This window comes from Dermacentor andersoni, chromosome 3, assembly GCF_023375885.2.
Source record: "Dermacentor andersoni chromosome 3, qqDerAnde1_hic_scaffold, whole genome shotgun sequence".
NCBI classification, from domain to species: Eukaryota; Metazoa; Arthropoda; class Arachnida; order Ixodida; family Ixodidae; genus Dermacentor; species Dermacentor andersoni.
The window spans coordinates 55,574,994-55,719,172 of NC_092816.1; the positions used below are offsets into that span (position 1 = coordinate 55,574,994).

General features: G+C 46.7%; 4 protein-coding genes and 3 pseudogenes across 4 annotated transcripts in view; 4 read left to right on the forward strand and 3 right to left on the reverse strand.

Moving 5' to 3' along the window:
• Positions 1-674: 674 nt before the first annotated feature.
• On the forward strand, positions 675-2,234 carry LOC129387771 (probable ATP-dependent RNA helicase DDX5 pseudogene; annotated as a pseudogene).
• A 30,711-nt stretch (positions 2,235-32,945) lies between these two features.
• On the forward strand, positions 32,946-34,598 carry LOC129387770 (probable ATP-dependent RNA helicase DDX5 pseudogene; annotated as a pseudogene).
• Positions 34,599-41,998: 7,400 nt separating this feature from the next.
• Positions 41,999-43,750, forward strand: LOC126520659 (probable ATP-dependent RNA helicase DDX5 pseudogene; annotated as a pseudogene).
• A 19,499-nt stretch (positions 43,751-63,249) lies between these two features.
• On the reverse strand, positions 63,250-64,732 carry LOC126520819 (protein D3-like). The gene has a single exon (XM_050169613.2). It carries the CDS (start codon positions 64,568-64,570, stop codon positions 63,902-63,904), a length of 669 nt encoding a protein of 222 aa, XP_050025570.1. The 5' UTR covers positions 64,571-64,732; the 3' UTR covers positions 63,250-63,901.
• Positions 64,733-75,884: 11,152 nt separating this feature from the next.
• On the forward strand, positions 75,885-106,980 carry Ssl1 (general transcription factor IIH subunit 2 Ssl1). Its single transcript, XM_050169597.2, has 15 exons — positions 75,885-75,982; positions 77,288-77,399; positions 78,826-78,912; positions 81,414-81,519; positions 84,328-84,433; positions 87,069-87,159; positions 92,777-92,864; positions 93,287-93,363; positions 95,988-96,018; positions 96,105-96,156; positions 96,964-97,070; positions 100,868-100,976; positions 102,883-102,922; positions 103,869-104,028; positions 106,764-106,980. Exons 1-14 carry the CDS (start codon positions 75,924-75,926, stop codon positions 103,989-103,991), a joined length of 1,188 nt encoding a protein of 395 aa, XP_050025554.2. The 5' UTR covers positions 75,885-75,923; the 3' UTR covers positions 103,992-104,028; positions 106,764-106,980.
• A 3,131-nt stretch (positions 106,981-110,111) lies between these two features.
• Positions 110,112-144,179, reverse strand: part of LOC126520798 (cationic amino acid transporter 2-like) — a 97,834-nt gene continuing 63,766 nt past the window's right edge. Inside the window, exons 2-6 of the mRNA XM_050169587.2 lie at positions 134,832-135,040; positions 126,831-127,070; positions 125,122-126,247; positions 122,928-123,195; positions 110,112-121,963 (exon numbers count right to left, since the gene is read on the reverse strand). Coding sequence (XP_050025544.1) covers positions 122,963-123,195; positions 125,122-126,247; positions 126,831-127,070; positions 134,832-135,040 — 1,808 coding nt within the window. The 3' untranslated portion in view covers positions 110,112-121,963; positions 122,928-122,962. The remainder of the gene's footprint in view (positions 121,964-122,927; positions 123,196-125,121; positions 126,248-126,830; positions 127,071-134,831; positions 135,041-144,179) is intronic.
• LOC129380956 (uncharacterized) overlaps positions 142,838-144,179 on the reverse strand; it is a 4,451-nt gene continuing 3,109 nt past the window's right edge. The window contains exons 2-3 of the mRNA XM_055063271.2: positions 143,925-144,175; positions 142,838-143,215 (exon numbers count right to left, since the gene is read on the reverse strand). Coding sequence (XP_054919246.1) covers positions 142,954-143,215; positions 143,925-144,175 — 513 coding nt within the window. The 3' untranslated portion in view covers positions 142,838-142,953. The remainder of the gene's footprint in view (positions 143,216-143,924; positions 144,176-144,179) is intronic.

Here is a 144,179-nt window from a genome sequence, read left to right on the forward strand (position 1 = left end):
AGCGGCGCCACCATCGGGACTATACGCTTAGCGTGGTCTGTGCTTGCGGTTGTCTGCTAGGTAGCAGTGTGTATACGTGCACGGCGTGAGTATCTTGGAATACCAGTTCAGTGGTGGTAGCGCACTCATAGTAACCTTTAGACGCCCCTATTTGACGATGAACTGTAGCTTTTAGCTTTCAGATACCATGTGTGTGCGCTGTAATACATTTCTTGTCTGTGTCTGCAGCTCGCATTGCCTCTTGCCACGCCCGCTCCGTTGGCCATAGATCTTTCAGCTTTGTTGCCCCCAGCGCATAAAGCGTATATCACGTAGGACGTTTGATCTCATTCTCAAGAAATGAAGTGTTTGGTGCGAGGGTTTAGCTCATCCACCGACTCTTACTTACTAGCGAATATCATGCTCGATTTTATTCATATAAATCACGATGTTTTCATTTCAACCAGCATCCCACGGCATGACAAGGCGGTTCTCGGTCCCTTTAACACAAACATTCAGCGTGAAATGGGCTCTGCTGTGAATTTTCTTCCTTTATTTATTTTATCCAGCAATTAAAGCCTGTTCCGATAACGTATTTTGCTTTTCCGACCTCATTATTTTTGTTTTTCTTGATTTAGATGCAGATGTAAATTCTTGGTCTATTGTTACCACTCAGTGGGTATGCGCCGCAGTCTATGACGTCATCATCATCAACAACAACGCTCCAACAACGACCGCCGGGCCCGTACGCCGCCGACGCCGAAATCGTAGAAGACATTCTGTTGAAGGCGGGGAACGAAATGATGTGGTTCTGGCCACCACCACCGCGTCTAGCGAGACCCCAAGGAGACTTTCTCGAGAATAGGTTTTACGTTTTGCATAATTCAGCCAATAACTACCGGAACAGCCAGGTTGGGTGGTTTTTACGCAAGCCTGACTGGACAAAGATCAGGCTGCAGCCGTTGGAGAAGAACCTGTACGTAGGGCACCCTGCCACGACAAGCCGGTCGATGGCCAAAGTGAACGCCTACAGAAACGTCAACGGCATATCGGTGAAAGGGAACAACGTCCCGAAGCCCATCCTTGCTCTGGAAGAGTCCAACTTCCCGGACTTCATCGTCAAGAGCATCGAGGCCTCACGCGACCACGCTTCGCCCACGTGCATCGAGGCACACTGCTGGCCCATCGCCCTCATGTGCAGAAACTTTCTGGGCATCACGCAGACGGGATCACACAAGTCGCTGGCCTACCTCGTGCCGGCAGTAATCCACGTCAGCCGGCAGCCGCCCCTGCAACATGGAGATGGGCCCATCGCCGTCGTGCTGGCTCCGACACGAGAGCTGGCCAAGCAGATTCACAAGTTAGCCTTAGAATTGGGTGGGCACGCTGCATTGCGAAGCGTGTGCGCCTCGAGCGGGGAGCCCAAGGAAGGTCAGTACGACGAGCTGAAGAGGGGCTGCCACATCTGCGTGGCCACGCCTCGACGCCTCATCAACTTCCTCGAAGAAGGCAAGCTGAATCTGCACCGCTGCACGTACCTCGTGCTGGACGAGGTAGACCGCATGCTGGCAACGGGTTTCAAGCCCCATGTCATCAAGGTTGCCGAGCTCTGCCGGCCGGACCACCAGACGATAATGTGGGTCACATCCTGGCAAAACGAGCTTAGGCCCTTTGTCGACGACGTGCTCCACGACTACATCGAAATCGAGTTCGGGATGGCACAGCTACCCGCTGAAGATAGCGTGGTTATGACTGTCGACGTTTGCCAGGAGGAAGAGAAGGAAACGAAGCTAGCCCAGCTCTTGGACGACGGGCTCAAGGAGAAGTCAAAGAAAGCCGTTGTATTCACCGACACGAAGAGGAAGGCAGACGAGCTTGCGTGGAAACTGCGAGTCCGTGGCTGGTCTGCCATTGGCCTTCACGGCATGAAGACGAAAAAGGAGCGCGACTGGATCGTTTCCATGTTCCGGACTGGTGCGTCAAATGTGCTCGTGACGACGGACAAGGTCGCGCATGACTTGCTCCTCGAGAACGTGTGCTTGGTGGTGAACTACGACTGCCCGGACTGCCCGGAGCTCTACACGCATAGGTCGAGCCACGTCTCGCGCTCAGGCGAACCAGCCGTGGTTCACACGTTCATCATTCCGGCCCAGCAGATGTATGCCGCAAAACTGATAGCAATTCTGGAGGAGGCCAAGCAGCCCGTTAAACCGGAGCTGTACAGTATGGCAAAGAAAGCTCGTGGTAAGCAATGACGCGTTTAACACCGGCGGTAGACAAGGTGCCCGGGGTGACGGCGACCCAAGGAGTGAACTCGGTGTCTTGAAGAAAGCTTTTAAAATTGCCAGCCTTTGCTTAACTAGTGCTAGAGGCAGCAGTCTTTTTGCTTAGTCTATGCGAAGTGAAAATTATATAACTGTATATAAACTTCAGTCTATTGGTTTTAATTCTAATGTTTATCATCTGTAATAATTGAAAGATTGTCCACTAAACTAAATAACAAAATTGAATTTGTGCCGAAGTGGGTTGGAGTTTTCTCATAAAATAATTTTCCCGGACATGGGAGTATATGCTTCTTAAACATGATAAAAAAAAAACTGTGCAGTACCTGCCAGTGCTGTCACGAATACCGCAGTTAAGTATTTCTGCAATCGTTCCAGTAAAATTACACTTTTGTTTTAAAAAAATTTCTGCTCCTTCCTTTTATTCCACAACATCCCCTCCAATATTCAAATACATAGCTACCACTTAAGCGGCTGCAGACGAATCAATAGTGATAGCTTGTGACTGCGAATTGGTTTTATTGTCACGTATTGACTCTCGATTTTGTTCCTTAGTTAAATGGCGGAAACCACTATGGGAGACCGGCCAGCAGTCTGGCGGTGGAAAGACCGTTACTATCGTTAATTTTTCTAGGGAAAAAATTTGAAACCTTTATTAAATATGTGAATTAAAATGTCTACTGCTGCAGATATCAAGGCTCAAATATTTAAATATTGCAGTAAACGTTATGTGAGCACAAAAAGTAAACAATTTTAGCAAGGAATCATTTTTTGTCTCGCAGAATGTTGCAGAGGGGCTCAGAGACGTTAACGTTCCTGTGGCTATAATCTAGCACGGTAGTGCCAAAGGAAAGAATTGCCGGTGGTGTCGAATTCAAGACAAATTATCGGAAGGGATCTTCTGAAGAGCTTTGAATAATGAACGGAGACATCGATAAAGGAAGTCAAGAGATTCACTGTCACTGCACGTAGAACACACATGTGATATAGCCAGGTCAGGCCTGTGAAGGAAAAAGTTCAGTGGGGGCACTCCGCATCGTAGTCTCGTAAAACAAGATCGCGTGACCATTAAACACGCGAACACCAATAATACCTTCAGAAACACGAAAAGAATTATTTCAGAGACATTGTGTAGTGATTTACAAAGATAATCGGCATACGAAATCTTAGTAACAAGATTTGTGCCTTATGGCAACCCTTCAATGCAAATTCATATTGACGATGCGCCCTTCCTTTACAGATAACCGGCGACGTTATTGCTATTAGCAATGTATCTTATGACTGGACGGTAATTATTGATTACATGTTTGATATTGTTCAGTATTATGAATAATATGAAAGGGGGTGCATAACCAGCAACACATACCGAGTGACCAAAGTTTGCACCAAAAGGTTAATTGAAGAGCAGTAAATATCCAGTGGCAGATATCCAGCGATCGTAATTTGCGTAAATGGGTAATGTAAACATTTCCCGGTAATGTTTCCCGTCCATCGACGGAGACCTGCACCCGCCGTGGTTTCTCCGTGGCTAGGGTGTTGGGCTCCCAAGCACGAGGTCGTCTGATCAAATCCCGGGGAAGGCGGCCGCTTTTCGGAAGCGGGGGGGGGGGGGGGGGGGGGGCAGGTATTTACACTGCCTCAGCGTAAATACCGTGTAAGTAGTTTCTACTGTTTGTGTCTTTCCACACGTAACAATATCTTTACCAAGTGAAGTCTCTCGTCAGACCGACCGAAACATCTACGGGATTCATTCACCGCAGGAATTCTACCATGTGGTAACATACGTGCCTTACTTGTACTCTCTCACTGCTTCTTTGGCTCGGCGATTTTCTGAAAGCAATGGGAAGAGCTTCAAGCTTCTGTAGCTGCCTCCAGCAAAAATGAAGTACTTGAGCCATTTTGTGTTTGCTGTTCTTGCTGAAGAACTCCAAGGCTTTTACTGCATCGCAAATTTCAAGCGAGCAGGCTTCTCTTGGTACGAGATGTGGTACAACGAAACTGGGGATACCCGCCGTGGTTGCTCAGTGGCTGTTGTATTGGGCTGCTGAGTGCGAGGTTGCGGAATCGAATCTTGGCCACGGCGGCCGCATTTCGATGGGGGCGAAATGCGAATACACCCGCGTGCTTAGATTTAAGTGCACGTTAAAGAACACCAGGTGGTCGAAATTTCCGGAGTCCTCCACTACGGCGTGCCTCATAATCATAAAATGGTTTTGGCACGTAAAAACCATAATTTATTTTTAAACTGGGGACGCTTCAGAAATAACTTACTGTGAACCTCTGCTTCTGATCAAGACATTTTTCCGCGCTTGTGCGAAAGCTCTGGTCTTGCCAGTTACCACCTGGACTGTCGATCGCTGCTTCAGTACAATGAGGAGAGTAAAAACCTGGCTACACCCAACAATGACAAATTGCAGGCTGCATGTCCTTTGCATGTTGAATGTGCGCAGAGAGCGTGTAATGAAACACAAGAATGACTTTAAAACTCGTGTCATCACGATATTTGCCCAGAAAAACTCGAGGTGTCTGCAGCTGCTATTGAAGGAAGACTGACTGACTGCAGTTGTATATATTGGTCAACATATTGTGCAGTGTGCTGGTGATCAGTTCACATGAGTTGAGAACCTTCGCACAACGAAATTGATCACTCTTTTCACCAAGTGATAGTGCCTTCTCGCATTTTGCTTAAGTTTAGTTCGTTGGTCAATAATAAAAATCAATGTAACTTCTCCAAGCCCGGCACTAATTTGCTGTTTCTAATTTTGGTTTCATGTGTGCACTTCAGACCGCAAATAATGCATCTTTGGTGCTAACCTACCTCGCCTCAACCCCCACCCCACCACCCAACGAATGCACGCCTCCTCCGCCTGCAAAAAATTTCTGCGAACCTCTCTGTTGTGCGGTAGCAACTCGGCGCACTCTCGCATTGCGTGGCCAGAACAGTCATGTTGCGCGCGACATTCAGTTTGTTCGGAAATGCACGCCGCGGACACAAGACTGTACGTGCGCTTTGGTCTGCTGTTCATTAGGGGATGCCATTATCGTAGATGTCGAAAATTGGAATGTATCTCGTCGAATGTCGCGTTCTCGCTGAATAAATTTCGCAATTTCAGATTTCTTCCGTTTACATTTTTTGAGGGGTTTCCTAATGCAGGCGTTTCATATACGATGTATATAATGTTTTCACACTATTTCATTCCTTAGTTACTAATAGGACGTAAAAACTCGCTATAATAGATAACAGTACAAAAAAGCGACGATAACGAAAGCAAATAAGGACTTTCTTTGTCAGACTTTCTCCGACACGCATGGCATTAGGCAAAACACACACAGAAAGGGGACACTAGGTATAACGCTTCTGTATTGGGGATCCCGTCATTATTTACATGATTTGGGAGGAAGGCGTGACTTGCACAACTACTAAATAGCGTGAAAAAACACAAAATAGACGGGACATTCGCAATAGTGGTGGCCGCGAGGCTCTCGTTTCATCTTTATATAAGGATAAGGAAGCCAATTGGAGGTTAATTACAACGAAATTATTAAGCCTAACGAATATTAACCTAATTAGGCTCTGAAGAGAAATTTAGAGTAAAATATTGTCTCAACAATAATTATTAAGGGCACTCGTGATTAAATAAGCCTCATTAATAATCTATTCATGCAGAGAACATCGTCCTAACATCACTAAATAAACCTGCACATTAAAGTAAATGTTTTAAAAGTAATAAATTACGCAAACGTCGTACGACCGGGCGGCTTCGCATACGTCAGAAACGTGTGTGTGCGAAATGAGAAAATGGGCAGTATGTTTTCGCACTCTATGGCATGTCCCACTAACGAGTTTCCGGCGTCATATATTTTTTGCAGTATTGGGACGCATGTTTCCAGAAAAGAACGCTGCTAAATCAAGCGGCGCCACCATCGGGACTATACGCTTAGCGTGGTCTGTGCTTGCGGTTGTCTGCTAGGTAGCAGTGTGTATACGTGCACGGCGTGAGTATCTTGGAATACCAGTTCAGTGGTGGTAGCGCACTCATAGTAACCTTTAGACGCCCCTATTTGACGATGAACTGTAGCTTTTAGCTTTCAGATACCATGTGTGTGCGCTGTAATACATTTCTTGTCTGTGTCTGCAGCTCGCATTGCCTCTTGCCACGCCCGCTCCGTTGGCCATAGATCTTTCAGCTTTGTTGCCCCCAGCGCATAAAGCGTATATCACGTAGGACGTTTGATCTCATTCTCAAGAAATGAAGTGTTTGCTGCGAGGGTTTAGCTCATCCACCGACTCTTACTTACTAGCGAATATCATGCTCGATTTTATTCATATAAATCACCATGTCTTCATTTCAACCAGCATCCCACGGCATGAGAAGGGCGGTTCTCGGTCCCTTTAACACAAACATTCAGCGTGAAATGGGCTCTGCTGTGAATTTTCTTCCTTTATTTCTTTTATCCACCAATTAAAGTCTGTTCCGATAACGTATTTTGCTTTTCCGACCTCATTATTTTTGTTTTTCGTGATTTAGATGCAGATGTAAATTCTTGGTCTATTGTTACCACTCAGTGGGTATGCGCCGCAGTCTATGACGTCATCATCATCAACACCAACGCTCCAACAACGACCGCCGGGCCCGTACGCCGCCGACGCCGAAATCGTAGAAGACATCCTGTTGAAGGCGGGGAACGAAATGATGTGGTTCTGGCCACCACCACCGCGTCTAGCGAGACCCCAAGGAGACTTTCTCGAGAATAGGTTTTATGATTTGCGTAATTCAGCCAATAACTACCGGAACAGCCAGGTTGGGTGGTTTTTACGCAAGCCTGACTGGACAAAGATCAGGCTGCAGCCGTTGGAGAAGAACCTGTACGTAGGGCACCCTGCCACGACAAGCCGGTCGATGGCCAAAGTGAACGCCTACAGAAACGTCAACGGCATATCGGTGAAAGGGAACAACGTCCCGAAGCCCATCCTTGCTCTGGAAGAATCCAACTTCCCGGACTTCATCGTCAAGAGCATCGAGGCCTCACGCGACCACGCTTCGCCCACGTGCATCGAGGCACACTGCTGGCCCATCGCCCTCATGTGCAGAAACTTTCTGGGCATCACGCAGACGGGATCACACAAGTCGCTGGCCTACCTCGTGCCGGCAGTAATCCACGTCAGCCGGCAGCCGCCCCTGCAACATGGAGATGGGCCCATCGCCGTCGTGCTGGCTCCGACACGAGAGCTGGCCAAGCAGATTCACAACGTAGCCTTAGAATTGGGTGGGCACGCTGCATTGCGAAGCGTGTGCGCCTCGAGCGGGGAGCCCAAGGAAGGTCAGTACGACGAGCTGAAGAGGGGCTGCCACATCTGCGTGGCCACGCCTCGACGCCTCATCAACTTCCTCGAAGAAGGCAAGCTGAATCTGCACCGCTGCACGTACCTCGTGCTGGACGAGGTAGACCGCATGCTGGCAACGGGTTTCAAGCCCCATGTCATCAAGGTTGCCGAGCTCTGCCGGCCGGACCACCAGACGATAATGTGGGTCACATCCTGGCAAAACGAGCTTAGGCCCTTTGTCGACGACGTGCTCCACGACTACATCGAAATCGAGTTCGGGATGGCACAGCTACCCGCTGAAGATAGCGTGATTATGACTGTCGACGTTTGCCAGGAGGAAGAGAAGGAAACGAAGCTAGCCCAGCTCTTGGACGACGGGCTCAAGGAGAAGTCAAAGAAAGCCGTTGTATTCACCGACACGAAGAGGAAGGCAGACGAGCTTGCGTGGAAACTGCGAGTCCGTGGCTGGTCTGCCATTGGCCTTCACGGCATGAAGACGAAAAAGGAGCGCGACTGGATCGTTTCCACGTTCCGGACTGGTGCGTCAAATGTGCTCGTGACGACGGACAAGGTCGCGCATGACTTGCTCCTCGAGAACGTGTGCTTGGTGGTGAACTACGACTGCCCGGACTGCCCGGAGCTCTACGCGCATAGGTCGAGCCACGTCTCGCGCTCAGGCGAACCAGCCGTGGTTCACACGTTCATCATTCCGGCCCAGCAGATGTATGCCGCAAAACTGATAGCAATTCTGGAGGAGGCCAAGCAGCCCGTTAAACCGGAGCTGTACAGTATGGCAAAGAAAGCTCGTGGTAAGCAACGACGCGTTTAACACCGGCGGTAGACGAGGTGCCCGGGGTGACGGCGACCCAAGGAGTGAACTCGGTGTCTTGAAGAAAGCTTTTAAAATTGCCAGCCTTTGCTTAACTAGTGCTAGAGGCAGCAGTCTTTTTGCTTAGTCTATGCGAAGTGAAAATTATATAACTGTATATAAACTTCAGTCTATTGGTTTTAATTCTAATGTTTATCATCTGTAATAATTGAAAGATTGTCCACTAAACTAAATAACAAAATTGCAAATTTGTGCCGAAGTGGGTTGGAGTTTTCTCATAAAATAATTTTTCCGGACATGGGAGTATATGCTTCTTAAACATGATAAAAAAAAACTGTGCAGTACCTGCCAGTGCTGTCACGAATACCGCAGTTAAGTATTTCTGCAATCGTTCCAGTAAAATTACACTTTTGTTTTTAAAAAATTTCTGCTCCTTCCTTTTATTCCACAACATCCCCTCCAATATTCAAATACATAGCTACCACTTAAGCGGCTGCAGACGAATCAATAGTGATAGCTTGTGACTGCGAATTGGTTTTATTGTCACGTATTCACTCGCGATTTTTTTCCTTAGTTAAATGGCAGAAACCACTATGGGAGACCGGCCAGCAGTCTGGCGGTGGAAAGACTGTTACTATCGTTAATTTTTCTAGGGAAAAAATTTGAAACCTTTATTAAATATGTGAATTAAAATGTCCACTGCTGCAGATATCAAGGCTCAAATATTTAAATATTGCAGTAAACGTTATGTGAGCACAAAAAGTAAACAATTTTAGCAAGGAATCATTTTTGTTTCGCAGAAGGTTGCAGAGGGGCTCAGAGACGTTAACGTTCCTGTGGCTTGTTGGAATCGCGCCGCTGGCACGAGTTGTTGGGGTCTCGGTGCTGACGCCCGTTATTGCCAATGGGTCGCAAGCCCCAAGGGTAGCGTTGGCCTGGCGGCCTGGGGCACTGGAAGCATCCGAAGGTCCCGGCAAAGCATGAGAAGACTGGTAACAGAACAACTTGTTTATTCTAACATAGCAAAAGAGCGGCCGGTCAGGTCGACCGAATTGGAGAGACGGGAGAGCACGTAACTCAACAGTACAAATCGGAGCCTCTCCCCTGGCGTCCGGGGGCAGCTGCTCTTATACTCTCGGCGTCGCGGTCCAAAAGGGAAGGTCACGGGATGAAGGTCACGGGATGAAGGTCACGGGACGGCGGAGCATGAGCCCACGACGGCGCGCACGGTCGAGCCGAGAGACCTGCTGAACCGAGTGCAGTGACGCATCGCCAACCCGCCCACACGACGGCGCGCACGGTTGAGCCGAGAGACCTCCAGGCTCCTCATTCGGGGAACTCCGCTCCCCGGCTGCCGCGCTTTGACAAGCGAGGGCACACACACACACACGCACACCCGAAGACACGTGGCACTGAAACACGCCTGGACACGCTTGGCGGGGAAGCGTTGCGGCGGCGTCGCACGGGCCAAAATGTCCGCCGCTTTGAACGAAGCCCCGGCGTCCGTTGCATCCGCGCCGGCCTTACCGCGCGTTGTAGGCGAAACGTAACAGACCGCCCCGCCGGGGGAAGGAGATCCCGATGGTCAGGGGACTGCATCCGCTGTCCGGAGGGATGTCGCTCGATGATGCTCATAACCGTAGTCGGGCGTCCTTTGGCGTTTCTTGAGCGCAGCGCACAGAGAAGGCCTCGTTCTCACGTTCAGGTGCACACAGGACACTGCAAAGTGACTTCGGGAGAGTTGACATTTTTGTTCTCGTTTCCGGCAAGCGTTAGAACTACGCCGAAAGTCAACCGCTCAGTCAGCAAGCACGGCACAACCCTCACTAAGCCCTGCCAGGCTCTTTCCCCTTTTATACTGCTGCCTAGTTCCTTACAGTAGTTTAGCAGCACTCAGAACGCGTCCACAAATCGGAAAAATTGCACTAAAAAGCACATCATCACTTTGAAACACTACACAAAAGCAATAGGTTAAAAATCCTGCCTCAGGAAGAAAAACATCAGTAACAAGCAATTTTGAGGCTGATTCCCACGTTAGGGGCTTCGACTTAAGCCATCGGCGTTACCGTTGAGACTCCCCTTTTTGTAACGCACCTCAAAGGAATATTGTTGCAAAGCGAGGCTCCAGCGCAGGAGGCGGCCATTTTTGGGAGAGATGGTCTGCAGCCATTGGAGAGGGCAGTGATCCGTTTCAATGATAAACCTCGAGCCGGCTAGGTAACATGACAATTTCTGAACGGCCCACACGATACACGCACACTCTTTCTCGGTGGCGCTATACGCCTGCTCACGACTGGTCAGCTTACGACTAGCATACAGGACGGGGTGTTCTACTTCTCCATTTTCCCGTTGGCACAGTACAACGCCCATGCCTCGCTCACTAGCATCACACTGAACAACGAACCCTTTTGTGTAGTCGGGCGATCGTAGCACAGGCTGGCTTGTTAGGGCGCTCTTTAGGGCGCTAAAAGCTCTTTCCTTCGTCTCATCCCAGACGACTGTTTGCGGCTCTGTCTTTCTTAGAGCATCCGTTAGGGGAGCCGCGATATCAGAGTACCTGGGGATGTACCTCTGATAGTAGCCGGCGACACCTAAGAACGACCGAATATCGGTCTTCGTACGCGGTTGCGGGAAGTCTCGCACAGCGGCCACCTTTATTTCAGAGGGGCGGCGTCGACCCCGACCAATCACGTGTCCGAGGTAGACAACCTCGGCCTGTGCTAACTGGCACTTGGGAGCCTTGACTGTCAAGCCCGCATCGCGCAGGCGGGTTAGCACTGCCCGCAAGTGCGCCATATGCTCAGGCCAGGATGCGGAGAATATCGCTACGTCGTCTAGATACGGTAAAGCGAATTCTTGCTGTCCCCGGAACACTTTATCCATGAGGCTTGAAAAGCAGTATGGCGCGTTCTTCAAACCAAAACTCAAAACTTTAGGACGGAATGTCCCCATTGGTGAAATGAACGCCGCATACCTACTAGCCTCTTCTGTAAGTGGAACCTGCCAATAACCCCTGACAAGATCTAGGGTGGAAATAAACTGAGCGCTACTCACTCTCTCAAGGCGCTCCTCGATGTTAGGGATCGGATAAATTTGATCCTTAGTGATGGAATTAAGCCTGCGGTAGTCGACGCAAGGACGAGGTTCCTTGCCCGGTACCTCAACTAAAATCAAAGGGGAGGTATAATCACTCTCACCCGCTTCAATAACACCGAGCTGTAGCATTTTCGTTACCTCAGCCTCCATAATATCGCTCTGGCGGGGTGACACCCGGTACGCCTTGGATCGTACTGGCTCTGGGGAGGTAAGTTCTATGTCATGAGTAAGGACAGAAGTCCTACCAGGCCTCTCAGAGAACAGACCTTGAAACTCTTGTAAGAGCTGGTGTAGTTCGGTTTTCTGCTCAGGCGACAGCGATGCTTTACTTATTAAGTCACTAATGACTTGATCGGTGTCTTCCCTGTTCGTCACTGAGCCTAGTCCCGGAAGCTCGACCGGAAGCTCTTCTAACTTTCCCGCATCGGGAATTTCCTCTCCAGTATCTGGTGCCTTTAACGCTACAGGCTCAATTTTATCCCGTTCGGGCGTGCTCTGAATACCAGCTTGCTGCGCCTCTGACCCTTTCTCATCGTTCAACAACGTCGGCCCCGCAACTACCGCCTTTGCAGCGAGCTCCCGAACCTTCGATCTGGTTAAGGCCTGAACGCTAGCCTCACCAAACAAAAGCCCCTTCTCGCGCAGGAGGTGATCGGACCTGTTCGAAAATAGGTACGGGTACTGGGGGGGCAGCATAGATGACACTGCGGCCTCCGTCTCAAGTGCTCCGAAAGGTCCTTCAATAAGCACTTTTGCTACCGGCAGACACACGCTATGAGCTTCCACTGCTTGCTTGATCCATGCGCACTCGCCCGTGAACATATCGGGTTCTACGTAAGAGGGGTGAACTACATCCATTGTAGCTGCGGAATCGCGAAGCACTCGGCACTCTTTCCCGTTCACGAGGAGGTCTCGCATGTAAGGCTCGAGAAGCTTCATGTTCTCGTCAGTGCTGCCTAATGAAAAAAACACGACTTTTGGTTTTGTTTCTGGGCACTGCGCCGAAAAGTGACCCGGCTTCTGGCACGTATAACAAACGCGCGCTTGCCTCGTCTCGAACCGCTTTCTGCGTTCGGCTTCGGCTGCCGCCGTCTCCTTACGTTCGGTCGGACTGCTTTCACTCGCATCCGCACTACGTGTATCCCCCTTTGCTCTCATGGGTGTGAACTTTGGCCTCTCAAACTTGGAGCCAAATTCACCCTTTTGACCGTCCTTAGCTCCACGAGCCCGACGCGTCACAAACTCCTCGGCTAACTCAGCGGCTCTAGCCACCGTACTAACGTCTGGCCTATCCAAGACCCAGTACCGCACGTTCTCAGGTAACCGACTATAAAACTGTTCTAGCCCGAAACACTGCAGAACTTTCTCGTGGTCACCAAACGCTTTCTCTTCTTTGAGCCACTCCTGCATGTTTGACATAAGCCTGTACGCAAACTCTGTATATGACTCACTTCTGCCTTTCTCATTTTCCCGAAACTTCCGACGGAACGCCTCCGCTGACAGCCGGTACTTTTTTAGCAGACTCGATTTCACTTTGTCGAAATCCTCTGCCTCCTCTCTCTCCAAGCGAGCGACTACGTCGGCCGCCTCGCCGGGTAGCAAAGTGAGCAAGCGCTGTGGCCACGTTTCCCGAGAGAACCCCTGCTTCTCGCACGTTCGCTCAAAGTTAACCAGGAACAAACCAATGTCCTCTCCAAGCTTAAACGGCCGCATCAGGTCAGTCATTTTGAACAATACTCGTTCTCCTGCACCGTGTGCCTGACTTCCATTACGAGCGCGTTCCATCTCTAACTCGAGACGCTTCATTTCCAAAGCGTGTTGACGGTCGCGCTCTCTTTCTTTCTCTTGTTGCTCTCGTTCTATCTGTTCTTTACGTTCGCGCTCATCTTTCTCTTTCTGTTCTTTAAGTTCACGCTCCTGTCTTTTTGCCGTCTCCCTCTCCTCAATGGTCTCAAGGCATTCCGACAGCTCGTCATCCTCAGCTTCTAACTCAAGAATAGCCCTTAGCAGTTCTGGTTTTCTGAGTTTGTCTGAGACATCCAGACCCAACTCTCTTGCAAGCTCCAGCAATTTCGGTTTGCGCAACGACTTCAAATCCATGGCTGCTCTGAATGCTGCTTTCTCTACTGCCTACTATTGTCTTGCCGCAAACTAACCCGGTAGCAACGACAACCACAATTACCAGCTCTGTTTCTAACACTAACAAAAGCCTGGCAAAACTCAGAAGAAGAAAGTCCCGCACTCACCAAACCTTGCAGCCAAGACTTCCGCGCAGTCGTTCCGCTGCAGGCAACCAGTCATCACACAGGGTTCGTTGCGCTGCTCCCGGATGGTCGTTGTGCTGCTCAGCATACAGTCAACCGCATCTCTTCGCTGCTGGCCTCCGTTGTCGCGATCTTACCGCTGGCAACCAGATGTTGGAATCGCGCCGCTGGCACGAGTTGTTGGGGTCTCGGTGCTGACGCCCGTTATTGCCAATGGGTCGCAAGCCCCAAGGGTAGCGTTGGCCTGGCGGCCTGGGGCACTGGAAGCATCCGAAGGTCCCGGCAAAGCATGAGAAGACTGGTAACAGAACAACTTGTTTATTCTAACATAGCAAAAGAGCGGCCGGTCAGGTCGACCGAATTGGAGAGACGGGAGAGCACGTAACTCAACAGTACAAATCGGAGCCTCTCCCCTGGCGTCCGGGGGCAGCTGCTCTTATACTCTCGGCGTCGCGGTCCAAAAGGGAAGGTCACGGGATGAAGGTCACGGGATGAAGGTCACGGGATGAAGGTCACGGGACGGCGGAGCATGAGCCCACGACGGCGCGCACGGTCGAGCCGAGAGACCTGCTGAACCGAGTGCAGTGACGCATCGCCAACCCGCCCACACGACGGCGCGCACGGTTGAGCCGAGAGACCTCCAGGCTCCTCATTCGGGGAACTCCGCTCCCCGGCTGCCGCGCTTTGACAAGCGAGGGCACACACACACACACGCACACCCGAAGACACGTGGCACTGAAACACGCCTGGACACGCTTGGCGGGGAAGCGTTGCGGCGGCGTCGCACGGGCCAAAATGTCCGCCGCTTTGAACGAAGCCCCGGCGTCCGTTGCATCCGCGCCGGCATTACCGCGCGTTGTAGGCGAAACGTAACAGGCTATAACCCAGCGCGGTAGTGCCAAAGGAAACAATTGCCGGTGGTGTCGAATTCAAGACAAATTATCGGAAGGGATCTTCTGAAGAGCTTTGAATAATGAACGGAGACATCGATAAAGGAAGTCAAGAGATTCACTGTCACTGCACGTAGAACACACATGTGATATAGCCAGGTCAGGCCTGTGAAGGAAAAAGTTCAGTGGGGGCACTCCGCATCGTAGTCTCGTAAAACAAAATCGCGTGACCATTAAACACGCGAACACCAATAATACCTTCAGAAACACGAAAAGAATTATTTCAGAGACATTGTGTAGTGATTTACAAAGATAATCGGCATACGAAATCTTAGTAACAAGATTTGTGCCTTATGGCAACCCTTCAATGCAAATTCATATTGACGATGCGCCCTTCCTTTACAGATAACCGGCGACGTTATTGCTATTAGCAATGTATCTTTTGACTGGACGGTAATTATTGATTACATGTTTGATATTGTTCAGTATTATGAATAATATGAAAGGGGGTGCATAACCAGCAACACATACCGAGTGACCAAAGTTTGCACCAAAAGGTTAATTGAAGAGCAGTAAATATCCAGTGGCAGATATCCAGCGATCGTTATTTGCGTAAATGGGTAATGTAAACATTTCCCGGTAATGTTTCCAGTCCATCGACGGATACCTGCACCCGCCGTGGTTTCTCCGTGGCTAGGGTGTTGGGCTCCCAAGCACGAGGTCGTCTGATCAAATCCCGGGGAAGGCGGCCGCTTTTCGGAAGCGGGGGGGGGGGGGGGGGGGGGCAGGTATTTACACTGCCTCAGCGTAAATACCGTGTAAGTAGTTTCTACTGTTTGTGTCTTTCCACACGTAACAATATCTTTACCAAGTCAAGTCTGTCGTCAGACCGACCGAAACATCTACGGGATTCATTCACCGCAGGAATTCTACCATGTGGTAACATATGTGCCTTACTTGTACTCTCTCCCTGCTTCTTTGGCTCGGCGATTTTCTGAAAGCAATGGGAAGAGCTTCAAGCTTCTGTAGCTGCCTCCAGCAAAAATGAAGTACTTGAGCCATTTTGTGTTTGCTGTTCTTGCTGAAGAACTCCAAGGCTTTTACTGCATCGCAAATTTCAAGCGAGCGGGCATCTCTTGGTACGAGATGTGGTACAACGAAACTGGGGATACCCGCCGTGGTTGCTCAGTGGCTATTGTATTGGGCTGCTGAGTGCGAGGTTGCGGAATCGAATCTTGGCCACGGCGGCCGCATTTCGATGGGGGCGAAATGCGAATACACCCGCGTGCTTAGATTTAAGTGCACGTTAAAGAACACCAGGTGGTCGAAATTTCCGGAGTCCTCCACTACGGCGTGCCTCATAATCATAAAATGGTTTTGGCACGTAAAAACCATAATTTATTTTTAAACTGGGGACGCTTCAGAAATAACTTACTGTGAACCTCTGCTTCTGATCAAGACATTTTTCCGCGCTTTTGCGAAAGCTCTGGCCTTGCCAGTTACCACCTGGACTGTCGATCGCTGCTTCAGTACAATGAGGAGAGTAAAAACCTTGCTACACCCAACAATGACAAATTGCAGGCTGCATGTCCTTTGCATGTTGAATGTGCGCAGAGAGCGTGTAATGAAACACAAGAATGACTTTAAAACTCGTGTCATCACGATATTTGCCCAGAAAAACTCGAGGTGTCTGCAGCTGGTATTGAAGGAAGACTGACTGACTGCAGTTGTATATATTAGTCAACATATTGTGCAATGTGCTGGTGATCAGTTCACATGAGTTGAGAACCTTCGCACAACGAAATTGATCACTCTTTTCACCAAGTGATAGTGCCTTCTCGCATTTTGCTTAAGTTTAGTTCGTTGGTCAATAATAAAATTCAATGTAACTTCTCCAAGCCCGGCACTAATTTGCTGTTTCTAATTTTGGTTTCATGTGTGCAGTTCAGACCGCAAATAATGCATCTTTGGTGCTAACCTACCTCGCCTCAACCCCCACCCCACCACCCAACGAATGCCCCCTCCGCCTGCAAAAAATTTCTGCGAACCTCTCTGTTGTGCGGTAGCAACTCGGCGCACTCTCGCATTGCGTGGCCAGAACAGTCATGTCGCGCGCGACATTCAGTTTGTTCGGAAATGCACGCCGCGGACACAAGACTGTACGTGCGCTTTGGTCTGCTGTTCATTAGGGGATGCCATTATCGTAGATGTCGAAAATTGGAATGTATCTCGTCGAATGTCGCGTTCTCGCAGATTAAATTTCGCTATTTCAGATTTCTTCCGTTTACATTTTTTGAAGGGGTTTCCTAATGTAGGCGTTTCATATACGATGTATATAATGTTTTCACACTATTTCATTCCTTAGTTACTAATAGGACGTAAAAACTCGCTATAATAAATACCAGTACAAAAAAGCGACGATAACGAAAGCAAATAAGGACTTTCTTTGTCAGACTTTCTCCGACACGCATGGCATTAGGCAAAACACACACAGGAAGGGGACACTATGTATAATGCTTCTGTATTGGGGATCCCGTCATTATTTACATGATTTGGGAGGAAGGCGTGACTCGCACAACTATAAACAGCGTGAAAAAACACAAAATAGACGGGACATTCGCAATAATGGTGGCCGCGAGGCTCTCGTTTCATCTTTATATAAGGATAAGGAAGCCAATTGGCGGTTAATTACAACGAAATTATTAAGCCTAACGAATATTAACCCAATTAGGCTCTGAAGAGAAATTTAGAGTAAAATATTGTCTCATCAATAATTATTAAGGGCACTCGTGAATAAATAAGCCTCATTAATAATCTATTCATGCAGAGAACATCGTCCTAACATCACTAAATAAACCTGCACATTAAAGTAAATGTTTTAAAAGTAATAAATTACGCAAACGTCGTACGACCGGGCGGCTTCGCATACGTCAGAAACGTGTGTGTGCGAAATGAGAAAATGGGAAGTATGTTTTCGCACTCTATGGCATGTCCCACTAACGAGTTTCCGGCGTCATATATTTTTTGCAGTATTGGGACGCATGTTTCCAGAAAAGAACGCCGCTAAATCAAGCGGCGCCACCATCGGGACTATACGCTTAGCGTGGTCTGTGCTTGCGGTTGTCTGCTAGGTAGCAGTGTGTATACGTGCACGGCGTGAGTATCTTGGAATACCAGTTCAGTGGTGGTAGCGCACTCATAGTAACCTTTAGACGCCCCTATTTGACGATGAACTGTAGCTTTTAGCTTTCAGATACCATGTGTGTGCGCTGTAATACATTTCTTGTCTGTGTCTGCAGCTCGCATTGCCTCTTGCCACGCCCGCTCCGTTGGCCATAGATCTTTCAGCTTTGTTGCCCCCAGCGCATAAAGCGTATATCACGTAGGACGTTTGATCTCATTCTCAAGAAATGAAGTGTTTGCTGCGAGGGTTTAGCTCATCCACCGACTCTTACTTACTAGCGAATATCATGCTCGATTTTATTCATATAAATCACCATGTCTTCATTTCAACCAGCATCCCACGGCATGAGAAGGGCGGTTCTCGGTCCCTTTAACACAAACATTCAGCGTGAAATGGGCTCTGCTGTGAATTTGCTTCCTTTATTTCTTTTATCGAGCAATTAAAGTCTGTTCCGATAACGTCTTTTGCTTTTCCGACCTCATTATCCTTGTTTTTCAGGATTTAGATGCAGATGTAAATTCTTGGTCTATTGTTACCACTCAGTGGGTATGCGCCGCAGTCTATGACGTCATCATCATCAACATCAACGCTCCAACAACGACCGCCGGGCCCGTACGCCGCCGACGCCGAAATCATAGAAGACATCCTGTTGAAGGCGGGGAACGAAATGATGTGGTTCTGGCCACCACCACCGCGTCTAGCGAGACCGCAAGGAGACTTTCTTTATAATAGGCTTTATCATGTGCGTAATTCAACCAATAACTACCGGAACAGCCAGGTTGGGTGGTTTTTACGCAAGCCTAACTGGACAAAGATCAGGCTGCAGCCGTTGGAGAAGAACCTGTACGAGGAACACCCGGCCACGACAAGCCGGTCGATGGCCAAAGTGCACGCCTAGAGAAATGTCAACGGTCTATCGGTGAAAGGTAACAACGTCCCGAAGCCCATCCTTGCTCTGGAAGAGTCCAACTTCCCGGACTTCATCGTCAAGAGCATCGAGGCCTCACGCGACCACGCTTCGCCCACGTGCATCGAGGCGCACTGCTGGCCCATCGCCCTCACGTGCAGAAACTTTCTGGGCATCACGGAGACGGGATCACACAAGTCGCTCGCCTACCTCGTGCCGGCAGTAATCCACGTCAGCCGGCAGCCGCCCCTGCAACATGGAGATGGGCCCATCGCGGTCGTGCTGGCTCCGACACGAGAGCTGGCCAAGCAGATTCAAACCGTAGCCTTAGAATTGGGTGGGCATGCTGCATTGCGAAGCGTGTGCGCCTCGAGCGGGGAGCCCAAGGAAGGTCAGTACGACGAGCTGAAGAAGGGGTGCCACATTTGCGTGGCCACGCCTCTACGCCTCATCGACTTCCTCGAGGAAGGCATGGTGAATCTGCACCGCTGCACGTACCTCGTGCTGGACGAGGTAGACCGCATGCTGGCAACGGGTTTCAAGCCCCATGTCCTCAAGATTGCCGAGCTCTGCCGGCCGGACCACCAGACGATAATGTGGGTCACATCCTGGCAAAACGAGCTTAGGCCCTTTGTCGACGACGTGCTCCACGACTACATCGAAATCGAGTTCGGGATGGCACAGCTACCCGCTGAAGATACCGTGGTTATGACTGTCGACGTTTGCCAGGAAGAAGAGAAGGAAGCGAAGCTAGCCCAGCTCTTGGACGACGTGCTCAAGGAGAAGTCAAAGAAAGCCGTTGTATTCACCGACACGAAGAGGAAGGCAGACGAGCTTGCGTGGAAACTGCGACTCCGTGGCTGGTCCGCCATTGGCCTTCACGGCATGAAGACGAAAAAGGAGCGCGACTGGATCGTTTCCATGTTCCGGACAGGTGCGTCAAGTGTGCTCGTGACGACGGACAAGGTCGCGCATGACTTGCTCCTCGAGAACGTGTGCTTGGTCGTGAACTACGACTGGCCGGACTGCTCGGAGCTCTACGCGCATAGGTCTAGCCACGTCGCGCGCTCAGGCGAACGAGCCGTGGTTCACACGTTCATAATTCCGGCCCAGCAGCTGTATGCCACAAAACTGATAGCAATTCTGGAAGAGGCCAAGCAGGCCGTTAAACCGGAGCTGTACGATATGGCAAAGAAAGCTCGTGGTAGGCAATGACGCGTTTAACACCGGCGGTCGACGAGGTGCCCGGGGTGACGGCGACCCAAGGAATGAACTCGGTGTCTTGAAGAAAGTATTTAAAATTGCCAGCCTTTGCTTAACTAGTGCTAGAGGCAGCAGTCTTTTTGCTTAGTCTATGCGAAGTGAAAATTATATAACTGCATATAAACTTCAGTGTTTTGGTTTTAAGTGTAATCTTTATTATCTTTAATGATAGAAAGATTGTGCACTAAAGAGAATAACAAAATATAAATTAAAAATTTTTGCTGAAGTCGGCTGGAGTTTTCTCACAATATAATTTACCGGGCCAGGGGAGTTTTAGCACGCTTGTTAGACGTGCTAAAGATAAAAACTTCGCGACACATGCCAGTGCTGCCACGAAAAATGAAGTTAAATATTTCTGTAATCGTTGCAGTGATACTACACTTTTGGTAAAAAAAGAGTGTTTGCTCCGTCCTTTGATTCCACAAAATCCTCACAATGAAAAAGTGCGAAAAATTGCAAATAAGATGTCATTAACACGCGTATGTTTCCTCACCCAATCTGCTCTTATCCCTTAACGTTACACCCATTATTCTTATTTCCATAGAGCTTTGCGCGGCTCTCAATTTACAACCCTGTTCGTAAGCCTCTAGGTTTCTGCCCCATAGGTGAGTACTGATAAGACACAGCTGCTATACATTTTTCGTTTGAGGGATAATGGCAACCTGCTGTTCATGACCTGAGAATGCCTGCCAAACGCACCCCAGGCCATTCTTATTCTGAATCTTTCAGTTTCATGATTCGGATCTGCGGTCACTACCTGCCCTAAGTAAGGAACTATAGTATGGATAGAATCAAACATGCTCGCAGGAACGGAGGAAGCATAAAAGCAGTGAAAAAGAGACCAGGAATAGGCAAGAATTAGATGTATGTGTTAAGAGACAAAGCCGGCAATATCATCACTAATATCGATGAGATAGTTCAAGTGGCTGAGGTGTTCCATAGATATTTATACAGTACCAGTGACACCCACGACGCTAATGGAAGACAGAATAGTCTAGAGGAACTTGAGATCCCACAAGTAACGCCGGAAGGAGTAAAGAAAGCCTTGGGAGCTATGCAAAGTGGGATAGCAGCTGCGGAGGACCAGGTAACAGCAGATTTGTTGAAGGACGGTGGGCAGATTGTTCTCGAAAAACTGGCCACCCTGTATACGCAATGCCTCATGACCTCGAGCGTGCCGCAATCTTGGAAGAACGCCAACATAATCTTAATCCACAAGAAAGGGGACGCCAAAGACATGAAAAATTAGAGACGATCAGCTTACTGTCTGTTGCCTACAAGATATTTACTAGGGTAATTGCAAATAGAATGAGGAACTCCTTAGACTTCTGTCAACCAAAGGACCAGGCAGGATTTCGTAAAGGCTACTCAACAAAAGACCATATTCACACTTTCAATCAGGTGATAGGGAAATGTGCGGAATATAACCAACCCTTATATATAGCTTTCATTGATTACGAGAAAGCGTTTGATTCAGTCGAAACCTCAGCAGTCATACAGGCATTACGGAATCAGGGTGTAAGCGAGCCGTATGTAAAACTGCTGAGAAATATCTATAGCAGCTCTACAGCCAGCGTAGTCCTCCATAAAGAAAGCAACAAAATCCCAATAAAGAAGGGCGTCAGGAAGGGAGATACGATCTCTCCAATGCTATTCAGAGCGTGTTTACAGGAGGTATTCAGAGACCTGGATTGGAAAGAATTGGGGATAAGAGTTAATGGAGAATACCATAGTAACTTCCAATTCGCTGATGACATTGCCTTGTTTAGTAAGTCAGGGGACCAATTGCAATGCATGCTCACTGACCTGGAGAGGCAAATCAGAAGGGTGGGTCCAAAAATGAATCTGCAGAAGCCTAAAGTAATGTTTAACAGTCTCGGAAGAGAACAGCAGGTTACGATAGGTAGCGAGGCAGTGGAAATGGCAAGTGCATAGCTGCCACTTAAGCGGCTGCAGACGGATGAACAGAGACTCCTTGTTATAGCGAATTCGTTTTATTGTCAATTATTGATTCATCATTTTGTTCTTTAGTGAAATGGCGGAAACCATTCTGGGGGAGCGGTAACCAGTCTGGCGGCGAAAAGACTTATTATCCTTATTTATTCTTGAGGAAAAAAGCGAAACCTATCTTCAGTATGTCAAGTAAAATGTCTACTGCTACAGATATCAAGGCCCAAACATTTGTATAATGCAGTACACCTTATGTGAGCATAAAAAGTAAAAAGAACAATTTTGGCAAGGAATTATTTTTTGTCTCTCGCAGAAAATTGCAGAGGGCGTACGGACGTTAACGTTCCTGTTGCTATAAACTAGCACGGTAACTCCAAAGGAAGGAATTGCCGGTGGAGTTAATATTTATATTGTTTATATTACATGCGCTATATTGTTCAGTATTATGAGTAATATGAAAGGTGGTGCAGAACCAGCGACACATACCGAGTGACCAAAGTTGGCATCAAAAGGTTAATTGAAGAGCACCAAACACCCAATAGCAAATACCCAGTGATTTTAATTGCCGTGGATATGGTTATGAGAATTTGGGGAATTCGACGCGGCATTGCGCGGGCGCATTGAAGAGCAGAACATACCCAGTGTCACACACCCAGAGATCCTCGTTCGTCGGATAGTGGGTTTTCAATGCTAATCCGTCAGCCCAGCAGCCCGTTACTGACTTTGCAACAAATTCCAGCAAGTTATCTAAACATTTAGCAGCGTGTTAATAGTAACCTAGCGTCGAGTAGCCTGTCAACAGACATCAAAAACAGCAGAGAGTTAGGGCCAACACGCACTTATGAATGTCGAGTTTAGTTGATGCAAATTTACTTGCGCATATCACTCTACTACGTCTGCAGATATGTTCACGGAAAGTAGCCAAATAGTCCTGGAATGCACTCCCACACGTGCATCCAGCCGCTGCAGTAAGGCTCATTGAAGCTCTGGTATTTATTAACCTGACAACGTCAAGGGCCCCATATCGCAGAAAATCGGGTGTCGGCGTCGTCGGAGTTGTCCGTGAGCGAAAATTTCCGTACATAATTGGGTACATGTACATTTCATGCCTTGCTATACTGCATGCGGTATATGCGGGTTATATTGCCACACCATTCTATCACTGAAGTTGCTCCTATCCTGCCTTAGATTCTTGCCAGTGTTGTTCCTCGGAATGTTGAGAATGACAGCCCAGAAACAAATGTCGTGAAACAAAACACCGACAGCGCATGCTTGTTATGTTAAATCTTCTCAGACTTAAACATTAAAAGTGCGAAGCATTAACGTAAACCTGTAAATGATGTAATTTTTTGGAGGGGCTGTACACCACGTCCGGGATCGTCCCACGCAAGAGGCCGCGTTTCTACCAGAAAGCTCGCCTTCGTTGATGGCTTTGGCGGCCAGCGTTTCCCGGTAATACATTGCAGTCACTTAAGCAGCAGTTGCTAGGAAGCTTGAGATGAGTTTGTGAATCCTTAAATGCAATCGCGTTCCACTCTTAAAGACGAAGCTTAAGAGGAAGCTTTACCTCGGTTGCACCTACCTAAATACATGTACAAGGAGAATTCGTTTTTCGTGGCAACCACAACACCAAATTTGACGAAGTTTGTAGCAATTAAAATAAAAACTTAAAACACAGTGGCTGTTGGCTTCGAATTTTTATTTGTCGTCAACTTTTGTTAAAGATTGGGAGAGAGAGAGAGAAAAACTTTATTGATTCTATCAAGGGGTTTAGCGGTGAGCCGTCTTGCGCTTGCTGCCTGGCTCTTCAGCACTGGTGTGCCCCTATTCCAGTGCTCCACTGAGCCTGGCCACTTCGCACGCGTGCTGCACCATTGCCCTTTGGGCGGTGAGCTCGCTGCTGGTGAGCAGGCCCTCCCATTGCTCCGCACTCGGGTTTTTATGTTTATGGAATGTGTTGTTATGCTTACATTCCCATGTTATGTGGTAAAGAGTTGGTATTTCTCCGCACCATGGGCAGGAGTTTCTGTATTGTGTCGGGTACATATTACTTAGTATGTGTAGATTATAGAAAGTTCCGGTTTGTAGCCTTCTCCAGTCGGATGCTTCCTGTTGTGTAAGTAGTGTGTGTGGCGGAGGATATTTGATTCTCTGCCCTCTGTAGTAGTTTAATATTTCCGCACACGTCGGCTCCACCGTTGTAGGGTTCTCGAGAGGCTCTATCTGTCCAGCTCGGTATGTGATCTCGCGAACTAGACTGTCTGCTCTCACGTTCCCTTCTATCCCGGTATCCAGAAAAGTTTGTGTTTCACTTTATTTCCGAGGGTTCCTGCTCCGAGGAGGATTCGCAGGGCCTCTTTACAGACTCTCCCCTGCATGTAACGCCTGCATGCAGCTTTGGAGTCTGTTAATATGGTTAGTGATCAGTTACTTCGGTAGCCTTCGGTCGCTGCAAGCGCTATGGCGACCTCTTCCCCCTCCGCTACCGTGCAATTCCTTATGGTTGCGCAGCTGATTGTCTCTCCCATGTAGTCTACTACAGCCGTAGCTACTCTGTGTGTTCTAGTGTGCTTGTCCCACGGGTATAGCCCTGCATCCGTGTACACCGTGTTTTCCTGTGTTGCCAGGTGGCGTTCCACGTAATCTGCCCTTGCCTGCCTTCTGGCTGCGTGTAGGTTCGCATCCATGTTGCGTGGAATTGGACTTATTCTGAGGGTTTGTCTGACGTTGTCTGGGATGTCTGCCTCTCGATCTATTGCCCCTTTCGTATCGTATCCTAGTCTCTTTAGGAGCATTCTTCCTGTAGCCGACTGCCAAAGTCTCGCTATTTGTGTGTTTAGTTGCGCTTCTGCCAGCTCGCTGAACGTGTTGTGTATTCCTAGCTGCAGTAGCTTGTCGTTTGAAGTATTCCTCGGTAGGTGTAGTGCCGTTTTGTACGCCTTCCTTAGTATGGTTCCTGCTTGTTCTCTTTCTAGCTTGTTCATCAAGTGGTAAGGTAGCGAGTATGTGACTCTGCTGACCACTAAACTTTTAACCAACTTGATCGTGTCTGCCTCTTTCATGCCATGTCTTCTATTTGAAACTCTCGTAATCATCCTGCTTACTTGATCTGTCGATTTTTGGAATAAGCTAATTGTGTGACTGCATTTTCCGCTGCTTTGCAGCCACATTCCTAGAATTATTATCATGTTCTTTTCCGCTATAAGCTGGCCCTCTAAGTTTATCTCGATTTCGGCCTTGGTGGGGTTCTTTCCAATTCTGAGTATTTCCAATTTCTCTGTGGAGCAAGCCAGGCCTCTTGCCTTAACATAGTTTTCTACGCGGTTTGCTGCCTCTTGCAGTTTCTCTTGCTTTTGTCCTAGCGTTCCTTGGTTGGCCCATATTGTGATATCGTCCGCATACATTGCATGTCGTATGCCCTCGATTTCGCCTAGTTCCCTGGCCAGGCCAAGCATCGCAATGTTAAACAGTATGGGTGAAATGACTGAGCCCTGTGGCGTACCTTTGCTTGGGGTGACAAAGGTTTCGCTTCTTATATCCCCTGTTGTGGCCGTTCTTTTTGCTAGGAAGGCTCTCACGTAGTCGTGAGTCCTCTTCCCAGAATTTATGTTTTGAAGCCCTTCCATTATTGCCGCGTGGCTGACATTATCGAAGGCTCCCTTGATGTCTAGTGCCATTATGATGTTTTCTCCTGTCTTGGGTGCTTTGCTTAGGACCTCTTCCTTAAGCTGTAGGAGGACATCCTGTGTTGATAGCTTTGCTCGGAAGCCAAACATACTGTGCGGATACAGTTTCTTGCCTTCCATGAGTTGCTGTATTCTCTTTGTGATTATTCTTTCGTATAACTTTCCCAAGCACGAGGTGAGGGAGATTGGTCTTAGGTTTTCTATCTGAAGTTTCTTTCCTGGCTTCGGGATCATTACGACCTCGGCGTGTTTCCATTCCTCCGGGATCGTTCCCTCGTTCCACAATTAGTTTAAGTAGATTGTTAATTGATCTATCGCCTCCTCGCTTAGGTTGCGAATGAGGGAGTTGTTAATTTTGTCTGCTCCCGCTGCTGTGTTTTTGGTTAGGGACCCCAGAGCTGCGTTCACTTCTTCTCGTGTGATTGGCCTGTCCATATCTGCGTTTTTTTCCCCCTGGTATTCCCCTTTATATTCTTCGGGTCTTTCCTGTGCGTAGCATTTGTTTTTCAAGGCCTCCATTAGCTGCTCTTCGGTACCATCGTACTGGTGAATCAGCCTCTGGATTGCCTTGTTGCTCTCTGCCTTTGTTTTCCCTGGGTCCATTAATGCTTTCAGAATGCGCCACGTTTTGGCCGTGCTGAGCGTACCTCGTAGCGAACTGCTAAACTGTTGCCAGCTTTGCCTGGCCAGTTGCGTTGCATATTCCTCTGCTTTTGCTGTGATTTCTGCTATTTTCTTTTTGAGTTTCTTGTTAAGCTTTTGTCTTTTCCATCTTTTAGTGAGCCCACGTCTCGCTTCCCATAGCCCAAGCAGACGTTTGTCCACCTCCGGTACTTGCTCCGTCCTATCTATTTCATGCGTATATGTTTCCTGTATTTGTTTGAGCTGCCGACACGATTCCTTGATGGATGTGATCTCTCCCTTTAGTTGTTGACTTCCTTGTCTGAACGCGTCCCAATCTGTTAAATGGGCCAATCCTATCTTTCTCTTGATTGTTCCTGCCTCTACTGACGTTCTTATGATGTAGCGATCGCTGCCTAGGTTTTCTAGCGTGTTCTCCCATTCGACCTGGCTTGCTCCTTTCACAAAGGTTAGATCTGGGCAGGTATCTGGGCTTACGCTATTCCCTAGTCGCGTAGGTTGGTTTTCGTCTATGAGTAGCTCACATCTTATCCTTTCCGCCGCGTCACTTATCTTTTGTCCTTTTCGTTCTGCCTTCTGGTAGCCCCAGTTCGGACTTTTGGCATTAAAGTCCCCTGCTATGATGAGTGTGTTCCCTGTGTGTTAAAGTCGCCTGCTATGATGAGTGTGATGGGAAAGATTGGGAAAAATCGGAAATACTCAAAAAAACGAAACTCTCAAGTTTACAACTCCGTAACTCAGCAACAACAAATGTTTATACAATTCTGCGAATTGCATATTATAGTACATCTAACGTGGACCGAATTCATATGTTACACATGAATCTCAAAGAATTTGGTAACATGGACATAGAGCTTTTCTAGAACCGTTGTAAACAACTTAAGAAATTCACATAGTGTGTAAAATTACATATCGAATTTGTCCGCTTTCAAAGATCTAATGGATGCCGTTCACAGAACCGTGATATCTGTTCTTGATGCATCAATTTGTAAACTTCGTGCTTCTATTTTCTTTTCACACTTTGGAATATCTGAAAAGTTTTTAACAGAATTCAGACCCTAAATCGAAATTCCGCTTCGAACAGTCACTATATAGAACTCAACTTTCTCTCTAAAATGCTACAACTTTAATTAAAATCCGTCCAGGGGTTATCTCAGAAAAAACGTTTTTGCGTTTTACATGTGTTTGAATAGGCCGCGTCAAAGTTTGGCCCGAGCTAAAGCTTCCTCTTAAGACTCCTCCAATTTTTCAAGTGCCTGATTACTTTATCATGTACTCTTCACTAATTTCACAAGTACATGCACAAAGCCTCATCAGATCTTGCACCTTCACTTACGCAATTCCTCTCTTCAGCCTTGCCGCTTGAGTTTGTGACGCCGGTGCGGAAAGGCGCAGCTACAGCAAAGAAACATGAGGCACGCATATTCGCCATGCAGAATCTCTTCCCGCCTCGCAAACGTGTTCATCTTCTACGGAACCTTGTCGCACAACATCCGCCGACTTGTAACAACCGTAGTGGACAACGCAATACAAGACACGTGCCATCGGCTAACACAGCCGAGCGTAGGTTTCATACATCTATTAAATATTGGGCAAAGTTATGCAGGGACAGAGGTCACCTTATTTCAATTTGGAGAACACCGCGCACTTGAGGCCGATGTCGTGGGCTCGGCTCCCGCAGGTGGCAAACTTGCCTTTTTCTATCACTTTCATTCCCTCCTACTTCTAACAAAGCGAAGCCTCTGGCAAAGTTTAACCACATTTAATAGTTACTGTATAGTCACAAAACAAGGAAAGAATTTTCCCTCAAATTCGCTTGGTTTTCCATTGCTATAAAAAAAAACTCATTTGACACGTATGCCATATATCCAACAATCTTGTATGATCATATGAGATAGCATGTTTCGCATGTATTCACATATGACCATATGAGATTGTTGGATATGTGGTATATGTGTCATATGATATTCCTTGATAGGGAATTGCCACTTGAATTGATTTAGTCGATCTTAAAGGAATGCCTTTCTTCACCTTCTTCCTCTGTTTTCGCCCTTCGCCTAAGTGCCGAGCGATTGAATACGGTCTCCCGATTTGGCACCACCGATACGTGACGCATATCATCCACGCGGATCATTCCGGGCAGCGACGACCCATGAAGCCACGGACATCAGCATAGGGCCCTCCTGCACTGCTCACTCCTAAGAGATGTAAGCAGGACTTCAGGACGTGGACCTCTGTGAGTGCGACTTCAAGCAGAAACCGCAACTGTCCACGCGCATCCGGAAACGCTGCTGGCGACATCTGAGAGAAAGTTGTGGCGACGCGGAGCCTCCACGGCGCCCTCGACGTCATAACCGAGAGACCATGAGCTCGAAAAATCCGGTGACGATGCGATGCATTGAGAAGTGCAAAATAAAGAGCAACGACCTTTGTGAAATTATTTATTGCCAAAGATGAGAGGCCATGTGTAAATTTATCATCCTTCTTTTTTCCTATAAAACTAAATGCATGATAGGTGACTCGCGAAAAGTCTGTAGACGTTTCTTTTGTTCATATAAAACTTCACGCCAACCTGTTAGAGCGCAGTGGTTCGTTCACTTAGTGTAGTAGTAGGCTATTATCTACAATGGAATGACAACACTGATGCCATATGTAGTAGACTTTTAACAGCTATTATTTTTTATTACAACATCAGAATTACTTTCACAGCAAAGCTCTGCATCGACTCTTTAGCAACGACTAAATCCTAAAGTCTCACTATGCTCTCCTGTCTGCAAAACGAAATGTTGCAAATTATGAGACGAAGGAATACAACAAATGTTTTCGAAGCAATGTCGCAACAACATGGGCAATGTAAACTTTGTTTCCTGTCCAGCGACAGAGACTGGCATCCGCCGTGGTTGCTTAGTGACTATGGTGTTGGGCTCGAATGCACGAGGTCGCGGGATCAAATTCCGGGCATGGTGGCCGCATTTCGATAGGAGCTGAAATGCGAAAGCACCCGCCATTCAGGTGCACGTTAAAAAACAGGTTGTCCAATTTTCCAATCTCCCACTACTGCGTGCTTCATAATGGATCGTCGTATTGGCACGTAAAAAGCCCGAAATAAATTTTAAATTTAATGGAGACTGTAATATCCTGTCTCGGGTTTGAATCTTTACGTCACGGGCGACTCAGCGCCAAACGCTGTAAGTATACCTGCTGTGTTTGTAGTAGCTTCGACGGGGCGGCCTGACGCGGGACCAACGGCATCAAGCCCAACGACCGGGGCACGAAGAGCCGCAATGAAACGCCAGACTGCTCGGGTCAGGGACCAGACAAAGACTGCCTTTATTCCAGCGAGGGGAAATGCAGCAGATATACTTACAGCGTTTGGCACTGAGTGGTGCCGAGACGTAGGGATTCGAAACCGAAACATGATATTACAGAGACCTACATGACGTCCTGTGACCTTGGCTTGTAGCCTATGATTTTGTTATTTTTCGCAATGTAGTCATGTAGCAATATTAGTATTTTATGTTATAACTTGTGATGTTTTATTTGCAACGCACATTTTTGATGAGTACTGTACACAAGGTCTTCAGCAGTCCTGTTTTTGGTTCATTCCTAAGAAACTCGTGATATACTTACGACTGTTACATATAGTTCAGCGAGATATACTTCGCAGGCTATACATATACAGGAATATCTGAACTGTTTGATTGAATGAGCTGAGAGGGAAATCTTTTTGAACGCAGAGCATTATTGTAGTGTTTCTAGCTGGACGGGAGGATTTATATATTATGTAATTAGCAAGACGGAGGTCATCACGTCCTCCAGCCTCTTGTATGCAGAGCACAGACGTTTCATATAACTGAGCGAAAAAACGAGGACACGAGAAAGAAACACACAACAGACCATGAGCGCGGGGTGGCTTGTGTTTCTTTCTTGTGTCCTCGTTTTTTTCGCGTAGTTATAAGAAACGTCTAAAGCTATGAACTAACTAGCCCGCCAGAACGTCCTACTAAAGCACAGCACAGGGAAGCTGTATTGTGCAACCAACTTACGAAAGTTAGCATATTTGGACTGAAGGCTATCAGCGTTCCACTGAAATACTGCGACACTTTCGTAATGACTATTCAGGATTGCCATCCGATAGTACTGATGTGGACAGCTGTCTCGTTAATGGCTCCATAGACAACAGTGCCTTTACCTCTAGAAGATTGTTTGCCTGGGGTAGAGCTGTGACAATTGCTCGAACTGCAGCTAACAGCATGGGTAGAATCATCTGTGCAACACTGAGGCGCGGGGTTATCCTGGAATGCTGATGTTCCAGTCGCCGTCTGCGGCGATCTCTGAGGGGTGTTCTGAGAAGATCGCTGAGGTTGTCCTAGGTTAGGTAGGTGATATTGTTTTCATGAGCGGCCTTCCGTGGCCATAGCAGAATGTTGACTCCGTGGTCTCTGGGACCCTTGCGCAGATTGCTGCTTTAATGCCGCCTAATACGATGGTTGTTGTGTTTTTGTTCAGTTGCTGTAAACTGGCAATTATTCGCTGTTCTCCCTACATCAAAATTTGGAAGGGGCTCTCTGTGTCGTGGTTGCTTCCAATGAATTACTGTTTGCCTAGCATATATGCGGCCTTGTTATCTTGACATTCTGAGAAAGAAGCCGTATCATTAACCACACAATTAGGACATTTAGGCTGTGTCACAGACTCGCATTCAGCATGCTGATGGTTCTCGGGGCAGATTTTACATCGACGTGTCCCACGACAGTTTTTTGCCAGCTATCCAAACATTTGGCAGTTATAACACCTCAAGGCAGGACCATGGTATACTTCCACCGGGTGGCTGGTGAAGCTCAAGTGGACTCTCTCAGGCACTGGCTTATCAGCTCTGAAGTGAACGATTACACTGTGCAAAGAGGGCGATTCAACTGTAGCATAATCCAGACGGTAATATCTTGCTTGTCGGAGGACTGATATTACTCCAAGATCTTTCACAAAATCGATCAGTCGCCCTTCAGTGTACTGAAGCGGCTCGTGACGAATCTTTGCGACATTTCGAGTGAAGGAAGCAAGTATGCAGGGCATAACGCTTAGTCCTGCGGCTTTGTGCAGTAAAATTAGGTTTTTCGGAAATGCCACTGAGGAAACACTCAGTCAAAGACTGCCGTCTCTGTTTACTCTGAACGTTTGAACTTTTTCCTTTGCCGCCGAGACAATATTTCGTGCAGCATGATTTGGATTCACTTGCCAAAAATTGTGTCCTTCTTTTGATGGTAGGAACACCACCGGGATTCGTTCACTTGTTTTCGTTTTGTAGGTGACGAATTTTAAAGGTTCTTCGTTACACTCAATGGCTTCATCATCACTTAGGTCATAGTTTGAATTACTGTCGTTTTCCTGATTGGGTGTTTCATCAAGACGAGGTCGCTTGCTCTCATCTTCGCTGGGTCTCATCTTCGCTTCTCACCTTGGTCACCGGAGCATTGATGTTCAAAAACTAGCCGTGCCAGATTGATGATGTCATGTACATGGTGTGTGTTGGCAGAATCTTGGAGGCGTTCCTGCGATGCACTCACGTTCCTCAAAATAAGCTTGCGGTCATATTGGGCTTGCGCCGCCATTCTCAGCTGCCGACCAATTACGCAAACGTCGTACGACCGGGCGGGTTGGCATACGTCAGAAACGTATGTGTGCGAAATGAGCAAATGGGAAGTATGTTTTCGCACTCTATGACATGTCCCACTAACGAGTTTCCGGCATCATATATCTTTTGAAGTATTGGGATGCATGTTTCCAGAAAAGAACGCTGCTAAATCAAGCGGCGCCACCATCCGGATTATACGCTTAGTGTGAATTGGGCTTGTGGTCGTCTGCTGGGTAGCAGTGTGATACGTGTATGGCGTTGGAATATTGAAATACCAGTTCAGTGGTGGTAGCGCACTCATAGTAACTTTTAGACGCCCCTTTTTGACGATGAACTGTAGCTTTTAGCTTTCGGATACCATGTGTGTGCGCTGTAATACATTTCTTGTCTGTGTCTGCAGCTCGCATTGCCTCTTGCCACGCCCGCTCCGTTGGCCACAGATCTTTCAGCTTTGTTGCCCCTCAGCGCATTAAGCATACATCACGTAGGACTTTTGATCTCAACCTCAAGAAATGAACTGTTTGCTGCGACGGTTTAGATCATCCACTGATTCCTACTTAATAGCGAAAATCATGCTAGATTTTATTCATGTAAACCACGACGTTTTCATTTCAACCAGCATCCCACGGCATGAGAAGGGCGGGCGGTTCTCGGTGCCTTTAACACAAACATTCAGCGTGAAATGGGCTCTGCTGTGAATTTTCTTCCTTTATTTCTTTTATCCAGCAATTAAAGTCTGTTCCGATAACGTATTTTGCTTTTCCGACCTCCTCTTGTTTTTCAAGATTTAGATGCAGATGCAAATTCTTGGTCTATTGTTACCACTCAGTGGTATGCGCCGCAGTCTATGACGTCATCATCATCAACAGCAACGCAACGACAACGACCGCCGGGCCCGTACGCCGCCGACGCCGAAAACGCAGCATACAACCTGTTGAAGGCGGACAACGAAAGGATGGGGTTCTTCCATGCACCACGGCATGTAGGGAGACCCCAAGCAGACTTTTTCGACAATATGCTTTATCCTTTGCGTAATTCAGCCAATGCCTGCCGGAACAGCCAAGTTGGATGGTTTTTACGCAAGCCTGACTGGACAAAGATCAGGCTGCAGCCGTTGGAGAAGAACCTGTACGTGGAGCACCCGGCCACGACAAGCCGGTCAATGGCCAAAGTGAACGCCTACAGAAACGTCAACGGTATATCGCTGAAAGGGAACAACGTCCCTAAGCCCATCCTTGCTCTGGAAGAATCCAACTTCCCGGACTTCATCGTCAAGAGCATCGAGGCTTCACGCGGCCACGCTTCGCCCACGTGCATCGAAGCACACTGCTGGCCCATCGCTCTCACGTGCAGGAACTTTCTGGGCATCGCGGAGACGGGATCACACAAGACGCTCGCCTACCTCCTGCCGGCAGTTATCCACGTCAGCCGGCAGCCGCCCCTGCAACAGGGAGATGGGCCCATCGCCGTCGTGATGGCTCCGACACGAGTGCTGGCCAAGCAGATTCAAACCGTAGCCTTAGAATTGGGTGGGCATGCTGCATTGCGAAGCGTGTGCGCCTCGAGCGGGGAGCCCAAGGAAGGTCAGTACGACGAGCTGAAGAGGGGCTGCCACATCTGCGTGGCCACGCCTCGACGCCTCATCAACTTCCTCGAAGAAGGCAAACTGAATCTGTACCGCTGGAAGTACCTCGTGTTAGACGAGGTAGACCGCATGCTGGCAATGGGTTTCAAGCCCCATGTCCTCAAGGTTGCCGAGCTCTGCTGGCCGGACCACCAGACGATAATGTGGGTCACATCCTGGCAAAACGAGCTCAGGCCCTTTGTCGACGATCTGCTCTACGACTACATCGAAATCGAGTTCGGAATGACACAGCTGCCCGCTGAAAACAGCATGGAAATGACCGTCGACGTGTGCCAAGAGGCAGAGAAGGAAGCAAAGCTAGCCCAGCTCTTGGACGACGTGCTCAAGGAGAAGTCAAACAAAGCCGTTGTCTTCACCGACACGAAGAGGAAGGCAGACGAGCTTGCGTGGAAACTGCGACTCCGTGGCTGGTCCGCCATTGGCCTTCACGGCATGAAGACGAAAAAGGAGCGCGATTGGATCGTTTCCATGTTCCGGACTGGTGCGTCAAGCCTGCTCGTGACGACGGACAAGGTCGCACATGACTTGCTCCTCGAGAACGTGTGCTTGGTGGTGAACTACGACTGCCCGGACTGCTCGGAGCTCTACGCGCGAAGGTCGAGCCACGTCGCGCGCTCAGGTGAACCACGTCTGGTTCACACGTTCATCATTCCGACCCAGCAGCCGTATGCCACAAAACTGATAGCAATTCTGGAGGATGCCAAGCAGCCCGTTAAACCAAAGCTGTACCGTATGGCAAAGAAAGCTCGTTCTAAACGATGACGCGTTTTACGCCGGCGGTCGACGAGGTGCCCTGGGTGACGGCGGCCCAAGGAATGAACTCGGTGTGTTGAAGAAAGCTTCTAAAATTGCCAGCCTTTGCTCAACTGGTTCTAGAGGCAGCAGTCTTTTTGCTTAGTCTGTGCGAAGTGAAAATTATATAACTGCATATAAACTTCAGTCTTTTTGTTTTAAGTGTAATTTTTATTATCTCTAATAATAGAAAGATTGTGCACTAATGTGAATAACAAAATTTAAATTAAAAATTTGCGCTGAAGTCTGTTGGAGTTTTCTCACAAAATAATTTATCGGGCCAGGGGAGTTCTAGCACGCTTGTTAAACGTCCTAAAGAAAAAAACTGAGTAAAATGTGTACTGCTACAGATATCAAGGCTCAAACATTTATATAATGCAGTACACGTTATGTGAGCATAAAAAGTAAACAGAACAATGTTGGCAAGGAATGATTTTTTGTCTCGCAGAAAATTGCAGAGGGCTTATGGACTTTAACGTTCCTGTTGCTATAAACTAGCACGGTAACCCCAAAGGAAGGAATTGCTGGTGGAGTCGAATTTTATATTTATATTGCTTATATTACATGTTCTATTGCGTTCAGTTTTATGAGTAATATGAAAGGTGGCGCAGACCCAGTGACACACAACGAGTGACCAAAGTTGGCATCAAAAGGTTAATTGAAGAGCAGCAAACACCCAATGGCAAATACCCAGTGATTTTAATTGCCGTGGATATGGTTATGAGGATTTGGGGAATTCGACGTGCCATTGCGCGGGCGCATTGAAGAGCAGAACATACCCAGTGTCACACACACAGAGACCCTCGTTCGTCGGATAGTAGGTTTTCAATCCTGATCCGTCAGCCCAGCCGCCCGTTACTGACTTTGCAACAAATTCCAGCAAGTTATTTAAACATTTAGCAGCGTGTCAATAGTAACCTAGCGGCGAGAAGCCTGTCAAGAGACATCAAAAAAGCAGAGAGTTAGGGCCAACACGAACTTACGAATGTCAAGTTCAGTTGATGCAAAGTTGCTTGCGCATATCACTCAATTACGTCAAGAGATACGTTCACGGAAAGTAGCCAAATAGTCCAGGAATGCACTCCCACACGTGGATCCAGCCACTGCAGTAAGGCTCATTGAAGCTCTGGTATTAATTAACGTGACAGCGTTAAGGGCCCCAATCGCAGAAAATCCGGTGTTGGCGTCGGCAGAGTTTTCTGTGAGCGAAAATTTCCGTACATAATTAGGTATACGCACAATCCATGCCTTGCTATATTGCATGCGGTATATGCGGGTTATATTGCCACACCAGTCTATCACTGAAGTTGCTCCTATCCTGTCTTAGATTCTTGCCAGTGTTGTTCCTCGGAATTTGGAGAATGACAGCCCAGAAACAAATGTCATGAAGCAAAACACTGACAGCGCATGCTTGTTATGTTAAATCTTCTCAGACTTAAATATTAAATGTGCGAGTCATTAACGTAAACCTGCAAATGATGTAATTTTTTGGAGGGGCTGTACACTACGTCCGGGATCGTCCCACGCAAAAGGCCGCGTTTCTACCATAAAGCTCGCCATCGTTGATGGCTTTGGCCGCCAGCGTTTCCCGGAAAAACATTGCAGTTACTTAAGCAGCAGTTGCTAGGAAGCATGAGACGCAGTTGGAAATCCTTGAAATCTATAGCGTTCCACTCTTAAAGACGAAGCTTAAAAGGAAGCTTTAGCTCGGGTGCACCTGTCTAAATACATCTACAAGGAGAATTCGTTTTTCGTGGCAACCACAGCACCAAATTTGACGAAGTTTGTAGCAATTAAAATAAAATCTTAATACGCAGCGACTGCTGGCTTAGAATGTTAGATTTAGGTCGTCAATATTTTATTAATTATTGGCAAAATTCGAAAATTTTCAGACGACGAAACTATCAAGTTCAGAACTCCGTAACTCAGCAACGAAAAATTATTATACAATTCTGTGAATGGCATATCATGGTACATCTAATGTTATGCAGGGACAGAGGTCACCTTATTTCAATTTGGAGAACACCGCGCACTTGAGGTCGATGTCATGGGTTCGGCTCCCGCAGGTGGCAAACTTGCCTTTTTCTATCACTTTCATTCCCTCTTACTTCTAACAAAGTGAAGCCTTTGGCAAAGTTTCACCACACTTATTAGTTACTATATAGTCACAAAACAAGGAAAGAATTTTCCCTCAGATTCGCTTGGTTTCCTTTCCTATCAAAAAATCTCAATTCACCAGCCGAAGGCAGTTTGAGGGAGAAGGATTTCTTGAATTCGTGAACGCACTGAAGGAAAAGGCAGTCCAGTGCAATTTCGGCACGACCTACAATGAGCGCGTCCGAGATCAGATAATACATGGAGTAGAGAACGCCAGCGTTCGCGAAAGGTTATTAGCCCATGGCGAAAACCTTTCCCGGGACAAGGCGGAAGAAATTGGACGCTCTTTAGAAGCTCTGCGTCGAGCGAACCGCGCGTTTGGCTCCGAAAATGTCCGAAGGATCGAGGCATCCCAACACGACGTTCCGTCGACGGGCCAAGATGACAGACTTCCTCCGGGAAGCTGCCAAGATGGCCGACTTAGTCCGGCAGGCCATGAAGATGGCCGATTTCGTCCGGGAGGCCTCCAAGATGGCCGACTTCTTCCGAGAGAGAGATAAAACTTTGTTATGTCCTTGATGGGGTTAAGGGGTGGCGGGGGTCGGGAGACTAACCCCCAATCCCCCCCTTCCTCAGACGGCGGCCAGTCCTTGCTTTCTGGCGGCGTCTTCGGCCATCCGGACGGCCCAGAGCTGCTCCTCTGGGTCCAAGCTGAGCAGCAATGTCTCCCACTGCTTGGCCGTACTAATGATGCGTGTGTTAGTGCGGGAGGTGTTGGTGGGTGAGGCTTTGGGGCATTGCCAGATATGATCGAGGTCAGCGCGGGCCTTGCACACTTTGCAGAGTGGAGAGTATGCATCGGGGTACTTGCGGTTGTAAAGCACGGGGTTTGGAAAAGTTCGTGTCTGAAGGAGTCGCCAAGGGGTGGATTGAGACCTATTCAGTGTTTTGTGTGCTGGGGGGTAGCGTTACCGCGCTCTGCGGTAGTGCAGGAGAATTTCTCTGAACGTAATCATTCGGTCCCGCGCGTGACCGCGATGCAGAACAGAGGGCTGGTCGGGATCGGAAGACGCAGATGAAGGATGATGCGCCCGGTGTGCGAGAGCTCGGGCGGCATCGTGGGCGCCTTCGTTTCCAGTCAGACCCTAGTGACCAGGGGCCCAGATGATCTGCACGCGGCGTTGCCTTGGGGGAGGAGTGCCAGAGAGAATCTTCTGCGCTTGGGGTGCTATCAGTCCTCTTGCGTAGTTACGAATGGCCGTTTTTGAATCGCTGATGATGCAGTGTGCATTGGTAGCCGCGTAGGCCAAAGCGATGGCCGTTTCTTCTCCTACTTCGGGTTGCGTGGCGAATATTGATGCGGCCGCGGAGAGGCGGTATTGCGAACCCGCGACTGCGACGACCGCCATGGCGTTTTGGTTGGGGTACTCTGCTGCGTCCACGTAGGTTACGTCAGCGGCTTGGTCGTAGCGCTTTTGTAGTTGTTTAGCTCTTTCTGCAGGTCGCTCCGGATTGTGTTCAGGGTGCATATTGCGAGGTATGGGCGGGATAACTAGCTGAGCACTAATGTTTGGAGGGATGGGTACTTTTGGTCCGAATTGGGTGGTGTAGGTTATGCCTAGAGTGCCTAGAATGTGCCTGCCCGTGGTGGAATTGGCGAGTCGTTCGTATTGACTAATACGGTGCGCTTCAATAAGCTCGTCTATGGTGTTATGAATGCCGAGGGCGTCCAGTTTCTCGTTAGAGGTGGTGATGGGAAGATGTAGGGCTTGTTTATAGGCCCTCTTGATCATGGTATTGCAAAGGCACGCCGACTTCTTCCGAGAAGCCGCCAAGATGACCGACTTCTTCAGAGAAGCTTCCAAAATGGCCGACTTCGTCTGGGAGGCCGCCAAGATGGCCGACTTCTTCCGAGAAGCTGCCAAGATGGCCGACTTCGTCCCGGAGGCCGCCAAGATGGCCGACTTCGTCCGGGAGGCCGCCAAGATGGTCGACTTCGTCCCGGAGACCGCCAGGAGGGCCGACTTCTTCCGAGAAACCGCCAAAATGGTCGACATTTCGCACATGGCTCCTCCGGGAACCGTGGTGCATGCGATCGGTGTGGCAGCAGGAACCATATCGCGTCTTACAGGAATTTTCCAGCAAGAAATCGGCGATGCAACGCCTGCCACAAGTTGGGCCATTTCGCTTCAGTATGCCGAAAGACCCGAACAGCGGTGCAACACGTCTCTTCCGCAGAGACGCTGTCTTCGTCGACTTCCGCAGGGCAGCCGTCCGCGTCTGCCTTGACGGCAAGCGCTTTTGAAACTAAAAAAGATTTGGAAGTTCCGGTTGTAGTTAGCGGCGTCTCCATGCGACTGCTAGTGGATACGGGAGCATCTGTGTCATTGATGACGGCCGAAGATTTTAGAAAGCACTTTGGTCGACAGCACAGGCTGTCACAAACAACAGTGGACTTGAGAAATTTCTCCAAGCAACGCATCGACATTCAAGGTCTGTTTCAAGCCACTGTCCAATTTTTCCAAAGGTCATGCTCCGTCACATTCCTTGTAACGACTACAGGAACATCACTGCTGGGTCTAGACGCCATCCAACGCTTGGGTATACAGATCGACGGTACGTCGTTGACATGTCGTCTAGCATCGCTTCCTTCAGTACAGAGCCCCACAGATGTACCTCCGGGTTTTGATCACCTGTTCAGTGGCGATTTGGGTCTCGTCAACAACTTTGTGCACCGAATTCATCGAAGGCAAGGTGTGAAACCACTATCTTCAATATTGCGCCGACTACCCCTGGCTCTCCGTGACCAGGTAACAAATGAACTGCGACGTCTCGAGGACTGTGACGTCATCGAGCGCGTCGAGCCTTCTGAGTGAGTGTCTCCACTCGTGGTGGTGCGCAAGAAGGATCGAACCATGCGACTCTGTGTAGACCTACGGGAACAGGTCAGTTTTGTGCCCCAAGACTGGTGCGCGTGTGTGTGAACCTGGTGGGGATGGACTGAATTTGTTCTTGGACTTAAGTGCGTGCCTTGTGTGCGCGTTTCACGGTATGGTTACTTTGTTTTCCAGGGGGGGATGATGTGGTATAGTGTCTCCCTCTGAGAGATTTCCGTGTTACCATCCATTTATGTTCCGGTGTAGTCTAGCTAGAGGGCGCCCCCCTTCGGCCATGTGTCGAGCTTGGACCAATCAGGAGGTGCCATCTGGAGAGTGAAGTCTACATGTAATAAACGGCCGCTAGCCGGCCGAGTCCTTTGTCCGGTTTCATCGGGAGTATAGTTTTCTCCGCGTCTCCCTCTCTGTGTCGGGCGCTCGCGGCGCGCTCTCCGGACGCCGGGCCCCCGCTATCTGCCGCTGCCGACACAACAGAAACACTCAAAGACTGCCGTCTCTGTTTACTCTGAACGTTTGAACTTTTTCCTTTGCCGCCGGGACAATTTCTTATACAGCATGATTTGGATTCACTTGCCAAAAATTGTGTCCTTTTCCTGATGGTCGGAACACCACCGCGATTCGTTCACTTCTTTTCTTTTTGTAGGTGACAAATTTTCAAGGTTCTTCGTTACACTCAATGGCTTCATCATCACTTAGGTCATAGTTTGAATTACTCTCGTTTTTCTGATTGGGTGTTTCATGGTGTGTATTGGTAGAATCTTGGACGCGTTCCTGCGGTGCACTCATGTTCCTCAAAATAAGCTTGCGGTCATATAGGGCTTTTGCCGCCGTTCTCGGCTGCCGACCTCCGTAGCGGCTGGAAACACTCCGAGGGAAAAGGCAAAGATGGCTTCGTACCTGGCTTCAATATGCTCGCAGGTCGCTAAACCTCTTTTCCCTGAATTCCAGAGCAATGAAGTCCACGCACAATGTAAAGAAACTAGTTAAAACTGAAGTAAAAAGCGAACAGAATGGAACGGGGCCACCGCCTCGGAACACTTCTTCTTCTTCCTCCAGTATTTATTTGATTTTAATGTTTATGTATTTTAGCGTTTTATGTTACAACTAGTGACCTTTTATTTGCAACGCAACTTTCTTGATGAGTACGGCACATAAGTTCTTCAGCAGTCCATTTTTTTCTTAAACAACTTGTGATTTTTTTTCGCAGACATGCAAGTATTTGGCGTTATAGAAAAGCTAGTCATACAGCAACCGCGTTTTTTTTCCAAGAGTTTGTTTGCAACCAGGCTCTATAGTTGTCGTGTGGCTATTCGAAAAGTCTTTTTGGATCCAGATTGATCCGGTGTCCCTGATTGTTTTTCTGATAGCCTTCTTTGCCCAAGTCACTACAGGCCTGATACCTGCATATATCTGCAGAAACTGAAGATATTGAAGGAACAGAGAAGATATCTACAGGCATTCGCTTCACCGACAAGGTGGCAACCGATGCCTGCGTTTGAGAGCAATTTATGCAATTTGTAGAGAAGGAGCAAGTGAACTCCGTTTGTATCGCTGCTATGATATTACAGTTTTTGACGGATACCGGTTGGACTCTTTCGAACCTCCTTAGACAGGCGTAAAATGGACGCTCTACAATGGCTGGAAAAGAAGCTGGAACGAACAGAATAATAAAGAAACCGCTTCTAAAGGCACGGTTTTTGCACTGCGCAAGTCACAAACTCAATGTCATGATCAAAGCTTTGAACGAGGTCTCTGAATTTCTAAACAGAGTAGGGATCATCAAACAAATCACAAACTTCTTCCGTAAGAGCGTGCTGCGAAATAAATTGGTGTCCAACATTCTGGTGTTTTGTGAGACAAGATCGCCTGCAAAATTCAAGTCATTTAGCTCCTTCTCTCAACATTACGTGACCATAATATAAGCGCTCGCATCAATGGAATCAGTCTTGAATGCTGCATCTAGGCAACGAGCTCACATCCTCCACTTTGCAACAAGTTCATCTTTCAACGTCTGTTTACATATGTGCTAAGCTACAGCGCACGGCTGGAACCAGCTACGAACGTTCTGCAAAGTGAATCAATGTGCTACCGTTCGGTAAACGACCACATCTGAATTACAGATTATTTTTTCGCGGCCACCGGACTAACGCTGAGGAGCTCTTCTTTGACATCATGAAAACAGCAAGTGAGACAGCGTATCGCTTAAACGTGTTGGCCTTCGTGAAAGACTACTTTCCTGTTACGTAGGCCCATAGCGCGTGGTCCGCCAAGTGACCAATGTCACCTATAAAATCGTTCTACGCATGCCCACTATGTCCCCTGCTGTGACAACCAGTGAGATCGTCCACATTTCCGGACTCAAGCCTTACTACTCTTACGCAAGCTTAGATATTTAACAGCACCGGGACGGCGCTTTTGCCGCCAGGGAGGGGGGGGAGTCGGTGGGGGGAGGCCAGTTGTATTATGATACGATCCACAGATACTCAAGACAAGAGCCGCCGGGAGAAAAACCTCATTGTTTTTGGTTCTTCAAAATTTAGATGCACACGTAAATTCTTGGTCAATTGTTATCACTCAGTGGGTATGTGCCGCAGTCTATGACATCATAATCACCATCAACAACAACAACTCTCCTAGAACGACCGCCGGGCCCGTACGCCGCCGACGCCGAAAGCGCAGAAGACATTCTGTTGAAGGCGGAGAACGAAAGGATGTTCTTCCATGCACCACGGCATGTAGCGAAGTCCCGAGGAGACTTTCCCGGCAATATGCTTCGTGATTTCTTTAATGGAGCCAATGCCTACCGGGACAGCCAGGTTGAATGGTTCCTTCGCAAGCCTGACTGGACAAAGATCCGGCTGCAGCCGTTCGAGAAGAACCTGTACGAGGAACACCCGGCCACGACAAGCCGGTCGATGGCCAAAGTGCACGCCTACAGAAATGTCAACGGTATATCGGTGAGCGGGAAGAACATTCCAAAGCCCATCCTTGCTCTGGAAGAGTCTAACTTCCCGGACTTCATCGTCAAGAGCATCTTGCCCTCACGCTACCACTCTTTGCCCACGTGCATCGAGGCACACTGCTGGCCCATTGCACTCAGGTGCAGAAACTTTCTGGGTATCGCGGAGACAGGATCACACAAGACGCTCGCCTACCTCCTGCCGGCAGTAATCCACGTCAGTAGGCAGCCGCCCCTGCAACAGGGAGATGGACCCATCGCCGTCGTGCTGGCTCCGACACGAGAGCTGGCCAAGCAGATTCATAACGTAGCCTTAGAATTCGGTGAACACGCCGCATTGCGCAGTGTCTGCGCATCGAGCGGGGAGCCCAAGGAAGGTCAGTACGACGAGCTGAAGAAGGGCTGCCACATCTGCGTGACCACGCCTAGGCGCCTCATTGACTTCCTCGAGGAAGGCACGGTGAATCTGCGCCGCTGCACGTACCTTGTGCTGGACGAGGTAGACCGCATGCTGGCAATGGGTTTCAAGCACCATGTCCTCAAGGTTGCCGAGCTCTGCCGTCCGGACCACCAGACGATAATGTGGGTCACATCCTGGCAAAACGAGCTCAGACCTCTTGTCGAGGACCTGCTCTACGACTACATCGAAATAGAGTTCGGGATGGCGCAGCTACCCGCTGAAAAGAGCGTCGAGATGACTGTCGACCTTTGCCAGGAAGAAGAGAAGGAAGCGAAGCTAGCCCAGCTCTTCGATGACGTGCTCAAGGAGAAGTCAAATAAAGCCGTTGTTTTTACCCACACGAAGAGGAAGGCAGACGAGCTTGCGTGGAAACTTCGGCTCCGTGGCTGGTCTGCCCTTGGCCTTCACGGCATGAAGACGAAAAAAGAGCGTGACTGGATCCTTTCCATGTTCCGGTCTGGTACGTCAAGCGTGCTCGTGACGACGGACAAGGTCGTCCAGGACATGCTCCTCGAGAACGTGTGCTTGGTGGTGAACTACGACTGCCCGGACTGCTCGGAGCTCTACGCGCGCAGGTCGCGCCACGTCGCGCGCTCAGGCGAACCAGGCCTGGTTCACACGTTCATCATTCCGACCCAGCAGCCGTATGCCGCAGAACTGATAGAAATTCTGCAGGAGGCCAAGCAGCCCGTTAAATCTGAGCTGTACGATATGGCAAAGAGATCGTTCTAAAATATGACGCGTTTGACACCGGCGGTCGGCGGGGTGCCCGGGGTGACGGCGGCCCTAGGAAGGGACTCGGTGTCCTGAAGAACCCTCTTAAAATTTCCGCCTCTGCAGAACTGATGGAAGAATCAGCCGTCTATTCATTTAACTTGATGCCAATTAAAACTTATATTTTATCAGTTTGTAATTTGTTAACAATGAATGATTGGGCAAGAAATGAAATAAAATTTTAATTTACCATCAAGTCCGAACTAGGTTGGAGTTTTCCCACAAAATAATTTATTGGGACATTGGAGTGTACGTGCTAATCGTGGTAGGATAAAAAAAAAAAAAACATGCGCAATCACACGCCAGTGCGTTCACGAATACCGAGTTAAATATTATTTCTGCAATCGTTCCATTGACACTTCAGTATTTCGAAAATTATCTGCGCCTTCCTTTGATCCCATGAAGTCCCCTTCACTTTGCATATATATAGATGTCATGCAGACTATAATAATGACACCTTGTTATTGCAAATGGGTTTTATTGTGAAATATTAATTACTCTTTGTTCCTCGTGAAACGGTGCAACCGACTCGGGGGATCGGCCATGAATACGGTGGTGAAAAGACTCATGATTTTTCTTGAGGAAAATAAAGGCAAATGAAATAAGTGTCTTTCATATGTGAATTTTAAATCTCTACTGTTACTGATATGATAGCTCAAATATCTATATGTTACAGTAAAATTTACATGACCGTCAGAATAAAAAGAACAATTTTAGCATAAATTTCTTTTTCCTCTTGCAGAAAGGTGCAGAGGTCTTCACAGGCGTTCCTGTGACTATGGTCCAGCACGGTAAACCCAAATCAACAGATTACCGGAGGAGTCAAATTCAACTCAACGTTTCGGAAGGATTCTTCTGAAAATATTTTTCTTTGAATAATCAACCGTGGACATGTTTAAACGGAAGGCTGCAGAGGTTCTCTCTCATTGCGTAAAGGACTCTAAGGTCATATAACCAGACCAGACCTGTGAAGGTGAAAGTTCAATGGGCCGACTCGGCATCGTGGTCTCGTAATCGGTACTTCAAGTTGTCTAGTGGAGCACCATTTGTAGTTTGAAGGAAAACTGAGATGCGAGAAATCTGATATTGACAACGATGATGTGGGGAAGTTATCTGTAGTAGGATATTTCCCGAGTCGTGCCGCAGTGATGAAAGCCGACGTCGGTAAAATGTGAATTACAGGACCACAGTGCATCTGCATATTCATTTAACGCTAAACCTCTGTGGCTTGGCACCTACTCTGAACGAAAGAATCGCAAACGTCATGGGACGAGAGAATAGAGTGCTCTTAATGGATTTGACAAGTTGAACGTGGTTAGCAAAGAAGAGACAGACAATCGGTTAGAATCACGGCTGATGACAAAGATGGTGGTAATTTGCATAAAGCTCAAAACAAATGCCAATAATTCAACAGGAAGGTAGGCGTCAATCCAGGTAGTCAAACGAAAAAAGACCGATTTAGATATGGCAATACGATACGATCTGTATTGACGCATTTGACTATTGACTATTGACGTATTGACCCACACCTGCCCTCTCTTCGCAGACGGAAGCATCAGTCGCTATCACGGTCTTTGTATCTGAGGCTGTCTACCAAATGAACATTTCCAAATTCCCTGAGTTTTGCAGGTTTTCCTTGAGTGCCTTTGAAAAATTCCCTGAATTACACAGTACTTTGTTTTGTGTCGACACGGACTGACACCATCTCGCCCGATGCTGTCACTTTCTAGCAAGCAAGCTAAAGATTAAAAAAGAAACGACTTACTTGCAATTACAATGAGGAGAGGCTCCACGATTTTCTCCGATTCCCGTACAGCTATTAGGAATTACTCTGCCGGCTTCGTCTCAGTGGAAGCACGAAAGTTACTTATACACAGTATTAATACTCATAATTACGACCAACTGGATAGCTCACACCTAGTCTGGTTTCCGGCTCATCAGGGCCACTCGGTCAGCCCCAGTGGCTGCAATCCTAACGAGCAAGCTCACTCTGCTGTGCGAGATCTCACATGCCGCGCATCAGATCAGGAACTGCTCCAGGATGACTGCGGCTCCTACAAAGACCCACTTACTACTTTTCACGAGATCACCTCACACTATAGGGACGGCAGGAGGTTTTTCCCTCCCCCCCATCAGAAGCTCAACCGAGCACAGGCAGTCACATTAAGAATGATTCAAACTAAATCTTATCCCACACCTTTTGTGCTTAACAAAATTGACCGGGATTTTCCCGCGGAATGTAAAAGTTGTGGACACACTCCGTGTCTATTTGATCATATGTTCTGGCTGTGCCCCAACCAAAGGGCTTCGGATCTCAACAGTGAGGAGGACTGGAGTCGGCGCATATCCAGCGAAGTCCTCCAAGATCAACTCCTGGCCGTCCGGAGAGCTCACGACATCGGGAAAGCCTTTGGCCTACCGGTGCCTACGTGGGCGGAGCCACCGACTTAGCCTGGGGGCTTGTGCCCTCGGACCCTAGTTTCTCTGGACTAAAATAAAGTTAAGGCCTTTGACACCGTCACGCACAAGGCCATACTACAAAATCTCCAAAAGCTGGATGTAGGACGTAAAACATACGCGTACATCAAAGACTTCTTGACAGATCGTACCGCAAAGATTTCAATTGGAGAATCCAAATCGGACGCGCTCAAGCTAGGTAATAGGGGTACCCCGCAGGGTTCAGTCCTATCTCCCTTTCTATTCAACGTGGCAATGATCGGTCTTCCTGCGAGACTTGACAAGATAGAAGGACTCGGACACAGCCTCTACGCGGACGACATCACCCTTTGGGTGGCGGGTGGAAGCGATGGGCATGTGGAAGAGATCCTTCAAACAGCAGTAAACACGGTGGAAGACTACATCAAAGACAAGGGACTGAGATGCTCCTCACAAAAATCAGAACTTCTGCTCTATAGGCCCACATGCCGGGGTCGAAAAAGCATTAGGGAAAGGCCGGGCATTGTGGTCACAGTAGAAGGCACCACGATACCGATAGTGGAGAGCCTGAGAATACTGGGACTCCGCATATCCGAAAACGGCCATAACGGAGAAACCCTTAGACTACTTGACAATAGTGTTCAACAAACAATCAGACTGATAAAGCGGATATCCAACAGGCACTATGGCATGAAAGAGCACAATCTCATCCGATTAATAGAAACATTCGTAATCAGTCGCATTGTATATGTGGTTTCTTACCTCAAGCTCTACGCTGCGGAGAAAACCAAGATAGACTGCATTATTAGAAGGGCGTATAAGCAAGCCTTGGGACTTCCGGCAAATACGTCAAACGAGAAATTCTTGGCGCTCGGCGTGCACAACACATTAGACGAACTTATTGAGGCCCAGAGAGTAGCGCAGTATGAAAGGCTTACACAGAGTTTGACGGGGAGACACATCTTAGATGACATCGGAATAACCTACGAAGCACAGCACGGAGTGCGGAGAGACATCCCAAGGAAAATAAGGGAACATCTATCAATACCCCCACTCCCCAGAAACATGCACCCGGAGTTTCACCAAGATCGAAGAAACGCACGAGCGAGAGCTCTCCACAAAAGATTCCGTAGTGCCAGGGACGTGGTCTATGTGGACGCGGCGGAGTACGCAAATGGACATAGTATGTCCATAGTTGCTACGAGTCTAGAGGGTGACTGCAGAGTTAGTGGGACGGTAAAAACATGGAAGGCAGAGGTGGCGGAGGAAGCTGCCTTAGCACTGGCAATAGCCTCCACGGAAGCTAACATCGTAGTAAGCGACTGCAAGACAGCCGTCAAGAACTATGCAAAGGGAAGAATCTCGCCGGAAGCACTGAGAATTTTAAACAACTTTCGTGAAGATCGCGACATCCACATTATTTGGGCACCCGCACACTCCTCCCTTCCCGGGAACGAAATAGCGCACAACCTGGCTCGAGAACTGACAGGCCGAGCAGGTGACACGCAACAAATACTGGGAACGGAGAGAGACCGGATGACCAGCTTTAACGAGATCACCAAACACTATAAATTGGGAAGGGCCCATTTCCCCCCGGCACACTCCTCGTTAAATAGACAGCAAGCGACGGCATGGCGCCTCTTACAAACAGATACATATCCGAACCCGGTGGCCTACCACCGCTACTACCCGGACCTTTACACGGATAGATGTAGATTCTGTGAAGAAAGGGCGGACCTACAACATATTGTTTGGGCTTGTCCTCGTACACCCATACAGAATAAAATAATTAAGACCAGAGAGCAGTGGGAGACCGCGTTGCTCAGCTGTGCACCGGAAGACCAACTCAAGGCAATCCAGCAGGCCGAAGATGCCGCCAGGGCCCAAGGGCTCGAGGCCGTCATTTAGGTAGAGGCGTATGTCTCAAATCTGCTGTGCACAAATAAAGTTTATTCCTCCTCCTCCTCCTTGCCATGCCATGCCTTAGTCCAGTTTGAATACTACGGAGTAGTGCTTGTCTTATTCAAAAAGAAAACAGAAGAGAGGGGTTAGTAATATGCACAGCAAATAATATATCTTCGAAAAGAACTGGCAAAACCTATTGGAAATCGAGACAAACATTTTCAAGTACGAAAAAAAGATGCATACAGAAGCAATTGAACATTTTCTAATATGAGCTATTCACATCAACTGATAGTAAGCTCATTGGTATGAGGTCCAAACTTTGTCACGAGTTAGATTCTCTCTCAGCATCTGGAAAGGCAACCTCAACTGTCCCGACATACTGTCAGCCTGCACACAACGCCTCAGTGTTGCGTTTCACTGCTTTAAAGAGATTATATTAGTTTGGACGATGAACATCTGCATATCGGCGTCAGCCGATAAGCCGATTTTTCAGTGCTCACGATGTTGAGCCAATGTTGAGCCGGTGTTGAACCGATGTTGAGCCGATGTTGAGCTCAAGCTCTTTCAAAGAAGTGGCGGCAAACTTCATTCCCCGTTCATTTCTCAGTGCGTCGGTCCTTCTTGTTGTCGCACTCTTTTCGCCGTGTGTTCGCCCCAGTGACCATTTGAAGCATCCTCTTGGTCAGTTCTATTATCAACGTCCGATTTGTCGGACTCCCTAGGGCCGCGAAAACGTCCGAAAAATCGGGCAGTCTGAAAAATTAATGCTTGTCTTTTACTGCCTTTAAGGGCTCAAATCGCCACAGGCACGTCCGAGAAAGCTCTGAAAACCTACCAGTACATTTATTAAGGATATCAGTGCTCGTACTGCGACAGGAGACGCCGGGGGCACGCGTGTATAATGAAGAAATACGTACTGTGCCCCGGGACAATTGCCCTCTTGCTTGTATTGCGGCGAAGCTTGTTAAGCTTCGCCGCAATACTTTGCGTATGCTTCACCGCATAACACTGCTGTATTGAGGCGAGGCTGACTTTTGGGCACCGGCATTTCGCAACGCGCCGTGCTGTCCGAGCTTCGAAGCCAATCGCGAAGATTACAAAAGCGGAGTCGGTGCCATTGCTGACGGCGGTGAATTTTTCCAATGAAAAAACTCGGCACCGAATGGCAAGAAGTTTAATAGCGAACGTCGAAGCAGCTTGGCCTAGCGCTGCTGCGGGGGTAGCTAATGCTGACAGCGGATGTGCGTGCGGGAATGCCGGTTCGAGGCGGCGAGATAATCAAAATGACGGCGGTGGTGGCTTTGATTAATGCCGTTTCGGACCTGCGGTCACGGCAAAAAGTCCGGCAAATCGGACAGCGAAGGCTTCTTGCGTCCGAAACTTCAGATGTTCTTATACATCGACTCTATGGAGTACATGGTGGTGCCGCGAAGCCGTGCGAATTATCGAGCAAGTACCAAAAGTCGGGCATCCGGAAAATCGGTTGTTGACTGTACACTGGCAACTCCTCCAGCCGACGACACGGCGTCAAAGACAATTCGTTTTGACTCCTCTGTTACATTAGCCAGCATTAGCACGAATTTAGTTCATTTTTAATAAAATTGCTGGTAATTTTCCCTGATAGAAAAACAAATTCCCTTAGCTTTCCCTGAGTGTTTCCAGACTATTCAAAATTCCTAAGAAATCCCGGTTTTCCCAGTTTTGCCGGTTTCCCGGTTGGTAGACACCCTGTGTCTAGGTGTGTAAGGTGCTCTTTCCAATACCATTCAGGTATTGATAGGGCAAAGGTGTAGCATTGCTAGAAAATTATTATGAAATTCAGTTTTAGTGACTGGAACAGAGGAGTTCAGTAAGACCACCTCGCATAGCTGAAGGTTCAATGGGCCCTGTAGTTTTTGTACTAAAAAACTTCAGGGCAACATAAGCGACACCATTGATCGTTTCATCATCAATGATGGTATGACGCTACGGGGGTATGAGCCATTCCTTCCGCGGGTATGAACCATTGATGATCACAGTTATCGATATGCTATTCTCTATGCCCTATGCGTGAATTAAAATAATGTAAGCACTGTTCGCTTCACTTTGCTGAGTGCTTGTAGCCTCCGCCTTACGGGACTATGAGCCATTGCACCTTTTGCTTGCTTGCGTGGCTATGAGCCGTTGCAGATGATGATAGTCTTTTGCTTGCACACACGAAAATTTCACGGAACCCTAACCATAAACAGCTTCACTGTAATAATAATAATAATAATAATAATAATAATAATAATAATAATAATAATAATAATAATAATAATAATAATAATGTTGAGCCGCCGTGGTGTCGGAGAAGCGTGCTCTTCTCGCGTTCCAGAGGCCCGTTTTCGATTCCACCCAGACCGAATGATAATAATAGTAATAATAATAATTTTAGCGGTAACATGGTGCTATGGACCGCTCGCAAGGCTAAACAAAAGTCTCAGTTTCTCCGAGAGGCTCGGTTGCGATAGCAAATTAGTAGGTAGCTATACGAAGTAACGACAGTAGTTTTATCGGCCGTATAAACTTCTAACCTTTCGCTTACTAACTGAATTAACTAGCGTGGTGTCACGCGCGCACAGGTAAACGTGAACACATTGTGCTCGATGACCGCGGAAACTCGCTGTGAGGGCGCTAGATCGTGTATCTCTCGCTTCAACCCGAACGAAACGTCGAAAGCACAGCACATACGAAGCTACCGGCACTAAGCGGACTCTGCAAACCGCAGATCAATGTGAAGGTGAGGCTCGCACGAGTGCGCACTTTCGGCACGTCGCAGATCGATTTCAAGATAGGGCGACCGCACGGCCGCGCCGTAAGAACCCCCCCCCCCCCCCAATCCTTCTCCTCACCCACGTGCGTCGCGCGTGACAGAATAAGGCGTGCTCCCGCACAGGATTTCCCGCTCGCTCACGCGCACGCAAGATTGAGACACGTTCGCCGACTCATCCTCGCACGCTTTCACTCACATACCCAGAATACGGCGCGCGGCGGCGATTTTGTCGCCCTTGGACTTCATACGGAACCTTACGGCGACGGCGACGGCGACGGCAGAAATGCGCCTGAAGTGTCCATATAATTGCTATTGCAATAAAGAACTGAGGCCCGTACGCTAGAGCATCTGATAGCGAGCCATCTAGAGCAAAGGGGACGCTCATAACATCCGTCCATGGGCTCCCCGTCACGCGTTGGAGCAGAATAACCACCTGCGGCCAATGACGTGCTCCTGCCTCTCACGGCGCAGCCAATCAGGGCAGGCGCGCACCGCGACAGCTGCAGCCAACAGGACGCTGCGCTAGGCCGCAGTTGCGGCCGGCTGGGCGAAGCAGCGTGCGCGGTTCTCCTCGTCTCACAGATCGTTTAGCAGCGCGTCGGAAGTTCAGCACAAGGCGTGTAGCAATTCTACGGAGACGGGCTATGGATGAGGCGGCGCGTCTATCTGGGTTGGTCGACGCGGAGCGCCGGGCTAGGCGGAACGCACAACTACGGCTGAAACGACAGCGTGAGCGTGCGTCAACTGATCCTGACATTGTAGCTAAACGAGAGAAGTTGGAAGCAGACAGGTTGAAAAAAAAATGGCGTGAACGTGCAAATGGAACTCCTGCGTAGAGGAAGAGCTATGAGAACTCGACGGGAGGAAGAGACTGCTGAAGAGTACGCCGCGTACTAAGTCAATTACGTTCACTGAAGAGTGGCACACCTTTATACTGACGCATACCCAATAACCCAAGTTGGCATCGACGAGGTTCACTGGCGACTAACAACGACGGAGTGGCACATATTCATGGTAGGCTAAGGCAAACTATGCAAAACTAGGGTTAGCGGGGCTAGAGCACAATAGTTCGGGCGAAGCCCGAGGCATAGCATAAGAAATCAATTCAGAACGACCTCCCAGCATACCTCCGCCAAATCATGGCGTCTCTCAATGAGTACCAGATCGAGGTTTACTTTAAAGACGTTATATAAACGTAATCTATTTTTTAAAATTACGCTGTACGTGTACCCTCTGCTAATGAGGTATTCCCACGAGTGCTATAATGCATTTTAGAGTGCGTTTATCAAGGATACGCATCCGGTGGTGAGACGGCTTCTCATATCTCTTGGGCGGAAAGCGAACATCCGCTTTCCGGACTGTTTTCTCTCAGGCTTTCGCGAGCGTCGTTCCCTTTCATTCAATGCCATTGGGGTTTGTTACTCCGTCGCAACCAAGGCTTTGTTGCCTGGACATATGCACGAGCGCTCTGCCTTCCTTTAGGTGGACGCATTAGAGCAAGGAGTTAGTTTCAGACTAGTCGACCGTTATTCGATCAAAACTTAATTTGCACATATTTGGCGGAAAAGGGTTACCGGAGAATTCTAAGGTAAAACTTCCCGGTATACGGCTGGCACCTTTGATTAGCCATCGCGCAACTAAACAAAATAACGAAAGAGAAAACAATTTAGCAGGCTTCTGCGATTCATCTGACACTGAGCTCAGTTACAACGGCAGTATGTTTTCCAGTGCACTATAGCGAGATCCGCATGCTCTTACAGTGTACACCGCCATGATGACGACGACGACGATGAAGGTGAAGACTGTTGGGGGTACATATTAAATGCGCAACAACAAGGGTGAGAAAGAACACACACAAGCGCCTGCGGTTGTGACGCGCAGACGACCCTGCGCTTGTGTCGTTTGTTCCTCTTTAAAGCGTAGCTTTCTTTGCCACTTCCTTCGACTTTCCCACTGCTGCTGCTGCTGCTGCTGCTGTCTGGCACACCGCGTCGGGTGGTGGTTCAGAGCGTGTACGCACATGGAAGGAGCGTGGCAGAGAAGAAAGGAGACACGAGAAACTTGTTTGGACCGCACCGGGGGAGTCGAATGTGCACAATGTCCTCTGGATCTTCCTGGGCGTCGCCAATTAGCCTCTTGACAGGTGTTATTATCCGTGACCCCCCCCCCCCCCCCGTCCGCAACAGCAGTACATACATTACAGCGCTTACCTTTATACCAACGTGCAAGTCCAGAGGGAAGCTAGTTCCCATACAAGGGGGATAGAGAAAAGGTGACGTGAGAACGGAACGAAATGCTACCACTGTAAGCACGACAGCGGTTGCGAGCAAAGGGAATAAATTGAAACTCAAGGTACGGCACGGTGCGTTTCTGTTATTTCTGAAAAATGAACACCATGCAAATTTATCAGACAACTTACGCAGAACTTTTTGTTGGGCTAGTTGGTGCATGTTACTGAAGTACTATAGCGCCAAACAGACGACACAAGAAGAGGCACGGACGAAGCGCTCATCCGTGTCTCTTCTTGTGTCGTCTGTTTGGCGCTATAGTACTTCAGTAACTTACGCAGGGCAGGCAGAAGCAGAACCGCATTAAAGCGCACCATAGGGTCAAGGCGACACTACAGAAAGATTAGAACCCAGTGATTAACACAGGGGCCGCACGTCTCAGCTTCGCTGGTTATAACCATCGGTACGGAGTGCTTGGGCGGTGATTTTTTTCTTTCTCTTGAGTGCAAATTTCTATGTGATTTCTATGATTTCTTGGGCTCATAACTAGCCATTGTCTACGAGTTCGGACTGTTCATGCGATCACATTGCATGCTTTGTTAACTGAATCCGGAGTGAGTCGTTTCCCGGTGACCTGCACGCTTAGCAATGGACGGGCGTTCAATGACAAGTGAAGGGAATGGATTTGTTTCTAAGAATGCTTCGCATACCACTGATTTCCACATGACGTGGTACCTGCAGTCCTAAATGATACTTCAATTAAATTCTTTTACTTGCCACAACCACAATCTGATTAAGAGACACGTCTCAGTGAAGGACTGCAGATTAATCTTGCCCACCTGAGGTTTTTGAACGAGCATCTATAGCCGGCAACAACATAAGAATTACAAAAAAGCTAAAACAAAAAGTCTTGAGCCATTCCACTGTGAAGGTGGATGATGAGCGAAGCTGTTAAGCACAGAGGTTACATGTAATTTTGAAGAAAGGTACAAACTCATTTATCGTGTTGATCGGTGGTCATCGTGACGAAAGGTAAGCACACACATTTATTGTCTTGATCGGTGGTCATTATTTGTCTAATTATACGTGGTCTTCCCATAGCAACTGTAGAACAAAAATGAAATGCGCTGTTCGGGGGTATACATTGCTTACGGGGTATGAGCCACTGCTTACGGGGTATGAGCCATTGCTTACGGGGCTATTAGTCATTGATGATGATAGTTTTCGACATGCCGTTTTGTATGTTGTATGCGTGATTAGAAAGAATGTAAGCACTGCTCGCTTCACTTTGCTGAATACTTGTAGCCTCTGCCTTACGGGGCTATGAGCCTTCGTGTTTTTTTATTTTTACGGGGGTATGGGTTCTTACGGGTGTATGAGCCATTGATGATATTTTTTTGTTGACGCACACGAAAAGATACATGGAATCCTGTCGCTGTAAAAACTCAGTACACCTGGCCTTCACCTCTGAAAGAGAGGCGAGGCAGCTGGAGTCCGCTCATAGTTTACTGACTTTCCTCTTCAAATGTAAATGCTAGGCTAATTGGAATATAAAAGCTCGTTGTTCCAAGCTAAAATATTAAATTTGGCTTAAAATCGATAGCAGGATCATCCATAAAATATACCTAGACGTTCGTGTTTCATCCTGAACCAGTTACACTACGACAAATCTGCACGAAAAAAAAAAAAGAATGCAGCTGCTGTAAACCCGCAATACCGCTTGCCGCCAGGGAAATGAGTGAACCTGATTGGCTGTGAATAATTTGTGTATAATCGTGAGTAGATTCCAGCTAGCTTGGCTCTCAGGGGTGAAGGGCAGGTGCAGTGTGTTTTGAGGGTGGAGGTCACGTTTACCGGAATACCGGACAATCCTAAAACTATCTGTGCCGCATGTGTGGAGGAGAAAGCGCAGTAGGGATAAATAGAAGTTTCGGTATTAGCAAACATACACAGTTTTGTGACCCAGCGGGCTGCAAGTTTCATGGAGCCGAATAGCTAAGTACTACCAATGTAGCTCTTCATCGTTTTAGCGACCATGCTAAAGACCATTGCCACCACCTACACGTAGCCGAATGCTTAGGTACGCCAATGTGGCTCTTTATCGTTTTAACAACAGCAGTGACACAGGGTTCTTTTAGAACTTTTCTGATTATTCTCATCCAAGCTGCAAACATCTTGTGGTGGTAAGCAACGATGAAATTACTTTTTACAAAAAGCATTGAACCTTACTTTAAAATCTTGAATACAGGAAAGCAAAGTCGGGTTAAAATGCAATGATTACCGCATATAAAGGAAAGATTTTTTCGCAGGTTGTTTGTACCTTAGCCGCGCAACAGCGCACCGGTTAGGTTAGCGTGACGGGCTCCAAGCTACACGTTCTCCGATCGTCAGTGATATGCCATGAGCTCCGAGATTGGGTGCGAACCTGCACGCGCAATCCCGGAGGCCATGGGTAGTGAAACACTCGTGTTTGCCGTACGAGGCTTGAGGCTAACGACCCGCCGCGGTTGCTTAGTGGCTGTGGTGTTGGACTGCTAAGCACGACCTCGCGGGATCGTATCCCGGCCTCGGCAGCCGCATTTCGATGAGGGCGAAATGCGAAAACACCCGTGTACTTAAATTTAGGTGCACGTTAAATAGCCTTAGGTTGTCCTAATTTCCGGAGTCCCCCACTACGGCGTGCTTCATAATCAGAAAGTGGTTTTGGCACGTAAAACCCCGTAATATTTTTTTAGGATAACGGTGGCGTAACGGAAAGGAAGGACGGATTGCGGACACGGCGTTGTAACTAACACAATAAAGTGTTAGAAAAACGTAAACATGTCACGCGTACCTTGTATTGCTTTTTTGCCGGTGAGTTTTTCTCACCCGACTATCACTGTTGTCATGTCATCGCTCGGTGCAAGACACGCCTGTGTATACGAAGCTGTTGAATGTCGTCGCCGATCCTGTATCGAAATAATACTGTCATGTCAGATGTCGTGCGCGACGTTTTGCTATCTTTCTGAGCAAAATTTTGCCCAATAAAGAGATACATTTTAAGTCACGCTCTTGGCAGGGTTTGGTTCTTCACGTTCACTACAACGTGACAATATACATAACAGAAGGCCAGAAAATGTCATAATTTGGTCATTATTATTATTATTATTATTATTATTATTATTATTATTAGTAGTAGTAGTAGTAGTAGTAGTAGTAGTAGTAGTAGTAGTAGTAGTAGTAGTAGTAGTACTCAGTTTGAAAATGTAGAATGGAAAGAGAGGAAGATAAGGGGACAAGTACGCTGCATATGGAGTGCCTACTTTTTAAGAAGGAGCGGTTGTACACATAATACATATAAATTTAAGAAGGGTAGAGAAAAGAAAAAAATGACAACAATTTCACTCTGTGAAGATGGCATGGCAGCGAAAGCTGACGACAGCCAAAGCTCTCAAACGAAAAGCAAAGTGATTTCGCTGCCATTCCATCTTCACAGAGTGGAATGGTTGCCCGGGCTCGCGATTGTCGCTTTCGTTCAGCATCGCGGGAACGTTCTTCATCGGTGGTCGTTTCGCGCCGGCGCCGTTTACATTTTCGTTGCTGTTCCCTCCGGCACTCCTAGTACGCATGTTGTTCTTCAGGTGTAGGAACCATATGTGTCCGCCCCGTCGATAGCGCAGCTGTATTTAGCACCGGTACCTCTCCTGCTTATATAATACGATAACCTTGACGTCACACTATTGTTCACGGCGAGCGTTCTAATCCGTTCCGCATTTTGACATCTGCGCTGACGCACTGCACCTGTATAGGTTTGTTGGAAATCGCTAAGTCCGTTTCTGTTGCCGGGTGCCGAAATAACTACTGAAGGTTAGTCATATACAGCTTTCGCTGTAAAAAAACAATCGTATAGTCCACGAAGACTAAATTAAAGCAACGAAAATGACTACCAGTGGAAATAGGCACCCCCCCCCCAAAAAAAAAAAAAATATATCACCGCACATGTCGCAGCGATTGCAAAAGAAACTGTAGTACTCGCGCGAGTCAGTCTTGACCTTTCTTTACGATGCGAAAGTTCTTTATCTTGCCACCACCTGTAACAAGATAAAGATATACCCGTGGTTCTTGTCGATGTTTAGCTTATAGCGGTTCAGAGCGCTACCCAGAGCGCTACCTTCTTGCGTTGCTCCATTTTGTTGCGCTGATGTTCCCCACATGTCTCTCGCGCTCAAACTGCACGCAGCGCCGTGTCATCAACGTGACGTCATAGATTTCAAGCTATATTCCCGCACGTGGGCTGTGCAGCGCAATGCTGGAATCTAAACGAAGCAAGGCTTGCTTGCGTTAGCGAGGTATAGCTTCGTCGCCTGTAGCCGCCACCGCTCACTCTGTCACGAGGTCTGGTCTGGCCACCTTGGCCGTGTATGACGCTTGTCGAAGGTAGAATGTTCATGAGAGGTGTATGCACAGAGAAATACGATAGATACGTAAATACATTTGAGGCTTCTTTGTTGTTGTTGTTGTTAACTAATGTTGTGCTAGAGGCGCATGCGCGTTCTGGAGAATTGGTCAATAATGGGAAAAGACTGCAGTGGCCCAACTGGTCTACTCGCGCACGTATACTCAGTGGCACATAGTCAGAGGCACATACCAAGTATTTCATGTTGTTTTCTATAGTATACATATATAGGCGACGAAACGACGACGAATGACAAACTCCGCGGGAAAGGCCAAGAAAGCTTCGCTGTGAAAGGATTTCGAATCTTGGTTTACGTCGATGTCTTGGTTGTTTCCTTTAGAATGCGGTGTAATCCTTCTTTGTCGATAAGAAACTAACTGACCTAGTCAAGATCTCTGACGTCACGGGCAGCTGGCGCGGAGCTTTGAAGTGGTGTCATCTCACTACTGCGTCCTTTCTGGATTAGCAAGCCCCTGCATCACGCCATGACTTGCCTTCTAAACCAGTCTAAAAGTCTTCTTTACCATCCCAAAATGAAAGAGTGTTGCTCTTTGGTTGGTTGGTATTTATCCATGGCGTTCAACCTTGCCGAAGTGTCATCCTGGATCGTGTGAGAAACGTCGTAGTGAAAAGCCCCGGAATAATTTGGACCACCTGGGGTTCTTTATTGTGTATCTAAATTTAAGTAGAAGAGCGTGTTTGTTTGTTCCCCCCCCCCCCCCCCCCATCGATATGCTGACGGGAATGGAACCGGCGACCTCCGTGCGGAGCAACAAAACGGCATATGCCACTGTTAAAATAATTCGCGCACTTAAAAGTGAATAAGGGTGAATATTATTTTACAGCGCTACCACGGCTCGTTTTGCTATCCTTTAACATTTACACCTCATATATGTATACTGCCTCCGCAATACTTATCACGGTGAACGCTTGAGCTTTCATTTTTTTAGAGTGCAATTCCCAGTGACAGTGAAGTGAAATTTTATGCCTGTCTCTTTTCTTTTTTTCCTTTTTTTTCAGAAAGCTTTACCGTTTGCTTTTCGCCTTCTGTAAATGTTGAGCAAAGTCACCGAAAACCGTTTCTCGCGTGTCCCTGTTACAAGTCAGGCAGCGACTGCTTTCCGTGGTAGCTTAAGAGGAAGCTTTAGCTCGGGTGCTATCTAAATACACGTAAAAGGAGAATTCGTATTTCTCGGCAACCACTGCGCCAAATTTGACGAGGTTTGTTGCGTTTAAAGAAAAACCTAAATTTTAGTTACAGTTAAAATTTTGCAAAAATCGCAAATTTTCAGAAAACAAAACTATCAAGTTTACAACTACGTAACTCAGCAGTGAAATATGTTATCACAATTCTGTGAATTCCATCTGATAGTACATACGAAGCGGACAAAATTGATAGGTTACGCATGAATCTGAAAAAATTCAGTAATATGTAAATACAGCTTTTGCAGAACCCCTGTTCACAACGTGACAAATTCATGTAACATATAAATTGACCTATCGAATTTGTCCGCTTTGAATGATCTAATGGATGCTGTTTACAGAACCGCGATATCTGTTCTTGATGCGGAGCTATTAAGTTATAAACATTGTACGTCTATACTTTCTTTCGAACTCGCGAAATTTTTAAAATTTCTGTAATATGTAAATACAGCTTTTGCAGAACCCCTGTTCACAACGTGCCAAATTCATGTAACATATAAATTGACCTATCGAATTTGTCCGCTTTGAATGATCTAATGGATGCTGTTTACAGAACCGCGATATCTGTTCTTGATGCGGAGCTATTAAGTTATAAACATTGTACGTCTATACTTTCTTTCGAACTCGCGAAATTTTTTAAATTTCTGTAACAAAATTCAGGCCGTAAATCGAAATTCCGCTTCCTACAGCCACTAGAATTGAACTTTCTCTCTCAAATGGAACAAATTTCGTTAAAATCGGTCCCGGGGTTATCTCAGAAAAGCGTTTCCACGTTTTACGTGTATTTGAACAGGCCGCGTCGGAGTTGGGCACGAGCTAAAGCTTTCTCTTAATGCTGATGGCACCGCGCTGCTGGGCTCTAGAGGCAGCAGATTCAAAGCCGATCGCGTCGGCCGCATTTCGGTGGGGGTAGGAATGGCAGAACGCACGTGTGTATACTTTGATGTAGGTACGCGTTAAGGAACCCCATGCAGGTGGTCAAAACTAAACCTCTCTCTCTCTCTCTTTCTCTCTCTCTCTTAGTTTTTTTTTTCTTTTTTTTTTCTGTCAATATGCGGCGTGCTATATAGCTTCGATGGCGAGCGTAAAGCCGTGCGCTGATGGCGCTGCATTGTTGCAGAAGTTATGAAGCGGGAAGAGTGTCAGTCCGCTCTTTCGGCTGTAAATAGTTTCGGATCGGTCCGGGACGTCTTCCGTCTAAGATTTACGTCGTATCTGGCGACGTGAAGAAACGTGAAACTGAATGTTACATTGAATCAAATGATGCACACTTTTGTCCCTTTTTGTTATATAATGTCACGTTACTATTTCTTAGTCGCGAATGCGAGCGCTGGGAGGAGTCTCTCTATACAGCCTTCGTATCGTTGCCTACTATGCATGAAACCGCGTATAAAGATTCCGCCAGCTGATTCAAGTCGCAAGAGCCAATTTCTTAATGCATAAGCGTTCTGCAGGAAGAGTAGCGGCTCTCTGTAAACACATTTACATCCTTAGAAGTGAACAAGGGTGTAAATATTTCTATATCTTACACCCTTACACTCTTTTGTGTAACGGTGCAACTATATTGCAGTGTGCTTCGCGATGGGGGTATATTAAGATAAACGCCTCTCCTATCTCGGTGTTGTGGAGAGTTTGGAGAGGGAGAGCTTTTCCGGATTTCCTGTAAAAAATGCTACGTCACGCTGACGTGCGCATGATCCGTGTGCACGCGCGTCACTACAGTGTCATGATAAATTACACTAGCTAGTAAATTAGACAGTATACAATCGCTGTACTATAGCTCCGGGACCTTTCCCAATTCAGCACTGAGCGCTCACTCAGATGCTTCAATTTTCCAATTTCAGTATGTCTCCTACAAGCGACAGTTTACTCGGTGAACTATAGTATTATAGAAGTTGATTAATTAATTAAGACAAATTATATAGCTAGGTAGAAGCAAAAAAAATTATCCGAGTATCTCCAAGCGACAGAAAACAACATTACCTTGGTTCTGTCCAGCTATACGTGACATTCGCATATCTTTAAGCTCCGGCTAAAGTTAGCGGCGACACCATGTACAAATATCTTGGATCATCGGCAAGAGCTTTTGCGCACGGTCGAAAACCACGTGGCGGCTAGGGAAAGGCACACCATTGTACAACTTAGCGGCAAAACTTAATGCGAGGGAGGAGAGAAAAGGGGAGGGGGGCGGGTCGGAAAAATCAATAACGCGGTTTCTTCGATTTCGGTTACTACGGCAACTCTATCTAACTGCGTAAAAAAGCGACCTTCAACGTTTCCGCGCACCCCGGGGCACGAAAATCGCACAAAAAGAAAGAAAAAAAAAGCGGCCTTCTCAGCGGCTGTTTTCCAGGCACTGTTTGCTCTGCGAAGCATTTTTTGCTTGTTTAGCCTCGCGTTTCTTACGGCGCTTGATGATGGAATTAAATGGCCAATTCAACAGAATTGCCATTTTAGTTCGCAAAGGTTCAACTGCGGCTATTTCAGAATTAGAGTAATTACATTACCTTGAACGACACTTCAGGACACTAACAACTAGATCAAGTTTAATAGGTTATGCCCCCGTCACATGTGCAATTAGATCTGCATAGAAATTAATTTGCATCGAAATTTCTTCGCCCTGTCGAAGTGTGAAGCATGGCTGTCTATAGCAGGATCAAAGTCAAGCGTGCTTGAATTGACTTCGTGGAACTACTTTATCTGTATTGAGTTTTCTCATTTTCGCACGCTCATGTTTTATTCCCACTGGAGTCAACTTGCATTGGGATTTTCGAACGAGACCATAGCATTAGTTCGAGAGAATCGAATCATGCTTGAAGATAACGAATAGCAGCACTCAGTCTGCATTGAAATTAAACTAGAGCGTGCTATAGAGTGCGCTCGCAACAGACGCATCATCTGCATTGACTCAAGCACGGTCGAAATCACCCCTAGAATGGAGGTATTGACCGGCGCCACACTGGCAGTTCCAAAATAGAAGTCTATCTGCGTATATTTAAATTTTCTAGGAGCGCAATAGAAGCGCGAAGCGTGATTGCCTTATAGGTGGGCCACGTTGAAGCTTGCTTGAATTGATCGTGTGGACGCGCTCTGCTTTCCTCTAGCCTAATCTTAATTGACTCAAGCATGCATGAAATTGCTTTTGCGGCAGTGGTTATTATGCGTCTGCCTTGTGGGCAGTTTCGAGCCTCACTGAAGTTCACGTGCGTCGAGTTCGGCGGGCGATATTTAGCTCTAGATCTGCATTGACCCGAGCACAATTGAAAGTGTTCGTGTCGCAATCCAAACATATCAGTCTAGAAGCCTAATGTGCGGAAGCCTTGGAGCTTCTTTTCTGCTAACCTACATGGGGAGAGGAAATCAAGAAATCTAGAATGAATAAACCGCCTTTATTATTATTATTATTCTGTAGTGTTGTGAGAACATTAGAGATATCAAATACGGATCGAATAGTCCTTGCTATTCGATTCGAGAATGCACTATTCGAAATTACCGAATATTCGCTTGTGTTCGAACATTCGGAACCTCGAACAGCACTTTCGAACTTTCGAGTCAGAGAGAGCGAAGCAAGTGGCGACTGTTCTGAATGACGTTTTCTGCAGGAGCGGCGCGGTTGTTTTTTGCGAGATGCATCACTCGATCCTGAGCGAACGTACAGGGCAGATAACTACAGCTGAATAATTTGCAGTCATTCAATAACAATGCATGCTTTCACTTTTAAGCAGCCTATATACCAATTAGTTGCTTCAATTTGGGCAATGCAATTCATTACTGGGTCTGTCTCACCGCATTTTCACACTGTTAAAACAATTTGAGGTGCTGTAGTATTGTATGCTCCTCTCCTTCAACGAGCACACACGTCTACGTGCATGTGCCGAAGGACTGATTCCTTGTTTCATTCCTGTCAGCGTCGCCCGTGATCCAGTTAGCTGAAAGCAGTTGTTCGTCATTTACTAGATCCAGTTAGCTGAGCGGCCAGTTGCGAACGGCCTCATTACGTGCATTATATGAAATAAATCACTCCTGTTTGTTCTTCCTTTCATTTCTTTCACTCGCTATTTCTCTCTATCTTTCTTCTTTTTCCCAGTTGAATTTGACGCATACTTTGTATTTCACTTTGTTTACAAATGAGAAAATATTCGGAGGTTGTCTTGCTCGAACATTCCTATTCGATTGCAAATTTCCAACAGAGTATCCTACGACGTACATTATATATTTTGTATTTAAAAATCTTTATGTCTTAGTTTACGGCTATGTTTCCTTAACTATATCATTTTTTTGGTTTGTCGGTTCTTTAGTTGACCAGCGTCCGATGCTTTCACGGCTGATAAATGCTACAACTTTCATAAGTATGTCGCTAACGTCGCACACGCTGATGTAATCTGTACAAAATATTCACCACTCTTTACTTGTATATTATGCGACTAACCGTAGGCGCTAAAACGAAAAACATGGTTCGGGCAAACCGAAAAAAAAAAAAAGAAGTCAGGGACAACGCACAGTCTTCTGCCGATCGCTGTTTTGTGTGTGTGTTATTAATGAATATATGTTACCAAATAATAACCCGACCACGAACTCTATCGAAGACAACATGTAACAACCATATAGTTGAAGTCTTCGCACCAAGATGTTTGTCACCGAAACCCTGCAACTTATATTGAGTGCGGAAGAAACACACGTTGGCACGCTCATGCTCTCATTCGAAAATTGTGTGCGCCAGCACTTTATTGACTTTTCGTTTTACAGCGTTATCCAAAACGCAATGACAGAGCTTTTTCAAAAGTAGCACTTCGTTTCAAGCAAAGCGGAGAACAGGCTTTTTTTTATTAGTAGCACCTCGAAGTTGAACATGAAAGAAAGAAGAACAAGAAGGAAGAAATGGAGACAGGCTGGTGTAGAATGATATCCTATTCTATCCTGGTGAATGCCTCCAGGAGGGACACAACGCCTGCCTGTCTGCAATAGGAGTGTTTGCAGAAGTGTTTGCAGGAAATGAAACGCGCTTATGTGCGATTGCTTGAAACATAAAACAATAGGGCGTTCGGGGAAGCATGTAAACTGTACAGGTATAGTTATCACAGTGAGCGCTCTTGTGCTGTCCGTCTGCGTTTCTCGAAGTTGTGCACGAAAAACGACGGGAAGCGTAATCTACGCCGAACGTAGATGGCTGACTATATACGAACTCGATGCACTATCATAGCTTCTAAATACTTTTTACATGACATCTTCACTTGTCCGTTCATCGTTCAGCATTCGCATTGTAGCACCGCTTATGCGCACTTTCCAGAAAGAGAGGTCGGTGGCCGTTCAAAGCATGCGAAAAAAATAAAATGGTAAACACTCTCTTCACGGATTTTCGGCGAAAAAGAAGTTTCCGGCCAGAGGCGCCCCGAGCTCCGTCTTGTTGACGAAGTCGGTCAGGTTGAAGTTGTTCCGCTTCTCGGGCGCCAGCTCGGAGCCCTGAAGTCGTCTGCCGCGCTGACAGTACAGCAGGAACACGTACCGGTGAGGACCCGAGCCCTTGGGCGGAGCAGGGCCGTTGTACGGCACGGCCTGGTCTCCCTCGTGAAGCTTGTCCGTGCCGTTGACGTTGACCACGATCCAGTGAAGCCAGCTGCGGAACTGCGGATTCTGACGGCTCGTAGCGTCCGGATCGACCATGAGCAGCGCGAACGGCGGCTCGCACTCGACGCTGGCGTTCAGGCACACGGTCGGAGCGGCGCTGGCCTGCTGAGGCGTCAGCTTGTTGCCCAGCGTCACCTGAAGCGGCCCGTCGTACCTGACGTCGAGCGTCGCGTTCGGCGCACCGGGCAGCGAGAGGTCAGCGACCAGCTCCTCGGTCGTCCAGACGGACGACGGTTGCTGCTGCTCGGACGCGGCGGTCTGGTTCATCGGCATTGGCGTGGGCGGCGGCTGAGCCGTCGTCGCGTTCGTCATATTGGAGTCCTGCGCTCGAATGCTGTCGCACAGCGTCAGGAGAAGGAGCAGGGACGAAAGCCGCTGGACGAACTGCATCGTTGTGTGTGTGAACTCCGGCGAAGCGACACTGCCTGGCACAGGCAAAAGCGGGGGTTGAAGTGGCGCGCCAGAAACTCGAACCCAACTCGCGGACTCTTCTCCGTCGATGCACAGAGGCGCGCGCGGACAGTGATTGCGACGCCCTCTCGCGTCTTTATATAAGCTCTTCCCTGCCCGCTGGCGAAGCGGTTGCCACGGCGATATCGCCGCCGGAAAAGCCGGTCCCCGTCGCGTTCCTTTGTTTGTTTGTCGGTGCAATGGTCGGTGGCGGCCGTGCTTCTTTTCTTTCTTTTTCTTTGCTTTCGGTCGTTCACGACTGACAACTCAACTGCGACGGCGCTGCAGCGGTGGGGATGGCTTAGGGCGGCTGTGTTAGCTGTATTTTTCCGTACGTCTAGACTACTCTTTCCACTGCCAGGTGACGCAAGAGGGAGAGCAGCGCTTGTTGGATGGTTCGCTTAATTTTCTATCGTTGGCTTCAGTGAGTGCCTGTAACAGCTGTAATGTGCGGGTGATTGGCAGTAAATGCTGGCTTCGAGGGCGTGTGCGGGAATTTCGTCTCGCCGTCTTCTTTTTCGCCGTCCTTGGCCGCGAATCTGTTGAGCATATATAGTGAAGATTGAATTAAGGATGTACGTTCCCTCTAAAGGATAACATAAAACGCAAAGAGAGAGAGAGAGAGAGAGAGAGAGAGAGAGAGACCCCTTCGTGACTTGGCAATCAAGTGCAGCGTGCACGACCGTGTGCTTAAAGTAATCGTTGTATTGCACAAAAGTTGGGCGTTGTTCAAGCTTCCTTGTCATATTCATGTTTCTACCCTCATGTTCTAGACACTGCCAAAGTTATACTGAGTGTTCGATACACTCGACTTCTCGAATGGCGACTGGTGGTCCCGGGGAAGCAAATTATACCCGTCCTGATGGCAATATTATAACGACCAGGGACCACGAGTGAAACCTGTAAAAAGAAAGCGAATAGGTCGACTCGGTAGTTTCGCTTGCGCATGTAAGGTAACCAAACGTACGATGAAGTTGTGCCTGCCGTGCAACGCGCAATGCGACAGGCGCGTCACCTAGCTGTGCCATAGACTTAGAGGCCGCACCGTGCCGACCACTGCTGTTCAGTGTTATATGCTTGCTCATACGGGTCGTTGCAAGCACCACGAGTCTGCAAATATGAAAAGGGAGCATAATTTTTTTTTATTTGCAGATCTTTAGAGCGCTGTCATCGCTACAGAATACTGTCTGCTCGTTCACAAGAACTTTCCATAACTGCAAGAATGTCCTTTAAACCTAATGTAAATGAGTGGCCGTGACAGTACCCTTGGCAGCCTTCACGACAGAAGGCGGTCAGGGCCTGCTGCTCAGCTTTCCGAAATCAACGGAGTGGTGCAAACGACTCCGGCCCACCGGCGTACCTTATTTCGTGCACCTACTCCCGCCGCCTCCTATTTGTCCAAGATGATGTTTCCCCTTACCCCTTTTCCACTGCAATGTATAACGAGCCACATTTGATCTTCCGGTTAACGTTGCTTCCTGAATTACGCCAGGAGCAGCTCCTCAACGGAGACTTTATGCGTGGCGCGATTCGTTGCTACTGAGCCACGTGAGGTTCAGCGCGCGGAGCGTGTCGCCCAGTCTGCCGATCGTGTAAATCCAGTAAGAAGAGATTAAATTTACTGTTTGTCGGCAATCTTCACTTCCACAGCGCAATCAGCGAGTACTCAACCGGCTGTCTCTAAACAGACGTTACGAGGCTGTGTTGCGCACTGCAGCCATGCGACACAAAACCCCATCAAATTATTATTTTCGTCAAATTTAGCTAAGGGTTAAATAATTCCAGTTACTCAAAATTCATCCCGCTACGGCTTCAACAGAATTCATGCGTGCGCTTGCATAACAGCGTTCTTCAAAGCTGGCTTCTCTGCAATAAGCAAGCTTATGGGGAGAAGCCTGTTTCACAAGTTATTTTTTTGTCTTGCCGGCCTGCACATTGGAAACATGGGGGTGTTGTGTATGTGTATGTATGAGTGCGTGTGTGTGTGTGTGTGTGTGTGTGTGTGTGTGCGTGTGCGTGTGCGTGTGCGTGTGTGTGTGTGTGTGTGTGTGTGTGTGTGTGTGTGTGTGTTTTGATTTTTGATCTGCAGGTTAACCAATAAATTGAGCAATTGAGCTTTTATGCGTACAGGAAGCACGTACTCGAAAATGTGAACCAAATGAATTCAATTCTGGGGTTTTACGTGCCAGGACGGCGATCTGATTACGAGGCACGCCGTAGTGGGGTACTCTGGATTAGCTTGGAGCAATTGGGGTTCCCTCCGTAGGAATCAGGCCGCTGCGGCCGTGGTTCAACCCCCGACCTCGATTTCAGCAATGCAACGCCATAGCTACGGAGTTACCGCGGCGGGTGTACATTAACGACCATCGTCGGCGGTGGGAAAGGAACTGCCGAAGGCGTGACCTTGTTTTGTTCGGCGAGGCGTGGCTTCCTAAATACGTCTCCCCGAGTTCAATGGCGCGTGGACAAGCGTCTTCATTTGATGATTGCACAGCGCGTGCTGCTTCTTTGGCGCATATATCCTGGGCGTTCCGATAAAAATGGTTTCTATCCTAGCATTCGGAGCTTTGCCGTTGCTTGCATACGTGGTTGCAACGACGCTGTTTTGCTCGCTGAGGTTCTTCGGGTCCCGCGGTGACTCGTGGTTGTGATTACGCACGCCCAGGTCCACCGGGAAAGACGCGTGTCGGCAGGTGTGACCGTTTCTGCGGAAATGTACCGGAGGCTATGGTTGGCGCCGAGGCTAACCTGCTTTGTTCGCTGGGGCTCCCGCGAGAAGTGATACGTGCTTGAGCGATTTCGTTTCAGGTCTGCGGTCCCGCGTCCCACGATTTGAAGTGGCGCAGTGAAAGCTTGAAGAATACCATGGGAATCTATAACCACACGCTATTTTACTTGCGATTGTTTTCGCAATGGTTCGTGAAGCGCCATTTTTGAATATTTTTGCTTGTCACGAGTGCCTCAAAGATGTCTATGAACGAGAAGAAAAGGGATTATTTGAGGGGCCCGATTTTTATTAATCACATCATGAGAAGCCAACAAACAAAGACAAAGGACAACATCGGGGAAATTACTTGTACCTACTAATTGAATTAAAGAAATGATCAGTTAATGCCAGTGAAGGTAGATGAAAAAACAACTTGCCGCAGGTGGGGAACGGCCCCACGTTTTCGCATTACGCGTGCGATGCTCTAACCAATTGAGGTACCGCGGCGCCGTTCTTCCATCCACTTTCCCCAAAAAAGATCACGTACTCGTGACGCCTGCGGCAGAAAGGAAGTTCCACATCCGCCGCCAAGGTTTGCAAGTGGTGGCACAGGCTAACACTCCCAAGGTTAGTTCTAATGGCAAAAAATGTCCAGGTACACCTGGACTTGATATCACAAGTCCTTGCGGAATCGCGGAATGCGATTATTCATGTAAAGTAGGGAAGTAGGAATTACAAGAGACGTATAATTACAAAGGAGGTCCCCGAGTTATGTAGTAGAAATTGAATTGGGAACTCCCGTGCATTATGACGAGAAGTGTTTAAATAAAACAACAATTACAACACCTGAAACTTGTATAAGATCCTATTTGAATGTAATGTAAAAAATGATCAATAAAGAACGTACGGCGGCGAATAGATCGTTAGTAACGAAAGAAAACCTCAAAGATAAAACATTTCAATGACCCCCTCACCCCCCCCCCCAAAAAAAAAATATCCACGCAAAAAATGCAGGAAAGGAAAATAATAATTATAGACACGACGAATCAAGGGTACCACGCGATAACAGGGGAATAAGTGAGTGTTTTATTTAAAAAGGGAGAAAAAAATTATATCCAAAATTATAGGCCTGTATCCATATTGCCTATCTTTTTCTAAGGGCTTGGAAAAAATCTTGCATCGCCAATTTAATAATTTTTTCGAGAAGAACAATATAACATCACCTGCCCAATTCAGCTACAGAAAGCTTAAATCCACCGAATATGCACTGTTGGAACAAAAGGAATTCATCTTATGCCAGTTTGAAGAAAGAAGACTTGTGCTTGGCGTCTATGCGGATGTTAGCAAAGCATTTGATAATATTCACTATTTAACATTGATTGAAAAACTTGATAGCTATGGCATTCGAGGTCATTGTTTAGCACTAATTAAATCTTACCTAGCAAGCATGCAGACGGCAATTTGTTCAGATAGCATTGCTCAAGTATGAAGCCTATTTCAAAAGGAGTTCCGCAGGGAAGTGTTTTGGGGCCCCTTCTATTCAACGCCTATATCGATGATGTAACGAATATTTACCTTAGCGCGAAATATGTCCTGTATGCTGATAACGCCAGTATATTTGCTTCAGAAACAAACTGTACAGATATAGAGTATGAAACGAATCTCATGCTCTCTAAGCTGAGGGAACTGGTCAATAATGAACCAATTAGAAATAAATACAAAAAAACCAAGGCTGTGCTCTTTAGGTCTAAAAATAAGCCAGTGAATTCAAATATTAACATTATGTACGGGGAAAAAAACGATTGAAATGGTTACTAGTAACTCGGCGTAACGTTTTCGAGTAATATGCTTTGGCACGAACATATTGACGCAGTCACAATCCAGTTATCTAGAGTCATTGGTATGACGTGGAAATCGAAATCACTGTTGCCGTTTAAAGTTAAACTTTTCATTTATAACTCGCTTTTTTATTCGTACCTCTATTATTGCTTATTGGTGTAGGGTACAACTACTCTTGTTAAGTTGCATAAATTACTTGGCTTGCAAAAGAAGTTTGTTCGGCTGCTCTTTAATGTCTCCTACAACTCCCATACTATAAACTTATTTCAGGAAGCCAACTTAATTTGTGTTAAAGCTATACCAGTACAAATTAACAACTGCATTTAGGCGGGAAGTAAAACTGAACTGCTCCTTTCTACGAGAACTTTGTAACCTTGAACTCAATGACAAATTTTGTGTTACCCGTCATAAAGAGATATGGCGGGTGGTCACACCCAGAACAAGTTATTTAAGGGAAAAGCTGTCATACACAATGCCAATGCTTCTAAATAAATATAATAATCTAGGCGTTGATGTCATGCAAATAACGGCCCAACAACTGAGAGACTTGTATGTGCAGGATTTTTAAATTACTAGTTAAGTGTACATCCGCTCGGCTAGTATGTATATAAAATGTGTATGTATGCTTCTGTATATGTGTGTGTGTGTGTGTGTGTGTCTGTGTGCGTATATATATATATATATATATATATATATATATATATATATATATATATATATATATATATATATATATATATATATAATGTTTCGCGGCGTCTTCTTATTTTATTTGTATTCACCAGGAGAACCACACAAGCTACCCTACGTATACTTTATCTAGTCACCAGTGGCTGTGTATGGGTATGGGTGTGCATGTGTATATGAGGGTATGTGGGTTCATGAGAATGTATGTATGTATAATGCATATGTGTTTGCATGTATGTTGTTGCCGAACATTCTGTAGGGGGGAGGGGGCTGGAGGTCTCGCCAAGCTGCCTCTACTGGAGCAGCTTATACTTGCAGCCTCCTCCATCAAACAGATGGAAATAAAGTTATTCTATTCAATTCTAATACAATGGTATATAAGGCTAAAGATTAGTTGTAGGTAGTCGCAGTTTCTTGTGATAGTTTTAGTTCCTTTAGGCTGTCAAAATTATTTTTAACTTTTTTAACTCCACGAAAATTATGTAATTATATACCACCGCGTACCCGGCCTTGGGTAGGTGTAAATCTCTCCAGATATTTATTTATTTGGTTAATTAGTTAGCAAGTCAGTCAGTCAGTCGGTCGGTCGGTCGGTCGGTCGGTTAGTTAGTTAGTTAGTTAGTTAGTTAGTTCACTTCCTAATTTTGTTTTAAGTCAATTTGAAGAGCGGCAACATAAACACTTAGTAGCACCAAAACGGCGTGACATAGAGGCAGCACCACGAGGCACCAAGGAAATGGTTTATGGCTCGAAAATCACCAGCATACGTGCTGCTGGTGCATAGCTACTGCATGCATAACTGATTCTGCATATGCGTGGCTAATACGGAAAACACGCATGGCTAATACGGAAAACAAAAAGTTCAGGATTATAAGAACGCTTTCGGATAACAACGAAGAACACTTCAGAATAAAAAGAACGAAAGAAAATTCAGAGCCCTTCCACTATGTGAAGATGGAAGTACAGCGAAGCTGTTTAGCGTACGACACAAGAGGTGACCCAGAATACTGAACAAAGGTACGAACATATTTATTTTCATAATCTGTGGTCGTCGTGGATATATAGGTACGCACACATGTTCGCGTATCTCCTCTGTTATTAAATGTGCCGGCCAGATAAGACAACGAGCGGCTCATACCCCCTTAAGCAATGGCTCATACCCCCGTAAAGGCGGTCTCCCCATTACGACGACAGAAATGAAATTCTATGCTGGAATGATCAGCGACAATGGAGCCAGCTGTCCAAGACGACGACGCTCGAGCCATTGTTGATGATGATAGTTTTTTTTTTTTTTTTGCACAACGGAGCTAGCTGTGGAAGAAAACGACGAACGCGCGATCAGGGGCACTGTCGCTTTTTCGCGGTTGGCGTTGAGAATTTTTTTTTAACAGTACTTTTTGAAAAAGTTGTACAAAACAATTTTCTCAAAAAGCATCCGTTCTTAACCCTTGTGCCTAGGACCTCTTTGGGTCCCACGTGTGACAAGGGTAGTTCAAGGGCGCGTTACAGGTGCCCGAGCCCACAGGGATATATGTGCCGTTGTGTTTGGACCCTTTCTACACTATCACCAGGATCGGCCCACGTGTTGATTTCTTTTTATCAACAGCTCGGAAGCTTTTTTTCTTTTCTCCAGATCCTAGCCATAGACAGCTTCGCTGTAATGAAATCAAGAGTTCGACGAAAACTCGTCTGGTCGGGATTGCTCATAGTCAAGGGCAAAACGGACGCCCACCAAAAACATTAAAAGAAAAGAAACCAAGACGTCTCGCTCCCACACGGGGGTCTTGTTTACAGCTTCGCTGTAAAAAAAAAAAAAAAAAAAAAAAAAAAAAAAAAAAGTGATAGGAAAGGGAACATCTACACCGCGGGAACGGCAAAAGGCGTTTCAGCGCATTGGAAAATGCAGAATCACTTGGAAGTTACAGCAGCAGAGTCTGGCCGTACCATACCGACCTGCGAGCTTAACTTCGGCAGCGACGTGTAATCAGGCGCGCAGAAACTCCGGAGAGCTGAGCACCACCGATGCGTGATGGGCGACAGTTGGGCGGGCTATGTGGGGAGGGCGGGCCGTCCCGCGTAGTGCGTAAACACCGCGGCCGAACGCGCGTACACTCTTCTTGTTAGCACAACTTGCAATTTCGAGCATTCGCGGGCAGCTGTCCACGCAGTGGACGCCACAGAACGAGGCTGAAAGCACGCCCACCAGTGTGCGCACACGCATAGTGCTTGGACATTCCGTCCGAAATTTCGAGCACATCCGCGCACGCTTGCGTACGTTCGTATTCACGTACGCATCAATGCATAAACGTGTTCGCGCATGTGTGAACGCTCGTTCACTTTTTTTTCAGGAAAAAAACAACTAATTAGTATTCGAGCGCTCGTATAGCAGAATACATTTGAAATGAGGGCCTGTCAAAGTAAATTTTTCCGTATAGTAAATACATCTGCCTCCTGCAGGCCACACTGGTGATTGTGTCTGCAGTTAAAAGAGCACGGAACTGGTTCTCTGTGTGTTATGGCCGCCCTTCCTATAGCTCAACCAGGCTTTATTAAAGTTCAGTGGACAAACACTACATTCGTCCGGAGGACGTCCTTTAGTTAACAGAAACTGTCTCATGGACAGTCTATAAGAAAGTTATATTAAAGTGTTCCAGAGGACATGCCACGCACTTTGCCTATTGTCCATGCACAAACACTTCGTCCGACTGCCTCTCCCCACCGGCATACAGACAAACCTTAGTGCAGACTGGTTTTTGACCAGGCAGCTCTATCAGTCAGATTAAGTCTTAACTTTAACGTGTTCAACTTTAACGCGTTAAGTGTTATCATTCCGCGACTTCTTACTACTGTGCGATGAATGTGTTACATATACGTGTTTCAATGTTCATTAAAAAGAAATTGTGTACCTATTTGGCTGTCGTCATGCTGAAACATACCACAGTTTATATTCTTAATCGTTTAACTATTTCTGTTCCCATGCATTCTGAGGATGTAGCAGTATCGTAAATGAATGACGTTATTGGCGGTGCGCAAGTCTCAGTTAACTCTCCTCATAACGCGGAAGGTATATGAATCGGTATGATATTGTTCATTTTGTTATTCGAGTTCGTCAGAATTTAGAAAACACGTTTTTTTTTGTTTTTTTTTTCTCGTGTGGACGTGAAAGACCCAGACTCGGAGTCGTTGCATCTATGCTATGTCTTCGGTGGCAGCCAGTCTCCTTTCGAATTTATATACGCCCCAGCTGTCAGCGTCACATATAACCTAATCACTGGTTGCTGCATTCACGCATCTTCAGTTAACCATGGCACACAGGCTCTTGAGAAACCTGTGTGTACAGGTCAATGCCGAAGCGTTAACGCTTGATCCCAGCTATGATTCCCCGGAAATATAGTCATCGACGATTTATTTACATATAAGCAGAAAACTTCGTGTGTGCATGCATGCAAAAAAGTCAGCGGGAGATGATCGAGATGAAATTTCTTGCCAGGCGTATCTCACTCAAATTAGACCTCCGAAGCATGTTTTGTTTCTGGTCGAGTAGCGCACGTTGACGCGTGAATCTGGCGCACCCGCGAGCGAACTATTAGAGAGTTTTACATTAGGGGACGCAAGCGGCTTTCGTTCGCAAGAACTAGGGGCGATGGTACTGCGCATGCGCAGACCATGACGTAGCGGTCTGCGCATGCGCAGTACCGTCCCCTCTAGTTCTTGCGTACGCAAGCCGCTTGCGTCCCCTAATGTAAAACTCTCTGTTGGCAATCGGAGGTCCGGTGGCCTTTTTATAGACTCCCGTCAAGGACTCCGCGTCCATAGCATATAGCACAGCACGCGACACGGACCACCGTGTACCTATATTTAGCGTCTCCCGAGTTCTGTGACGCGAGACCGCGGCAGCGGAAGTCGTAGAATACTTAATAAGCCTCGTTCCCCTTCGATGCTCCAGGACTATGCCCTAACATAAAGCACGCACTTACAGCACGCAGAAAGGAACACGTCATCACGCTCCGCTGGATACCCGTTCGTCGCGACTTTGTTGCAACAACAAGCTTGACCCTCGACGTCGAGTACAGTGGGACGTTCAAAATGATGTGTCGTTCCCTCATGCACGGCTTCTTAAAACCAAACACGCATTTCTCTAAGTGGACATAGAAATTGCAATTAAGCACATTTGAAGCATTTTGCGGTGCACTTAACTGTTCTTTACAGCCTGCTGTCGCATGAACTCGCGGGCGAATCACTGTTTTCTTGCGGACGTGGAAAGGTGTGTCACTAGCCTGGCGTGGCGTGAACACTGACGTCGAACAGCGCTCGGAACTTCACTGCGAGCAAAGAGCGCGGTCTCACTACATGTTTCAGCGCAGCACGACTGGTGCGTGCCATTCTATAACCTGCTGGGCGTAGAACAAAGTATACGAGTACATCACACGTGTATGTATAGCACACTGTGCGCTACTATAGCTATCATCATCGTCATCCGAACTTTTTTTCGCTCCTTCCCCCTTCTCCCTATACCTAGAGTAGCAGGCCAGGGACAAAGTTCCTCCGGCCGAACTCTGCTTGTACAAAAAAAAAAAAAAAAAAAGTGCATCAAGGAGCAGAGACGGCGAGCGCCAACCGAGCGTGGTGAACAAACAAAGTACAGATGTTAAGAGGAACACTATATGACTAAAGAGAGCTAAATTTTCAGTCGTAAATTGCGCTTCTGCACTAGTAAAGTGGCCGTCCTTACCGTCCGAGCAGGCTGGATAAGCCAGAGAAATCGTAAAAACGAAAGACTGGTGTGGTGATCGATACCGCTTTGAAGTTCCCACATGCCCCACTGATGCTCGACGCGTGACGTCGTGGATAGGAGTTTTGACTGATTCTACTCGGGTATGTAGTTAACTGCTTATCGGTGAATGACTGCATCGCATTCTAAATGAACTATGAAATCTAGGGTATGACGAAAACTCGTCTGGCGAGGAAATAACATGGCTAATTAAACGTACACTCTAAATGAACTATGAAGGCTAACTTGGTAAGTTGCGATAACCTTTCGTGCGCCCAAATGGTCTACGAGAAAATGCTTTGAAATCTGTCACGTCATGTTTGTCGTACACCGTCGCTAAGATTTGGCGCGAAGCTCAGAAAATGGAAGTTTGGCGCTCATTCCTCTTTTAGTAGTAATACACCTCCTACCGTTGCATGAATGAAAATACAGTTATATGGGAGTCGGTCGGAGTCCTGCTGAAGAGACGTGCATGCAAGTGGCGTAGACATTATCTTTTTTCGGAGGGGGGGTGGGAGGGGGCGGCTGGGTAGGACGCATGCTAACACATAAATATTGCAGGGGAAGGGGGAGCAAGTTCCCGGGTAAAGCACTTTAGTTCACGGTGTTTCCCCTCACCATCCCCCTCACCCGGCCACGCCATTGGCATACACTGGGGTAGGGTGGCTAGAATGTCATTCTAGCCACCATAAGTGGGACAAATGCTAGCGGCGCCTAGTGCCAGGGGTGCTGTTCCATAGGTTTCATCACGGTGACACTTCAGAGATCGAAAACGTGCTTCCCATATGTTAGTAGAGTAAGGGTCCGTGCTGTAAATGATCAACAACATATGCGCCTTGCGGGAGACACGACTCCGCACGAAGGTTGTCGTGCGGCTTCTCCAGCAAATCCAACGCAACACTTTCGTACAGTTTCTCTAGCGAAACATGATAGACAAGTTTTTGTTGCAGTAGTTTCACTGTTCCCACATTGATTTGAACGCTTCCCGCAATTTGGCTATGATCTCGCGCAATTTTTATACCGGCATTCTTGTTTGCTAATGTCGCCCTGCTGCATCCTTGTGGTGCCACATACTGTCGTCTAGTTGGTTGGTATGCCTCTATATTTGTGTTTAACCTTACAAAAATGCCAGGTTTTCAATGGTACCTCCGTAAGCTCGAGCTAAACTAAAATAACTGTAGAGATAACCAACAGCCAATTCAAATGTGCCGCTTCGTGACTTGACTGACATGTGGCGTCCTCTAGTGCTTATTGATAGAGGCCAGGCAGCGCTCACGTTTGGCGTCAAGATGGCGGACGAAGAGGAAGGCAAAGGATATCGGTGGGAGACCGAATATGAGAGAACTTGGTGAGTAAATTTTTCTGCCTTCTTATGTTTCATGTGGGAGAAGCGTTTTTGTCGCTGCGCACACATCAGACTCTAATACGAGTGTCTTGTCTTGGGATAATACTGCGAAAAAACTAAAAGCCGGTTCACGTGAGTGCCGGTGCGCATGTTTCATTGCGACTTCCTACATCTCTGCAAATTATTTTCTACATCTCACTTAGACGCACGCTCATGACGTTCTTTTTTTCAGTAAGAGAACGTGTAAGACATATTTCTCGCTAGACAATAATAGTGAAGTTAACACTAGCGTTGTTTTTCTTTAGAAAGTTGCCGGCAAGTGTCTCGCGCGCGCGGTCGCGTGCAGTTTAACATACGCTTTGTGAACCGAAAGCCGGTTCATTTAAATTTCTTCTCGGACCGGCGAAATAGTGAGCGTTGAATATTCTGCCCTTACCTTTACTTAGTATGATGCGTTGATGTATTCTCTGCTGCCATTTGCAAATATATTAGCACCATCGCTCTGTTTATTAATATTTCCTGGCTGCCTGTTCACTTCAAACATCTAAAAGAATACACGACTTTCACGATTTGGCCGCACTGTGCTCTCTATTCCCTTAAAGAGAAGGAAAGAAAAAAGTTTCATTTGTTGGTCACTATTCTGATGGTTTCATATCATTTCTCATGCGCGCATCTTCCGTGGTTATGTTTATGTGAAACCGAACTTTAACAGACAAAAACAAACCTCAATGCAGATTCTTCTAATTCCTTGCCGGTAGTTATAGGGCACATCGCGAAGAAGAGAAGAAAAAACAAGCCCCTGTGAAGTTGCCCTTTTTAACTTTGTTTATGTGTGTAACATGTTTATGTTTAACATCTTTTAGCAAGACAAAGTAATTTTTCTTGTGTTTAGTCCTCTGCCCTATGTAACCTTTACAAGAGTTCACTGGCTGTGTTGCAACTGAGCGCTCATTCTGCTGTATCCATATGTGTTTCTCTTGGTTATGAATAAATTTCATGACGGAACATACGTGTATGCAAAGTTTTATTGTTGCCTGCTGCAAACATAAGCGTTAGTAACTTGAAGTACTTACTGGGCTCATTTGCAACGTGCATACCGTAATTTAATTTTGTATGCCACATTAGCAGACTAACCTGCTTACGTGACAATCGAACTGAGTATAATTAAACATCAGGAGTGTCTTTCATTGCACTTCTGACAGAGTATTTTTGTGATGTGTCGTGTTATTAGCTTTGCCGTTTGCGTTTCTTTCATTTGACAAGTCTGAAGCCTGTGTTAACATCGAGAATGCTGTCTATGCACTGCAGGGAAGCCATTCAGGAGGATGAGTCTGGCCTCCTGCAGCCCAGCGTGCTGGACTTTGTCCACAGGGCCAAGCGCAAACAGATGCTGGCCAAGAAAAATGTTCGACTCGGGATGGTCAGTCTTGTGCCTAAGCGCCTGCCAAGTGCCTAGTATCGTATATGCTTCTGGCTTCTAGGTGTTGGTCGGCCTGCATGTGATGCTACCAACTTGTGTACACATTATGTGCATAATAGTGCATAAAATTTAAGGCCAACCAGCTGGCCCTTGCTTTTTCCTGTGATTGGGTGATACACTATTATTAGGAATGAATTCAATGAGAGGTGTTCATGCTCTTTAGGCTAGCTCACGTCTTTTACTACGTTCTGGCAGTCGACATATTGCATTTGTCCAGTACATGCTTCTGAGATGGTGGTAGAATGGTCAACTCATGTTCATATTATGTGACTCCTTTTGCCAAAAAGAGGCTGAGCAGCTGTAGCCGGCAATGGGCTAGCTGGTCCATACATATTTTGGCATGGGTGTGTCCGGTTATTAGGAATGAACTGCATGAAAAGTGTTACTACCTGCAAGGCTAGTTCACATTATTCATTACATGCAATATTGCAGCTGATATAGCTATAAATCAAAGTTGTGGTTCCTGTTATTGACAAGCTTTCAATTTTCGATGTGTTGTTCAGTTTGTGCACTCGTGCCCAGAGCCAGCAATTGATCAGAGTTTTGTAAACATCCAGGCGATGTTCTGGTTGAAATGAACCAAGCACCAACCGTGTATAATTTTGTCATCTGAACTTTGCCCTGCAGTTGCCACTTGCTATCGCAATTATAGGGTCAGAGGAATGCTTGCTGAAAGCGTTTCCTAGCATATGTTGTTGCACTTTGCATGCACTGCCTGTGTCAAATGTTTACAGGACATGACACCTGAGAAAGAGCTGTATATGCAACCTGTGCACTCGCCCTGCTATTTGGATTTGGAGTGTGTACTAGTATATCTTCCAAGGAATCCACACTTAGGCAAGATCTTTTTAGATCCTTTGTTCACCACCGTGGACAACTGCTTTCATCGTTTTCATAGTTAAACCAGGAATGATGAGCTAGAATAATCCGGTGTAACATATGCTAGATGCAAGTGACACAATATGTCAAGAGTGTAATAATTTTGTAGCCGCTGGTTTTCGAGAACATTGAAACTTTGTGTGTGAGGTGTACTAGTGGCATCACCACCGATAACTAAGAATGCACGTGTTGTGCATTTCAAATGCCACCAGATGATGCGGCAATTCAGGATGAAAAGTGAAAGCGTGGAACCTGACGTTTAACCTGTGTCTATGGTTTTAGGAAAGCACAAGATGCTTTTATTTGAATGAACTGGAGAAATTGACTCTCTATTCACATATATAGAGGTGCTGATGCGAGCATGCTGTTCAGAAATTAAACTTTTTCGTGGAATGCTAGCCCCGTAAACATTTGCCATTGTCTGTACCTCGGAGTGCACAGTGCCGGCAGGCAATAATTATGTGTGTCTTTTCTTTCTCATTTGCAGATGAGACACTTGTACGTTGTTGTAGACTTCTCTGAATCCATGTCTGAACCGGATCTAAAGCCTACACGCCTCATCAGCACACTGAAGGTAGTGCTTTCTTATCAGAGTCCCTAAATAACATTTCTCACAAAAGCTGAATGCTGAAAATGTTTCCACTGCCTCTGGTGATTCTTATCAACTGCCAGTGACGTTTATTGTGATTCCTTTAATGGTTCTTCTCGAGTTATGTCTGAGAAGTGATTCATACCTGCTTCCACCTGCTGTGTTTTTCTTAAGGCAGTTCAGTATTGTAACATTACAATGGAATTGTAAAAACATTTTAGCGACACTGCACTGTTCTCAGTTTTCGAAATTTATATGTCTCACATCTAAAAATAAGTTCAGGGGCTTTATGTACCAAAACGACAATCTCAAAATGACAATCTGATGATGAGACACGCTGTAAAGGAGCGGCTTCAGATTAATCTTTACCACCTGGGGTTCTTTAATATGCCCCTAAATCTAAGTGCACAAGCATTATTGCATTCTGGCCCCATCAAAATACGGCCACTGCAGCTGGGATGGACCTTGCGGCCTCGGGCTCAGCACTGCAGTGTCATAACAACTGGGCATATTCTTCACATCTCATTGATATTGATAACAGATGGGATTTGTCGTACCCTAAATAGCCACTTCGGTGTACACGGAGTGGTGGTGCATGTCACTGCTTAGCAAAAGCTATACAAAGATCTTACCATGTACACTTTCATACTGCCTTGCTTTTAACGGTTGGCCACTTCTGCTTGACTGCTCAATTTTGCCCGGTTGTGTTAACCTGCGGTGTAACACATGCCATAGTTGCGGTTTCCAAATGAATTTTGGCTGCTTGGTTATTCCAGGTTGCCAGAAATTATTTTGAAGATGTTCGTTTTGGCGCCTGTCATATTCTACCAGATTAATAGGGATCAAGCAACATGTCACCACTGTTTAAACATTCCCAAATAGCTGCACGTGCAAGAGCATCTTTAGTGCCTTGTAAGTTATTTCTGGTCCACTTCACTTCTAATCACCCTTTCTTTTTATACTTTTTCAAAGTCAACTCCATATCTGCTTTAAAGCAGCCCTAAACCACACCTCAGGATTGGTCAGAAAACACACTTCGCGGATAGTCCATGCAACTATGAACATCTCAGCCAAATTTTACAGCTGTGCACGGGGCATAGAGTTCACAAGCGGAGTGCTATGTTTTGCTCTCTCCAAATTCCCTCTTTTCAAACAGAGGCCGGCTGCTCACCTTTTTTGAGGCTACTGGCAGCTGTCATGCGTCATTATGGAACATATTCCTATAAGAGCTGCCATTTGCTGATAGTCAACATAAAGCAAGCCAGATGTTTGGATCAGTGTGCTTCTTCCTTGTCTTACTCCATACAGATTAATTGATGCAATTAACTAAACAGGCTCAGGTAATCAAAAATCGTTGTTTTGGATTTTGAATAAGAATTGCACACTTACGGGAAAAACTGCTGCCGTCTGCTGATGCTGGGCTGCCCCCACCTATGTAGGATAGAAACGTGATGCCATAGGAGGGGCCCCGCCCCGCTACTTTTGGAACGGAGGATGTTGATGGGGAATGGGAAAGGTAAACACTTTGCTCATGATATGTCTGCTCATACTGGGCATTTTTAAAAGATAGTCTTGGTAATATATTCCGAGGAAGCACTTCACTCATTTCAAAGCATTCTTGAGGCTTCAAAGAAAGGGCCCCTTTAATACACTGGACAGGCAGTTGCGTTTATCCTGCTGGCTTTTGTTAAGGCGTTTATGTATGCAATATTTAGCTTGCTAATGTACTTTCATTATTCTGTTTATTCCCTACTCCACTGAAGTGGAGCTTCTGTCCACTCCTGCTACCAAAATGTGGTACACACGAAAGAGCTCCCAAACAGCAGAAAAAAAGTGGGTTTCTAAATACGTTCAATGACGCATTAACTGGGGTTATGGTGTGACATAATTTGGTTTAGTGCACTGGTATTTTGGGCAAAAGACAACAAAATCAACAAGGGCGTTTGCACTTGTTTGTCCTTATCCTTTTCATTGTACTTTGGGTGAAATACTAGCGCACTAAACCAATCGTTGCGTACTACATACTGACACGTATACATTGTTTATCTTTTTCGGTGACCGTTTTTCACCATCTAACCACTGTTACAAGTTTGCCGCTTGGTGCAAGATGCGCCTTCTTGTATAGGAACTTCCTTGAATGTTGTTGCCAATTATATATGAAAGAATCTTGTTTAATCAGATCATGTGTTTGAAGCGAATAGTGGTTAACATTCTGACACATACACTGCACCAGTGATTGCGCTGGAATATACAGGAAGCCATGTACAAATAGTTGATGCACTTGAACCGAAGACCAGGTTTCAATGGCTGAGTGCTGGGCTCTTTGATTCTGCTTTAAGTGTTTAACTGGACACAAGATTGCCCAATAAGGAGTTTGGTTTGTGACTCACCATCTTGGCTCTGCCTTGTTCTTCACCATCACCACAATGTGTCAATAAGTTGCAATTTCAAAAAAAAAAAAAAATGCATTGCCGCTTTCTTTGCAGATGCTGGAGCTGTTTGTGGAGGAGTTCTTTGACCAGAATCCCATTAGTAATGTTGGTGTCATTTCAACATGTAACAAGAGGGCACAGAAGCTTTGTGAATTGGCAGGTTAGTCTGTTTTTTTCTTTTTTTTTCAATATATGGCTGGGCCTTCGTCAGAACCTATTGCTGCTGTTGTACCTTGTTTTTTTTTTTGTATGATCCATAAATAACGGTAATTGAAGCTTTGTTTTAAATTTTTTTTGTTAATGGAGAGTTTATTATGACTTTAAATTGTTTCAGAGTTAGGTACTTGCTTTTGGAATGGTATGTATGAGTGTAATAAATGCTTTATTTCTTTCTCTTGTAAGATGCTGTTATTGAAAAAAAAAATTCCTTAATGCTGTAGCAGGTAAACATTGCTGTTAAATGTTTTGTGGGAGCAGTTGTACTGATATATGTATTGGGCATGGTGCATGCATAACATTTTATTATGCATGCAAGTGCCTGTTGAGGGCTAATTAACCCTTTCAGGCACTATGTACACGGGGGAGGAGGAGGAGTCGATTTGAATGAAGAGAAAGGAGGAGTGGTTGGTCTGGAGAGCGTGTCTAGCCTGCTACTCCTAACTGGGGAAAGGGGAAGTGGGAATATAGGGAAAGGTAGGTGGCAGGTGACCATGTTATGGTACAGTGAGATACTATATACACGTTGTCCAATACGGGCATGCGCACTGTAGACACAATGCACGCAAGAGTAACCTTGCCCACACAACAAGTTATCCCGTAAAGACATTTCCCACTGTCTGCACGTCTCACAGGTTCTAGAGGCGATCGTCTAAACCGCTCTCACGTAGAAAGCACAAGAGTGACTTTATGGCTTATTGGGCATAGTCAACTCTTCTCCACGCACCTAAAATCTTTTCTTCCGAAAAGGGGCGGGAGTCCAAGCAGTCTACACTAATACACAGCAATAACAAACAGCACAGCAAACAAAACCTACACTACACAGCAATAACAAAACCAAAACTTCTAGCCCAAATTTCTGACTGAAATTTTTGTTCTTATCCGCATATAGTACAAAGCGAAAATTTTGGACGGTAATAATAGGAAAAAAAAACTCGTATTATATGTGGGTTTTTACGGTAAGCAATGTAGGATAACACGAAATGCTTCAGCCCCGCAAGCGGCATTTTCGACTTCTTCGTTATTCAGGGGATTGAGAGTCTCACCATTGGCTTTGCCATCGTCTAGAGTGGAACTTCTGGTATGTCTTGCGGTTCGAAATCCGACAGCAATAAGTCTTGCTGCGACAATACGGCTTCTGAGTAGGGGGCGACAATCCGTGTGCTTGTGATGTTCGTGAGTGGATGATTCCTGTGTCTAGTCAGTAGCCTTAGATGCACTCGCAATGGCTCATGTTGCAGATAAACTCGAGCTGGGCAAGCACGTGCCTCTGCTATACTGCCCCAAGCAGACGCACATCGTGGTAGTCCTAGGCAAATTCTCAGTGTGTGAGCCTTTTAAGTGTGCGCGCACAGCAGTTGTACTAACCTGAGAAAGTACAGGCGCACTGTAGTGGAAGTAGCCAACAAAAAGTGCCTGTTAGAGCTGCAGAAGAGATGATTTGGATGGCCCTCACGATTTTTCAGACATATGTCGAATGATTTGAGTAAAGCTGTCCAGCTTTTTCTTAATGCAGACAGAGATGTGCTTCGACCAAGATAAGTCACGGTCGATGATGACTCCGAGAAACTTGTAGTGGGTTACCGAAGGTATAATCTTCCCGTCAATCATAACAGGGTAGCGGGCCATTGACCTCCGTGTAAATGTTATGGTTACACTTTTTGTCGATGACAGCCGCAGTCCTAGACTTTTTAGGTATGTCGACGTTATCGACACTGCACGCTGCAGCTTCGTTTGCACTTACAAACGCGTTAAGCTCATGGTCCATATACACATGTCATCTGCACACACAGAGATCGAGACTGCGCCTACAAGTTCTTTGACGAGTCCAACAGGAATGACATTAAATAAAGTTGGCCTCAGTACACCTCCTTGAGGCATCCCACGATAGACGGGATGCTTCCTTGTTTCACCGTTTAGAGTTGTCATAAATATCGTTCTCTCTTGAAGATAGCTGGCTATCCACTGATGCATACGGCCACCGATGCCATGTTCTTCAAGGGCATTTAAAATTATGTACACTATTGTGCACACCAATATAGTGCATCAACAGCAAAAGCATTGATGAAAGTAACTAAATTTAAAATCTGTCGCATACATCTTGAAACACCTATTATTGTCATTGTGCTGCATTTTTGTAGAACATGTGCAAAATGTTTTAACAAAATGAGTGGGAAGGTAGGTGGTTGGGTGTTTTTACTTGGTGTCGTTACGTTGTACGTATGTAACGGGTGTACTTCTTTCATTGTTTTTCACAATCATGCACCAGACATAATTTTCGAGTGGCTGGATGAGTGCTTTTCAAGCTTTTCCAAACACAAAATATTTGCTGTTCCTGTAGTGAGTTTTCACGGGGAGTCCACATTGTGTAACCTTGACAAAACTCGCTAAACAATTGAAAATTCTTAACCATTTCTGCTGCTGTACGATTTCTATGATTCTGAAGATAAATGCGGTGAAAGTAAGTTTTAAATCAACAGGATAAAATGGCGTCTGAAAGGGTCAAGTTAACTTGAGCTGCAAGGTTTCCAACCTGCTTCAGGGAAGCCTTCTTTCAGTGAATGCACATTGTAGATGTGCCAAGCATTGCACAGTAAGAGTTGTTGCTGTTATCATAGCTGTTAAGATTTGTTACACCAGTGTTTGATGCCTTGTGCTGGCAGCAGTCCAGTGCTTCTGAATGCAGTGGCCCGTGACCAGAACCAAAATCATTTGCATTCTGAGCAGCTGCTTTCATCTTGTCTAACAACAGGAAACGCTGGGAAGGTGGTAGAAGCGCTACAGTCCAGCAAGACGCAGGTTCCTTCAGGAGAACCCTCTCTGCAGAATTCTCTTGAGCTTGCAGCTGACGTCCTGCGGTGAGTGTAAATGCACTTACAATTAATTGAAATTGGCGGTTGTTTGACTTGTGGAGTCTAATGTCCCAAAGTGACAGTTAAGCTTCGAGACAGGCTGTAGTGGAGGGCGTCGGATTAATTTTGACTACCTGGATTCTTTCTCATCTTCATCATCAGCCCAGGTATTTACATCCGCTGCAGGACGAAGGCCTCTCCCAGCGATTTCCAGTTACTCGGTCTTGCTTAGCTGGCCCCATGTTATGCCTGCGAATTTCGTAATTTCTTTTAATATGCACCTTTATCTAACCACGCCAGCATTTTTGCATTCTGCCTCCATAGTAATGGGGCTGCCGCAGCTGGGCCTTGAACCCGCTACCTCAAGATGAGCAGCAGAATGCCATAGCCACAGGGTCACTGCAGCAAGTTGAAGTAATATATGTTGAAGCCATCATATTTAAATTTTATGTAATGTTTAAAGATCTCCTGTGGCTGATAGCATAATTATTTTCCTTGAGCTGGATTACTCCAAGGGGCGGACATTATTATCACGAGAAATTGAAATACGTGTTCAACAAATTAATGACCATTCATTGATTAATGTCTAAAGTAATTACGTTGCAGCACATATTGCAATTTACAAATTTATATTTCACCAATTCAAAGAAGGATGTCTTACATCATGGAATAATGTGCAGGTGCCAATTCTGTTCTGTGGTCGCCATTTTCTTGCCTACAAAAGGTTTGTTTTTAGTGAAAGTGATACTTTGGATTCCCTTGAACACTTATCTACTGCTTTGCCTTTACCTTGTATTTGTCTTTTGTGACCTTTGAAGGGCAGGCTCCACAGTGGTGGAACAGCCGCGCCAATTGCGCCAAACTGCACCGAGAACGGGTCTTTGTGCCATCCTATGCGAAAACGGCATTTTAGCGTAAAACTTCGCCGAGCCTGTGCCAAAGCACGCATAAGAGCGAAACCTCGTTGTGTCGATGCGTCGCAGCTAGCAAAACTGAAATCAAAACCCACAGCGTGCTGTCATGATCATCATAGGAGGAAGCAGAGGGCCACTCGTAGAGCTTCTCATTATATAGTGAGAAACTCTGTGGGCTCACCGCAGTCGTCCGGTTCGTCATTCACACATTTTTGATGCGATAGCAATAAGGGCCCCGTGTCTGGGGCCCTTATCTGGTGTCGGCGCCTCGCGTCGACTGTTTTTTGAGCGAAACATTGTTCTGAACCACACATACCCAACCATGTTACTGAACGTTACTGAACTATAATTTTTCAAGATAAGTTATGTCAGGAAAATCGTAAAGTAGGACTTACACACAACCTACAGACATGATAGCGTCAGATTGTAATTTGAATATACAAGAAAACATAATTCTGTTATGCGGAAACTAAACCACAAACCCCTTTTCCAGCATTTCTACTATATATAGAGCGGCGCGCCCGGATTTTTGCAACACCATCCAGATGGCACTCGCTTCGATGGCGCACGCAAGAGGCCGCATTTCTACCAGATAGCTTGCCTTCGTGCATAGCATTACGATTACGTAAGCTGCAGTTGCCGGGAATCGTGAGAAGCAGTTGGGAATCTTTGGATGCTATCGCATTACACTCTTAAAGGTGAAGCTTAAGCGTGCTCCGAATTTTTCTATGACGTACGTGCAATGTAGTGCCGCTGCGCCATCTTGCTGGTACTTTATTAACGCAATAGTGTTAAGGGCCCCGTGTTGCACAAATTTGCCCCCATGAGCCGTGACTGTCGCACTGTGTTGCATAATGGGTTTATGAACACGCATTTGTTGACGATCTGTCTGTGGAGTCTTCTCTGCGCCGTACCGTGGAACCCGGCCGTAGCGCCCTTTGTGCATTGCAGTGTGGAGGAGTGTCGTGTCCTTTCCTGGCCGCGCTTGCAGGGTAGGCCTCGGGCAGACCTGTCTTCACAACATTTAGACTATATTAGTTAAAATTTGCATAGTATATGGTAAGCACACTTACATTGGACTCTGCGCCAATAGTACTTGCTGCTGTGCCAGAACCTGTGCCGAAAGGTGAAATGGCTGTTCCACCACTGGTTCCGTTAAGCCAAGTCCTAGCTTTGTAAAATGTGCTGTTCTTCCGCAGTGGCTTTGCTATAACTCCTAGTTTTCTCTTGGATACTAGTATGACCACTACCAAACCTATTGCGAACCATATATTTTTGCTTTCTTTTGGCACATTTGTGATTATTGTACAGTGCTCAAACACTGAAACGTGAAGAGCAACAAACATTTGTTATGTGAAACTACATGGAAGTGGGGCATGTAAACGATCTGTAGCCAGTTTCTAAGCATGGAGTAGTCCGAAGCGTACGTTTTGGGCTCTGAATTAGGCCACTGTTACAAATACAGGGGAACTGATAAATGAAACAACACATTGGAGTAGTTTAGGTATTGTTCACATTTCAAGTTTTGAGCCCTGCACATATGGCACCAGGTCACATGCAGTGTGATATACATTAGCATAATAGCTAGTCCCTTCTTTATGCGTGCATATAAGCAGTAAGGATACGGATGTATTGCAGATTTTGAGGAAAGTTTTTCAAGGGACTCGCATAATGCCATCCGTGTAGATGTCAGCTGTTTTGTTAATGGTGCAACAACCCTCTCCCAGGCACCTGCCCGTGCACACCAGTCGGGAAGTACTGGTCATCTTTGGAAGCTTGACCACTTGTGATCCTGGCAACATTCATACAACCATTGAGGTAGGTTGTCATGCTCACTGGCATCTCTCTTTAGTGGTGGCAGAAGCTGTAGGATATTTTGCTTGCGTATGTTCGAGTAGTGAAAATTTGTCAAATGCCGTATAGTCGATTACGAATATTCCAGAAGGTAGATTATCGAATGCCAATCACTCATTTATTCCCTGAACACAATTGTTGGGAACATTGGTTATAAGTCCCCAACTCACTGATAAGTTTCAAACACACTCATGTAATCTTCACGACGACGTCCTAGTTCCTCCTTAAAAACTTTGAGAAAGTTCTAGCGCCACCTGAAGAACTTCTGGAAACTCTAGGTCTACACTATGAGGCTCTTTTGCAATCTAAGAAGGCATTCAGCTTGCATGGAGCAGCATGTATGCTCTGTCTGCCACACCATCCATTGGCAAGCTCCTAGGACATCAAGACACATCTTAGTTAAAGAGCCTGCTATGAGGTGGCCTCTAGTGACTTTTCCTTTTACTCTTGGCACAGTTAAGTGTTCTTACGCAATGGCTTCACGAATGCAAATATTATTGCAGGTAATAATAGTAGTAGTAGTAGTAGTTGTAGTAGTACAGTCAAACTCAGCTATATCAAACTCGCAAAAAAATGCCTATCAGTTTGATGTAGGGCATAATTCGATATAAGCCTGCTAGACAATTGTACGTCATAAAAGCACATACCATTTATAAAATCTCTTTATTGATGAAATTAGCTTAGTTTCGCATGAAATAGTCCTGTATTTTCTTCTGCTTGGGCAATTTTGCAGCCTACGACGCATGCACTTCTTCACATTGTCTAAAGAGTCTCAGCAGATGAGGCCACAACCTTCCACATTCGCACAGAAGCGCCAGTCTTAGGCGAGTCCACCAATCACCTCGCATGATGTGGGCAAAGGATCGTCGTTGCTTTCCTAATTGTGCCCGCTTTCACTGGTGCTCGGTACAATGTCGGCAATGTAATCTTCGTTTTCGAGCTCTCGTGTGGTCACGACACCATCATCCGCACTCACAAACTCATCAGCTGTTGATTCGTCAACAGCTTCCGGAAATTCTGACAGCTCGCTCTAAACTTCGGCAACACCGGCAACAGCTTCGTTGCACACATGAGAATTTTCAGTCACCACCAGGTGACTTCATTCAAAAATGAATCTGGCACGTCTGAAGCAATTTCGAATGAACCATTTGTACACGGCCGTGCGTATGCGTTGAGCGCCACAGGCACCAGGTCGCAAATTTGTCTGCTTTAGCACTAATCTCCCCCTTATTCTTCAAGATTGTGCTGAGAGTGCTGCTCGGAATCTTGCATGCTGCGGCGACATCCGACTTCTCACTGCGTTTGACTCGATTCATGATTTCGAGTTTTGCGGCAAAAGGCAAATTCTGCTGGTATATCATGGCAACACTGCAGGAAAACGCCTTCAAGGCACAAACACAATGAACCAGAAAAGCAGCGAGACAACTCGCACTTGAGCCATCTTGCACAACCAGGGCACAGGAGCCTCTGATTGGCTATTTGAGTAAGCGGGTTGGGCAGGCCACGATCATGTTTTGCAGGGGGGTTTCAACGGCTCGCCAGACGCAGCGTGTTCACAGTAGGGAGAGCGGTTGGATGGAGCCATGTCGCCGGGTTTCCCCACCGTCGCAAAGGAAAGCCAACTTCTGGGGGCACTTTTGCACAGCTTGATGTTCGATATATGGGGAGTCGCAGCTATATTTTGTTTGATGTAAGTGTAACTTTTGCTGTATATACTCCTTGTAGCTATACCGTGTTCATAAATTGTTCGATATACAGAATAATTTGATGTAAATGGGTTCGATATATAGTCGGGTACGACTGTAATAATAATACATTTATTAACAAAAATACAAAAGTTCGTCCTACCAAAGCCACAGAGGGCTTGAACTGGCAGCGCCTGGCAGACAGTGAAAAAGCAAAGTGATATTTGTGAAAAATTGCAACACATTTATCAGCAGAATAATGAATGAAGGGAAGCAATACAAGAGTGTGTGCCAAAGTTCACAAAATGATAGAGTGAGCAATGCAAACTCCACTGGCTTGAAGAAAGAGTGCACTGTAGTCCACGTGCACCAACGTCATAGGCACAGTGTCCCAGTCAGCAATGTGGGTACTGTGCATCTTCTCTCTCAACGGCAAGAAATTTAGCGATTGCATAATTGCAGCATTTCTACCGGTATTTCAATAGGGAATGCGGCCTTACACTAAAGCTTCCTCTAAAGCCAAGTCTAGGTAATGTCACTGCATTTAAAATATGCTGTTGAGTGCATTATTCTGGCAGTCAGCTTCTTCGTTGCTGTTTTGCTGTAGTCAGCACCTGCTTGCTCAGGTGCTTGCTGCCCCTCACATCTTGCCAGCAATGTAACCTAAAGGCGTGCTAAAGAGTGGTGTTAAGCTAAGCTGGATTGCTAAATTACATTTCCGGTATGCAGTCAACGTCTGTTTTTTTTTTACTCCATAGGGTCTGTAACAACGTCCAAAAAATCGGGCAGTCTGAAAAAATGAATGCATGCCTTTTACTGCCCCCAATGGCCCGTATTGCCATAGGCACGTTCGGAATAGCTCTGAAGGCCTGCCAATACACATATTAGGCGCATCGGTGCTCGTGCTGGGACAGGAGACGGCGGGTGCACACCTACATAAGGAATACATGCCGTGTCCCGTGACAGTTGCTCCTTAACACCCTTGATATGCTACACTGAAATACTTTTGTGTATGCCTCATCACATAACACTCCTGGAAGCTGACTTTCGGGAACCGGCATTATGTAACTCAAGCTTTCCGAACTTCGAAGCCATTGGCGAGAATTACAGAGGCAGAGTCGACGCCATTGCCGACAGCAGTCAATTATTTCAATGAAAAACACAGCACCGAACAGCAAGCTTAGTAGCGAATGTTGAAATAGCCTGGCCTAGCATTGCTGCAGAGGTGGTTACAGTTGCCAGTGGATCTACTTGCGAGAGCGCTGGTTTGAGGCGGCGAAATAAAATGACGGCAGTGGTGGCTTCGAATAATGTTGTTTTGGACCTGCGGTCATGGCAAAAAGTCAGGCATTCGGATGGAAAAGGTCTTTTGCGTCCGAAATTTTAGACATTCTTATACGATGACTCTATGGGGTACATGGTGGTGCTGCGAAGGCGTCTAAATTATCAGGGAAGGCTCCAAAGTTCCCACCCTAGTTCGTTGTGAGGTCAAAAAATTTGGTTGCCTATGTGAGACTGGTTAATAGCATATAGGTAAATATGGGCTACATTGCATTGCAAAGGGTCTAATTATTGTACCTAGTGAACATGAAAAGTTTTGTCTCAGAACAAGAATGGCTTAAAGATGTGAAAGATACCTTGAAATCCGAGTCATCATACTACAGTGAAACCTCGTTAAACCGTAGTTGGCCGGAGCTCGGAAAAAGTACGTACTAAACGGTAGCACTGCTTAACCGAAATATAATCAGGTCGCCCACTTACCTGTCAAAAATGGAAGAGAGAGTATGTTGAAAGGGGAAAAAACATGCAGTATTCATTTGCTTCGCGTGACAAAAGTGTTATTTTCGTATGGCGCCGCGGCGGCCTAGCAGCGACGACAGCGGCCTCAAACTTACTGAAGCTGCGAGCCAGCTTTTCAACCAGCCCTCTCTTCTCCGCAGACACTCACATTGCCGCTTCCTCGTTATTGTTGCATATTCTCCGTGTGCAGGCGCGGTAGCATTGCAGGAGTTGCGGGGCACCTTTTCATTGCAGGGTGCTGTTCTCATCGCGACGATTGCATTTGTGAGGCTGATGTAACGCGCAGCTTCTGCCACTGTTGGGCCTGAATTGCCCGTGCTGTCGCTTTCCGTGCCATCCTTATCACTGTCGCCACGTGACACTTCGGTAAAACAGAGGCATTGATGGCGAAAAGTCAAATCTCGCAGCCAACATCTCTTCACGGTCGCAGCAGCGCTGCCGAGCAAATCCTTCACATTCCACTTGCCACACACCATAGTCAACAGTACACCCATGTCACATGCCAGCGCCGACTTCTTCATGTCATGTTCAACAGCAGAAACGATGCCTAATCTTTCTTGTATGCTGAGTACCCAGCGTCTTTTTTATCCGAGCTTCAACATGATGCGACTCCTCACTTACACGACGCCACAACGCTCTCTGTGACGGCACCGAAATGATGTTGATGTTGATGTGGCTTCGCGTGCAAATGCACAGGGCGCTTGGAGGCTGTGTTCAGATCTCTGAGGCTTGTTTTTCTGCCGGGCCGCCCAATGGAGACGAAGCATTGCCGTGTTTGCACGACGAAAAGTGGAAACACTACGTGTTAACTGATACGTACGCAATAGGCTGGTACGGTCTATGTGGATACAGAACACATTATGTTCAATGGGCGCTGAGTCGGGGATTTGACTTTACTACTTTTAAAATGAAACTATGTTTAAGCGGGTACGGTTTAACGAGGTTTTACTGCAATGTCTCGGCGGTGAGGCTCAGACACAGAATCCAATGAGGGGAACTCTGCCCTTCAGCTTCTCCAGTAGTAGCCAACCTTTTCCTACCAAATAAATGTATGTCGAGCCTTGAAAAAAGCACTTTACCAAGCTTTAACACACATTGTACTTTTGCACATGTGCGCTAGTGTCTATGGGAGCTGCAAGCATGACAGTTCAACTAGCATGGGACTGATGGGTAATATACCTGGATTTGTCTAAACTTCATCTTTTTTTCTGTCTTCAAACGGCCTTGTGACATTGCGAATTGATCACTTTCAGCAAAATGCTATTGCATTATAAATGCAACAGTTTGCAGTAATTATGGATGTGCACAGAAACTTCGGACCACGGTATGTTTAGAAAAGTAGGATTTCTGAGAAATGTAGGAACGTAACTTATAGTAAATACTAATCCACAAGAAAGTCATAAGTCACAAGTGCCAGGATTAGAAAAATACATATATGCATCCATGCTAGGTAAATTATTCCAGTGCCACAGTTCCCTCTAGTAAACGAGAAGAAAGGGGGTTAACCGAGGGGCCCAATTTTTATTAGTCATATCATAAGAAGCCAACAAACACTGACACCAAGGACAACATAGGGGAAATTACTTGTGCTTAATAAATGAAATAAAGAAACGATAAATTTAATTGAGATTAAAGTGGATGAAAAAACAACTTGCCGCAGGTGGGAACCGAACCCACAACCTTCGCATTTCGCGTGTGATGCTCTACCAATTGAGCTACCGTGGCGCCGTTTCCCCATCCACTTTCTTGGGTATTTATATTTCCTAGTAGAACCCTGGGAGTGTTAGCCAGCGCCACCACTCACCTTGGTGGCGGACGTGGAACGTCCTTTTTGCCGCAGGCGTCACGAGAACGTGATCTTTTTGGGTGAAGGCAACTGGTCAATAAACCCACATATGCTACCTGAAGGCATCAATGTTGCCGGATTCGAGACCCTCGTTATGTAATAAACAAGAAAGGGGGTTAACCGAGGGGCCCGAAGTGTTTGTTGGCTTCTTATGATAGTTCCCTCTAGTAGTAATTTCAAAGCAACTTCTACACCCTGTAGCCGCTACCTACAGTGCACTTTAACAATTTGTTCTTTTGTCATTCCACAGACCATGCGCAAGTGCAACATTCGTTGCAGTGTTGTTGGCTTGGCAGCTGAAGTTCATGTGTGCTGCAAACTTACCAAAATCACTGGAGGTACGTTGCCAACAGATTGTCTGTTCCCCTTGAGACATTACCCTTGTTCCTGGTAATTACCCTTTAGCTTAAGTAGAAAACTGTTTGGCTACAGTGAAGAATTGATGGAATATATACACTTTTTTGACAATCAATGTTGGAGCTCAAAAGGCTTGGGCAATGTGCTTTTACTGTAGCTGCCTGTAGCTGCCAATTCTACTTTTGCTCTACATTTGATTTGTGGAATATTGCAGTATATTGAAGTGCTTGCTTTCATGCTGTTAGTGCAAATGACTCAGCATTTGTGAGGACCTGTCTTGCCAACTCGTTAGTTTGTAGAATATACTAGCTATTGCAAAAAAGTTGTTGCCTTTTAATTAATGTTTATTATTATTTATTATTATTTTTTTTTTTTTTTTTTTTTTTTTTGCTGCTTCTTTCAGGCACGTACAATGTTATCTTGGACGAGAACCATTTCAAGGACATTCTCTTCCAGCATGCCATTCCTCCACCAGTCACGGTAATGAAGTTTTGTATTTTGGCCACGCTTTGGCGATTGAATGGAATGTGTGAGCATTATTGGTTGTTTAATATGTGTCGCTAGTCATTGGTGGTTTCTCCTAGATAACTCACCAAGCACACTTGAGTAACCTTTTGGAGGTTGGAAAGTTGGTTGAAGGCCTGTACAGTAGGACCTTATTGATACGATCCTGTTTCATACAATTTCTCAGCGCCAACGTTTGGGGCTGAGAACACAGAAAAATGACCTAATACAGTTACACTTTATTTTTTTTTTTACTTGTTAATACGTTGCCCGAAAACATGATGGTAGCACCAACGTCGCCACACTATGATTGTACGATACGTTTTCTGGCCGACAGATCTCACATGAACAAAAAAAGGCGCGAGGCAAGTACGATTGAGAGCAGTAAGCGCCCGTCGCAGCCACTTCCCCGCAGTAATTGCCCGCCCATGCTACGTGAAAATACCGGCACACACTCGGTGTTCTTTTTCAGTAAAAGCAAATCTCCTCGCGGGTCATCACATGTCGCATTCATGGCTATTCAATAAGCATCTTTACTAATCTATATTACAGTGCATGAGGCGTAGTGGCACTAGTAGCGAATTCTACGCTTTCAATAGGCAATGACCCAAACACACTGCCATTCCCTGCTGCAGGCTGCATAAAGTGAGCATCATGTTTCGCTCTGGCAGCATTGTGTTCCGGCACCGATTATGAGCTCGATTTCATTTCGATTTCCCATCACCGTCTTAAAACGCTACGCAATAAGAAAACGACAACATGCATTTCAGGCCGCTCGACATGAGTTGGCATCTCGTGCCATAGTAATTTTTGTTGAGTATGCATCCCAAAACTTCCTGCCAAATACCCTGCCCGACGGAGCTGCTGACTCGAGCTGAATTGAAGTGCGAACATATGCTTGTCGAAGCTGCAAATACGACAATAGAGTCGAACCCACTTATAACGATACCAGTTTTAACAATATATCGTTTATAACAATGAAAAACTGCTGCACCGTCAGCTTTTGTATGTTTTCTATGAGAAAATAACCTGCTAACTACAATGTCCCCGTGCCACATTATCGGTTATAACAATGAAGTCTGGCTGCTGGGTGTCCATACTGAAAGGTAATAGAATGCGAAATCCTTGAAAAGAAAAAAGAAAAAGTGAAATGCGAGCCGCTGCACGGTTGCCCGCCACCCCAACTGCCGCCGCTTCTCTCCATGAGAGATGCACGCCAGCCTCACGTGTATCTCTCCCATCGCCCTTCAACCCCTCTTAACGTGAATGGGCTGTGTCCATAGCTCTGCACCGCACCAACTGCACTGACAACGCTGCCGGCGGTGCTCCCAGATTGTTCGCTCGGCCCTCACAGTTGGTTCTTTATTCTCTGGCCCTCATTCTGTGCAATTCTGCTAACGGGTTAAGTTGCTCGTGCTTCTCTTTGTTCATTGCTTCGAAGTCGTTCCTGGTCACGTTGTTTCTCAGCCTCGTTTGACTTGCCGCCGAAATGGAAGATGGCTGATCCATCCACTGTCAGTGTGACGGATTGGTCACTACAGTGATAACCACGAATTTATTACAAGCTGTGCCCACAAACCATACTGCTTGCTGTCACTTCCTCTGTGCTTTAAAGCATAATTGCCTAGAAATGCCAGTATCGAAAAAAACTTTGCATCCGTCATGGCACTATGGAAATGAAATAATGTAATTAGCAGGCAATTCTGCAGAAATTTTTCTATTGTGGGACTGAAAATTTGCCTTTGCATATTTAGGTCGTCACTGATGGTAGTCATTTTGCAGCGTTCTTTTCTTTCATTTTCTTTTTTTGCATTGAATTGCAGAAAGGTCACTGCTCAAGAAGGAGCATGGCAAGAAATTCTTTAAGCTATTATGTCAATTTCTCCTTTTCCTCCCGAGTGGTTTTCGTTTCAATTTCATGTTGCAATTGGCACACTACCTAGTAGCTTTAATGACTGGTTCAACAGCAACACTCTTAAACATTTGGTGTTAATTGTGCTGTCTCAAGAATATGGTGATGCCTTGATGCTTATTCCTGCCTGCTCCCCATGTATGTGTGCAAGCCCTTTTGCCTGCTGTGTGCATCGTAGAATTCATGTTTGTGTACACTGATGTATCTGTGCATCTAAAGTGAAATGTCAGTGGGCCTAGAGTTTGTTATTAAGGAAACTACACCATGTTGTTATGCAATGCAAGCATTATTGCGTTGTCCTTTACTCATTTTTGAATTCCCTGTGACGATTTACAACTGGTGTCCTTCCGGGCCGTACACTTGGCTGGAAATAAAATCAAATTTGCACCTTTCCGCGTTTGGATAATTTTTGCTTGTCTAACATAGTGCCCATGCTGTAAAAAAACCCATATAATTTCGCACTTCAGATAGTATTCTTACAAAACAGGCATATACAGTATATTTTTGGCTACTAAACCTTGCTTTCTTTTTCTCATTTGAACTAATAAGGTTCCTTGCTCAAGAATTTTTGCGTGTCTTCATAAAGTTCAGCCAAATTTTAGAATTGCATATATTGAGAGGAGATAAAAAAGAATGACGTTGCAGAAGTTGGCACTGATTTTTACTAATCACACTCTTCTTGTTATAGGGCAATGCAGAGTCATCACTGATCAGAATGGGTAAGGCCACAGCTATCAGGCGGCCATCTGCTTGTTACGAACATTGCGTCTTGGTGTGCTTGAAACACATTTTGTCACTTTCTCAGGATTTCCTTACCACCGGACGGAGACTGAAGGCAAACCATCTCTTTGTTTCTGGTAAGTGTACCTTGTCTTGGAACAGTGTGGTAGTAATCTGTAGTGATAGCCATGTTATCCTAGCCATGTGGTTACACTTATGATTTGGTTGTCATGACGGATTTGGGCTTCCTTTGATACAGATCGCTCTTTGTGAAGTGCTTACCAATAACAGTTATTGGTATTGTCTACAGCATGTTGTATCGAGTGTTGTTATTGATTGCATTGTATTGTTATTCAAGGTCTACCACACAGTTTCGTTTTCTGAGTGTTGTATTATGTCATTATTGCTGATTAGCACAACCTTTGTATGATGCTAGCTGCTACTGTTTGCCACAATTGTACCAACCTCCATTTGTTTCTTGCGAGAAGGTCCCCCCAACAGTTCTTACTTCGGGACTTCCGATGGTGGACTTATACTCCACCTGCGTTTTACGTATCGTACTAACGAGAATAATTGAAAGTGAACGTATGTAGGATAACCCTGTATTTAACATTGTACCGATATGACTAAAGGATTTTCCAGCTCTTTCATCGTGTAGGTAAGGAGTCTCAAACTTGTGCCTGGCATCAGGCTGTGTATGTGGCACAGATCACCCTGTGGGATGCACTGTGACATATTAGGCTAAAAAGGGTTGAGAGTTCTCTGGGGACTATAGATAAGTTAGTCGGGAGGAGAAGAACGTAGACAAGAGCTCCGTGGGTGTATATTTGAGACTTCTGTTAAACGTGAACTACAATGGATACTCACGTATTAATGTCTCGTGATTGATATTCATGTCTGTAGATTTGGCTTAATTAATAACTTGGTTATGCATCTGTTGACAGCCATCTGGACAGTGAAAACCCTTCGGATGGACTGAGCAAGGGCGGCTACTTCTGTCCGCAGTGCAATGGAAAATACTGCTCTCTACCTGTGGAATGCAAAGTCTGCAGTAAGTTCAGGATACTACTGGATGAATTTTTCTCACGCGTAGTCTGTGTTGGCAGAAGCAACATTCTGCTCTGCCATCAAATACATACCTGCTAGCTTTCCCAAATTTTCCATAAACGTTAACGAATTCGGACTCATTCTGCAATTTTACTATTGTTACGTCAAATTTTATGGAAAGTAAATTTGTGTACGAAAGAAATTCAGTCTTCAACCATTTCTCTGTAGTATTCCAATTGTGGAAGGACACCAAAGCAAGCTCAGGCTTGCTTGGAGCAGATTTATGTAGACAATTTCCTGAAGGAGGCGAGATCAGAAACAACAGAATCACTGAAGAAGTGACTGTGATCTAAAAACAATGCATTACTTGTTGGTTTGTGCTGTCCCAAGCTTGCTGCTGCTGGTGTTGCGTCAAGACGTAATTCATCACTAATAACATGTTATGTGTACTGCAAAATGTAAGTGCTTAGAGCAGACTTCAAAATAATGTGTGCTACTCCCTCCCTTCCAGTATTGCATCCATGGGATTTTTAACAGTTTGAAAGTTTGGTAATTAAATTATCAGGTATGATAATTAATATTTTTCCTTCTACAATAGGCCTTTATGAAATCTGATTAATTGAAAAGAGACTCTGAAGCTGCTTATGCTTCATAGAGTGCTGTCCTGTCCTTGTATAAGTCCGAGACTGTGGTTGTAATCGCTTTATGAGCATGGATTGCAGAGTAGCTGGAGTTAGCGTTAACACCAACCGGGGTGTTTTACTACCTGTGCTAAACTTCTGCAGACCCACGTTTGGTTATAGTAGACCGTAATGTGTGCTTTCTAAGATTTTGGTTTTGCCAGCTTCCTGTAGGCAGTGTAGAAGTAATCTGAATGCTTTGTCTGCTAATAATCATTCACCTGACATGTTCACGTAATGTGTGCAAAAAGTGACAAATTCTTAAATGGTGCAGAGTTATCTAAAAAGTGTCAAAGCTCTTGTTATGTTATTGCTAGTATTTGCTTTTAGGGCTGCTTTCGTGTTGTTCCTGGATCAGTTTGCTTTATTGATAGCAAAGTCATACTACCTATGCCAATGAGCATAGTATGGGAACCACTGCTAGCCAGAAGGCGCTATGGCAGATTTAGTGTCCTACTAAAATATTCTGATGCCATCCAATAGCTACGCCATGAAAATGGTAGGACTCTCATCGGGCCCTATCAAATGTTGACATTTGATAGGGCCCGATGTCTCCAGCCGTACTCCGGTTCATACTATGTACTACGGTGCATTGCCGTCTCCGGCAATGCACCTCCCGAAGAGCATTTCTATGTTCTTGGATGCCGGTGCTAAGTCAGGTCAAATGCCGGACACTTGTGCCTCAAAAACAGCAGGGAACTTGCTGATGTGAAATCTAAGCATGTCCAACTATGCCTGCTAAGTTTTGTGTTATGGCACTGCTGTTGGCATGCGAAGTTTAAGCAATGGTTGCCTATTATAAAGGCTTGTACAGTGTACGGATAAGTGATTGGCATAGTCCAATAGAAGTAGCATAAAAGGTAGACCAGTATGACCATCCCATTATCTCACTATACGCTTAGTGCACCGCCTATAGAGGCACCACTGATGGCCACCTAGCGGGCGCTTCCAACAGTATGCTCGGGAGCCGTAGCAGACGACAACCCTTTGCAGCAAGAATGGCTCAAGTTCGCGGCTGCGATTTCTCCTTTGTTTGGGTGCCTGACTGCTTCTTCTGCAGTGACAGCTGTAGGGAAGACGCTGACCTCTGTGGGAGCAGGTATGAACACGATGTTACCGGTGTTTGGGACAGCCCGGTCCACATACATGCCAGGTGCGTCCCGCAGACAAACGTCAGGAACCCCATTTACATGAAGTGGAGCTCATGTTAATTAGCCGCTAAATTTTGTTGAGTGATGCAGTGTCTCGATAATTCTTCTTTAAATTCTACCCTTGCCGCCATGCTGCTTCTGTACCTCGATAATAAGCACCCGTTGTTAATGCGGACTAATATCTCAAACAAATCCACACGGTGCAATGTCTGTATATGCCGTTGTGATCTTTCTGCCGATGAATACATGTGACATCGCCGAATAAGTGCAGTCAAAGTCACCTCAAGAAGAGTAATTGCGAATTTATTGATGGAAATGCGTACACTAGTCAAGGAAGTTACCAGACACACGGTTTAATAAAAGCACATGTTAGCGCTGTACCGCCGATGCAATTCTGCTGCATACGCCGATGGACTGCCGTTCCCGCTGCAGTTCTTGAAATTTTTAATTCCCTGAGGGAGCTGCTTGGAAACATACAAAGCTAAAGTCTGACCGTTTCAGTACCTTTTTTCAATGCTACTAGAGAGAGATGCGACACAATATATTTAAAGGCGGAGCAGTGCCCTGTCAAAGTAGATGAGCGCTGGCGGCAAGGCCGGGTTTAGTCCTCTGCGGCATAAGCATAATAAGAAAGAGTTCAGTTGAGTACAAAATTCACATGCAAAAAGCGACTACATTGTGAAACAAACAAATCACTCAGCTTGGTAAGTCTTCTTAGACAGCATCAAGGTGTGATGACTTCCCAAACATGATGTAAACTTTTCAGTGAAAATGGAACCAAATACCATATGCGGCAACTACATGTATTAGCAATTCTCATCCTGAACTACCTATTTTCTAAAGACACTTCCCAAAAAACTACAACATCTAAGATGCCCTCGGGCGAAAAGACTAAAGCTGTTAAAGAAACACTTGCTTGGTATCATTCCGATAAGACAAAGCGTGATTTAGACCCTTTACAAACGAGGCAGGGTGAAAACCTCGCTCCTAAAAAAAATCAACAACAGTTATGCAAGAAGCAACGGTTCAACATCCGTGAAGCCACGCATAAAATAGATGCAAAAACATGAAGTGCACAGCAGCTGGTGCGAGGATTTACCAGGCCGCATAAAACCAACAATTTCAGTTCTTGCAAGCTTCAGTACCTTTAACATACAACACATGCACTCGTGCAGTCGTTCTACCTAGCTAGTGCAACGTGGTAAAGTGGCAAACAGTAGAAGTAGCAAACGGCATTCAGAACTTTAGCGAAATGCCTTTAAACCGCATGCTGCACTGCAGATGAACTTCATCGCTTACTTGTCTAAATATGATCGAGTGGAAAAAACACCGACACAACAAAGGAAAGGACGAGAACAAGAAATTTCCCGCTGAATGGCGGGGATCCATCATTACCATTGCTCCCGCTGATGAGGCTTTGTGAGTAATGATTAGAACCGTATCGCCGGCACGTTTTTGCCGGTATTGGAGCCCCCCACCATGCAAGAATTCTTCTTCGATATTCTTTGAAGCTTTGGTCACCCCACACATGCGAAGGGCGTTGCTTATTTTGCTCTGAAAACGTGAATAAGATAGAGAAGCACAATCAATGACGCAGCAAACTACGGCACGCGGCTGGCTCCTTTCCCGAGTATTCTGCACAAGGCCAATGGTGCGTCCATTGGCGCGCACTGCGTGCATAGATCTCTAGTTAGCTTTGGTGTGTTGCCTTTTAGAGCCGCAATTCCCCTTTTTTAGTACAATGATGCATTCTTTAATTTTGTTCAGACAGTGAGAGAACAGAACTAAATGACGTCTTGCAGTTTTCTTGTTCTTCCTGTGTGACGTGTTTACGTAGTTTCTTTTGCATCAAGAAGGCTGTTGTTCTTGTGCAACCTCTGCTCAAATTATAATTTGTAGTCACTTCCTGTTCAGTACGCTTACATAACACTAAAAAAAAAAGAACCTGTCGTATTTCTCTTCCTGTGCAGGCTTGACTTTGGTGTCGGCGCCGCACCTTGCACGTTCCTACCACCATCTTTTTGCCCTGGAAGCCTTTGAAGAGGTACCCTGGGACTCGCTACCAGCAGACACACCTGTGTAAGTTTTTCCTCGCGACTCAGCATTTTATTTACTGTCAAGCGAAGCTTTCTTAGAGAACCCTCCTGAACTTTCCTGGCCGTGGCTGCTGTTGCTGGTGTCTTGCAAAATAGGCACGTGCCTCAAGTCGCATAGCACATGTGCGTGAGGCCATGTGCTTGCTCCAGTTTCCGTTAGGCCATGGACTCGGGAATAAAACAGGAAAAGTAATTGTCATTGTTACCTCTGTTTTTCGTGTTGTACTTCTGTCAGGATGCATCTGTCCTCACCGTTCTTCCCTCGACAAACATCACCTCTTCGCCCACGTGACGTCACTGCGGCGATGTCTTGCAGTGTGCCTTCGTGTGAACTGCTGTTTGCATTTCAGCTTAGATTGCGAAGCATGAACATGAGCATTGCACAAGTTTACATGTTGCGTAGATGACAAAGACAATTATAGTAGAACTTTGTTCATACATTCCGAAAAAAGAAAAATGCAGGAAGAAGAACGTACGATAAAGGAGAAAGCGCACGATTGGAAGCTGCTAAAAAATTGACAGACTCAACTGTAACTGAAAGCTACCTCATGGGAAGCGTTGCACTAACCATTGCAGCGTGAAACACCCTTGCGAGCAAAGCTGTTGGTGCTCGACTGGCCTCGTGGCGCACATTGTCATTTTTACGCCTTCGATAAGCTTGTGTCTGTGCTCCTCGAATTCGGCCTGGATCAGCAGCTTCTTCGAGCAGGGCATATTGGCAGGAAGTTTTGACGCACCCACTCAGCTTGAGTCGTAGCATGAGATGTGGCCACGTGTTGAGCTGTTAAGGCCCAAGCAACCCTGAAATGCACATTGTCGTTTTCTTATTGCGTAGTAATGAGAAATAGAAACGAAATCTAGCTGGTGGGCAGCACCAGAATGCGATGCCGCCAGAGCAATACATGATTCTCCCTTTGTACTGCCTGGAACAGGGAACGTCAGGACATTTTGGTTATCGCCTGATAAAAGTCTGCAGTATGCTTCCAGTGGCACTACGGCCAATGTGCTGTGAAGCAGGTAAATGAAGATGCTTAACTCAGTAGGCTTGGCAGTGATATCTGTGAATGCGATGTGAGACAACCCTGGAGAAGATTTTCTGGTTCAGGAATAAGAAAATTAGTGCACACCAGCGTTTTCACGTGAAACGGCTGGGCAAGTGTGACGAGGAAGCTGCTGCGGCAGGCGGCTACTGCTCTCAGTCGTGTGCACCTCATGCTTTTCTTTGTTTACGTGGGATCTAGTGGCTGGAAAATGCATCTTACTATCCCAGTTTGAGGATCTGCTGAACGTTGGTGCTGTATAATCATGTCTTCCGGGAACATATGAAGCAGGAAAAAAATTAGCATAAGTGGATTGGTTCATTTTTAGTTCTCGATTGCGAACATTGGCACTGGGAAATCGTATATAATGGGATTATATCTACAAGGTTCTACTTTATATGCATCACATTTAGTTTTGCAGCATTGAAGTAACCGCTTCACACAAATTCCAACATCTGTGTTAAATTGGCATAATTTTTTTGTGTGTGACCATTGTCATGTCATAATGACTGCGGCATTCTACTGCAAAGATGTTGAGTAGTGGACTGAATTTCAAGCCACGGTGGCCATGATCTGACGTGTTCGACTTGGTTGGGTGATTGCGGCTGGAGGTCTGTCACTGATCATGCGAGCTCGACGGGCCTTCAAGTTAATCTGTAGTTCTCACCTGCAACATTCTTTTAGGTGTAGCTTTGAAGCAAGGAGATCAGTCAGAACTTTCCTTTTTCTTCTTCTTTTTTGTAGAATTTCAGCATTTTGCGCTTTGCTCAGAATAGTAGCATCGATAGTTTGTCAGAGCCCTGTGTTGCTGGCTTATTAACTATAATAATCTGATCTTTCTGTTTCCAGAATCTGCTTCTCCTGTCAATTGTCCATATCAGACAAACATGTAAGTGTTGGGGCTACTGTAATCTGCTCTGAAATCATAGAACGTTACATATTGTGCACATCTTTTATCGCATGACTGAACGTCCAGGAGCTCAAGTGCACTGATCTCGCTAGAAATGTCTCAATTCATGAGGTACATCTAACAAAGACTCTGGTCTCATGCATACAGCTTAGACCATGTTTTTAGCTGAAAAATCGGAAGACCCTGCCGATGTGAAAAGTAATGCTTATCTCATGATACATATAGTATATACGTTATAAAAAAGTTTGAGCCGCTTTCTGTGACCAACGATTCCGCTGTCCTCTATTAAGCCTTATCGAACTGCTGACGCTTCAAAAAAAGAATAGTCATCTTGCATGTAGACCAGAGCCTTCTGTGTGCACAGTTGGACACCACTAGAGGCGAACTTCTAGTGAATGGCATATGCTTTCAAGTGTGCAAATTGTGAAAGTAACCTGTTATAAAGTTTCTGCTCGTCATGCGACAAGCTGCCTCTATACAATACAATATTCAAAAGACAAAACTGACTCAAGCAATTTCTTTTCAAAGTCAACTGTGTTTGCCACTTTAACGCATAGGTAGTTCTTAGCACGTATGGGTCTGTAATGCAGCAGCTTTTTTTATGTTGATTCCAGTTGCATTTGTTTGCATTATAGATGCTTAGTGGGGATAAATAAATATTGCAATCAGCTGACTGCAAAAGTTTGCAGTGTTAAAGTTCTGGCTCCCCCAAATTTATTTGCTCTCACACAGCGAACAATACTAAAGGGCGAAATTGTAACCCTGCCAACTATTGTGGTTTGTCTTTTTGTTTGTTACGTGTTGCACTGACTCGATGGGTTTCTTTCATGCTCTGGATGTGACACCTAGTGGTGCATTTAGGCGATGACTGAAATGTCTGTGAATTAATTCCTTCACTTGCGGTCTTCCCGATGTTCTCCTCTAGGTATACCGTTGTGTGAAGTGCAAGGAAAACTTCTGCCTAGAGTGTGATCTCTTCATTCACGACTCTCTGCACACTTGCCCTGGGTGTGCAAGCAGGTTGCCACCACCCGAGACACCCTCCTGACATTGAATAAGGGTTCCCAAAGGAGTAGTGTGAGTGTGTGAGTGTCCTTTCACATCACGTTTCGATACTGAGGGGCTCATTTATTGATTGGCTTATTGACTGACAGATTGCTTTATTCACTGAATCATCGACTGAAGGACGATTGAATTGATTTACAGATTGTTTGACTGACTGCCATATTGATTGATTGACTCTTAGGCTGATTGACATGTTGTTTGATTGGCTGATTGATTTGGTTTAACAGCCCAAAGGCAACACCAGGGCTATGGGCGACACCATTGTGTGTAGGTCTCTGGAAAAGTTTTGACCATCTGGGATCTTTCAGCGCACTTTTCTTTATATGCATGCAAATGCCAGTGGAAAACAAAACCTACGAAAAATCTATTTGCAGTCAGCTTGGGCATCATCATCTCGAAATCCTCCTCGAAATCAATCATCTTGATACTGATTGATTTTGAGGAGTGATCTGTTTGGTTGGGCAATTTGATGCAGGCTTATGAAAAAACTAAACATTGAAAACATAAAGGAACAATAGAGGCACAAGCCAGCCCTGACTTGCAGCTTAAATTATGTATTTAGGAGCTACAGCAACTGCTTACATATTCAAGCTACAAGCTGGGGACAGTACAACATAAGGGACATAAAAAAAAGTGTTGGTTGCTTTAATGGCTCTCACAGTACACAAGCCTTTACCGTGTAAGAAAGTATGATGCACGTTGGGCACATGTGCATCTAGGCACTTGTTTTTTCTGTTGTTTCTTATGTGGTGCAACTCCATGACAAAGCCATCACACTTCTTTATGACAGTATTAAGGTCTGTTTTATCAGAGAATGATGTGAACCATACTAGGACTTGCTCATCAGCTTGAAATACTTTGAATCCAGCTCGTTTTTGTTGAAAGAATGAATCATGGGTGCAACTTATCAAGCCTTTTCTTTCTTTTGTGCAGTCCACAAAATGATCGTACACTCCAAAGAAAGTTTATACCCCATGGGGCGTATCTTGTGATTAAACAATAATCATCTGTCTTGCTTTCGTTTCCTTTCTTGAAAACTCTGCGCTCTAGCTCTTTTTTGTCAAAAATGCTATGTCACGTGGATGATGTGCATCCCATTCGTGACCTGGAAGTACTACCTGTGTGCGCAGCATTAAGGAAAGGAAAGCTATTCAAATCAGATGACACTTATTGTTTGGGAACAAGTTGAGCCATAAAAGGTGCAAACGCTTCTTAGACTGTTGCACGTCTGTAACTGAAGGATTGTCAGAACAGAAACTACTACAGGGTGCGATAAGCAGCATGTAGGTAGCATTTGAGCAAATAGCTTTTTATGCACAAGCGCAAGAAGCCAGCTAGTGGTATCAGTAGTGTCTGTCTGAAGCCGCAAAGCAAGCGTGCTGAGGAAAGTGTGAAGGAACACGCTGAATGCTTTGCAGTGTACCGTAACGCCACCTAGAGGAATGTGTAGGTAACGTTGAGCGAAGTTGGGATTGAGACATGAGGCAAAGCATCGCAGAGGAGTAACGTAGACAGAGGTGTGCTGGGTTGACCTCTTTGGCAGTTGCTACAGGTTTTCTTTGCGAGGCATACGTACCTGGTTCGTCTCGTGATAACACCGTCCTCATGCACCGTGTGCTATGTATGCGAGTGAAGGCGTGCGATGGCAAGCCAGCGATGGTGGCTCAATCTCACGTGCGCAAGGGGAGGAAGCGCACCATATTCCGTCGTGCACATGGCACTGGGGGAGGAGAGGGAGGGGGGGCATTGTACTATGGCTGCACGCAGTCACACGGGCATTATCTTGAAAGCGTGAAGGTCACATTGCTCGCTGCTGCTGCCGCAATTCCTCACGCCAACGTCTTGACAGCGAATGTCCATCCGTGGTCATCAAGTGTGAAGTGTTCACGTTTCCTTGTGCGCGCCGACACCATGCTAGATAATTTAGATAGTAAGCGAATGTTTACAATGGGGTGTTCTGCTCCAGCAGCTACTGCATATGGTGTGGCCGTTCCTCCTTCACTGTGTGTGTGTGCGCTTCCAATCAACAATGAAGTAAGAGCACTCCTGAAGAAAAGGTTCTACATTCTCAACCGCATAAGTTTAAGCTGGAGAAGAGAAAACATTAACATCTTACTACAACAGCAAAATAAAACAAAATTAATCACTGAGCGTTAAATTTTGCTTGCATATCTACTTTTCATTTCCGTGTTTGGGCGGGCATGAAACTGTTAGACGGGGAGGCTATGCTGATTAATGTATCTTTTCCGTGCAACCAAAAGTATTGTCAAACGCTACTGGAATATTTTCTACAGTAACATAAGTGCAGAAGCTCCATTCCTGTAGCCTTCAATGATACAGTATGTTATCTGTGTGTGTACCATGTTTACCATTGTTATACCACATTTTTCAACAAAAGTCACCTGTTGTTGCACAACTGCAACTCCAGTTTATAAAGACACTGTGTCTTTTATACTGACTCATAAACTAAGATTAGCATTTAAAACTTGGTTATTTGACCATTTCTAATTAGCTAGATAGACCAAGCAAAAAAAATACCAGCTGCTCCGAATGGCTTCTTACAGCTCAGAAGTTCTGCCCAAACATACGGCTTATGCTTTTTTTAAGAAGTTTGCCGTATGTCAGGCTGGAACACAAAGCATAATATTAGTAGTGTGATCTGGCTGCTCTGTGCCTGTGTACCAGGCACACTAATCCTCTGGGTCACGGGGCAACACACTAATGTAATTAGTGCTACAATTCTCTGCAATTACAGCATCTGAATTCATCCCTCGCCGGCATTCGTGACACATTAACCATCTGGCTTCCTGGCCGAACTGCCTAGTAGAGCTACCTGGCATTACGGTTCTGATCATCAGCTGCGTCTGGTTCAAGCCGAGGCCCATGGCCGAGGAGAGGCAGTACGGCACTGTTTTTGTTATTGTCATGTTGACACTTAAACATGTCATTAAAACCTGATTTTGTTAGCAGTACTGTATGTTCATTGTTTTTCGGCATTCGGCACGCTATAGTTCGTGACAAGTCATGAGCACAGCTGCAAATGCCCCTGGGAGAGAACTGGCACTCATCTGCCGGACAATTGTCCCAGATTTGTATTGTCATAGCATGTGTGTACTCATTGTGTGGCAGCCAATCGCCATTGCCTCGTGGTATGTATGTCTGTGTGTTTGTGTGCCCATTTCACTATGTCTGCTTAGGACTCTTTTCCTTATGCTGGTATGCGTGTCTCACTAGCTCACTGCTGGGTGAGGACCATGCCATTTTCAAGACAGCAACCTGCTGCTGCCATGCGTGTGTGTGTGTGTGTGTATGTTTGTGTAATATACTCTGTGCTAAGCACCAGTATTGTCCCAGCAACATACCCAGTTTGTTTGTTTGTTTATTTATGTATACTTGGATGGTCGCAAAAGGGCATTACATTGCACGAAGGATGGGAATGAAAGGGGTCTGTTTGCTGTTGCAATGGTTCTCCATGCTTTGTGCATCAACTTTGGTCCTCAGCATTAATGTCTCCTGTTAGTTCTGTCCTTCCTGCTGTGGGTGCCTGACCATGGCATGTTTGTTTACTGCTAAGAGGCACGGGAGCCTTCTTTTTGTGCCTGTGAAAGACGTAAGCAAGCACGGAGAGGTGAAAAAACCAGGGTCGGGATGCTGTAGTGAGAGGAGTCTTTCCCAGTGTGTTGACTTGTTACTGACTATATATGGCATGTAATCCGGCTTGGGTAGACCCTGATGTAGGTGCATTAGCTGCAGCTTGCAACTTAAATGCATTAACAGTGTCTGCCCGCACTCAGTAGGATCAAGCCAGTGCATGGCACAACCAAAACTAATGCTCTTCACTACACGAATGCAGCCAAAAGACGAGCTTCTAGTTTCTGCACCGCATGCTCATGTACCCTCGCTGATAGTGCTGAATGTTATTAGTGGATGGTGCTACTGGTCATACACCCATGTTTTGCTAATAACATATCAGAGCATTGTAGCCAGAATGCTTTAGACGTGCGTAAACCATGCCTGCACAGTTTGCAAGCAAACTGGCTGCAATGTATGCAAGAACATTACGTTGATTTGTGCTGTTGCGCCACCCCAGACAGCCAGCGCATCATAAGGACTTTGTAAACAAATATAAATCATGCTGCTTGGCCAGGCATCCTTGTGCCCACTCTCAGGCAGTTGATGCAGTATCGGTGTTACGCACAAGTGAGACTCATTTGTCTGTCGAAGACGAATGAATGCTCGTGTGGTGTTCAAGCGGATGTGCACACCTACAGTCGTGGTTGAACTTCCCAGGAATGCTTGAATGGTGCGTTTCAAATTGCAGTTACCGTATGTTTGCAGACAACCAGCTTTAAAACAGCCTGTCACTGTTTAGCTTCTTACTAACATTTTTACCCAGAAAGTGCTATTATATAGCCGCCTTACTTTGGAGCACTGGATGCACAGCTATATGTGATCGGAATGACTTCTGTAGGCACAGTGAAACTATCATGCATATGATCGTTTCACGTATTGTATATATATAATAGTATTGTAATATATGTAATATGTATATATAATATGTATTGCAGTGCACTCAGGGTACGGAAAGGCAGGTGTAAAAAGCAGGGACACATATACGAGTGACACATTCTAAACATCCAGTACTAGTTAAATTTTTGAAGATGGGTAATCCTGACATTTGCTTAGCTTTCAGTACGGACTTTGGAGAGCTATACTACCCTCTGGTGCATGATGGGTTTTTCAAGTGTGTCAAGTACTGCATATTAATGAAAGTTAAAGACATTTATGAACTTTATAGATGAATGTTGGTGTGGTTATGGGGTTTTGCTAGAAATAAAATATTGCCTATGTACAAAAGTGGAAGCTAGTGGGGTTGTGGGCTTTCTATTCAAGTGAAGAACTTGTACCTTTTCAAAAAATTGCTCCTCTTCTTAGTGTTGTATACTTAAGCAAGGCTCATCGCAAGTTAGATTGCTCTCTGGGTGACCATGGCATCTATATTTTTTGTTACGTGGTCGATTACTTGGTTTTCTGCTTTAGGTAACTTTGACACTTCTGTGACTGGAATTCAGCACAAAAGGTGGAAGGTGGAGGTTCACTAGAAAATTGCCTATACAAAACAGCATCCAGTTTCTAGACATTACCTCTGACTTTCCTGAGTGATCACTTGTGCTGGCAATACTGTTGGAGATTATCCAAGCCTCTGCTGAACTTTCCCCCTACCATTATAGTGTTGAAAAAAGCAGAATAGCTATGCATGCTTTAATTGGCCCCTAAACCACCTCAGACATTTTGCGCACGATTTAAATAAACATGGGCAATGAAAGCTCTGTTTTATAGTGGAACAATGGTGCTGCCTACTTATGACTGAAGTAAGGCATGTTGTTGGGCTAGTTGGTTCATAGATTCAGCAAAATTTTAAACTTTGCGAGGAAGACAGGATATGAACAGAAATGTGTGCGTGCACCTATATTTCTATTCATGTCCTGTCTTGGTCGCACAGTTTAAAATTTTGTTGAATTCATGGCTGAAGAATGACCAGGAAACAGCTTATTTCGATAGCATCATTGCATTTTGCCTGTGTGGCTGAGAGCCCCTTTACATGGCTTCCGAGATTATTTACTCCACTAACGGCGCTGGCAATCTTGGAGGCCTCGCTTGCTCTCGTATCACGTCACAACCGCTAGGTAAGCACAAACCGGAGGTGCTATTCTGGACTCTAAAATTTAGCCATTTTGTCTGTTCCAGTTGGCTTACGGGGCACGATGTGCCCTCTTTGATTTGCTCAAAAGGTCAAGATGGCAGAATTTGTTAACGTGACTGAATTTAGTCTCCAAAATAGCACCTGGGGAGCGCTAGTCTGGGGTGTGATCTTATAACGGTTTGCTTTTTTAGGAACCATTGTAAGATCGCCCCCCCGGTTGCTGAAGTTCTGCCATATTGTCAACTTTGCTATTTTATTGACCCTGATTGGCTCACAGAAATGCCATGCTCTCTGATTGGCTCAAGGTGTGGACATGGCTGAATCATACATTGTCCGTGCAGACCAGCACCCCGGGTTTCCATGGGGACACAGGCCACGGCCAAATCGAGTGCTCATTGCTCGTGTCTGAAAACATGTTTATTTCACAAGATCTTGTCATGCTGTCTACATATACGTTCCGTGTCTGTGCAAGACAAACCAATTCACGAAGTGAGCACAAACTGCAGTTAATGCATACAGTGGAGTTAAAAATACTTTGATTCATCTTGGAATCGATGTAGTCCACAAGACCTCACTGAAAACTGGGGGGAAAAAACAAGAAAACGTGCTTGCTGCTGATCTACGTAATAGTAGTAGTAGTTAGAAACAACATCGGGCTAAAGCAGACACACCTCACAAAGATCGTTGTTGTTGTGGCTGAGCATCTGACTTGCACGCTCGGCCTGTCTTTTTTTTTTCCTAGCTTTTGTACAATATAATAATCTTTTGGCACTATCACAGATCAGAAAGACAAGACGTCACAAACAGAATCTCGAGCTATTAAAGTGCAACGTCATTTTCATAACAAGCAACAAGCATACCATGTGAACACTGCTGTCACAACAAGAATCTACCTGCACTGTGCAAGAGATAATGGCGTCTAGTACTTACAGTCAACGCACATTAATTAAAACTTCGGATGTGTACGGATTTTCATCGGGATTATCACAAGTAGTCTAATATGCGGTTCAAGACATAATTATTAGGTGGCCAGATAATGGTGTTCCAAAGGTGCTTCTAGCAATCTCAAGGAATCAATCTGACCATCAAAGTAAAATGTGTTTCAATCTAATTATGCTGTTGTGCTGCTTCATCGGGCCATGTCACGTCACGTGACTGAGCGAGTGCCAAAACATCACGATGTTCTCCTGCGACGTGACCGCCTTCTGCCTCATGACATACAGCCCCTTGGAAACGAAACCAAAAGTAATAATAAGAATAATAATTTTATTTCCATCGATAAAAAAAAGCTGATTTAACAGCTTGACCAGTTCCGTGCTCTGGTTTGTAGAAAAAGTACAGTAAATTATTTATGCCGCTTCGAGGCTTGCCAATATATTTTGTGCTGTGTTGAGCTCCAGAACCTTTATTTCACACAAAAGCTTTAAAAAATCGCAAAAATACACAATGTATTATATTTGAAATGTGGTGTCCCAATTGAAATTTAGGGATGCCTTTCAAACAGACCGAAATATTTCATCACTGTGGGTCGGCTGTACTCAGTTAAATCCACGAGTGCAGATAGTTAAAAGTGATATTAGGAGGATGTATAATACAACAGCTGCTTGAAAAATGGAGTGAAACATTGTCTTTCTTGGAGCTTTTGTCCTGATACCACATTCAGATTGTCTTCAACTGCTTTCGACAGTCAACGAACTTCTTTACCTTTCTTTATATTACTGTATTTTTTCATAATACAGATGCTTCATTACTCTAGTGCAGAGATGACCCTTGTTTAGTTGCTTCTTTAAACAAACCTTGTTAGTCCGAAACATGCTGTTTGGAATTTTTATCGTAAAGAATAGCATACATTATTACGAAGCTGTGTCAGCACTGATTGTCGAGAGGAAAGCAGTTATATTGTTTAGAATTAAGGAGTGACAACGTCCTTTCAAAATCTAGTAAGAAAAAAAAAGCCGTGGCTGTGTCCACCTCCTCTCCACTCTTCTATAGTGATCTTAATGTTTTGTAACTTACTTTACTATATACATGTATTGTAACAAATTATTTGAAGCAATGGTACTGTGAAGAAATAATGTATTTGACAGCTGTGATACCTGGAATCCCAGAATACAATGGTTAAATCTAGAGTTTTACTTCAGAAGACCAATTGCAGTGCCATATTTCGTAGAAAATAATCATATTTATTTTTATTCTTACCACCTCCGCATTCCAAGAAACTAATGCGAGCTATCATAACATCAACCACAGATTACGAATGTTAATTGCGTGCGAACAAATGAACTACAATTGAAGCGATGCGAAGTCTACCACTCTTACTCAGTTTACGAGTGGAAGTATCATGAAAAGCTTGCAAAAATTGCTGTTTTTGATACCAAAAGTAAAAAAAAAAAAAACACGGCCGTTGCTGCTCACCAGGAGTGACACATGACCTAGAGCACGCAGCTCCTCAGCATGACCTCCGAGGTCAGGAGGTGCGCGCTAGAAAATCTCGGAGGTAGTGAGCTGGGACTTATGTCATAGTCCATTGATCGCAACAGCCACCAGTCTGCTTAGGTGCTGTTTGAAGGCTACTAATAAGAAAACTGCTATTAGCAGCTCCGCGGTTCTGCCAAGATTGCTTTGGTGGTATATATACTAACTTATAACAAATATAGCCAAAGTGAAATTTCATTGCAATTGGCCTTAAACAGGTCTTTCTGTTCACTCAAAAGTCTGTACTAGCCCTATACATAGAAGGCGTGAACATTCAGCAGATGCAGCAGTGACATACAGGTGTTGTCTCAGTGGAGGTATAGCGTCAGGTCTTCGCAATGAGAGGGAATCGATCCCCCCAAAAACACAAGTGACAGCGAACATGCAATAAGTATACCAAGTTGTACACACTCCTGAAGCATTTCTCTATAGAAAAAAGGTTTCTGAGCTCATAAACAGTGTAATGTAATTTGAGTATCTCTGGCGCAACAACATTCAACTTGTACCGTAATTCTCAGATAAATTGTCTATGACATTTCTCTATAACGGCTCTAAGACACCATGTTCACGGTTTAGAAGAGTTTAGTATAGAGGGTGGCTATGTCCAACAACGGCTTTGGGAACTTTAGTGAAATGCGGCATAACGACGCTCTTTCGAAAGTGGGGTACAGCGGCATTTAAATATATGCTTGACCACAGTGCAAGTTGATGCAGAGGGTTCCTTGTTGATGCAGAGGATTCGAGGTTTCACATGTGTGAGCGTCGGTCTTTGACGCATCCAGGCGCCATCTTGTTGATTGCGGTAAAGGCGGCAACCAGCACTGGGGGTGTTATCTAACGGTCTAAAGCTCTAAGGTACAGTCATGAGAAAAAGTCTGCAGACCACATGCGTGCAGACCTAAGTCAAGTGGTACAGCCTATGCATGCCTGTTCGACCAACGCAATGCACTGAAACAATTCCATGTTGCACGGCTGAAATCTAATGTTCTTGCTGAAGCTGTGGTCTCTAGACATTTGCTCCCGACTTTATATACTACGTATACTGATCTGGCACTGACCAGCCTTTTGCCATGATAGCAAGCATCTGGGAGATTACACAGAAGGTTACAAGACAGGTCGTTTCAAGCTCGTAACACACATATCAATGAGAACCATTCGCTTCTGAAACACACACACATTCTTTTTCGAGTTAATTGACTCATATACGCATTCGCCATGCACTGTTTGCTACTGGGCGCTGAATGCCAAAGTCGTAGATACGCAAGACACCGGTCGAGTTGATTGACTTCTCACAACAGTGCGTCGAGAGTGTAGTAAGGCCGAAATAAAGGGCACAACCACATGAACCACGTGACGTGGCAAAAACAGCGCACAAACGTACGCGAAAAAATTGTATATAGTATAATACGTGCAAACACAGCATTATCGTGAACAATTGAAACGCGACCAAGACCAATGAAATTGCGAGAATTTGATTCGACTAATGGTGCAGTTCGTTTTAACGTATAGAATAAACTAGAGGGAGGGAGCATGACGTCATGCGGCTAGCCACATCAAGGCAACAGCTCTTCCCTCTTTGTCTCTCCCATCGGCACACTGACTCTTGGGAAACAAGCCTGCACATACTTGCCGAGCCTTTCAAGGCATTTTGATGCAGGCCGCTTTCCCGTGAGACTTCCTTTACATATTTATTACTAGGCACTAAAACATTTACGCGGCACTACAAAGAACGGAGTATGGCATATGGAATCTATATATATTGAGTCCACTGATGTGTCTGCTATATACGGCAATTAAAACCTTGCGATTTTGCTTATGTAATTCTGTTGAGGTTCCATTTGTCCACAATAGTGCGGTGAAGCCTTATATAGGCTATTCCATCTTAACGTTGTCTTCCGAGTGTGCTGTGTACACAAAGTGAGAGATATGTTAGGGTTGAGGCGAGAAAGTGCCGTCTCAGCGCAAAGTGATGCTGGAAGACGAATCGAGAAAATGGAGGGGGGCGGTCGTTTATTTAACGCTGTTTGACGTCGTCTTTAAGCGCAGACGTTCGATTAAGACGTGTGAAGAAGGTGTCTGGAGTGACTAGGGCAGTTAATAACACTGTGTGTGAGTTATAAGTTAGTGTCCACTTTTCTGTCATGGTCTTACTGGGGACATTGCAGTTGGACATGCTCAGATCAGTGCACACATTACAGGAAGCACATGGGATGAAGCGCATGCTTGTAAGCCAGGCCAGAACTCAAGTTTGTGCATTCTGCAACAACCCTGCATGTTTCATCTTCGATGCGAGACTGTAAGCTAGATCTTGGGGTCCGTATTTACTAACGAAGTTCTTACACAGGAACTTTTAGTAACAACAGATGCAAAAAAAAATTATGTTGGCGGCAATTGTTAGCGAAGGCGAGCAGCAAATGGCAAGCAACACTCAGAACAAAAAACTGTGAATTCAGCCCCGTATCTGACGTTACCGTGCATTTGAATGTACATTGAATATACAGCCATTGCACATTCAGCCATTGAAATTTCTTAGAACCGTGTCGGAACGCTTTATTAAGGAATGGGCTAGTCTCACGGCTGAATATGTAAAAAGTAACGAAGCGTAATATCGTTAATTTCTTTTCCTTTCTTTTCTCCTGTCCTCTTTACATGGCGGCAGCTCCATTTGTATACCCTGATGTGATCCGAATGCGCGTCTGTCGAATGTATGACGGTCCAGGTACGTGCCTTAACAACTGTACGGTCACACGTCCGCGATATCAGTAGACTTCATCATTACTATCGTTTAAGTGTACTACGGTGGCAAAAAGAAAGAAGAATGGGTGCATAATCGACGGAAGCTTGATGTTAAGATGAAAGACTTCTTTTATGCAAAAGAATGTGTGGATTTTTTTTTTTTTTCAACAATATCGTCTGCTAGTAGTCAGTATACATCCCACTATAGCTGTCAGAGAAATCCAAGGTGCCAGTCGTCGCCAGATTGTTTCAATTACACTTAATATATCTGGAGAAAAAGCTTTCCTTTCATCTCTTTCTTTTTTTTTTTAGACAAATGCGGTGCTCTTGTAATTCCAACTTGGGCCGCAGTGTCACTCTTGTAGATACCCGTTCAAGGATATCACGTATTTGCGAGGAATTCCTCATTCCTATAGCGTCTCGGTAATGGGTATACCGACGTGCCTCGCGTTGGAATGCAGACGCAGCCTGCTGGTGTTATTTGTCGTATGTTTGATGGGGCTGTGCCACGTTTCGTTCAGTGTAAAGGGTGAGTACATGTTCGGAAAAAAAGAGATAGAGAAAAAAGGGAGTGCGGGAGTGGCTCAGAAGATAAAGTTGATGACGCTCAAGTAATGGAGCACCCGAGAGAACAAGCTGCTGCGGAGCAGGGAGAGAATAACAGATTGCCCGCGAACCATATAATCACAAGCGTTTGGAATGCTCGATTGCAGGGTCTCCAGGATCGGGGGGAATGCAAGGGTTGCAATGGAACGAGGGCTGAGGACGGGGTTGGGACGGTGGGTTTAGACAGATGGAGGAGGAGCAAGGGGGAGGGGAGGGGGCGAACAAAGCATCCGTCGTGTAGAGCTCGGTGGACACTCGATCATGCTTTAAAGAAATAAAATGTACTTTACAGTGATGTAGACGCGGGTTGCAGTAGGGGAGAATGTGCTCCTCGAGCGAATTGAAATTGACCCACCTTTCCGTGCAGCTGAACTCACACGCGCCATATATCAAACGCTCTTTGCTGGTGGGGAAAGAGCGCGCGCGAACGCTGGAGTAAGAGGCGTTATATCAAAGAAGTTTAAAGAAAAAAAAAATGCTGTAGGAAAAGAACGAAACGTTGTTCCATCTTACCAACGAAGTGCAGTGCAGCGAGCCTACGGATTGTTCGCATGACGTCACCTACGCCATTTTGTAGCCCTGTCCACAGATTCCACTATGCTACTGAAGATGAGCGGATCTAGATTACGTGCTGCTTTTCACCGAGCTGGCTGTACTGTAATGTGGCGAACTCGATGACGTCACTGCATACCCGTAGTACTGTTAATGTTTGGCGCGAAGGAACAGCGCAGCAGCAACTACACGGGGCGTATTTGCGACGTATATCGGGCGTTGCGTCACCCGCCGTCGAGCAAGGAGACTACAGATGGTTCGGTTCGCGCGGTAACGACGTTGTTAGCGCGGGTGTACGCTATACAAGTGCGGCCGTTAAGTGGGCGTGGCACGAGGCACTTGCGCCGACGTGTGACGCCAGTGAACTAGCTCCTGCCAGGATTATGCTAGCAAGCGGTCACCCGCTCGACGTAAAAAACTGAGGCTACGCCGCCGCGCGGGTGACGTCACGCAGGAAATACGCGGCGAGCTAGAGGATGGACGCGCCCTTGATGTCGGCGCTGGGGGATAAGAAATCACTGAAAGTATGAACAGCCACCGACTAGCCCTTTTCGTCGCTCTTTCGTCCTTGATATTCGCGATTCTCGTGTCTACATGGCGGACGCCTTTTCGGGAATTATCTTGCATGAAAAAAAAAAAATGAAAAAAAGCTTCTGGTCGACTAGTGCAATTTACTTCTAACGATGCTGAAGATTTAGTAAAACTACTAAGACTTCATTTCAGACAGGCAGTATACTAATTAGCGCCAGAAGGGCCGGCATATCAATCTTCTTAACAGGTATACTTACGGGCCTATTGTTCATTCACGATTCATATAAAGCAGCGTACTAAAAAAAAAAAAAAATAACGGACGCATCTATATTAAGGACACGAACAAGCTCTTTTTGTGTGTTCTTATTTCGTGCTCGTTCGTGTCTTTCGAATGCCATATGATTGAATGGGAACACATGCGACTGTACCGTGCGATCATACACGTGCGGATGCCACGCACATACGGGGGTTCATTGGACCTGATAGTTGCGGGGCATATGGGATACTTCGACAGGGTTTCGCTGTGTACTGCACAGAACTGGCGAGAGGGAGCATATAGTCCTAGCTGTGTCGCTACGGCGCAGTAGTGTATCCGTGTGGAGAAGACAAATGAACTGCTACATTGCTAGGTGGGTTGTAAAATCTGCGAAGAAACGTAACCTTTTTCTCTTCTTTCTTTCTCTCCTACTTCGTACCGTGTCACAGGATCGTTCCGAGAATGAAAAACGACTCGCGCGCGCGAATCTATAGATCGAGCGAGGGCTCGAAAATTCGGGAAATCGTGCCCGGAAAAAAAAAGGAAAAAAAAAAGCAGGAAGTGGTAAACGAACAAGATCGCGAAGCTCTCAGCTGCACGAATACTGAACTGCGGAAACGATTTTGTTTCGAGTCTTATTCATTTTTCTGTAAAATTTGAAAGGATTTCTATATGGACGTGCCGGAGAAGAGCCATGGCAGGCGTTTCCCCGCAGGAGCGAATGCCCACCCTAAGGAAACGGGACAAGGTGCCGTTAATAGGTGAAGTTAGATTGGTAGATTACGCTAACTATCTCAAATAGTATTTTCGTCAGGAGAAGCTTTATAACCCCGTTAGGATGCGATCAAGAAATAGACAGGTGGCGACGCCACCGTGACATTGCCGCACTGTCTCTGTGGTGACGTCATGAATTTCCAAAGCGCGACCGCTGAGCGCCACGAAATCCTTTGTCAGCAGACAAGGATTGCATTGACGTTCTAAATATAGCGAAGGCTGCTCACCACGGCAACTTGACCTGGCACAGAAAATGACCCGAATACGCAAAAAAAAAAAAAAAAGCGAAACGTATGACGTCACGGGAGCTACAGTTTAGGCGAGGTAATAAAGGCGAAATTTTGGCCTTCATTTCTGAAATAAATTTATTGCTGCCTGTGATACGTTGAAATTCAGGAAGGCGTACTGGTTACTTTACCGCATCGTCATTGTGGTATCACCAAGCTATACCATCACGATAGGAACTTTACACTATCGATTAAAAAAAATGCCATTATTTCTTGTCATATACATATAATGCTTGCAAGTTCCATCATGTGTTTATTGTTTAGTATTGAATAAATTCTCTCTTTTCTAATTACTTGAGCTTTTGTAATTTCTGATCGCACTTACGCTGTCTTCCACGCTTTTATTGCTTACATATAAATTCCAAACAGGTTTCTTGCAGTCTTGTTTTCTGGTCTGGGACCTCCTCTTCGTTTAAATTTATGGATGTACTTGTTTTTCTGCCCAATAAAAAAATGCAGCCGTCCGAGTGATCGATTGACTCGCTTCACTAAAATCGAGCTTTTCTCTCCATAGATGTACAAATATAACTTTTGAAATAATACTCTGCTGTCTGAACTGACTCGGACGGTTTTCTTTATAGTACCTCTTAAACGGATATAATATTAATAATACAACAAGAAATCTGCAGTACACATAGGCCGGAGCTCGGGGCCGCATTTCGGAATGGCTTTAACCCGAAATCGACCCGGGGGTACATCGCTTTGGGCGGTCAAAGAGAGGAAGGATAAAGAATGGAAGTGCGTGTAGAGAACACAGAGAGGAGAGGGAGAGAAAGAGTGAGGGAGATTAGGGATGAGGAGAAAGGAGAGAGAGAGAGTGGGTTGAAAGTGGCGACGGTCTTTTGTTTGGCTTGGACACCGCGGTGTCTTTCCTACCGGTCGGTCTCTTGTGCTAAGGTGTAACCGATCAAAGAAGTATTCTATACAGACCGCACCCTCAACGGATGCTCGGGCCAGCAAGCGAGCGAGCGGCCGGTAAGTTCGATTTCGCGCACAACGGAGCGGTGTTCCCGTGCGTGGACGTCGTTTGCTTTTCGAATGTATTCGACTGTCGCCTGCATACTGCACAGCCCGCGGGGATATCGTGCGATGTAGCGAAAAAAATAAAGGAAAAAGAAGGAAACGCATCGTCTTCGCCGTGGCTTTGTCGGTCAAACTGATTTAATAACGCGCCTAATTTAGAGAACTGGGAGATGAGGAAAAATGAACTGTTCTCGCCCTGAAAAAAAAAAAAGAAAGAAAGGGAACGATGTCATTAACGCGATTCGATTCGCGTTGGCTTTTGTGAAAACAGAGGGATCGCGCGCCTCCGACTTTTCATCCAGATTCGGATTCTGCGCGCTCTGTGTTGAATACGACGCGTACAACGCGGGGAGAGGCTGCGTCGATTCTTTCTTTCTTTCTTTCTCTCTCTCTCTCTTTCGATTCTTTTCGCATGCGGGAGATCGTTTTGTCGCCTTGAAGCGATCACGTAAATCGACAGCGACGCTTGCAGATTTGTTATCGATGATGATGGTTTCCCGCCAATGTGGCATAAACCCACACACCATAAGGGTTAGACCAAGCAGTCGGGTGGTGGTCATCATCATCACCAGCCTATCTTTATGTCCACTGCAGGACGAAGGCCCCTCCCGGCGATCTCCATTTACCTGTCTTGCGCTATAGTTGATTCCAACTTGCGTCTGCAAATTTGCTAATTTCATCGCCCAGCCTAATTTCCTGCCGTCCTCGACTGCGCATCCCTTTGCTTGGCACCAGGGAGGTAGTAAGAGAAAAAAAAGAAAGGATAAATGAAATTACAAGAGAAACCGATCGTAAGTGAACTAAAGGAATGTGCAATACAGTAAAGTAAGCCTCGCGAAAGTGAAAGAAGAAGCAAATTGCCGTCGCTTTCATGGGTTGCCGAAAATAAGACTAAAAGATTAAAAAAAAAAGAAAGAGTTCGCACATTCCTGGAAACGAACATTGTCGGCTTTTTTGGGAGCAAATCGTTTCGCCGGGCGGTGGGAAGTTTCCTGTATACGCGACTGGGACGATCTACAGAGGCGCGAATAAGATTTCGGTAGAAAATTGAGTACCTTCGTTCTTTTCTCGCGAATGAACAGGAGAAAAAAAATGGAAGTGAAAATTAACTCCGCACTGCGTAGCCAGCCGCCAGAGTCACAACGGCGCAGACCCCCAGCGGTTTGGTCGATCGACAGCGATTGTCGCTTTGCGGCGTTAGCTCGCGAAGCGACAGGACTTTCCCTTGGTTGTAGAAGCAGCAAATGAAGTAAGGCAAATGAAATAGCATTTTTGTGCAGGCTTGACAAGTTCTGAAAGCGTTCACGCTGAGATTACAACTCGCACACTTCACTGTCCTTTTTCTTATATATTTTTTTTTTTTTGCAATGCACGGACATCCACATTTGTTTTGCTCAGAAATGCGTCTTGTTTTTGTGTACACCAAGAGTCAAATTATGCGTCCGCCGCAGTAAGCCCAGCGGATATATGGCATTGTGCTGCTCGGCTGAGGTCGCGGGTTCGATTCGATGTGGGCCTCGGTGGCCGCATTTGGATGAGGGTGAAATGCAAGAACGTTCGTATACTTAGATTTTAGTGCGCGCTAAAGAAACTTCATCCCCAACTACGTCGTGCGGCGTAAACAAGAGCGTGGTTTTATGGCACGCAAATTTACCTCATATTTTCTTTTTACAGCGAAGTTGTATATGGCTAGCCGATTCGTCCCTCTGTCTGTCGCCTGTACGCCGAAAACTCCTCTGGCGCAACCCCCATGTACATGCGCGAAGAAAAAAAAGAAGGAGCGAGAGAGACGCGCGATTGGCTGCGCCAGTAGTGACGTCGTTGCTCTCCGTCGCAGCCAAGCGCGCGCGCAGCAGTTTCTCTCCGGCTCCGTAATGGGCAGGTCACGTGTCCTACGTACTTCTGAGGAGCAGGCAGCTTTCGATCAGCAACGCTGCGAGCAGAACGCGGAACGAGCTCGTCTACGCCGTACCGACCAGCCACTCCTGACGAGATATTTAACTTTTAGTGTCTACGCATTTCAAACACTGTGCCATGTACTGTTAGTTAAATGTTTGAGTTCAACTCGGGAGGGAAGTATATCGTAAATGACCCCACTCGACAGGAGGCATAACGCTGGCATTAATTATGAAGACGTTCGCGGCGCCTTTCGCTATATAGAGGTGCGATACTCGGCAAGTTCGTTCCAGACGAAACACGGGAGCGCAAGAGAAAGAGAGCTCAAGGGCGGTTGCTGAACTAAACCATAGCGTATTTCCATTCAAAAAAAAAAAAATGAACAGAACACGTAATCGTATATGCACATTCGCTTTTTTTTCTCTGTCTTTCACAGCATGACCATCTCATAACAATCAGAGCAGGGCGCTCTTTTTTCTTTTGTTTGTTTGACCCATTTCTGGAACGCACTTCAAACGCAGCAGCTATAGAAACAGTTCCGACATTTATCAGAAGTCACCGAACTTTGTCCTTCGCTGAGACACGTCCCCTTCTTTTGTCATCTCCTGCTTACATCGACTTTTCTGCCTGTATGTCAAACTGTAGTAAGGACCTCTCGTCGTGTGTGTGTGTGTGTGTGTGTGTGTGTGTCAGGGACGGGACAACGCGAACAGTCTATAACATGTAGTGATGGCGACGCAGCTGCATGCGTCCCTATAACGTCGTCGTTCCAGAGCACAACTGAGATAGATATATATATACTATTCGGACGGCGCTGTCGCGACAGGAAGAAACGGGGACGAAAGCTCGGCCCCTCTTTCGTTTTCGTTCCCCCCGGGCTTCCCTCGGTTATTGCTGGTCGGCGGCGGCAGTCGTGGGGGTCGCCGGGGAGCGCTGGCTCAGCGGGTCCCGGGCCGTCGCGGCCCCTTCGGCGGGACCGCAGGTGGCGCGGCCCATGTCCGAATCGCGCAGACCGTTTCTTTCGCCGGAGGACGTTTGCCGGGGCTCCGGGGGAGAGGGAGGGAGACCGCCTTGGTTCTCTCCCGGTGACACAGCAGGTCGGTTTGTTTTGTGCTCTGCGCAGGAAAACAGGGACACGATGATGGGTGGCAGTCCTTTGTATAGGATTACTGCGCACGCGTGCACTTTTCGTGGCCCATCTTTCGACTATTCGCGTCTTTAATTCGGCCAGTCATTCTGTCATGGCGAGTTGCTAGTTCGTGTTAAAACTTTCAAAAGCGCGCTTATAGACGGAATAAAGGCGAAAGAGATCGATGATCGACCAATCAGTGAATCAATCAGCCAATCGATGACAACGCGGAGTACATGAACGCGAAATCAATAATTCATAACAGTCTCTACAACTCTGTTTAAGTTCGTGACATAGAGTTCAGTTTACTGCGTAATAGCATTGCATCACAAGGTAGATGCAGAAATTCTGCGTATGGGGTCGTGTTAACTTCGTTAACTTGACCCTCAAGGGACGTGAAAATGAGCGCACTCTCCACAAGACACCGGGGAATGGGCAGCAAGATTCCTCCGTTTCTTCTTTTTTTTTTATTTATATAGGACGTTGAGTTAACTTTGGACGTACCACCACCGGCTTGCGGTGGCACAGTGGGTGCACAGTGCGCTTTCGTCGCGTAAGCTAGCAAACAAGACGATCATGGCTCTAATGACACGCCGCGCTGAACCTTACGTCACGCGAGGGTAAAAGTATCCTTGAAAGTAATACACAGAGAATACGACTTCTACAGCTCTTCTTGTGCTGTTTTCCGGCACGATTTCCCCTATAGGTTTTGTGTTAATAAATATCGATAATTATGACAACTATAACAATTGTGACGGCTTGCCGCTTGCTTAAGCAAGTGAAACGACGAACAGACGGCAACGAGCGTTTTTCCTTGTTCTCGTACGTTTAGAGCTTCGGTTACCTACTTCTTCGCGTTATGCAGCAAACCCCAGACGTATCAGAACCGATCTAGAAACGTACGAGAGCTCAAGAAGGACGGGGCAGCCGACAGCCGCCGCCGAACTAGCCTTTTCGAGGCGGATGCGCGGCGGCCTCGCCGAGATCAGTGCTGGATGAAGACCGTGTCGAGCTCGGCGAGCCTCCGCTGGCTGCCCGGGTGACTCCGGTGCGAGGGCACGATGTGGGACACGATGCTGTGCGGCTGCAGCGCCAGCGGCTGCAGCGAGATCTTGGGCGACGGCTGCCGGGGAGAACCGGCCGCGGCCGCTGTCGGCAGCGGGATCTCCGAGGCGGCCGTCGAACTGTGGATGCCGTACAGCAGGTACAGGGCCACGCCTGGGAGAATCAAGAACAGGCGCGATGTAGGAGGCCGCGAATTTAATGGTGCCGCATGTGCTGTAGAGGGGAGGTATTCTGTAAGAGTACCGCCTGGTGGACTATGTCCATTTCGTCTGCTGCTGAGGCGCTGATTGGCTGTCGCGCCTGCGTGGTTGCTGCGGACGCGCAGCCCAGCACAACCAATCAGAACTTCGAAAGCAGACGAAGTGGACGTGTACACTAGGTGGACTCTTACGCAATATCTCCCCAGTTCTTGACTGACATCGGCGCGTGCGAGCTTGCTAAAGGAGAAAATTATTTCAGCTGCGTGAGTAAATTAGACTTCTACAATATCACAAAAGGTGCCCTCACTGCGGGAAGACGCTTGGTAAGCCAGGAAAGAAGCATAAAGGAGAGAAGGGTTGCGACACCACCTTTAAGTTCTCGCGAGAGCATGTCGTGACGTCGTGGATTTTGACGGCGTCTGCTTGGGCCAAAAGAAATTTTCACCGGTAAAAATCCACTACCTATACATTGTATTCTAAAGGAACCAAATGCAAATAAACGTTCAAGAGCTTTTACCGAACCACAAAGGCCCAAACGTGAAGAAATACTCGAATTCGTGACGTCACACTGACGCACCGTCCCTAAGATTTTGGTGCGAGATTTGAAAAAAAAATGGAAATTTGTCCTACGTTTTCTCATCTAATGAACAACCCATCGCCGCGAAATCAACGAGAATAGAGTTGTTTGCGCACACTTTATCAATATAAACTGATTTAGCGTTATCTTTAGTGACTTCTTAAACGTGCTGCTCCATTGATTGTGACCCGATTGTGCGACCGACGGACTTTGCGACAACCTGAGGCGCTGTTTGCCTCAGCGTGGCGCCTTGACAGGCTGCTTAAACGAGGGAAAGGGGTCACAGGAAGATGTAGACTTGAAGTGATAAGCATTCGCCAAAAAAGGAAAACTTCAGACTTGAACCAACGTTTCGACAAGGGGACTTGGCTTCGGCAGGGGTCCCTGACGAAGAGAAATCCTTTTGTCGAAACGTGTGCTCCCAGCAGAGGTCTCCCTCGTTCTGACACTTGATTATTTCAGCAGACTGTGTGCAACAACTCACACGCATAGCCTCGGACACCTCTAATGCCCCCATACCAATGTGCAGAGTAGACATTCTGAAATGTTCTTCAGTTAGCCACCCTGTCTCTCCTTTCCTTATCGCGTGCTCTCTTGCTTGGAAAGGTCCACACCTGTGGACATGGGTAATATACGAAACTAGTAGCGCCGAGGCTCCTCTCTTTTAGATAGTTCTGGTACAGTCAATTTTGAATGACCCCGGGACCAGGACGTACTCGACAGCTAATCTTGTACTCTCTCTGCACCCGTGGGCATGCCAGCGGTTCCAGAACTCGCACTGTTCCAAGGTATATTACGTTATGATACTGTGTGACACGACCACTTCCCTCTAAAGAAATTAAATTAAATTACGGGGTTTTACGTGTCAAAACCACTTTCTGATTATTAGGCACGCCGTAGTGGAGGACTCCGGAAATTTCGACGACCTGGGGTTCTTTAACGCGCACCTAGATCTAAGTACACGGGTGTTTTCGCATTTCGCCCCCATCGAAATGCGGCCGCCGTGGCCGGGATTCGATCCCGCGACCTCGTGCTCAGCAGCCCAACACCATAGCCACTGAGCAACCACGGCGGTTCACTTCCCTCTAGAGTCTACAGCTAACGCCAACCTTGGGCAGCGTAGGGTCATGCATAGTTACAGTAGGCCATGGACAATCGTGACATGCACCATGACTAAGTGAACCCGGAACCGATATTGCTCGAGAGCTGCTGGTGTCTTGTTGCCACGTTCGTAAATTCTTTTCTCCGAGTGTCCATCGACAGGATCTGGAGCGAGACCGTTCTCAATAACCTGGTACTGACCTATGGCCAGCCAGCAAACGAACACGAGCCAGGCCGAGACGAGCAGATCGACCAAGAGGCAGACGTTGAGAAAGGCCCCGATGCAGGGCAGCCAGGGCACCATGGGCACGCGGAACGCCGCTCCCGCGTGCAACAAGCTGGGACCGAGCTGGACCTGCGGCTGCCGCGACAGCAGCACCAGTAGAGCGGCCACCGCGACCGCGCACAGCGTCGATATAACCGCGCAGACGGAGGCCGTTCGACCCTCGAGTCTCGATCCGACCTCCATGGCCACCGAGAGGACCACGAGTGCCGCGACGACGCCCGAGACGGCCAGGTCCGCGCGGCGCGCTGTCGCCGACGTGGGCTCGCGCAGCGAGTTGCCACCGTTTCCGGCCAGGAGTCCGTCGGTCAGCGCCGCCACGCGTAGTCGCTCGCGGTACTCGCGCACCAGGGCGTCGATGTCCTCCTCGTCCTCGGACGAAGACGAGCAAGCCGAGGAGCTCGGGGAAGTCGTCGACGACGCCGGTAGCGAGCTGCCACCGCCGTTGCCGGCGGCGGAACCTTCCTTGGCCGGCGGCGACTCGTCGCCGATCAGGTCGTAGGCAGTCCGGCTGGCCGGGTGGTAGCGGGCCAGAAGCAAGGCCACGCACACGGCCGCGTTCAGGGCCAGCGGCCCGACGGCCATGAGACCCAGGAGCCTGGGCACGGGCGCCACCAGCGCCGCCCCGGCGGCCAGCGCTCCGGCGGCCAGGATTGAGCCCACCGGTCGGCCCGCGTTCGACGTCTTGGCCAGGCCGCGGAAGAGCAGTCCGTCGGCGGCCAGCGAGCGCACGGCGCCGCCCAATGGAAGTAGGCCGTATAGGGCGAGTCCCACCAGGGCCAGGAGCGACGCCGCGCTCATGGCGGTGCCGGCCCACTCGGCCGAGCACGAGGCCAGCATGGCGGCCAGCGGGCGGGCCGTGTCGTGCCGGGCCTGGATGGTCACCACGACGGCCATGGAGAATGTGAGCAGAAACGTGAGCGCCGTGCTGAGGCCCAGCGCCAGGGGGAGGTCCCGCCACGGCTGAGGGCTGTCGGGGGCGCGCCGCAGCGCCGTGTGCGGACCGATGAAGGCGTACGTGCAGAGTGCCGCACCGGACAGGAGCTGGAAGCGAGAATTTACGCGGTCACTCATCTCCCGCAGCGAGAACGATAGGTGACTGTAAAGGCTGCAGAGAACTATAAAAGAAGGGTGGTAAGGCCAGGGGGCGTAACCACGGGGGAGGGGGCTGCTTTCCGCCCGAAATTTCTGTGTGCCGAATATCTGGCATAAAACGACACCCATGTTAACCTCCCACTACCTCTTCCCCCCCAAAAAATAATGGCTGTGGCTTAGCTAAGGTTAAGCCCAGGATGCGAAGCATACTAAAGAAGCCTTGATACGCCACTGTGTGAGGCGCCATCAGAAATCTTGTGACAGCATCTTGAGTGCGCATGGAGCGCAGTTAATATAAGCTTTGGAGAGGTACTAAACAAGAGTTCATAGGAGCATGAAAGCTTGAAGTGGTCAACAGTTGCAGAACAGTGCTGAAGCTCCCCTTGCTTAGGCTCTATCATGGAGGCTGTCCTTGTTCAGCCATTGTTGATCACCTTGACAGGTGTACTGGCCTTTTCCCGAAGACGTATCTTAGCATCGCCTACAGTGACAGGTTATGAAAGCGCAGATGGTTAGGCTTTACTCAACTGACCCCCGTGGGCGCACTGTCGCTGAGCATGAGCATGGCGAAGCTCCAGGAGTTGCCCGGAGCGGCGGTGGCGCCCACGGATCCCATGGCGACGAAGAAGAGCGCCGACAGCAATGACAGTGCGATGAGCGCCATGCCAAGCCACGTTGGTTCACGTGAGGAGGACAGCAGTCGGGGTGCGGCGGCCACGGAGGCAGCAACCAAGCCTAGCGCCAGTGCTACGGGGTCGTACGAGCCGAGGGCCTGACGGAAAGGAATAAATAGAACACGCATTAGAATTACGTTTACACTCGGTCGAACAGTGCTAATGAGAGAAGCTGACAAAATAAACGTTCACAGCAAACACTGCATCAAGCAAGGCTGTCCTACATTACCCTACTGGAACGTATTGTTGTCGTTGTTGTTGTTGCCTCAAAACAAGGCTCGGGTACCCACAGGGGGCATTGGCCACACTGGGTTCATTGAAAAGTGCATCTAATAAAATATCAAAAGGGGGTAAAGGCGTACATTCAAAACGAAGCACTATAGGCAACAAGATGCTAACAGAAATGTAGAGTGCCTGCATATACGTTTACGATAAAATGAAAATAAAGTAAAGCGTCCCACATTCGGTGCACCTAGCAGCAAACCTTCCTGACGTTTCAATGAACTTGTGTGCAGTAGAAATCATTGACCCTTGGCTTGTGCCTGATTGACATGTAGGCGCCAAAGGACAAGATGTCTGGTGTAGTAAGCGCTATGCCTAGCTTATACTATAGTTAGAAATAAGAGAAACATTTTGCGGAGCGCGGCGAAGCGGCGGCAAGAAAGAAAGAAATGGTCCATTGTATCTGGTTCATTGCAAAAAGAGCAGAGGTTAGTTGAGGACAAACCAGATCTATGGAGGTAAAAATTTAGGCGGGGAATTCTACAACGGAAGCTTCTTAAGGTCACCTCGCATTGTCGTGAAAGGCATTTGCTCGTGTTTTATCGGAAATTTAGGTGTCGGAAATCATCTGCGGAAAGTAAGGATGAATTACTACAATTTAAAAATAAAAGACGTTTAAATCGAGCTCCTGTTATAAAAGCGAAATCAGGAATATTTAAGACTGGGCCATATAGTGATGAGGATGCAAGCGAGTCAGCTGATTCACTTGAAAAGATTCCACTATGACCGGGGACCCACACAAAGCGGATTTCGGACAAATTGTTCGGTGCTATAGCGTTGAAGATATACTCAGAAGGTGTGACCGATTATTAGAAGTTAAATGAGTACAAACCGAAAGCGCATCAGTAACAATTATATCACTTTAGAATTCTGGGGACCCAATTTTCTCATAGCTAGAATAATTGCCAGAAATTCTGCAAGCACTAGTGGGTGTAATCAGCGAGATGGAGAGCAAAAGACCAGTTAAGCCGACATGAAAAGATGCCTACTCCGGCCTTTTCTAAATGTTGTGTTGCATCCGTAGAAGCAACCGAGCGGGACGGAAATTTACTAAGATGATCTTGAAGGAGACCAAGTGTGCGCGCCGGAAGAAGTTTTGCGTGTTTTGGAAAAAACGTCATCAAAAATCAGTTTAACCTTTAACGAATTAGCTTTTGGAGAAATCAGGCACTGTAGCCGAACATCAAGTTTTGATAACAGCGTCTGAACAAAAACAACTTGTGGTTGTCGATAACGCCGCCAATGTGTTCTGAAAAATGAATCGAGAGAATTGATGATGATGGATTGCAAACGGAAAAGGGGTGCATCGTATAGCTTCAGAAAGGTCAGGACAGTGAGTTGCTTAAATCTGGACTGAAGGGGAAGAATCCTTGCCTCCCTATAAAGCACGTCGTTAGCCAGAAAACGCGACAGCCCAAGACATAGACGGAGCGCTTGCCTATTAGTATCGAAGGTCTTAGCTTGTATGCAGCACATCCTGAAAAAAGAACACAGCCGAGTTCGAGAATGGGGTGGACGTAAAGCTCATAAATCATCAACAACATAGCCGTACGCATACCCATCTTTTTATTAATGAAACGGCGCAACAATCCTATTGCACGTTCACATTTACTAGTATCTGTTTCGATTTGCTGCTGCCAGTTTAGCGTTCCATAATATGTTATTCCTAAGTACTTCAAAGCTGCAACTTGCGGTGTCGGCTCATTTCGATAATGAAGTAAAATGAGAACGGGATTTGCCATTGCCAATGGAAACAAAAGTAACGAGCATTTCTTGACGTTAAGGGAAAAAGACAGCCCGTCCAACCAGAACTCGAGTACAGACAAATCAGATTGCAAAATTTGGCGTAACATATTGACATCCCGTGATAAGGAGAAAAATACAATGTCATCTGCACAGAGATAAAATTGCACGTCCTGATGAACTGGGAGAGCCGATAACAAAATATTAAATAAGAGCGGAGAAAGAACAGATCCTTGTGGTACACCTCTCGTCTGTTTATGTGTCCTCGATGTAACCCCATCTTTGAAGCAAAAAAAAATGTCTATCGGAAAGGAACTCTTCTATCCAGGCCACTAGATAGTCTGGAACAGCACAGCTCGCTAACCTAGAAATTAAAATTCCAAGCTCGACACTGTCATATGCTTTCCCAACGTCTAAAGTTACCAAAGCTGTAACTTGCCCTGATAGTCCTACGAGTCGAATGCGGCTTTCTAAATCAACGTGAGCTGACCATATGGAACATTGAGACCTAAAGCCTATTTGTCTCACGCACAGAGTACCCTGGGAACAAGTGAATTCATTGAGCCGGACATGAATTATTTTTTCTGCTATTTTGACTGGATTCGAAGTAAGGGCGATTGGCCGAATGTTGTCCAAGACATATCCGAGGTTTCGATTTTTAAGTAAAAGCACAATTTTTGCAATTTCCTAAGAGTCCGGGATCCATGTATATTGAAGTGAACAGTTGACTATATTCAAAAGCTCATTAGGGGAAGAGTTAAATAACAGTTTAATCATAGCTGTTGTGATACGGTCTGGTCCAGGAGCCGATTGGTGTGCAGTTAAAATGACCCCGGATAACTTGTCATGGTTACTTCTACAAATTCATATGTCGAACTCTTAAACCTTCTAGGTCTAGGGCATTGCAAAGAAAAGCGTGCTTAAAGCCCTTTAGCGATATCATCGAGTATATCCACCGCTTTTTTGGGTGATAGAACAACGGAATACGATCAGATTTTCTGCTGCGTAAAAACCTAAAAAGTGCCGATCTTCTTTCTGGTTTTGACAAAGATGAATGCAGTTCGTTATTTTGTTCATCTTTTGCTATTGCCACAGTTCTTTTAAACAGACCTGCACAGAGTTTATAGTCAATCCAATTTTTTGGTGAATGATTATGTTGGAGACTTTTCCATACTGCTTTTCTTCGCCTGTAAGCCCCTGTACATGCTTCATTCCACCAAGATGAATTTGACGGCGAGCTGCTAGACATAACCGTAAATTCAGCGGGCTGAATCGCAGAATTTAAAAGTAGTACCACCGAGTCAGCCCTCCGCTGTCATCATGAGTAGCCGAAGGTTATACCCCTGTACTTATCGCTAACTTATAACTTTTATAATTAATGAGCCGTCTTTGCCGCACAATAGGAGCCTGACGTGAAAGCATAATTTCAACTGTAATGGGTAAATGATCGCTACTTGTTCCATTGTCAAAGGTATATCCCACGATGAGATAGACATCCGAGCAGACGAGAACCGAGCAGACGAGAAAGTCAGGTCTAATGCAGATGAGAATCGCCCACGTAGAAAAGTAATTCGACCTGAATTGTGGCATCGAAACTTATTGCCATTCACCCGATTCCACAACCTTTTTCTACAAACATCCGTTTTCATGCCCCAAGAAGTGTGGTGAGAATTAAAATCTCCTGCCAGAAGCGTTACAGTTGTACGAGTTCGGTACAGTGAGTCCAGGTGATGAGTGCACTTGACTCCGCTCGGAAACTACGCATTAACCCCTTTAAACGCAGTGCAATCAGGCAGTAAAAAAATCTAATCCTACAAGTTCGCCGTCTGAACACACACGTTCAAAAGAAACAGTTACCTTATGATACATTTTTGATGAAAGTAAAGCTAACAGCCCTCCGCCTCTATAGACCATGGCGATCAAGACTAAATGTTCGAAATTTATTAATAGCAAATCTCTGATGTGACGAAAGCCATGATTCCTGAAGTAAAATGACATCTGGAATTAGGACATGGACTAGATGAAGTAAGTCAACGTAACCGGAGGAGATGGAGCGGCAATTACATTGAAGCACCTTTACTGATGCAATGGTGTTCCTAGAATGGATGATTCCATGGCAGCACGCAACGCATCCTGCTCGTGGTGTTCATTGTTTTTTTTTCCTTTTTTCGCTTTATATTTAGGAGAATCAGTCGGAGACAGTGGGGAACTCTTGCATCTGTTGTTAATGGTTCCTAGCCTCATGTGTCCAAATGAGTGGCTGGGTCCCGCAGTCGCAGAGGGCTTAGTACCCAGGGAAGTACCGTACCCGATTCCTGTCGAACTGTCAAAGTTGGTTTCTTTTGAATGATGAGCAGAAATACCAGTTAAGGTTGGGGCAGCAGCAGAAGAGTGCGATTAGTAGGAGGTTATTGAATTTGGCAGTTAGTATCTCGGTAATACCTTCGGCAAACGTATTGAAGAGATGCTCCATAACTATTGGCATTGCTTTGTCAACATCTGCGGCTACAGCGGCCGAAACTGTGGCTTCTAGAGACGTGGACTGACGGGATGAAACGGCTGCGTAACCGACATCACGCTATTCAATTTCCGCTATTGCTTCCGCACGGGAACAATGGCGTTTCTCGGCAATCTCAAGCACCTGAATCTCACGGCCTCGCGCAGGACAGTCATTATCATTAGCCCTACGTGTTCCTTCACACATGCAACACCTTCGTGCATCTACGCCACAGGCTGCATGATGTGATGTGTAAGAGCTGCCACAGTTGCAGCATCTCACTGAAGATCTGCAGGCACTCGCACTGTGTCTATATCTCCAGCAGTTTCGGCACTGCAGTGGTACAGGTGTCAACGCCTCCACGCGGAATGAATACGGCCATGCCTTCACTTCAGACGGGCGCGTTTTTAATTATGGGGCTTTACGTGCCAAAACCACTTTCTGATTATGAGACACGCCGTAGTGGAGAACTCCGGAAATTTTGACCACCTGTGGTTCTTTAACGTGCACCTAAATCTAAGGGTGTTTTCGCATTTCGCCTCCATCGAAATACGGCCGCAGTGGCCGGGATTCGATCCCGCGACCTCGTGCTCAGCAGCCCAACACCATACCCACTGAGCAACCACGGCGGGTCAGACGGGCGCGTTAAACCGGCGAACGATACAATAACTATCTCAGTTGGAACTCGGTTATCACCCACTGAGCTATTACATCTGTAGATAGAAACAACACCCGCCGGAGAGAGCATATTCAAGGAAGCCTCAGGAGGGGTGGGTACCCCACGAACAATGCCCTTCACGCATGCGAGGTGAGGTGGCACGAAAGCACGGGCCGCGATGCTGGCGAATCTCGTGCAGTTAAGCGAATCATTGAGGCACTGAACATTAGACGACTTACACAGAATGCCAGACTTGCCAAAACGCCTCACCTCCGAGATGTCAATGAAATGTTACGTCACAGCACGCAGCTCCTCCTGGAAACTTTCCGATTCAGTCGACCGAATGGATCCACCATCTGTGGGAACGAGCGCCACTGGCAAGGTATTCGCTCCATTCCGAAGGAAGCACCCCAAAGGCACCGATTGAGTGGGACGACTAGCCGATGTTAGATATGGAGCTGTTTCCTGCGCCTACTTCGAGTTCCCCCGGGCCACATCGAGTCGCAGCACAGCTGGTTGAGAGGCGCAGAAGCGCGGAAAGCACATTCCAGAGGATCGCTCGAGCCAACAAGTTCACGTGCCAACAAGTTCGTACGCCCCGCAGTAGCTATTCAATGCTTGAGTTTTCCAGAAAACGAAGGGATCGCCCGGCATTGTTGCAAGAAAAGTGGGTCCCGAAACAAGACGGCTGCGATGTACCGGGAAGGCCTGGCCGCGTCGCACCGGTCGCCTTTGAAGAAGGCATTTGCCACCACAGCGGGGCCGTACCACCGGGAGCAGGGGGCCCTCGGACAATGGAGCCCAATCGTTCCCCCTTCTCCGCCTTTGAAGAGAGCATTGCACCACAGCAAGGCAAGACCGCGGGGAGCCGCCGGGTGTGACATCACCGCACGGGTGCCTACCATTGGCCGAAGGTGGCGTCATCTGAGCGGGCTCTCCCATTGGCCGAACATGACGCGACTTCCAGTCCTCGAAGGGTTTAAAAGAAGCATTCCAGAGAGACCAGAGCATTCCCTGATTCACCTCTCTCGAACTTCTTGCCGCGGGCCGCAGCGTCCGAGTTGCTGCCGGCCCGTAATGACTATGACTGTTACTTGACTCTCACCTCTCTGTATATAATGTAAAATAAACCTCCCAAGTTTTGTTTTTCATCCCGAAGTCCGTCCTAAACCCCTACACCGACCACTTAAACAGGCTGATCAGACCATGTTGCAGTCTATGCCACAGGAAAATGTTTCTGCGTCCGTACGTGAGACAAGTTATATGCAATTGTACGCATACCCCGCGATCGTTAGAGCATCTGCCAAAGGAACCATATCCGAGCTAGCCCTAGGGATACTAGGAAGCAAGGAGATCAAGCCAGACACATTGATCTGGTTTTCAGCCCACACGGGACAGATCGAAGGTGCCCCGCCCAACCTCAATGAGTCGACACACGGAGCTGCGCGAGGGATCATCAACCGCGTAGCTACCGGGCAGCGTGACTCTGGGGGTACTGACAATCGGGACTCTCCTTCCTCGTACAGCGAAATTACTAAGCACTTTTACTTGGATCGGAGGATCTACCCCCTCCCACATTGCAAACTCAATAGACCTCAGGCTTTGACACTAAGGGATTCTACAGACGGGTGCATACCCAAACCCCCTACTTTTTCACAAGATGTACTCCGAAATTCAGACAACAAATGCATGTGCACTATGTAATGACTTAGCGAATTTACCTCACATGCTCTGGCGATGTTCCGCGTTACGCGGCGATGAAAGCAACACTTCTTCACGTTGGGATGCGGTACACAGTCCCAACCTCGAAGAACAGTTATGGGCTGTCCAACGGGCCCGCGACGCGGCGGAGAGGCTCGGCCTCTCTGTCCCGACGTGGGAGCGGCCCGCTGCGCGCTAGTGCGCGCCCTAAAGGACCCTAATAAAGTTTTTCATCCATCCATCCATTCCGCGATCGAGATTCTGTAAAAAATATATCGGGCCTTACGCGTCAAAAATCACTGTCTGATTATGAGGCACGTCGTCGTGGGCGACTCCGGATTAATTTTGACCATCTAGGCTTCTTTAACAAGTACCTAAATCTAGGTATACACGAGCGTTTTTACATTCCACCTCCGCCGAAATGCGGCCGCCGCGGCTGGGATTCGAACTCGAGACCTCGTGATCAGCAGCAGAAGGCCATAACCACTGAACCACCAAGGTGGGCCTTTGAGTCACTTGCAATGGGCTTCATTTTCGGCATCGTGACCCTATACGATGAGGTAGAAAGGCAAACTTTCTGCTCAAAATTCTGTTCAGGACACCTATGCGCTCAGTATACATTATCCGCGGCACTGGAACTATAGCCTTTTGTAACACGTGTTGAACGTAAGAATGGCAGTCACCGTATGCAAAGTCAGCAGACAGTCTTAGCATTGCGACTGCTTTTGACCGTTACCACAAGCTCACCGCACAACTACATCAGCTACGCACGCATAAGCCCACATACGCGGCGTGCTTGCACCTTTAGCGACTTACAGGCAATGCGGGTAAACGCAGGCGAATGGCCACATCGCTGCCGGTATCCACAGAGCGGTGTTGGTGGGTTACAGAGCGTTCCACAAGAAAATGAATCGCGACTCCGCGAACGTAAGTTTTCCAATGACATGCAGGCCATGTTTGTCGACGGGAGAGCCTCACCTGCCAGGCCCTGGCGAGGGCGCCACCGCTGAGTGCGTCGATGGCGCTGCTCTGTAGACGAGCCACGCAAGCGATGGCGGCCCCCTGGTGCAGGAGGGACAGCCAGCCGGCCGCAAAGGCCGCCGCTTCTCCCGCCCACCGGTAGAGACAGGCGTACAACGAGTCCGGGCAGGGACGCTGCCACGTGACCAGCTCGATCAGGCACAGACCTGGTCGCGGAAAAAGGGAAAAAAGGGGAGAACAGTGAGTTGCTAAAACCCCTTAAACTTCGTAAAGTAGCGCAACGCTTTGAAGAATGCCGCCTCCTCCTCGCGCGCTCTGACCGAGGCCAACGCCGCGTCGCTATTGGCCTAATAGCATCACGTGGGCCCTAGCGCCGTGCTTCAGCGCCATTTTCGCTCGAGAAGCGTCTACGGAGTGGCAAGTAGCGCATGTTGGCGCCGTTGCTACGCTCGAGCGGTGTAAGCGGCTCCACGGTCGAGGACGGAGCGTGAAAGAGAGGAGAAACGAGGAGAAGTGAAGGCGGAGGAGGAGAGTGTCGCTACTTCATGAGTTGTCAGAGGCCTCTAAATAACGAGTTCGGAACGGAGAGCGAAAAGTCTTCGATGTATGACACCCCCGGAATTAGATGTGTGCGAGACAGGCGTTGGGCTGGCACCGTAAACGGCGAGGGTAGAGAAATAACGCTATAGGATTTAGTATCCATTATTTTTACGTCTCCCTTATCAGCCTGCGTTACCACCAGCCGGTCGTGGGTGGTGAAGGACAGGAGAGGAATGAAATCGAGAGAAAGGAACCGCTACGTTGTGGTCGGCCAAAGAAAGCAGAAGTGCGCAGCGACGAGGAACTGTGAAAGTTTTAATGACGTTTCGCGAGCCAAAGTTCCGATGAAACGTTTTAAACGGGAGCCGAAACATCGTCAAAACTTTTGCAGTTCCTAGTTGGCGCACATTTCTGCTTTCTTCTGCTTACGTGCTCCCTCTCCCCCCTGACAGGCGTATTGCCGCCAAACCTAGCATTTTATTCAACCGGCTGGTAGATCACATATCTCGAGTCTGAAATATATGTCTCGAGAGTAGTAGTGAACTGGGCGAGTTGACATCGGCTCGTTTTGGAAAAGGCGCGCAGATTGAGGAACGAGGCTGTTGTCGTTAACTAGTAAAAATATGGCTCGATCTTATTCCATTATGAGGGATTTGCCAAGAAATAGATGGATTATTCAATTTATATGGGGAAAGATTTTTGTTACTGATGTACAGAGTAAACGATTCCGTAAGGCGAAATTGCATGTAAAAATTTGAAGAGTACAAAAAGAAAGGGGGGAAGGGAATGATTCACACTTAACAAGTAAATCGGCTGAACTCGACAACGGACCGTTCAGCGATGGAGCAAGCATCCCTGTAACTGAATCCCAGAGTCGAGGCTCCATACGAGAGAACAACAGCACCTGTAAAGTCCAGACCAAGTCTATCAAGGGGTAAGGCGAAGGGCATGTGCGCCGGTGTGCTTTCTTCCTTCTTCACATTGCACATCGATCCGCGCGCGTTTTCGAAAATTATTTACCTCTCTTATGGTGGCGCGGATACGGGAAACGGGTGGGGACGTCCCGATAATATTCCCGGACCGTCTTTAGATCTGTGGCCTCATAGCTTTCGACAGTGTCTGCTCGGCACTATAGTTAGCTTTTTTTTTTTTCAAGTAGAGAAATGTTGGAAAGTGAGTAAAAGCCCCAACCTGACCTTTCCGAAATTTTCCTGCATGAACACGTCTCCAATGCGCCAAAACCTCGTGAACAAAAATTATTTTAAAAAGAAAATCAATGACGCCGTTGTAACATCGTCAGCGTGACGGTTTTGGGGCGAAATTCAAGAAGAAAACGTTTGGCCTCCGTTTTGTCCGCTAACGATCAACTTTGTTTCGCCAAAGAATGGGAAGGGTTTTCGAAGAATACTCTATCTGTCTGTGCTATTTTATACCAGTTCAGTTCGGCGGAAGCTCACAAAGTGGAGGAAGGTTTGTGGATGAGAGAAATTGAGAAACTTGTTGAGAAAACTCTATCTGTTTCCTTTGTAGCCTCGTGCTACACTCGGGTGGATGACTTCTCCCTTTCTAAACTGTTTTACGGCTTATACTTGGTGCCTTACTTTCTTTGAAGTTCCCGCGCCAGCTCCCTGTGTGACCTCGAAGATTTTGACAGTGCCTTTTCGGCGCTCTCTTTATCTTTAGTTCAACAAGCAGGCTGTCAGAAAGAGAGAGTTCTTCAGCAACAAATTGCGATTCAACCTCGCTGAAATGAACTAGGAAGAGAGCAAGGTGAGTGTTAGTCGCAACCTGATGATAATTGCATATACTTTGAGGGGATTAGCCGCAGGCCACACGAAGTAAAAATAACAAAGAATTGACATCAAATAAACATACGCAGCCCTGTGTCACGCAGGTACTGAAACAACGAGTTTGAGCATTTGCGTCCTTTCAACGAGCAGTAGCCTGCAACATTAGTTTTGAGTCTGGCCTCCATGAGCATCTTGTGCCTGATATCCTTTGTCCCAAGATACAGTCATGGCAGGTTATGAATGTCTGCAGTAGGTGCATAGTGTTTCCAGAATCTTCTCCCAGGTTGTTCACTTGTTTCAATATGTGTCAGTATCGCTTGCAATAATAGCTTCTATGCACAACCGAGTTCAATTGGTCGCTCTGTGGCTGTGGCAATTGGCGCGCTGTGTGATGACTGAGGGTACGGCAGGAGCAACAACGCTATAAAAGGAAAGCGGGAGTCCCGAAGAATATCGGTGGTGCCTATAAAAAAAGCATTTCGAGTGTATAACGTGCACCAATTGAGCTTTGGGATACGGGGTAGACTTTATATGTACGAGGGCGAATCAGAAAGTCCTTGCCTCTATTTTTTAATTGCCAAATTACGGATGTGAATACAAAGTCAACATATCCATTCCCAGCGGTGGCCCTTTCTTGTGCCGGCCCGGCCTTATCTGCCGGTAGCTGCGCGCCACGGCGCTGCAGTCAAGTCGTTGAAGATGCCGGTTGTGCTTCGCACGTCCACGGCGTACGAGCAACGAAGTGCGATTCGTTTTCTATGGAGCAAGGGAACGAACGCCAATCGAAAGCCATAGTGAAATGCAGCCCACGTATGGCGAAAGGTGTCTCGCTTTGAAAAGTGTGAGGCGGTGGTGTTGTGAGTTCGCGAAAAGGCCGTGAAGACTTTCATGACAATGAGCGTTCGGGGAGGCCGCGTGCCTCGCTGACTGACGACAGGAAGCACGTCAAAGTTAGTGCTGCGACGGGACAAGTGTCTGAACCAGTGTGGGGACTATGTGGAAATATGGTGTAAGGGACGTAGAATAGTGTGCGTATTTGTAATTACCTGTATGTACCTTACTTTGGCTAATAAAAACACAGGGACAAAATACTTTCTAATTCGCCCTCGCATTCTCGTTCAGCTGTTTTAACAACTCTTAATACTCGTATATGTTGCTACATACACTCTCCGCATAAACACTACAGGAGACTCAAGAGGCAGAATACCCGGCTTGGTCCTCAGAGGAACGCCCGTTCAGATCCGCAGAAAACGAACTCAATTAGTACTGCACAAAGCACGTGGCATCCTCTGCAACCCAGCTTGCGCATTACGCTGCAGTGCGACGCGGCAATGCCCAGCGCACCGTCCCCGTGAGCAGGCTAACATAAATGCGCAGATAGGATTCGTCAACTTTCGGCACAGATCTTGCCGGTGTCGTCGTTGTCGTCGTGCTGTCGTCGTCATACCGCACTCGTCGTGGTCGTCGACGTCGTGCTGTTATCTGCTTGGCGCAGTAGACGACTTTATAGGGTGCAGAGTGTGTCTGTCTTTTCTTTAGGGTTTTTTTCTTTTGTAACTCACCCCATCTTGGACCCAAACTTGTACCTCAACTTGTATTAGCTTGCACGTCAAACATAATATGAAACCAGCGACATACATTGTGGTGCTAAAAGAAGAGTGAGAGAAAGAAAGAAAGAAATAATGAAGGAAAGAAAGAAAGAAACGTCGGGATATGTCCAGCCCATGACTGCCGCGTCGCGTAAAAACTAACGTGCTCTCGAAACAGCCAACGGCACCGAGCATTTCGCGCCAGTGCAGTAAGTGACCACATACTGCAACCTTATTCGCGTTCCGATCCGCGCGCCACGACTGGTTGGCCGCATACAGCTGTGTTGGCTACCGACGACGACAGACGCGCTGAATTCGCTTGGAAGTGGGTCGTTTCGAGGTATTGAACTGACGCGACCAGACGGCGTGTTCTTGAACTCTGGCACAGATTGTCTCGCCGAGTTTAGCTACAGCGCATCGAGAGCCGGCGCGCTATTCGGACCAAGGACGCGCATACTTGGCAGCACCTGCAGGCACTCTGCGGGGCATAATGTTATGGCAGCTATTGCGAGAGGGAAAAAAAATACAATCGGAAGAGCAGCAGCTGTTAGACACAAAGAGGTCACTCTGCATAAGAGCTGTTTTAAAAGCTTTGCGAATCAGACGTGCAAATAAAACGCAGTGGTCTCGCTATTTACGTGCTTTTTTTTTAGACTTTCTCTCTTCAAAAGATCTACGCACGCGGTCGTTCGGCTCGTTTTCAGTTATGAAATAGGGCAAAAAGTTCACTTCAATGTGGCTGGCTGAGCGATTACGTTGTATCAGTAATTTGTGATGACGACGATCTATGATTATTAATGGCATTCTCTTTAAGTACGAGTATACCGACAAATAGTTCACTGAGCCTCCGTGACCTATAGTCAGGTTTAACTTACTTATTGATATTTAGCATCCTGCGAAATTACACGTGCTTGTAGCTATATCCCGTCCTTATATCTTCTAGATTTTTTTTCCTTTCCACAATGACTCAAATCGTTGCCTTGCCGATAACCATCACAGGCCAATTAGCGCTTCCGTCGACGCGAAACCCAGCGCTTCCGATCGGCTGACGCTCCCTCCAGTGCTGGCAGGATGGATATCTGAGCGTGCTATTACAACAAGCTCAGTGGCGTCCGGCTTTCCTCTGTGGCCCGACGTAGGCCCAACCTTAGCCTTTGCGAACGTTTGCTTCCCGTACGCTCTTGTTCCCGGGAAGCCAGATTGGAACTCGAAAAGCGATTGTTAATCCCCCCCCCCAGCCTTTGTGTTCACGAAGTACAGCTTTGTGCTGCTATCGGGTGGATGACAGTTTTAAAGCAATAGCTTTCTTTGGCTCTTCTGCCGCACTTTGCGCAATGCCAGTTTCTAACCGTTTGCTGCCAACTATACTGGGTGTCAGTGTGTGTGTGTGTGTGTGTGTGTGTGTGTATATATATATATATATATATAGGGAGAGAGAGAGAGAGAGCCCTTTAATGAAAGGCTGAGATTTTAGGCGGCGTATATAGAGGCTGCTATAATAGCCGCCCAAATAAAGTACCAGAGAAGTCGCTCTGTGTATGCTGACCCAAGTATGCCCACCTCTGTTCTGCGTAACAAAAAGAAGAAAAAAGAAACGAATATTCTTCCCGCATAAAAGCTCGAAATGTAATGTCGGCTCACGGGTAACTCCGAACGCAAAGATCTGTTAATTTACTTTATTTTAGACGATTTAGCCATTCGGTATGTGCCAGGGGGTGGTGTGTGCCCGTTCTTGGCCAGTCCTCAAGAATGGCCATTGCCCCACAACCATTTCTACATAAATCTCAAACCAAGCCAAGCCAATAAACAAGCCATTGCATAGCATCAAATAGGCGTCGCCAATAAATAAAGCTTGGATTCACGTAGACTCCAACGGGTGCGTCGAATCGGCATACGATATCGACAGGTCTGGATCGAAGAGGTATCCGAGCGAAAAAAAAAAACGCGAATTTTCGTTGACGAATATCTCAACAACAGATAACGTTTTTAAAACCGCGTAAATTGCTCCTGCCTCCGCAGCGTATTCCTAATTAAAATGCTAATTAATAAATCCTAATCCGTCAGCGAACGGACTGCGACCGCTTTTCGACCATCCAGTGCCCGCCGTGCTGAAAGAACCAACAGTGAAAAAAGCACCATCGGATCGCTTAAATCCTAGTTACAAAAATCTGTTTCCAGTAATATGGATCACGCGGTATACAGTTAAAAATAAGTGCTCGCTTAACCTAAATAAATATTCACGAAAAAAAAGGTTATCTTGTTCTTGCAAAGAAAAACATCTCTATTTTCCGGGTATTTATGTAAGTATACAAGAACCGCAGGGATGTGTGTGTGTGTGTGTGTGTGTGTGTGTGTGTGTGTGTGTGTGTGTGTGTGTGTGTCCTGTGACCGGATGTTATTTGCGTGTGTGACCTTAGCCACGAAATGCTTTTGCGCCGGAGTTTCGAAGCATGCAGTCAGTGAAGGTCGGTTGGTTAGGGTTTCATATTCCGGTGCGTACACAGCGAATGCCTAGGATGTATGTACTACGATGTGCAGGAAAAGTCTCGCCCGTGTGTGCCAAGATGAAGGCCACATATATACGGCGACGCACAAGTCACCCTCGACGCCAGGTCTATACAGCAGTATACTCAAGACACCTGAACGACGCATAGACAAAACGCAATGAAGCTGTGCGGCCAAATCCGCCCCACCGGCTGCAAGCAACCCGTTGAACCCGGGATTGCAAGCACCCAGCTGTGCCAGTTTTCGTACAACTCATTTCGTAATTGAATTTGTGCGCAAAAAAAAAGACAGAAAAAAATGCCACACTGAAGCGTAAACATAAACGATAAACTATAGCGATACGCTCATGGAGAAATCGATAGGCGGAATTGTTAATTGTTGCAGATGCCTGAATATACAATTGATGTGGCAAATCATTTCTGCGGAACCCCGCTAGGTGAAGGAAGGCACATGAAAAGAAAAGAAAGTGTCATCCACCGGGCGCAGGCCACCACCCTGCGTCTGCTGCAAACAAACACGTACCCTTTCACCCGCCCGCCTCCACCTTATATTCCCAGACGTTTACACTACCCCCAACTGCCGGCGCTGTGGCACTCACCCGGCTACGCTTCCGCATATGCTGTGGGTGTGCCCAGCGCAGTACACACACATCAACACCACGACCCTCTCGTCGAGGTTGCGTGAGGCTCTGCTGAGCTCCGGCCTCGACGACCAAACCTGGGCGACCCAGCACGCCCGAGAGGCGGCGGCGAGGCAAGCCCTCGACGTCCCTTCATGGGAGGCTTCGGCCCGGCCATCATAAAGTGCTGGTTGTACAATAAAAGTCCTTTGTGCTTAGTGCTACATTCGGGTGAAGGGGATACCCCCCCCCCCTCCCCACCCGAATGTAGCACTAAGCACAAAGAAAGCCCGCACGGGCCTCTCAGAAAGAAAGTTTCGCAGTAGAGAGAATATTCATCCTAATCCGAGATCCCACACCAGAACGAACTTTTTTACTGAATTGCGAAGCTTTCTTTCTGAGAAGCCCGTATACGGGTTTCCTTTGTAGCTTAGTGCTACATCCGGATGGATGACAGTTTTCCCCTTTCAATAATTTGAAGTATGTGCGATCAGCTATACCCCACCGTCGTTTTTTTTTTTTTCTTTCGCGGCAGCATTAGGGTGTTCGTGGCGCAGCCTTCTATTCACCCGTCACTTTATGCGCCGCGGTGACGTGGCAGTTGTGGCGTTCATGCTGCTTAGCACGAGCTCTCGGGTTCGTTTCCTAGTCGCGGCGGCCGCATTCCGTCAGGAACGAAATGCAAGAACGCGCCGTGCACTCGATTTCGGCGCACACGTTAAGAAACCCTCGAGGGGTCGAGATTATTGCTAACTATGACCTTCGTCATAGCCGCAATGTTGCTTTGAGACATTAGGCCCCCCTAATATGATTAGATTTTTCCACCTCTCCAGCCACAGACTGAAACCTCCTCCCCTTTCCCGCGTCATCAATCATCAATGATATTTTATTATTTGACGTTAACACAATTGCAAAGTAAATGTAGTACAGAAGGAGGTACCAATGTAGGGCCAAGAAAGCCACATTCCTTGCGCCATTAAAACGTTTAATGCGCCAAGTCTCGGCGATCGCGGCCAGCAGGAGTTGCGCGCGAGCGGCGGTGACGTCACGAGGCCGCAGCCGAACCCGACGTCTCGCTAGAAGGACTGCCAGTCGTACAGCTGGGTGGCCGAGCGCATCTGGTAGAGCAGCATCTTGAGCTGCTCCATGGTGTCGTTGTAGAACTCGGACAGGCTGGGCCGGCGCCGGATCAGCTCCATGATCCAGCTCATGTTCTCGTCCATGTTCTTCAGGATGTGGTTGGGCCAGTAGCGCAGGTCCTCCTTGGAGATGCGCTCCGCGCTGTAGTTGACCACCGTCGAGAAGTAGCAGTCCAGCTCGAGTTTCAGCATCACGTACCTGTGGCGTGTGCGTCGCGTGCCTGTTTACACGCAGATCGCTGTCTCCATGTGTCTCTAAATAGAGCGCTTTTTCTAGCCAATTTACTGTCGTTCCAATTACATCTTTAACAAAGCGCAGTTTTATACACTGAAGCACAATAGTAACTGGACCGCCATTGTACTTCTTCGCAGAGTTTGGGAACTGCGATGATATAGAAACTTGGTTCATCCTGGGGATGCGTTTCAAGTGAATCCGCCTTGCGAAACTCCCTGGCTACAACTTGTATATTGCAAATACTTGTCGCAATGTAATCACTCAAAAATTCGATTAATGAATTATTTTAAGTGGTCGATTATACATTTCGGATTCTCGTGCATGTCCGCCTCCTCGAGTATAGAGCAGCTAAAGACCTAGAATTTGCGCAATCTGCCACAGGCGATTAAAAATGAAAGACCGTTTACCGTCTTCGCAGGAGCACCTGATATATTGGCGCTGCCAATAAAAATAATCTTGTACACAGCACAGACTGTAAGCACACGTTACTGAAAATACTACATGCTAGTCAATGACAGCATGCACGCAAAAAGAAGAAAACAAGACACGAACAAAAGAATCACTGCTATTTACAACTGCGTGACTGTGCACGATGTCGTCGCACGATCGCGGTAGTTATATTGCAACACCGCGAAGGCATCCACGTAGTGTGGAGGCCTCGCCCCGATCGTACCTCTTGAAGGATGCCTCGAGCAGCTGCGCCACTTCGGGCAGGTCCCGGGGCACGCGGTCTCGCATGTGCGCGATCATGGACTGGCCCTCGGTGTAGTAGCTGTACATGAAGTCCCGGAACTCTTCGAGCGAGCCGAAAGGCGAGTCCATGTTGTCGTGTGGCGTGGTGAACGCGATGGACGGCTTGCTCTTGGACGTCTCCCGCTTGTTCACGTCGCTCAGCAGGCTGTCGTACATGTCACGCGGGGTGCCCTAT

Excerpts from the sequence above, each read along its gene's own strand:
- Ssl1 (XM_050169597.2), top strand. The coding sequence starts at position 75,924 with ATGGCGGACGAAGAGGAAGGCAAAGGATATCGGTGGGAGACCGAATAT. Across the intron at positions 75,983-77,287 it reads ACCGAATATGAGAGAACTTG|GGAAGCCATTCAGGAGGATG; the intron begins GTGAGTAAATTT and ends TATGCACTGCAG. Across the intron at positions 84,434-87,068 it reads CTTGCAGCTGACGTCCTGCG|GCACCTGCCCGTGCACACCA; the intron begins GTGAGTGTAAAT and ends ACCCTCTCCCAG.
- LOC126520819 (XM_050169613.2), bottom strand. The coding sequence starts at position 64,570 with ATGCAGTTCGTCCAGCGGCTTTCGTCCCTGCTCCTTCTCCTGACGCTG.